The 127554-nt window shown below is 37.4% G+C and overlaps 3 protein-coding genes across 4 annotated transcripts in view; 1 reads left to right on the top strand and 2 right to left on the bottom strand.

The window, feature by feature from the left end:
- Positions 1-11273: 11273 nt before the first annotated feature.
- Vta1 (vesicle trafficking 1) lies at positions 11274-66068 on the bottom strand. Of its 2 annotated transcripts, XM_041680173.1 has the most exons (8): positions 65911-66068; positions 45786-45880; positions 42656-42783; positions 42343-42418; positions 31631-31739; positions 24621-24794; positions 18851-18928; positions 11276-12394 (listed from the first exon to the last, which is right to left on the bottom strand). In XM_041680173.1, exons 1-8 carry the CDS (start codon positions 66020-66022, stop codon positions 12249-12251), a joined length of 918 nt encoding a protein of 305 aa, XP_041536107.1. In that variant the 5' UTR covers positions 66023-66068; the 3' UTR covers positions 11276-12248. The 2 variants fall into 2 exon arrangements, with proteins under 2 accessions (XP_041536108.1, XP_041536107.1); XM_041680174.1 differs by lacking the exon at positions 45786-45880 and having other exon boundaries at positions 11274-12394.
- Positions 66069-73761: 7693 nt separating this feature from the next.
- Gje1 (gap junction protein epsilon 1) lies at positions 73762-75532 on the bottom strand. Its single transcript, XM_041679959.1, has 3 exons — positions 75494-75532; positions 74636-74818; positions 73762-74157 (listed from the first exon to the last, which is right to left on the bottom strand). Exons 1-3 carry the CDS (start codon positions 75530-75532, stop codon positions 73762-73764), a joined length of 618 nt encoding a protein of 205 aa, XP_041535893.1.
- Positions 75533-120274: 44742 nt separating this feature from the next.
- Positions 120275-127554, top strand: part of Nmbr (neuromedin B receptor) — a 9890-nt gene continuing 2610 nt past the window's right edge. Inside the window, exons 1-2 of the mRNA XM_041680353.1 lie at positions 120275-121259; positions 126138-126486. Of these exons, the coding sequence (XP_041536287.1) occupies positions 120802-121259; positions 126138-126486 (807 nt within the window). The 5' untranslated portion in view covers positions 120275-120801. The remainder of the gene's footprint in view (positions 121260-126137; positions 126487-127554) is intronic.

The raw sequence follows: 127554 nt of genomic DNA, 5'->3' as shown, positions 1-127554 counted from the left end.
ACAGGCCATCTTAATTGAGGGGTGATATCTGAAGCATGAGATTTCCACCCATAGGTATTGGCATAGGCAATGGCTTTGGCAAAACAGTATTTGAAAACTCTATGAAACACAACTTAATGTTTTGAAGATTTTCAAATTGAATAAAAACACCACTTTTCTCTTAAGAAAAACTTTCTGTGTGACATTCTGAAAGTATCTCATGTACAATTTAATAAAAATAAATATGACCATGTCCAAAGTAATGAGAAGTATTAGTTTTCAATGCCCGTTAAGACATTTCACTTCCTGCAGTATGGAAGGGAGACTTTTCTGCTTAATTGTTTTTTTTTTTTTTTTCTTGGTGGAAAGCTGGCAACATTCCTGTTGGGATTCTCTTTGGTGCAAGGGCCAGATATCACACTTTATCTTATGCTGCATATTCTTGACTTGGCTACAGACAACTGCACCATGTTTGCCTTCCCTTAGGATTCCTTGGAAAGAAAAACTATATTCCCTTATATGAGGTTTCAAAAGCAACTTGACCAATAGCCTTTGGATTTACAGTATTTGCCTTGCCAGTTTTAATTTTTGTTTTTTGATTTCTAATGAAATTTCTTTCTTTCTTTCTTTCTTTCTTTCTTTATCTTTTATTGTTTTAGCACTGGGAAGGGAACCCAGGGCTTTACACATTCCAAGCAAGCTCTCTATGACTGACTTATATTCTCATTTTTAAAATGGGTTATGTTTTGTTGTATTAGAAAGGCAAACATGTTTTATATATTCAAAACCCAAACTTCAACAGAAATAAAAAGGTTTAAAAATAAAACATAGCTTCATAATTATAAAACATAACAATAATAATTGTATTAAATTACCCAAATAATTCCTGGAAAATTTAAAGAACTCAAGGGTGGCTGCTAATTTTAATCAGCCAGATCCTTCAAAAGGTGCTATTTACACTTAACAGAAGTATAGAAATGTTTTTTTTTATTTTTTATTTTTAATTTATTTATTTATTAAAGATTTCTGTCTCTTCCCCGCCACTGCCTCCCATTTCCCTCCCCCTCCCCCAAACAAGTCCCCTTCCCTAGTCAGCCCAAAGAGCAATCAGGGTTCCCCGCCCTATGGGAAGTCCAAGGACCACCCACCTCCTTCCAGGTCTAGTAAGGTGAGCATCTAAACTGCCTAGGCTCCCACAAAGCCAGTACGTACAGTAGGATCAAAACCCAGTGCCATTGTTCTTGAGTTCTCAGCAGTCCTCATTGTCCGCTATGTTCAGCAAGTCCGGTTTTATCCCATGCTTTTTCAGACCCAGGCCAGCTGGCCTTGGTGAGTTCCCGATAGAACATCCCCATTGTCTTAGTGTGTGGGTGCTCCCCTCGCGGTCCTCCTTGCTCGTGCTCCCTCGCCTTCTGCTCCTGATTTGGACCTTGAGATTTCTGTCCGGTGCTCCAATGTGGGTCTCTGTCTCTGTCTCCTTTCACCGCCTGCTGAAGGTTAATATTCAGGAGGATGCCTATATGTTTTAAAAGTGACAGGAGCAGAACAGGATAAGGACGGCCCGAAGAATTCCATTCAAGAAATGTCCAGCAACCCTGTCACTACTGGAATATGTTGTCCCTTGACACACATCTTCTTCACTGGGTTTCCATCCTCCTACAGCAATTACCCAGGATAGTACTGTAAAAGCCGAGGGGCTCATTTGGAAGCTCATTAAGTGATAATGCCGACTAATAGGGTTACAATCATCCTTCCCTTGGCCCTCATTCCTGCATGAATGGATTACACATGTAAATGTAATCCAAATACAGACATGATGGAAGCCAAAAAAATGTGAATCATTGAGAAAGTAGAGTGGAAGGTCAGACTTAAAAGAAAATAATGCGATTTTACTACAGAAGCTTTATCCAAAACATTTGGATAATTGTGAATACATACACATACAGACACACAGTCACACAGACAGACAGACAGACAGACAGACACACGCTTTTACCTAGCACTGTATATTCCCTTATGTTAATATCAGACTAGTACAAATTTACTTTTAATTGTAGCTTCAGATACTCCCAGGCAATTTTTTTTTTTTTATAACAACACATGCTTGAACAACTTTGAAGTTCCTCAGAATATGATAAAACGAAAAGCGTACTAGTTTTCTGTTGCCTCTGTTAACAAGGTCCTGAAGATTTAGTGGATTAATCACACCAATTTATTACCTGACAGTTCTGGAGGCCAGAGTCTGCTAGAAATCTCAGGAGGCTAATATTAAAGTGCAACAAGGTTGGTTTTTTTTTTTTTTTTGGAAGATGTCTGATTGACGCTGTTTCCTTGTGGTTCCCAGCTTCCCGGGGCCACCCGTATTTCTTGGCTCTCTGCTTTCTTTTCCATCTTCAGAGTCTACAAAGGCAGATCAGTCCTCTTACATCGTCCACTTTGCTCAAGTCTGGGAAAAGTTCTCTGCTTTTTAGAATGCATATGTTTAGCCAACGAGGCTCACATCCCTGCACTTGGGAGTGGGAGGCAGGAGAATCAGACTGTAGGAGCAATTGCTACATTGACTACACGACAGCAATGTGATTATGACAGCCAGGGATGTGACTGATAACACTTGGATGGTTTTATTGAAGACTATAGGAAATGCTGCTTCTGGCAAAGATTTAAAACATTAACAGTTTCTGTTTTTCCTCATCTAAGACCTGAGACTTCCGTGTAGGGCTCTGCTCTGGAGCTCAAAGGCTGCATCAAGAGATGCCACAGCAATGTCCTCCTGACAGCGAGTGAGTGAATTTTCATTATCCCAGAAAAGTCCAATTACACCCAAGACCTGCTTTTTGCTACCATGAACATGTGTAAGGGACAACAGTGACTTCAAGCTTTGCTTTTTATTCTACTGTCTGGGAAGGAGAGATACCTGTTTATGTGAGTTCTTCCTTTCCTAATAAGGTCAGAAGATTTGAAAGCAAAAGTGATATTTGATATACCCTTTATATTTTCCATAGTTGAGGACACTTTAAGATAGTGAATATTCATGAAGTGATTAAAAAAATTAAGCAATTAAAGACCCTCACTGAGTTTATATACATATGTTGGCAACTACAGCAAATTTTAAGACTTACTTGACTGTCTATCATTTTTTTTTTAAAATAGTGCCTCATTTAGTCCAGGCTGGTCTCAGACTACATATTAATGATATGCTGGCCTTGAACTCCTAACCCTGTTGCCTCTATATCCTGATAGTGTCAGGATTACAGGGAAGTGCCACCATTCGAGGTGGTTCATGTGTCAGGGATATGACCTTATCCTCTCTCTCCCTCTCTCCCTCCCTCCTCAACAGCTCTGTGATATGCAGCAAATAACTGTATTAGTTCCATTCCTTATTAAACAAGTTTTGAATTAATTAATTTCTAAAGTCGCTTGATCCGGAAGCATTTGTGAATCGGCATCAACACCACTGTAACACTTCATTAAGGACTGAAGTAAAATTTCCCGGATTAAGGAACTACTCCAAGTAATTTAATAATGGAAGTGCTTAACCACCAGGAATTTTCTGAGTTCATTTGTGACTATATCAAACACACTGCTGTTAAGATTCATCCCCTTTGCTTGCATTTTGGTGGCACAGGCCTCTGGTTGCACACAGGAAGATTCTACAATCAAGACCAGCTTGGGATAAAGAACATGACTCTACCTCAAAAAAAAATAAACAAGCAACCAACCTGGCAGAAAAAGTAATAAAATATACATTTATTGTTGTCAAAAACCTTGTCTGGAATGATATGCTATTTCTACATTTAGTCCAATAATGTAAAAAGCTGGGTGATTTGGGAAAGTCCTGGGGATTTCTTTTTATGGCTGTCTACACATAAGATAAATACAAATAAAACCTCAATGTATGTATTGCTCTGCTTGCATGGCCTGGTTCCTGAGGCCAGAAGAGGGTGTCAGACCCCCCTGATCTACCATGTGGGTGCTGGGAAAGAAACCCAGGTCCACTGCTAGAGCAGCAAGTGCTCTTAACCACTGAGCCATCTCTCCGGCCCACGATTTTTAAAGAAAAGAACACCGTGAAGTTCTTACTATTGTCTTAAGAACTATTGCAGCATTTTAGGTCCCTAAACCCTTACTGAACAACACCCTCTCAGCAGGATTTCCTTTCTTGGAGATCATGGAGCCTGAACTGCAACTGCCTTTTGTCCTCTACAGTCCTGCCTGCCTAAGTCTTTCACCTTTCTCCCTGTCCCAAACTCTTCCGTCTGCTTCACAGGCTCTGCCTTCGGGGGAACCCTGTGCTCACTTTGACAGCTGAGATGACGGAGATGAGGGTGGAGGTCACAAGGAAGCCAGAGCATGCACGATAGTGGAATAAACAGCTCAGCTCCGGGAAGAATAAGAATAGAGCTGAATGTATATATTTTGTTATTTTATGTTGTTTTCTTTTGTCTTTCTTCTTATTATTATGAAATTGAAACCTTACAGACCAATCACAGTTCTCTCCCCTTCTCCCACCCCATCTACCTCCCCCCACTCCCCATCCACTCCTCAGAGAGGGTAAGGCTCCCTATAAGAACATTTTGCCGTTTACCTGTTTCTAAGCGCAATATTCATTTTTCTTGACGTAAGAGAAAATATAACTATGGAGACAGATACAGTATTACCTGATCTGATCCTCAAAGAATTCATATTTATGTAGACAAAGTGTGTTATAATCATGTTATGGTCTGAAACTTCATATTTCTCAAGGTTGTACATTAAATGGATCCCTAGGGCATAGGTACTGAGGCAGGGGCCTTCAGGATTCGGGCTTTTTCAAAGCAGACCCCATGAAGTTTGTTACTTCCTTTCCATGTGAAGATACAGCAAGAGAACGGGCCCTTACGAGACTCTGAATGTGCTGCTTGTTTGGTCTTAGACTTCCCCGTATCCAGAGCTATGGCTATTCCTATTGCATTTATTTAATCACTCTGATGTGGCAGCCTGGAGAGTCTACGCCAAGGCAGTAAGTGAACAGGAAAGCCATGTTGAATGTAAGGGGTTTTCCTTCAGAAAGTTATTCAATGATATATTGAACAGATCCATAAACTAACCAGGACACGGAGATTAGTTTGCCACCTGCCTCCCTGGGAACAATGTGACCCATTGTACCCTATTCTACTAGGAAGTTTGGCCTCAGGACTAAATGAACAGTTTACTGCAGTTACAAACTCACACAACTCAAATTCTCATAATTTCATTTTCCTCTTACATTCTTTTTCTTTTTTTCTTGTTTTGTTTTTTCAACACAACATTTCTCTGTAGCTTTGGAGCCTGTTGTGGAACTTGCTCATGTAGACCAGGCTGGCCTCACAGAGATCCGCCTGCCTCTGCCTCCCGAGTGCTGGGATTAAAAGCATGTGCCACCACTGCCCAACTTTTAACAGCCACCAAACTTCCCTTATTGGATTCCTGCTCATTTTATAGGATACACAGCATTAAAACATGCAGCTTAGATTCAGGAGGAATCAAAACACAGGAAGATTTAGATTTGCCCTTCTGACCTTCCTATGCTAGTTTTGCATTAGCTTTCCCGCATATAAAATGATTTTGCCAAGTTAAATGGATAGCACAGCTGGAAGATCTGAAATTCAAGCGCAAATACTTGGGCTTCAACGGACGTAACTCAGATGAGGCTGTGGCCCTTGAACCACTTCTCATTGTAACGTGAAACATAGCACGTTCTGAAAACCTAAATCCTGGCATCAGTTCTAGGGAGTAAGTAAAAAATCTTGAACATTGTAATGATAATATGCCAAGAAGTCAGTCAATAAATGCCCTTGAGGAAAATTGAAACCATAGTAATAACAGGCAGAAATTTGCTATATTTGTGTGGCAGGGAGGTTTCTCTGCCAGAGCCAAAACTGCTAGAAAGTAAGCCTGATGAAGATATTAGAGCAAACAAATAAATACCAGGGATAAAGAGTTGCTTCATTCATAATGATTGCATGGTTAATCTATCAAATTAACCAAAGGAACACAATCCCTTCATTCATTCCAAGAGTTTGAAAATATGGAATGCAAATACTATTCAGGTTGGACATCCCTGTTGCCAGGATACCTAAAGTCAAATGTTTAGGTAGGATTACCTATATAACCCTCAGTAAGTTTTATATTTTGGAGCATTTTAGGTTGAATTTTTCATGTTAGAAATGTTCACCCAGTGAAGTCGGTAGGTATACCAAATTCTGAAAGCCACATTTGGTCCCAAGTATCTCAGATAAGAAATGCTCAACCTCTGCTCAAAAGTTCAAGGAGAGGGAGATTTTTTTTCAAAATCATTTCAATAGATGCAGGACAATTAGAAAATATCTACCGTAATACTTAGGAAACAGAAAACCAACCATCGTTTTTGTTTGCAGTGGGCTTCTTCGCTTCTTTGATGTGACTTTGTGTCTGATGGTATGATGATGATTTTTTTCTCTCTTAGTTGTAGATTTTATTTTTACAGAAGCAAAGGTTGTAAATAGCCGTGGACTTGAAACATAATGTGTAAAGTTACTTACAAACACACACATATACTTGTGGAGCTTACTTTTCAGTTCTCAGCCCTCTCAAAAGAGGTCTTTAATTAACATCCTCTGATTTTAAGTATATCTGAAAAACTATCTAGCTGCTTTGAAAGAGAAATTTATTGCAAGTAACTATAACAAAAGTTTCAAGACTCTTCATTATGCTTTGATATAATTTTCTTCATTATTTTGATATCATTTATGAGAAAAAATCATAGTATTCTAAGTAGAAAATCAGAGTGCCCTGTTAATATGTTTGCATAAGTGTAATGTCACTATGTACGCCAGAAAATAAATACACAGATGAGAGTATAATGTGTTGAAAAACACTGTAATCTAATAGAAAAACAAGGAGTAATTTATTTGCTCTCCTACTTCCATCTGGTAAAATCAGAGATACATATGGTTTGTTCCCGTGTTCCTGTCATGCTGCCCAGAGAAGTGACTGACAAAAGTAAGGGCATTTCTGACGAATGATGTTTGAGCTGTCATGGCTATTTAGTCAACTTCAGATCACCAGGCTTTGGTTAAGAAGTTATAAAGTGCTAAGCATAAGACACAACATTCCAATTAGACGTTTCTGACCATTTAAAGACAGATATGCAAACAAAACCTAAATGATGGCCTAGTTTCTGATGTGGAATTTCCCTTTGTATGCTATGAATACCACGCGGCTGTGGCTTACTGGCTAAAGTTCTGGCGTCTGTCTCCTGCAGGGCTACATGGTTTCTCACCTCTTCCTCCCAGCATTCAGTTTAGTTTCCCCTGCCTAGCTCTGTTCTACCCTATCAGGTCAAGCCAGTTTATTAACTAATGGTATTCACAGCGTACAGAGAAGAATCCCACATTACCAGAGCTGGGGATTAGAGCCACACCCTTGTACATGCTAAGCAAGTACTTTGACATTGAACATATCCAGCCCAGGTATATTGTAAGATGCAATTATCACTATAATTTTACCTCATAATGTGATACTAAAGAGCATAGGTTTTAGAACATTCATTTTTATTTGGTGATTTCTGTATAATTCTTTCAGTCATTCATGCTTGAGACACGCACCAGTTTACAGGCGAGTTACTGATGATCACACATGTGTAAACAGCTTGGAAAAATTAAGAGGCTTGTCATGTGACAGAAGGATAAACAAAAATAATGTTCAGTTTCTGTGCAGCTAAGAAGTCATAATAACTTTTCCAAGTTACTGTTAAAGGATCCTTGCTGGTTGTAGAAAATAATATACACCCAGCATAAGAGAGAAAGTCAATGTCCTTTTCTTTCTCAAGGGATGGTGAACGTTCCTTATACCTATACAAATGGCAAGGTTGTGACCTGAATAAAATTCCTCTGTTTACTAATTAGGCAGGCGACTGCTGCAGCTAAGAGTAGCACTGTTTCCTCATACAGCTGCTCTGTCCTTGTGCAGAGTGGGCTCTGCTGTTCATTCCTCTCATGAGGACACCAACTCCACAGGATTAGGGTCTTACTAATTATTCTCCTAAGAGCCATATATGCAAATAATTATACTAGTAGTTAGGCTTTCCAATGATGAATTTTGAAGAGATGCAAATGCTATTCCTGCAACATTTCCGACTCCTGGCCTCTGCATAATACCACCAAATAATTAATTTCCCATTCTTCTTCTCTATTCACAGCCTTTCTCTTTGTCTATTCCTTGTTTCTCTGCAAGCTTCCAGGTCAATCCGTTATGTGAAATCTTTCCTGACTTCCTTAGGCAGAAATACGGTGCTGCACACATCACCTCCAATGCATTATTGTTCCCAGTACCCAACTTCAAATGCAGCATTACCAAGCCTCATACTCAACCCCAATGCAGCTTTACCATGTCCCATACTCAGCCCCCCAATGTAGCATTATCATGCCCCATAGCCAACCACAATGCAGCATTACCAAGTTGCATACCCAGTCCCCAATGCAACATTACCATGCCACATACCCAACCCCAATGCAGTCCATTCCCAATCTCTAGCACAACACTAACACATCTTGCACCTAATGTCCAATGTAGCATCTCTATGTCCTGTACCCGACATCCACAACAGTGTTACCATGGTAGACTTTGATGGCAGATCTCAAAGTACTTTAGTTTTCAACAAGTGACTTAAACATCTTATATACGTCTTATATCTTCTACCAATATCAATCAACTATGAACCCAGTTTTCTATATGACGATAGACATGGGATAGTACTATACATTCATTTTTTTCCCTTCCAAACTTTGGATCTGAACTGAGCCTTGGTCTATTGGATGGAAACTTAATAAAAAGGAATGGCTAGTAACAAGAATTGTTGTTCGCTTTATATTGAAGCCCACATCCCAGTCTGATCCAGTTGAAAGTAAAGAGGAGAAGCAGTGATAGTAATTAACATGAGATAAAACTGTCAAATTCCCTTGTGGGGTAGTGTGCCTTCAAGACAACACACTAACCTACTGAACCACTTATTTAAATCCCACTTCTATTTCCCTGGAGTCGTGGATTTCAGACCAGAAAAACATGAAGGTATAACAGGACTTTTAAGTTCATGTTTGATCTGTTTTCTTCACTTACCTAGTTCACCAGATGACATGGCTCATGACGGCAGAAAAACCTAGCTGCTGTTACTCCCTACCCCCAATAGAAACTGTCCATAGATTCCCATACTATGGAACACACTCATATTTCTGGTAGTTTGCCTACATGGATACTCTTTGTCTGAAATAGACAGTTTGGAAGTGACTTCAGTGTGTCACTTTGCAAGGAGATGATATAGGGCCCATCTCTCAGGACAGGTGGCAAGAGGAAGGAAATCACTCAGAATTGGTGTCTGGCATTTAGCCCATACTCACAACAATCTTCTCTATTAAAAACAAATCTTAGAATTCTGTGTCCTCCTTCAAAACACAAATTTTCTACAGACAAGGGATTGTTTAGGGCCCAAAACTAGAAGCTTTTGGCATGATTGCTTTGCTGCACAAAATGAGTTGCAAAAAAAAAAAAAAAAAAAAAAGATTAGGGGATGGGTGAAGAGGAAGCCATGCAGATAACTGGCACTCTCCAGTCCTCTTTTCTTTCAGAACTGAAGATCTTTTTCCTAATGAGGGCAGAGAAGCCTCACGTTTCCAGAAGTTCAAGTCATACACACAGTAGGTTAGCACTTCAAGACAAAACATTTCTAGAGGTGGAAGTGGGGGGATGTTTTCTTGGTGCAGTCTTGAGGTCAGAAAGCCTATTTTGGTCAGGCTGACCATGGGAACCATTCTTGGCTTTGGTTCAGCTGAGCAGGGGCTTGGTGAGATATTTGTGACAATCACTGTAGACAGAAATTTATCTTATTTTTTCATCCCTCTCTGTCACACTGGTAAACACTGTTATCAGTTTTATTTGGGACGGACACAAGAACTTACGAACACTGTGCTTTAACTAAAATAAATTCTACCATACTCCTAGCTGAGATTACATTTCAAGTTAGAGACTTGGGTCAATCATGACTTCCACCTTCTTCCTTGTGCCCAGTTTACGGATATCCCTTGGACCTACTTAATACAACTGGATCTTACATTCTCTATGGCTATGGTAGCTGAGGCCAACCTCTCATACTGTAATCAATGCAATACTCTTAACTGGCCTCTTAGCTCCCAATCCTTCTTTCCCTAGCCTCTCTTCATAGGCATTACGGTAATATAATACTTTTAAAGGATGCTAATATCATACTGGACCATTGTTTTGTTCAAAACCTACCTGCAGCTTTTCATTTTATTCTGAGCCAAATCTGTTATAGTAACCCTGTGTTCTCTAGGCCTCCATCCAGCTAGCCAGTCTTCTTTCCACATATACTCCATGACCAACCACACACCAATGTAGCTGTGTGATACCCCTTCTGCTCTATCCTGAGGCCCATCTGAATGACCAATTCAGGCACACACCGGCACACACCTAGTCTCCTAGTTTGTGCTTCAGTTTCTCCACAGATTTACTAACACAGAAATTCCCTCAATGTAGTTACTGAGCTTTCTCACTAGCGCCCAGATGTCACTGATGCCCTGTGGGGCCTGCACCTTTGTGAAGTACTGCTTTGGCGATCTCATCTTTGTCTCCATTCTTTTTGACTGGACAAGATTAACCCACTCAAACATTAGGGTCACTAAAGTATCTCTGGGAGGACAGAAAGCTGCGTCTCTCTGCTGGAGTTTCTAACTGATACAGACAAGGAAATACCTGAGAACTACATTTCTTACAAGCATCCTCGACAAAAACTAATTGAATATAACATCTGATAACTTTTATTAAAGATGACCAATTCCTCCCCATTAGAATATAAACTGAGGCCAACTTTATTTTCTGCCATTTGCTCTTGAAAGAACAACAGCAGGCACAAAGCAGCAGCAAGAAAACATTTCCTGATTATTTAGAAAATAAATTATCATTAGTATTTTGCATCATTTTAAAGCATCTAAATAAATAATCACCATGTACAGAATGCTGTGTGCTAAGCACCTTGACATGGTATATGGTGTCATTCAAATAAGACCCTATATGACAGGTGAAATCTATAGGCCTGCTGGCCTGTGTTAAATATATGCTACGGGCCATGGCTTGCTGTCTCCAATGTTAACAGAGTTTATGGGTCATGTCCTGGTGTCCCCTATGTTAACAGAGCCTACGGATCATTGCTTGCCATCCCCTATGATAGAGTCTATGTCCCCTACTCTAAGGAATTCTAACCCAAATGTCATAAGTAAAATGCATGAGACAAATTCAATTGGATTTATTAAATTCACCTTTTAGTTAAAAACATTTAATAAAAAAGATATTTCTATCATGTAAACCACAACATGGTTGGTTCTGAAGTGCATAGAAAAAAATAAAAGAATATTGGTATTAATGTACATAGAGCACACCTGCAGGTGGTGCATAACCCCTATAAAACTTATTAAATTCCCCAGAACTGAACATACTATGGCCTTCTTTATCCCCCTGCTACAATTCCACAAGGGCAGAAGGGCATCTTTAAAGCACCCATGTGCAACCATTTGCATTTCATCTTCTAATATATGAGTCAACTGCCGCTGAAGGATAGTGACCCCCTTTGCATGCCACTGGGTAGGATGGAGTCACTGGAAGCCAGTGTCATTTTCAGTAATAATTTTTCTACCTCTCCAAGACCTTGTACTTCCATGACCTTTTTTTTTTTAACCTAGTTTTATCTAAACATGAATATAAGCTACATTTAATTTGTTATCATTTACCATTTTTGGATGTTCACATTTGGCTTACAAATCCTAAGAGGGGGGAAAAAAAGCCAGGATCTCCAATCCAGAATATTCTGGCAATCTTTATTAAACGTTTAATTTAGGATATTATAGCAACATAATATGGTTTGTCCAAATATTACAGATTTTTCAAAAACTTCCTTTAGTGTATATAAATTAAGAAAGCTTATATCCAACATGATTTTCTACAGGGACATTTTCCTTTTTTGAAGCAGGGTTTGATGCTAAGATCAGCTCTCTATGCTCAGAGATAAGTGGATCCACTCACTGGACAATGAAAACTGGCTGAGGCAGCCGAAGAATGCTTCCCCAAGAATCTGAAGCACACAGGAGTCATTGTCGCACTCAGTAGAACTGTAGTCTTCTGTTCAACCATGCTCCCGACAGGCTGAGGAAAGTGTGATGGACATTAGTTCTGGAGGCTGCAAACACATGGCTTCTACGCCAGAGGCTTCACTCCCTGCCTGTTGTCAGCAGCCTGAGAGCCTTCTGTAGGTTCTGCACCGCGGTACCCACATCTTCATACTGCAGAGCACTGCCAGCGTATTTGCAGTACTTCTGAGCTCGGGCAAAGTCCTCTGGTGTCAGGCGGATATCCCCTAAAAGAAACACATTCAGACACATCACAGATGACATCACGCTGTGCTGTTCTCAGGTCCCTCTTTACACTCAAGATGAAACAATGTATTTATGTTTATGTAAAAAGAACAAGCTTCATTTTGCCACTAATATAAACCAGATACACACTAATAAAAATAACTCATATGTACACAATTTTCCATCAAGAAGTTCGCATTTTAGCAAATTAACTAAGGGCAAGAAATGACTGGTTGTATGAAACAAGAAAAGCAGCTTAGTGTTTATGTTAGACTGCCGAGGCTCTCTTCATGGAACACCACAAGCAGACTAAACCCTTTAGCCCTCCCTGAAGCTAGAGTATAAATATACCCTCCAATAAAAGGAGGGGGAGCACACTCCATGCAGAACAGTGTCACGGTTTAAGCACTAAGTATGCTACATTTCGCTTCATTCATGTAAAAATATACTTAAGGCCATCTCCAAATCTTAACATTAAAACGTGCAACTACACATGAAAACAGCAATTATAAAATAGCTCTTCAAAATTTATTTCTAGCAGTTTTCTTCTTACATATAAGTAATATGGAAGAATCCAACTAAATAATTTGGATAAAAATATGCTATTCACTTAATCTAAATTACTAATGTCTCTATATGTATTTCTATGATAAGATAAAAAGATACTGTGTTTTGTCTTTGGCAAAGAAACAAACAAATGGGCATTTATTTATTTATTTGTATATTCATTCATTCATTCATTCATTCATGACGTGGAAAATGTTGAGGACCGTAACCTGACTAGAAGGCAGAAACACAGGAAAATGAGGAGGCAGCATACTCTAATTATTGTTAAGGTTATACTGAGACACAGATTCTTTTTAAACAGTCTTTATTTTTTTTTAACTTTTGATGGAAATGGCAAAATTGGACATTACCTCCTAAAGATGCAGCAACTGTAGGTAGGTTGAGAGTAAATCCTAACAAATATTACCATCTTCCAAAGCAAGCACTGATACACTATGTATTTTTAGTGTTTATTCTGTACAAGGCACCTGGTGGTTCCCAGCTCAGTGATTCACTCAATAAATAGGAAAAGGCTGCCTGTATTCTCACTAATTCTCCACATTCTATATATAGTTCATAACAGATAAATACTAATTAAATTCAAGATTTTAAGATAATGTGTTTACAAATTTACATACAGCAAACATGCAGAGTGCTACATCAATTAAGCCTTCAAATAATCATTGTTAGTAAAAGATTAAAGTAATCAGACATTCTCATTTAACAGAAAATTTTTAACTTCCTTGAATTTCTCTCTTGCTTTAAAAGTAACACAAATGAACAAAGGAGTAAACTTACAATCGCACACTATCTATTCAGGCCTAGTTCACCACCGTTTGTTAGCAGCAGTGGAGCTGCTGTTGACCACATCAGTCAAACTTAAAAACACCAACCTTCATTTCTGTTTGGTCATGTGCACTTCAGTTTATGCTTTCCTTGAAAAATATCTACTAGATTATTTCACATTTTTTTTTTTCCAAAATAACTGAGGCTCTGGCTTCGCGGCTACTTGGATATACACATCCTCTTCGAGTAGAACGTTGTGTAGCTCGAGTACACCTTAACACTGCCCAGCTGCCTGACAGCCTCTGCTTCCATCTTAGTAAACTTTAATGCAAAGGCAAGGACCCAGTATTCACTACACATGTTGGGAAAGAAACTCTGATGCCCCGAACAACTTCATCTTTACAGCGTCAATGTTAGTTTTGTTTTGCTAACGCATCACTTGCTCATTAAAAAGTGAAAAGGTGCATAACAGCAAAGCTGATATTCCTTTTTTCATAAACTAAACTTACTCACAAACAATAAAACTATTTTAAAGCACAAACATTTTAGTTTTTATGAAATCATCTCAATATTAATAAAGTGTAAATGAAATATCACTACTGAAAAATGACACATAAAGCTTAATATCATTAATATCACATAAGACATTAATTTATATGTAATAGATAGTACCTAGATAATAAAAACTGAAATGTAGATTCACATTCAAAATGTAATTTCTACACATAGAGATGTTAGACTTATTTTCAACAATTTAAAGAACTTAACCAAGCCATACAAAATAATTACTTTTGTAACACACCAGGCTTTCCTTAAGAAATATAATTATGTCACCCATAATAAAAATATAGGAACTCAACTTATAATATTAATTAAAAATAAAATCTGTCACTTACTTACGGTTATTTACAATTATCACATAAAATTTCAACAGAGAAGGTAGAAGAAACAAGAAAGGATACAGTTTAATTTCAGTGTACCTCATCTTATATTTAGTATCATAAAGATAGTCTTACTGTACCAAGTAAAGGCTGTTTTCTCTAAGGGGAACAGGTGAGAAAGCTCCGCATGGTCCTAGGTAGTGATGTCTGACCAGGCATCTCTCCCAGCCCTTCAGAGCAGGCAGAGGACAGCTGCTCAACTGCCAGCCTCTGCTCCTGGGGTAAGGAGTGGGTCAAGTACTGCATCCAAGACATTTTCAGAGGGAAAATGACATCACTGAATACTTAATGACAAGAGCATCGTTTCTCAAGATTCATTTATCCAAAGTCCCTACACAGAGGACCGGATGAATAACTGGTAATATTTCCAGGATGGGTCTTTCCAATTTATGCAGATAGCTCTAGAAATTAGTATACCTAGGGCTTTGGCTAATATTAGAATATATTCCATTATTGACTTGAAAGGACACAGGCAGAGGAAACAGAAACAGAGTTCTAAATCTTTATAAAAAGTAATTGCCCAAAGATGCCAATAACAACAAAAGCAATACGAGATAGATCGTATCATTGTTTTAAGTAATGACAACATTCAATATTTTTCAGATATTATAACATAATTTTAAGATTAAAAAAAAGAGGTAAGTTTTTATTATATTCTAATAATATACAGGGTAAAAAAATATTAGACTTTGAAATGTTTTTCAATTTTTCTCTCAGGAGCAGTCACAAATACGCTACAACAATAACTAATATACATTAATATTTACACATCAATAATTACATTTACATAGTATATTTACATTAGCATAACAGGTATGCTTGTGAAACACATAGTAATTAAACACTACTAAGGGGTAACCAGGCAGGAAGCAGAGGTGGGGCAATGAGAACGAGAGAATTCTGGTAAGAGGGAGGAGTCAGTGCAGTCGTCATCCAGACACAGAGGAAGAAAGATGCGACTGCCTTGCCGAAAAATGTACCAAGCCACGTGGCTAACACTGATAATAATTATGGGCTAATATAAGTTATAAGAGTTAATAAGAAGCCTGAGCTAATAGGCCAATCAGTTTAAAATTAATGTAGGTCTTTGTGTATTTCTTTGGGACTGAACGACTGCAGGACCGGGTGGGAAGAAACCTCTGTCACCAATCAGGGAGAAGGTGCAATGGCGAACTCACCATGCAGGTAGTTCTAGTTTAAGCTATCTAAACCTTCCACTCTCTGTCTTCACTGAGACATGCCCCAGCTCCTGACAGTGTGGGCTCACATAAGTACAAGTGCAGAGTTTTTGGACTAGTAAAACAAGTGAGACATCAGACTGGATTTTCATTTAGTAACAGACACCTAAGTTTCCTTTCCTTTCCTTCATTTAAAAGATTGGACAGCTCATGTGCACTTAACACAGGATGATGTATCATATGTGTTTTCTACACTTTATCCCTTTGCCAACGATAGAGATCGTGTTGCTTCTCAGTTTTGGTAAAAAATGAATAAAGATAGTACCAACACTTGAATGTAGTGTTTTGTTGTGGACAGGTTCTCTACTTTGGATAAACATCAAAGGGTATAACTTCCTTTTTGCATTTAGGTATGTGGTCTGTTTTGAACAACTTTTTTAAGTTTTTATTTTCTGTTTCAATGACTTAATCCTTGTTTTATTCTTACTTGATTTAAACTTTGATTAACAGGTGCTAGTTCACATGCCATCACCTGCCACTTGAATGTTCAGCTTCTATGTACGAGATAACACAGTGCTTGTCTTTCCATAGTTCAACTGGTTCCATTCATTTGGCAGCAACTCACAGGATTTCACTCATCTTCATGGCTCAACAGCTTATATTTACATATTGTGCTGGCTAGTATTATGACATCTTGACACAACAGAGTCTTTATGGAAGAGGAAAGTTCAACTAAAAAATGCTCCAACCAGACTGGCCCATAAGCAAGCCTGTGGTATATTTTCTTGATAGATGTGGGAGGGCCAAGCTCACTGTGAGTAGTGCTATTCTGAGTTGCCAAGTGGTCCTGCTGCTATAAGAAAGCAAGCTGAGTAAGCCTTGAGGAGAAATGCAGTAAGCAGTAGCCCTCTATGGCTTTAGCTTCGGTTCCTGCCTCGAGGTCCCTTCCCCGACTTTCCTTAGTGATGGGCTATAAGTATAGTACGAAAAGAACCATTTCCTCCCCATTTGACTTGGTCCTGGTGTTTAACACAGCAAGAGAAACCTAACCAAGACACATATATCAGATTTTCTTTACTGGCTAATTTGCTGATAATCATCTAGGATGATTCTTCTTGGGAATAGCGGCATATGAATATAGATACACTACTTTTTTAGCTTATGGATTTATTTCCTTTGAATATAAATCTGGGAACCTGGAAGTGGGACAGCTGGATCACATGCTAGAAGATCTATTTCGGTGTCTGGACTATTATCCACAATGACTGTCTTAACTAATATACTATAATAGTGTATAAAAGTCCTTAATCTCCTTATCATTAGTATTTTTGTAGTTCTGATTTGTGTTTCACAGTCAGCTAAAGATATTAAACATTTCTATATATTTGTTGGTCATTTCAACTTCTTCCAAGTGTTTATGTAGATCACGTAGTAATTTTTTTTCCTTTTTTCCCCCCCTGAGACAGGGTTTCTTTGTGTAGCTTTGACTGTCTTGTACTCACTCTGTAGACCAGGCTGGCCTTGAGCTCAGAGATCCGCCTGCCTTTGCCTTCCAGGTGCTGGGATTAAAGGTGTGTGCCACCACTGCTCAACAACTGGCTAATTTTGAAATGGGTCTATTTTTGGTTACAGTTCTTAATTTACGTAAATATTCCACATATTAGTCTTTCATCAGTTGACTAGTTAGAAAATATGTCCCCCATTCTCTAGGCTGCCTCTTCACCGCTCAGCTTTTACTTTGGAGTTAATACCATTTGTCAACTTTTGCTTTCATTTTCTGTCCTTTAGAAGTCATCTACATATAAAATCACTGGCCCACCAATGTCTATTAGTTAAATTATCTGGTGCGAGAAGAAAGCACAAAACGTGGAACAAACCCGCTTAGGAGTTTATTAGAGGAGACACGCACAGGCCTGGTGAAGTGAGTGTGCAGAAAGAGAGGGCTGAAGATGGTGCTCTAGATTTTAAAGGCTGCCTAGCACATGCACACAGGGGGATGAGATGACGTAGCCATGTCATACGCAGGTCATGCAACCATGCTGCACGGGGGTCACACAGGGCCCTTTAAGGTCCCGGAGGTGGCTAGGTATTTTTGCCTGAAGGCTTGTCCGCACATGTGTGGCCCTGGAACCTGGAAGTACCAGGCATGCTAGTGGCTAAAATTATAACAATTAGTATTTCCTCTATATTTTCCTCCAGTAATTCCAAGTGTTAGGTCTTGTCTTTAAGCAATGTTAATTTGATTTCTATACAAGAGTTAGAAGGGGATAACATTAACCTTCTGCAGAGAGATACCCAGTTTTCTTATCACCATTTTCTACAGAGGCTGTCTTTGGCCCCTTTGTTGAGAACAGGTTAACTGGAGATGCAAAGATCTAAGTCCATTCACTGACATCCATTCTGTTACTCTGGTATAGGCGTTGGGTTTATGCTAGTACCATGCTTTGATTTTCCATGACCATAAGATCTAAACACTGAATGTGAAATAAATATTTGCCTCAAATCCAACTAGCGGCAAAAAAATAGAGAGAAGTGAGAAAAATGAAGATGACATCAACACAACATGAGCCATCAAATTACTGAACTGCAGACAGTGATGCCGATTTTCATCATTGTTAGCTTTTTCCTTTCTGGATAGTGTAATAATGTAGTGCAGATTAGGAAAATCACAATGACAACACATAGTGATTTTGAAATGAAGGAATGTAATTGACCATAAGCTTTCACAGTAGTTGTGGCTAGACATGTGTCATTATATCCATTACAGAACAAATGAAGAGAAAAAAATAGTAAAGAAAGAAAATGGAGTGAGTGTCTTTGGATGTGGGTTTCTCTGAGGGTCTTATAGAATCCTGGTTCCCTTGACAATGGAACAGAGATACTGAAAAAAAAAAAACTTGAGTATCCTTTATACTGAAACTTATATGGTAAAGTCAAGGAACAATTACAAGCATCACCCCAAATAAGGAGAAACACAATGCAGCCTACAGAAAGCTGGATGACTCACCTTGGGAAGCTGTATACAGGTCAGGATCGATGACCGGACCAGTCTGTGGACTAGGCTGCGCGGTATTACTCGTTACGCCTGTGAATGAAAACCAGAGATATGCAGAAAGTGCTTCATCTCCTAATAAAGTATTAGGAAAGCAATCAACAGTTGGCAATTATTTCACTATTTGAACATTTTCTTCATTCTGATGAATTAATTTGATTAATTGATTAATTAACTTATATTACAAACTGGAACAGAAAACGAGCAGGAAAATATGTGTTAACTTTCATGACAAGTGTTTCAATTCTTTTTAATTCTTTGAAATATATAAACACCATTTTCCCCTATCTTTTTCCTCTAGCCAACCACTTCTATGTATGCCCTTGCTCTCTCTCAATTCAATGCCTCTTTTCTTTAATTGCCGTTATATATTATCTATGTATACATTCATAAACAAGCAACAGTGACCTGCTCATCCTATATCATATTACTTATACGTATGTGGCTATGTGGTCACATTGTTGCCATGTATCTTTAAAGGAGGAGGCTCCCTTCCCACCATTTAATCTCTTAAGCTGCTAAGTATCCTTGAGGACAAAGTGAGACAAAATAATGATTTATTTTAAGTTGGCAGAAGAGTACAGTTTAAAACCATGTGAAATTGAATACTACAATTCTCCAGTTAATATTTGTAAGATGGTACTTCTTCCAGGTAAATGAGTGATTAGCTTGACTTCCTGTTAAGCCTTGTCAACACTGTCATACTGAATGAGTAACTAGCACTGTACTCCAGATATAGCATATTACTCATCTAAAAATTAGCAAAATGCACTGAAGTTTTATAACAGAAGACTACAATGATTAGATCAGCAGGGAAAGTAAACAAAGACAAGCTGATTAACTCCAGAAACCACATGATTTCTGAAAATTCAATTCTGTATGGCATATGTCTTGGAAATAGTAATTAGGTCTCCATAGTAAGTAGACTGCTCTGTGTGCTTTGGAGTTCATACGGCTTAGACACTGTAACGCCAGATTAATACATACAATTGTTGCTTCCCTTTTAATGGCCTTACAATGCTTCTTTTCAATGCATGGATCATGACTTACAAAACAACTCATTATTAAGAAATTCATGTTTTTACACCTTTTGCTACCACACACAGTACTACAGTGGACGTACCTTTCAAGGTAGGGCCAGGAGACACAGGAAATTTATGCTGAATAATTCAGTGACCTTTTGCTTAATTTTGATGAGTGCTAACAAAGTATATTTAGCTAGTAACATTTGACATATTTTTCCCATAAATACTTAAAAGCACACATAAAGTTAATAATAAAAAAAAGAATCTTAGAAAGCTGGGTATGGCAGTGCATGACTTTAATCCCACGATTTGGGAGGCAGAGTCAGGTGTGAGTTCCAGACCAGCCACGACTACACAGTGAGACTTTGCCTCAAACAACAATTAACAAAGACTGTTAGAAAGCTAGGAGGTCTGAGAGGCTGTTTGTCAAACCTAATTTAACAAAAAGGCAGACATATCTTAAGTAGAGATGGCCGTCCACATCCTCTGAGCAGGAAAAACCAACCCTTCCCAAGTGACTCATACTCTTCCATAGATTAAATCTTTCAACTGACTCCTTCACAGAAGGCCACACTTTCAGGCCAGCATCCTACGATAACTTTCAAATAATTATGTGTGATAAGCTGTATTAAGAACACAGTAAGATTCATAAACTGCCTAGTTATACAGGATTATTCCATGTAAAGAATATTTTAACACACAGTGTGCATCTTACTAAGTTTTCGGTCAGTCGTTCAGCTGTACATGCCTGAGGCAGGATAGTTTGAATGTGTCTCTTCCTGTCTGTCTTGAAGCAGAGGCAGGTCTGCCCTTTTGTGGAAACCAAATAATAGGTTGACGTAAGCTCAAAAATACCTGGTAGGTTGGTAATGTCTTTTAGGTTACTATTTAGTCACTGGATGCTCTCATCTGCTTTTTGTTTTAAGTCTGTTTGGATTTGGATAGGTCCCTCTGGGCAATCTGTGCAGTGGTCACAACTTAGACTGCAATGTGGTGGAGTGAGATAAGTCTCTTAAAATCCACTCCTGGAGGAAAGCAGTGTGCTTGAGCATTTATTTCTTCCTGTCACTCAAAAAAATGCAACTATTATGACAGAATGTAACTTCTGAGTTACGCTTAGCCAGCATATTAGAAGGCAGCCATATGTGTTCAAGAATAATGCAACATTTTCAGTTAACTAACTTGTTCTATAGAGTAAATGGTACAGAAACTCTTAGGAAGGGAGACGTGAGAGTTGGTTAGGAAGCTAAAAAAGATTAACTCCCAAATTTAAACAGAGCCTTGAAATGCAGTGGGGTGCAGAGGCCTAGCAAAGAGAAGGACCTATAAAGACTAAGAGAAGAAGAGGTAAGAACGTAGGAAACCAGATGTTACATCCTCCATGAGGGGAAATGGCACTGAGATAAAAACACAGGCCAGGATGTCAACAGGTAAATGACACCTCACAGAACACAAGAATATAACTTCTTCCTCCACAGCTCTTTACAGAACTCAGGTTTGCAGTGTGTTAGGTGAGAAATGAAAAGGCAAGCACTGGCTGAGTGGTGGAGAACACCTTTAATCCTTGTACTCCTGAGACAGAAGCAGGAGGATCTATGTGAGTTAGAGCCCAACTTATCTACATAGAGAGCTCCAGGCCAGTCAGGGGTACATAGTGAGACACTGTCTCAAAAAACAAAACAAAACAAAACAAAACACCCAAAAGTTAGCAGCAATAATATAATTCTATCATATTTATCTATTTTGATTTTCTGCTAAGGCCTTCTATAACATAGACTGCAAGAAGCACTCGTTTTGAGAGATAAAGTGAACATTATTAGTGTCCCATGTGGCTTAGGCACAGAGACAAACACTGCAAACAACCATTATTCCGGCCTGCTTGCACCCACTGCTTTTTCTGTGGAAGAACTAAAACTTGTAAATGAGTACATACTATTCTTCTCAGCTATCCGAAGGATTTCCCTTTGATAAAAGTGCATCCTGGACCTATTACATGGGAGAAGGTAAATCACTCTTCAAGAGGGCAAGAGGGGAAACATCTGTTATGTTTATAAACTAAAACTGTTATTGCTTTCTTTTATTTGACAGCAATGAACTGGATAAATGTAGTAGAAAAGAACCTGGAGTTAAGAGGAGATCCAGCATCTAAACTTAATAACTAAATAGAAGTATGTCATTGAGAAAGCAGCTTTGGATTTGAAAAGATTTTAGATCCTTATCTACCAAGGATGACAGACAAAGGACACAGAAAGGAGGTAGCAACTAGCTAACTAAATGAGGTCAGAATCTTGAATTCAAATTTCGTTCTTCACTGAATATGTTTCTTAGAAGTTTTACTTTTATTACTTTCTCTGATGAATGAAAGAGGAGGTAGAGAAGGAGTAATTAGGATACATAGAATGCTATATTTATACAACATTTATTCATGGGGAGACAGGGAAAGAGAACACACAGCCATCACATGCTTTTGTTAACCAGACTAAAATGTACTGTGCATACTAGTCATACTAGAATACTTCCTAGATTGCACCTCCTAATATTTATTGTCATGAATATTCCCAACAATAAATACTATTAGTGGGATCATACGAAGCTCTCAAGATTTGAAGTTTTCCACTGTACAAAAATAGCAATTTTATATAGGTCAATCAAATAGTCCTCCTACCAAAAGTATAGTTTGCTGTTTCTCACACAAAGTTAATCTGTATCGAACCCACGGTAATTTAACTACAGTGCTGCCCTCAACATGTGGGTATTTTCCTCTGGATGCTGTGATTACCATTAATAAGTAAAAAAACTGCTTTGGACTATAGCAGGGCAGAACTTAGCTAGGCAGGAAATACTAAACTGAATGCTGGGAGAAAGAAGTGTGGAGTAGAAACCATGTAGTCCTGTTAGAGCCAGAAGGAACTTCACCCAGTAAGCCAAAGTCACGTGGTGATACACAGATTAATAGAAATGGGTTAAATTAATATGTAAGAATCAGCCAATAAGAAGCTAGGGGTAATGGGCCAAGCAGTGAGTTAATTAATATGGTTTCTGTGTGATTATTTTGGTTCTGGGCAGCTGGGACAAACAAGCGGTCTCCCTCCTACACCCTCAGATCTGTTTCTACAGTAGTACCTTTCAGGTCATCTTTCTGTACATGCTACACTGACATATGATATTTGTCTTGATTCACAAAATGATTTTGAATGCTCATTGACTCTCCACGGAGAAGGAAAGAAGGCAAGAAAAGAATAAGGAAAAGAAGCTAATTTGTAGAGTGCTTACTATGCGTTATGGCTAAGTACTAGTCAGTTCTATGCTTACTATGCACTATAGCTAAGTACTAGTCAATTCTATGCTTCTGATTCTGTTGATAATTAAATAAATGTGAGGAGTAGGCATGATACTAATTTCATCTAACTAAGAAAAAACATAGGGTGAGAGAAGTAGATGTCAATTGAATTATTGCAAGTTTACAGTTTAGTGGGAAATAACAAACATTGTGATCTGCTTCCAAACGCATGGCACGCTTATTTTGTAAGAATGCCTGTGTTTACTCTTTCAGGTACATTTTGAGCTGTATTCACTTACGGCGGATACACTAGGGTAGCTAGTTTTGTTTAGGTACTCTAGATTAGAAATATTTCCAAAGACTATAAAACATTTAAAAATTGTTTCATGAACTGTATGTAAGAACAAAGTTACATTGGCTGCACTAGCTATGTCATGACACACACCATAAAGCCTTGGAATCCAGGTGAACTATGTATGCTATGTGATGACATAAGAGAGACAGTGAGACAACGGTCAATTTCATCAATAATAAAGGCAATGTATACAAACCCAAACCATACCAAAGCTTAAATCTTGGTTGTAAATGAGTCTCTATTTGGAAGGAAGGTAGATGTTTTGTCAGTGATACAAGGAAATGGAAGAGTGCCTGCTGTTACGTGTAAGTGTCGACACCTACCCCATCATCACTGTCAATGAGACCACGAAGAGGCAGAGGGAGCATCCTAACTATCACACCCAGTGAGAAAGAATCTAGTATTGCAGAACTAGTCCAAATCTATAGTGGAGAGGACAGATAGGGAAGAGGACAAAAAAGGGAAGAGCCATTTCTATAATGTAGAGAAAACATCATTAGCAAAATAAGAAGCAAACAGTAATCAATACATATAGGCATCTGTCATTGCTCAAAAATTTAGACTGTAATAAATACTAAAACAAAAGTGAAACAGAATGTTTCAAACTCTATTAACATCATTATGTGGACCAAATATAAGTGTTGCTCCTACTTCTAAAAACATTTTTTGTGTATATGCCTGAGTGTGGTATATGTGCATGTATGTGTGTGGTACATGTGTATTGTGTGTGGAGCATATGCATGTGTGAGTGTGTGGTATAAGTGCATGGTGCTTATATATGCCTGTGTGTGATGTAGTGTACATGGTATGTGAATGGGTAAGGTCTCTCAAAAACATCTGGAGCTAAGCTAGCAAGACCAGAAATCTCCTTGTCTTTACACTCTTTAACATTGGGGTTATATATGCGTATGTGGCCATGGTCAACCTTCTATGTGTGTGTTGGGATCTGAACTAAGGTCCTCATGTTTGTGCAGCTTGCTCTTACCCACTAAGCTAAGTGAGCTATTTCTAGCTTCAGAACTATGCAATTTTTATGAAAATGGGGACACAGTACTGAATTCATACCTGTGCTGTGTGGCACTTCTGCAGGTGTATTAGCTGGAGCATGTGCACCTGGTGGAATCTGTATCCCACTGTAGCTGCCTGGTGCCAAGTTGCTTGGGTCATATGTTGAAGATGATGGCTGAGGCGGCTGAGTGGGCAGAGAGGTGGCACCAACATCTTCACTTTCTTCAACATCTGTATATAATGAACGTACAAAGTTGAAGCAGGCATTTTGAAACACAATTGCTAAGTACTTTATTCTTCTATCACATGACAAACACAATTCCACATAATGCATCTGATAAGCATGCTATTTCCTGAAATAATTTTTTATTTTCTTAAAAAATTTCTGACTTACAATTGTCTTGATTTGCATTTCCCTGATCGCTAAGGAAGTTGAGCATGACCTTAAGTGTCTTTTGGCCATTTGAAGTTCTTCAGTTGAGAATTCTCTGTTCAGATCAGTGCCCCATTTTATAATTGGGTTGATTAGCCTTTTACGGTCTAGTTTCTTGAGTTCTTTATATATTTTGGAGATCAAACCTTTGTCAGTTGCAGGGTTGGTGAAGATCTTCTCCCAGTCAGTGGGTTGTCTTTTTGTCCTAGTGACAGTGCCTATTTACAGAGACTATACTCTTTCCACAGTGTGTCAATTTCTCTTAGTTTCTTGGGACTGGTGTATTCTACCCCATAGTTAACTTTATTGCTTTGTTAAAAGTTAGCCTTTCAGTCTCATGTTGTTCCTCAAGTTGTTATTCTTATTGTTCAAATTTCTATTTAATTTTATTTAAGCAATGAAGATGGATTAAGATCATAATACTAGGTGCATATATCTTCAATGTTCACCTCTTCTGCAATTCTCTACAGCTTATATTCTTTTTTCTTAGCCTAATATACAACTCTAATCATGTTAATTATATTGAAAAATCTTTTTCTGGCCCCCAATTTAGAAAAAATTTCTATTAGGAGAAATGAACTAATAAAATTAGAGGGGAGGTTAAAAAAAAATTTTTGACTTACAATGAATACCATTTCCTTAGGACAGTAAAAACCAGGTCTACACATTCTTTAAACATATTTATTTCTTTAAAACACACTTCAAGTGAAAAATAAGGACAATTTCTTTGGCAAAATAGGCCAATATAAATGTCCAAAATGGACTGTTTTTTAGATAGTTGTCTTTTATTCAATATTTACTATGTACAGGCTATTATTTATTACTGTTGTTCAAAGATTAATAAAAATTAAAAATGAAATTTTATGTTCAGATATTTAGAGTATATTATAATAGGTGTTTGGAGAAAAGTGGACTTTGGATTAGAAAAGCAGCTGAATGATTTAAGAGGGGCTACATGAGCCATACTTGTAAGGACAAGGAAGACAGTGGTGCTAAGGATGATTTGAACTGGGGGGGGGGGGGGACTACACAGTTTACTTTAGCTAAAAATTTGTGATATTTTAGCTAAAAATTTGGGTGTTTTGCCCTTGTCCAAAATGTCTGCCTGAGGCTAAATTGAAGAGTTTTTGATTAATGGCACTGGCAGAGGAAATGTTAAAACAGCCTAGTCCTGATTCTGTCATGTGATTATTAGTGTTCACGCTTATGAAGAACTACAATGAAAGGAGCAAGCTGAGCACGGAAAAATACAAAATGGACAGTTCAAGGAGAAAGGGGTAGTAGGAAGTGGGATAGAGTTAAATCCTGTGTTCAGGGAGATAAACAGGTTAAAGAAAAGCCTGATATTAGATGGAATACAGGGAGTTGAGAGTTCAGGGTAAGAGTCTAATCAGCTAAGTTTAATTCTATGAAACAGAATTAAAGAAAAGCTTAGGGCCAGGTGTAGTGGTGCACACCTTTAATCCCAGTACTCTGGAGGCAGAAACAGATAGATCTCTATGTTTGAGGCCAGCAAGGTCTACATTGTATGTTGAATCTAATTTGCTTTTCATTTTGATTTTACAGGTGGTTACAGTTAAGAGATTGTCTCGAGTCTCAGAAGAAACTGAACTTTTAAGCAGGGTTGCACTGTGACAGAGTATGGGGACTATCGAAGTTGTGCTGTGACAGAGTATGGGGACTACTGAAGTTGGACTAAATGTAGATTTGCATTATGATATGGCTACAAGCCTATGGGGGCCAGGGAGTGAAATGTGGTGGTTTCAAAGAAAATGGCCCCAACATGCCAATAGGGACTGGCATTTTTAAGAGGAATGACCTTGTTGAAATAGGTGTGGCTTTGCTGGAGGAGAATGTCACTAAGGGGTGGGCTTTGAAGTCTCAAATGCTCAACCCACATTTCAAGTTGCATTACAAAGCTATAGTAATAAAACAGCATGTTGGGGGTGGGGCAATGATCAATGGAATTAAACTGAATATTCAGATGTATGTCCAAATACCCAAAATACACACTGGAGAAAATACAGCTTCTCCTACAAATGATGCTGGTAAGCTGGATAGTTGCATGTAGAAGAATGAAGATAGATCTATATCTACATCCTGTATAAAATTTGACTGACTCCAAATGGATCTAGGACTTCAACATAAAACCAGATATCCTGAATATAATAGAAGAAAAAGTGAGGAACAGGAATTGGTACAGCCACTAGAGAAATTTGCATGGAGGTTCCTCAAAAGGCTGACCATTGCCAGGCGGTGGTGGCACACACCTTTAATCCCAGAATTTGGGAGTCAGAGGCAGGTGAGTTCGAGGCCAGCCTGGTCTACAGAGTTCCAGGACAGGCTCCAAAGCAACACAGAGAAACCTTGTCTTGAAAAACCAAAAGAAGAAAAAGAAATAAAAAAAAAAAACCCAAGAATCTTAAGCATATACCCAATGTACTCTACATCTTAGTACAGAGATACTTGCTCAGATTGTAGAATTCTGCTCTATTCATAATAATTAGAAATTAGAAACAGACTAGATGTCCATGAACTGATGAATGGGTAACAAAAATGCGGTACAGAAAAACAATGGAATATTGTTCAACTATTAGGAAAAATGAGATTATGATATTTGCAGGTAAATGGATGAAGCTAAAATAATCATCTTGAGAAAGGTAATCTATAGTCAGAAAAACAATCATTGCATTTTTCTCATATGTGGATGCTAGCTTTTAAATATTATGCTTCAATTAGATTAGCGAAAGAGATTAGGAAGGTAGCAATAGAAGAGGAAACTAGAATAGGTGGATTAAAAGGGGGAGGGTGATAGGAGGGCAGGGTAAAGGAGGGAATATGGGAAGAGACAAATAACACTAAAAGGTTTTTGAAAAGCCATACGAAAATACTACTGAGAAGCTTAAGTATATGTAGACATATGAAAATAATTTAATAGGAATTAACATACAATGGTGATAACAATGCCCTAACTATGCATGTTACACCACCAAGTAAAACCTTGGTTTTTTTCTTTAGCACAGGTAGGGCTATATCCTGTAGTCATTGGCCAACGGTGTTCCTATAGATCCTCTGTCCAAATAGTACAGGAATTTCCAATGCTAGTTCTATTGCTGAAGACATCACTCATGTTATCATTCATGGAGAAATTGAGCTGGAGCCCAACTAAAAGCTTCATCTATACTAATTAGCATACATGGTGTTGCAAAGTACTATACACGCCATCAGAAGAGAAAAGTAATCATCATTATCTTCAAGCTATGAACCCTGTGACTTACAATAGCAACCTGCCTGCAAAAAAGACACTGCTGCCAGTGGCACAATGTTACAAAAATAACTAACCAGGATTTCTTTTTTTAAAACCTAAGGTCTACTCCATGATATACAGACCCAATTCTTGACACTGCTAAGGTGGTCAAGAATCTGAGACTAGACTGCCCTAGAGGAAAATTTACTTCTAGTCTGCAAAGGGAACATGGCAGTAACATGACTCGTAATGACATACTGTTATACCCAGAGATAAGTATATCATTCATTATCAGAGAACCATGGTCTTGCAATAGATGGTAAGTAACAAAGAGGAAGAAGCTTGAGAGCACTCAGTCCTAACTGGGATGGCTTTATCATCTTTCCCCTCAAGGCTCAAGAATCCAGACAGAAGAGTAGGTGGAAAGACTCCAAAGAAATAACATTTTTCAGGAACAAGACTGATGACCATCTGAACTCAGAGAAACTGTGACAGCACACAAAACCTGTACACAAAACCCCAGGCCAGATAGAGAAGTGGGTACAAAGTTCCAGTCCTATCCAAGAAGTTATTTGCAATTGATCCCTGCTTGGAGAGAAAAATAATTTTCTTCAATGAGTGAACACAGGAATTGTTAGCTAATACAAAATATGTGTGTGTGTGTGTGTGTGTGTGCTGTTTCTGTATTTTTTTTTGTCCTTTTGGTGTTTTGTTTATTTCTTTTTTAAAGAGAGAGAAAGAATAAGAATTTGGATGGGTAGGGAGTGGTGAAAATCTGAGAGGATTCAGGCAAGAGAAAAAAATAAGATCAAAATATACATAAAAAAAGACAACTTAAAAGAAAATAGTGATGAAATGGAGGAAAAGGAAACTTTATTCATCGTTGGTTGGAGTACACATTGGTGAAGCCACCACAGAAATCAATGTAAAGGTTCTTCAAAAAGCTAAAAATAAGATTACTACATGAGCCAGTAACTCTAGTTCTGGGCATAGACCCAAAGGACTTTTACATTCTACTCCTGAGGTACTTGATCATCTATATTTACTGGCACTCTTTACAATAACTGGGAAACAGAATTAGCCTAGATGTCCATCGGTGGATAGATAGCTAGTGACAATGTGGTATATATGCACAATGAAATCTCATTTACCTGTAAAGAAAAGCATAATTCTTACCTTTATAGGCAAATGGATGAAACTGAAAAAGCTTACCCTGAGTCAGGTAACTCAGTCCCATAAAAACAAACATTGTGTTCTTTTCCTACGTAGGTCCTAGCTTCAAATCCTTAAGTTCGTGTGGTTATCTTATAGTACCTGCAAGTCAGGTAGTAGAACTAAGAACTAAGTAGAAGTAGAACTAAGCTGAATGTTTCCTTCCAACTGTATAATCTTTTTTTTTTTTTTTTGGTTTTTCGAGACAGGGTTTCTCTGTAGCTTTGGTGCCCGTCCTGGAACTAGCTCTTGTAGACCAGGCTGGCCTCAAACTCCCAGAGATTCGCCTGCCTCTGCCTCCCGAGTGCTGGGATTAAAGGCGTGCGCCACCACCGTCCGGCTAGTATAATCTTTATAGTACCTCTTAAAAGGTGAAAATCAGGTAGCTGGCATCAGTGGTCTTACTTGGCTGTAAGCCCTACAAACTACAATACCAACATACAGGCACAACAATGGCATGACTGTTAGGGGAGTAACCATCTTATCTCTGACTAGATATGAGGTCAGCTTCCCAGCAAAGAACCCAGGCCTGGTAATGGAAAACCAACCAAAAACCTGTGGCTCAGGCAATCTCAGGCCCTGGAAAGAACTTACTACTGTTGATTAACTTAACTGTCACAGTACTAAGCCTCCTTCTAAATATCTATATTTACATCTGTCTTAGTTAGTCTAGAGTCACAAGAAGAGAGTATCAATTGAAGGATTGGTTCAGATCAGACTGGTCTGAGAGCATGTCTAACAGGAATTGCCTGGATTATTATTTTATGTAGGCGAGTCCCACCCACTGTGGGCAGCAGTATTCCCTGACCAAGGCACCCTGGGCTAAATAAAAAAGCAAGCAAAGTATAAGTTTCCAAGCAACCCACAAAACACTGTTCTTCTATGGTTTCTGGTTTCAAGTCTGTTGAAGCTCCTACCCTGATTTTCCTAAATGATGGACTTTTGCGGAAATAATACTTTTCTAATAAAACTACCTCAAACTGTTTTTGGTCAAAGCAATAGAAATGAAACTAGAGACATTCAAACAAAAATAATTGCTCTCAGTCTGGCTCAAAGTCGGTTCACCTTGCAATGAATGGTGGTGAATGTAAGAGACTCAAGGTTATTGCTGAGTAGTAAGTTCCAAGTGGGACATTATATCACCCACTAGAAACTCAGGGAACATCATGAAAAGGAAGAGAAAAGACTGTAACATCAGGAAAATGACGGAGAAAGTCCAGAAAATGCTAAATTCTTAGAATGACATAGCTAATGTAATCATGGTCTCACTGCACCACAGCTACCAATAATGGGCTTGCATATGACTGGACCTATCAACAGTCAATCATATTATGAATTGCAATGTAAATATCTGTTTTCTGATAGTTCTTAGGCAACCCCTATGAAAAGGTCATTTGACCCAATAGGGACCATGACCCACAGATTGAGAACTCCTGATCTAGGGGAAATAACTAGATTGCTAGGTCTCATGCTAAGTATATAAGTAATTTAATATATTTGCTTTCCGTTTCCCATAAGCCACCTGTGAATTACAGCTGATCAGCATCATTGACAGCACTAACAGCCATTCATTAAATCATAACTCTAGCTTTTAGTAAGGACATGGCTATTTTTTATCTCACCAATTAATGATTACTGCATTCTTCCTAGGGCTTATGTGACATCCATCCATCCATCCATCCATCCATCCATCCATATTTGTATTTGCTTGGAAGTTTTAAAAAAAGTCTCTATTAAGAAAACAACACTAAAGTATTTACTATCTAAATTTTGGTAAGATCTAGGAAGATGAGTATATGGAATTAAAAATTCACTTCCCACTTTTGTATGATCTGTAATTTTTGGAGTCATGTAAAGTATAACCCTATCCCCTGCCAATACAGAACAATTAAAAAATACACAAAAATCACAACATTAATAATCACACTTCTAGGTCACCCTGTGAGTATTTTCCTATGTAACGATGAAGTCTAGGTAGATAGGGTGACAGTGGAGACATTTAGCTGACATGGACAGACAGCACATGTAAAGCAGTAATCTTAAATGTGTCCAAATTCCTGGTTTTATAATTACTGTAGATGAAAAATATTACTAGTACCTTCTGAAAACTTTGAAATCTTTTGAAAACTCAACATTCTACTGAAACATTTCTGCTTAGGACTAATAGATACATACCGTTATCTTCTTCTATTCCAACAGGGCCTGCTTGAGGAGTCTCCCCGTTCTTTAAGCAGTTATGGATATATGTTGCCTTCCACCTTGCATACTTTCTGTGTTTCACATTCTAAAAGGGAATATATTTGTAGCACCATCAGACCATGGTAACATAAAAATATGAATACTAACACGGGCTAAGTCACATTCTCTTTTTTTTTTTTTTTGAGACAGGGTTTCCCTGTAGTTTTGGAGCCTGTCCTGGAACTAGCTCTGTAGACCAGGCTGGTCTCGAACTCACAGAGATCCGCCTACCTCTGCCTCCCGAGTGCTGGGATTAAAGGCGTGTGCCACCATCGCCCGGCGCTAAGTCACATTCTTGAGATGAAGTCTCTATTTGAGTGGTATAGTTCTAAGAGTCTGACCATCCCTATATTCTACTGCTGATTCTCCCAGTGGTCAGGGCCTGGCAGAATCCAAGAGAAGGACTTCTCATTAGAACACTGCAGCACTACATCACAGACAAAGGCTGCAAGGCAAGTGTTTGCGTGTCATGCCAGCAAAATTCCTAACTCTTGGATTCCTAAAGAAAAAGGAAAAAGGTTAAATGGAATTTTAAGGTAAAATATAAATGACAGTAATAACAGACAACTCGTTTCTGTATATATATATATATATATATATATATATATATATATATCCACAAATCCATGAAATTACAATAAAGCTAAACTGACAAAAGTGATACATGGTTAATGTAACTTCTAAGTTGTCATATGCTAAGTGCTCCATCTGATAACCTCAGTTCTCAAGGGGACGGGGCAGGAATCATCCTGTTGTCTAAACGTGAGCTGAAAATACCAGCACTAAGGACCCTGGAACTCTCTCTTCTGTTTGAGTCCCAAGGCCTGGTTCCCATTTCCCGGTTTCAGCTTTGGCTGCACATTGTTCCATTTCTTTAACAAGTTTCCCAAGCAACCGTCCACACTTAAAAGTTTTCATGGTTTCACTGTTCAGCTCACTGGATGTGTGCTTGTTTCATTTCTTCTATGTTCACTCATGTCACACACTAAGTCAGACAATTTGAATGTACCCATCTCGTTAGTGGTATGGGTCTGTACCTCAGCGAAGAGGAGCTTCTCTCACTAACGTCACCAATAACCTACTTCTCTTGGGCAAGGCTAGTGGACATGTCTAGCCTTCCCTCGACAAACCTGACAGCAGTATATTAAGTCCTGGACCATTTCTGTTTGTGAAACTGTTAGTTCTGTTTTGTGACTGTTGTTCTCCTTCCTGTTTTTGTTACCTAGACCTCCATCCAGCCTCAGAATAGCCCGAAGGTTCCTATTCTAGCAGAGACTGCAAACTGGTGGAGTAGTCAGTGTGACTCAGAGGACTTGAAAACATCACTTCTGCTTCCCACAGTATCAGCAAACTTGTCTACAGTTGTAAACAACAGAGGCTCTGGAACCCTGGGGTTCCCTCTATCTGGCAGTGTCTGAGCTGGACTGCATTTCCTTCAGATGACATACTCTTGCAGATCCATTAATACATCTCTCCCAACTCTTCCACTGCCCTCTCCCTACATTCCCAGCTTTACACATCTTTAGCATTACTGTCAGGTACAGTAGTTAACTTGTAGCAGCCTGTCTTTCTCCCCTCTACAACTTAAGCAATATCTACAAGCATCAGGACAGAAGTCATTGAACTTGTCTGTCTATATACTGATTTATATGGCTTCTTCATTAATCTTAAATGTATGTAACTAGCCCAAATTTGCTTCTGATGAATATCCGATAATGTGGTTATTTCCACTATGAAGTCACATATACAACTAGCCTCTCCTCTACCCAATTAACGTCATTCACTTAAGACTGGTTGTCTGTGAGAGTCATTTTTAGTACCCCATCCTATCTCTGGCCATTTCTATCATATTCAACTGATTTTGCTTTTAGAAAATATCATGTTCTCTATCTCCACATTTCTAAGATTCCCCTAATCCCCTAACATGTCTCTATGTTTTTAATCACCTTCTTCTGTGTTTTCCTCATGCAGCGCTCAGATCAATCTTCTAAAACATAAACCCATTTATATCAATCTTTTCAGTGCCTTCCCCATGCACTTGGCTATAAAAGTCTTTCCTACTTAGTTCATAACTACCCAGGCTTCTTAGTCTTCCTGTCCACTTTACTCATTATATAGCTTTCTGCACAGTTTCTATCCCTAAACATATCCAGGCCCACATGTGCTGCTAGCTCTTGCTGTTTCTACTTTTTCTTTCATTTATTTACTTCTACTCATTCCTTATGGGGTACACCAAATATTAATTTCTCACAATGGTTTTCCTGACCTATCCATTCTAAAACTAAGTAATTTACTTAAAAATATTTTCTATAATTTATAGTTACATACTTATATTTATAAAACATTTTCTCACCTATAAACACGCTGACATCACCAAAGGCAGCCTACTATCTGCTCTCTGTACCATGTATCTGGTTTTGTTATAGTGCAATGTAGCAGCTTAAAAACATCTTCCATCTGATGAATGTGTGCTCACAGAAATTATCATGTTCTTCAATAGTGTAGTAAGTTGCTTGGCTATAAATGCATTATTCAGGTTAGGAAGTTTTGCATAGAACTGATTATACAGTTATAGAGAAAATTTGAAATTTCCAAAGTTTGACGATTGAACTTTTTGGGGGATAGGGGACTTTTGAAACAGGGCTAAGCTAGTTGGTCTAGACTAGTGAGTGCTGTGTAATCCAGGCTGGTCTTAAACTTGTGGTAACTCTCTTGCTTCAGCCTCCCAGGTACTGGAATTATAGCATGAGCCACCACACCAGACTAGCAGTTTCTGACCTCCAGAAATATCATTAGCATATGGATTACTGTTTTTCCCTCTCTTTCACTGTCTTTAATAAAAACAAAACAAAGCAAAAATGTCAAAGCACTAAGTTTCCATTAGAGTTATCTTTTCAAAATCCCATACGAACTGGGACTGATGGTAAACAAACACTAAATTATCTAATTTAAGAATCTCCAGGTTTACATGTCCACTTGAATCTCATTATCTACAAATGATATTATTTGGAAATGTTCAATATCCTACTCTCCAGCTATAAAATTAAAGTTATTACTTATTTTACATATAATTAGTTACCATGAATATTTTGTAGTTTAATAAACATTTGCTATTAAGACTTTAAATTAGCAATCAAAAAGATGTAAAGTAAGCTGTGCATTCCATCTTTCCCTTGGAGCTAATCATCAAGCTATGCATACAGGAAATATATTATATCAGCTCCAACAAGCAAAAAAAAAAAAATAAACCTGTCTCTTGTGCTAAGTATTTCAATACTCTTAGGGTTTTTATTGCTGTGAAGAGACAACATGACCACAACAACTCTTAGAAAGGAAAACATTTAAACTGGGGGCTGGCTTACAGTTTCATAGGTTCAGTCCATTATCATCATGATGGGGAGCATGGCAGCATGCAGACAGATGTGGTGCTGGAGCTGAGAGTGCTACATCTTGCAGGCAACAGGAAATTAACAGTCACACTGTGGGAAGCTTGAGCAAATGAGACCTAAAAGCCTCAGTGTCATACTTCCTTCAACAAGGTCCCACACCTACTTCAAAGAAATCACCTTCTAATAGTGCTACTTCCTTTGAGGACCATTTTTGTTCAAACCACCATAAATTCAGAAAGAAAAACAGGATGCTCAGAGATCCCTGGGAGTATAAATGGTATTTCAGTTTGCTCTTTGAAGACAAACATGATGTGAAAAAAAAGGAGAAAAGGGCAAGATCAGACAAGTAGAAAGAAAGATCTATGCAGTCAGACAGGCAGAAATAAATAAAAGTTAAGATAAATAGAAAATCAGTCTGTTCTGGGTAAGAAGAATATGGGTGAGTTGGATAAGAGAAATCCAAAGCAGAGTCTTAAGTTTTAGCTAACAACTTTTTATCACTCTCCAGGTTATAAAGCACTTTTCTACTCTTTCCTATTTGGTCCTCCATAACCACTTTGAAGTACACACAAGTCATATTTTACTTCTTCCAAGACTCAGAGACATTAAGGAACCAAGTGAACAAAAAAACCTTCCACATTTATGATTCTGCTTCAGTCTCTGCCATGCCATTTCCTGCATGCTATTTCCTCATGCTGTTTTCCTTTTTCTACCATGGTCATCTTGTGGTCAAATGTCTCCTCTTTTTCAAGGCTCAGCTCAAATATTTACCACCAAATAGCCCCCCTGGCTTGCAGGAAGTTAATAATTATTTGTCATTTCCTCAAGGCAGGCACTATGCTAACTGTGAGGGAGACAGAATGAAGAAGACAGCACAAACATTACATACAGTCCAAAATGAAGGCCAGCCAGTAACTGCCATCTCTATATGTGAGCCTTTCACCCAAAGTTTGGCTCTTATCTTCTGCTGGAGAAGAAACCACACACTTAAGCACCAAGAAATAAGAGTAAAAGGCCTGGGTCCCACAATATCCTTGGTGGGCATGTTTTCAATGGCCTGAAAGATTTCCACAGGGTCCAACCATTTCCATGTAATGTATCCAAGGAAATAAGCACCTGACACCTGGATATTTGTAGAGACCAGATTCAAACCACAGCAGTAAGATATTACTGCTTCATTCTTTTTCCTTAGGGTTGATTGACCTCATCATTACAGATACAGAGCTATCAATAGTTATGAGAGTTTAGTAGTAAAATCAGGCACACTACTTAGTAATGTTTTTGGTAAGGTACAATGATCATGACAAAACTTCTAATTCAGATGGAAATATACGAACCAAGGGGAAAAGACTTTAAAAAGTCAGTTACATAATGTGTATTTAGAATGTATCTAATAAAAAGAGGATACTTCTGCAAACAAATGAAGTGCATCTTTATATACGTTAATCTTGTCTGTTTTGCGGTAGAGTCGTATTATGACTGTATAAGATTCACTCCTAGTTTCAATTGTGAGATGTTTAAACCATCCTGGGCACCTTTCCTAAGTATGTAAAGTTTTAAGAAAATATTGGTTTAAGTGAAAAAGGGCTTATATTAGTAAACATGAAACAAACTTTCCCACAGCAAATAAAGAAAAATTTGTTTTAAGTCCCTATTTTCCACAACCTTGACATGAATAATATGTAGCAGAAATTTCTGACAGTTTTAACTTGAGTTAATGGACATTTGAATGCTGCTGTAAAAAGAAAGAATGTTTGATGATGCAAAGTATTTTAAGAGGAAAATTTCAAGATGTCAATATTTGTAAAATCCATTCACTCTTTTTGGCTGATTAAGACATCCTTTCTGGGAAACAGGAATTGTAAAAGGAGCTTTTACTTTTGTCCCTGGCCCCAAGTTCCTGTTTTCTAAGTGAACTGATGAAAATCACTGACAATGGCAAATTTGACCTGGTAGAGTCAGCAACGGACATGGAGATTTCCACTGAGTTCTCAGTTTGTCACCTACGCTAACCCTCATAATGACTGGACTGCCATGAAAACACATAGCTGGTTAGGTGTTCTCAACCTAAGTGCACATGATAATGAAGGGAGATTTGATGTGGGATTCCCCTCTGTATGCTGTGATTACCATTAAGGAATAAAGAAACTGCTTTGGACCTATAGCAGGGCAAAACTTAGCTAGGCAGGGAAAACAAAACTGAATGCTGGGAGAAAGAAGGGCAGAGCCAGAGAGAAGCCATGGAGACACCTCCAAAGACGGACATGCTAAAACCTTGCTGGAAGGCCACCAGCCTCGTGGTAAAATATGAAATAATGGAGATAGTTTAATTCTATATGTAAGAGCTAGCTAGCAATACACATAAGTGATTGATCAAGCAATGATTTAATTAATACAGTTTTTGTGTGATTATTTCGGGGGGCTGAGCAGCAGGGAACCAACAAGTGTCCTTACCACAACAAATTGGCACCCAACATGGGTAACTAAAAATCGACTTAAAACCTGAGAAAGTTTAACATGAAGGGCCAGGCCTGCTTGTTTGGGTTTCTGTCTTCCCACTAGGTCCCCACAACTGTTAAGCCCCAAACAAAAATCACACATAGATCTCTATAAATTATAAGGTGATTGGCCCATTAGCTCTAGCCTCTCACTGGCTAACTCTCACATCTTGATTAACTCATTTTTCTGATCTATGTTAGCTATGTGGCTCAGTACCTTTTTTAAGTGGGGTAGCTCACATCCTGCTGCTTTGGTGGTCTGGGCAGGAATGGGACGAATCAATTTCCTTCTTCCCAGAATTCTCCTGTTCTCATTACATCATTTCTATTTCCTGTCCGGTTTTCCTGCCTCTACTTCCTGCCCCTGGCAAATCAGCGTTTATTTGAACCATGATTGACAGAATGCAGACAATTCTCCCGTACCACTTCCCCCTCTTTTTTAAACCTAGTAAAAAGCATCAGATTGGAGGAAACTTTTTTATTACGGAATATTTTCATTTTAGAATAAGTTCCTTGTAGTCCTAAATTAATAAACTTATAATGATCTCATAGATCTCAGAGTTGTAGTTTAACTGACATTAAGCCACTACTATACACTAAATCTATTTCTTCTCATGTCAGTTCTGACGTGTCTTAATGGCAGTTCTCCCTTTTTTGTTATTTGCTATAGTTCTAAGGCACTAGTGAGGCTAGGCTTAAACTATGTTGGCCTGGAATTCATGATCCTCTGGCCTTTGCCTCCCAAGGGCTATGATTAAAGTATGCTACCACAAGTGGCTTGTAACACCATTCTTGACAGCTGCTCAAGACCAAGCTTCCAGGCATGCTCTTATCACCTACTTCTATCAGAAACACAGTCAGAATCCAACTACTTACCGTCATAACCACCACTGAAAATTCAGGTCTGAACAAGCGATAGCTCTCATATTGACTATGTAATGTCTACTTTCCCTATTCAATCCTTGTCTACCACCCTGAAAATAGTAACTTAAATAAAGACAATTCTTAACAATTATTCTGAATTCTCCCTCCTCAGTATCTTCTATTATTCTCACTGTTCTTAATTTCCATTCAGTCACAGAATTTCCCTTGCTACCTCCCAATCGTGGATGTGCAGTTAATATTAGCTCCAGAATCATTACAGAACTTGATAAAAATGATGAATTTCATCTAAAATTGTCTCTTTCTGGACTATCTATGTGATTTCCCCCCCTTATTGCCTTTAAGGATTTGTTGCCTGATTCTCAGTGAAGCCTTCCTCAAATCAACTTGCTTACTTATTTCTGCCTTCAATTTCTCAAGCACAATGATTAAAATGTAGCAGTAAACGCTTTTTGTTAAACCTGAATACACATTCTGACTTGGGGTTGAGGACAGTGTTGAAGATATATGTAAGATCCCCAAGTAATAAAAAGAAGTGGAAAAAGAAAAAAAAAACCTCCTGAGAGGGAATTTACAGCTTTCAAAACATTTTTAAAGCAGTGATAACAAAAGACTAATAATCTCTTAGTGCCTACAGTGCTCTGGTCCCTAAAATATGTATGATACCTATTGTTTGTATGATAAGCAACAGATGTCAATATAGTACCAGCAGCAATGAAATATAGTGAGAAATACTTGAGACACAAGCTATAAAAATTGTTTTAATAATGATTATATTGCGCAGTACTTCTAATTACTTTCACATATAATTCCTGAGAGGTTTAGACAAAAGTTTTATAGTTGCAGAATTTTCAAAGCAACCATAATCTCACAAAACAGATTTTAAAGAGAGCAGAATTTACTTAAAAATAATTAAATGATAAATAACCCACATAATTTATCCACTCTATTATCATAGCATTGTTATGTATGTTCGAATTAGCTAAGATTTCCAAATAACATATGGATGTTAACTATATAATAATATAGTTTCATTAAACTTATGGGAAAGTTTTAATAACAGTATATATTATATACAGGTAGAAGACACATTCTTTTTAGTCAAGATATTCCACATATCTTGCAATCATATTTCTCAGATGGAAGACAATCTCCTCCACCACAGACATCAAGATCAGGAGTATTTACACACAGTAGTACTATCTGCTCCACAGCATAACATTGTGTCAGCTGCACCGGTAATTCCTCTGCTGTTACTTCTCCCAAGGCAGAAGATCTAATCTAAGAAGCATGCATTATTTAGTCATATTTAGTAATCATGTCTATTTATTTTCAATCTGATAAAGACTTTTTCCTGACCCTGACATAAAAACTGCTAGCATAGTTATAAAATGTTTATTGATTAGATCTGTTGGATGTTTCTTCATGTTTGGTCCACATCATGTATTTTGAACAACACTGCTACAAACTATTTAATATTGAATAGGATAATGGTGATGTTGGCTTGCTCCAATACTAGTGATGCCAGGTTTCATAACCTGGTTAAAGAGGCCCATGTGTTTTCCTTATAATTTTACTCTTTCTCTCTTTGAAGCAATTAAGCAATCTGAAGGGAGATAATTAATAGTATTTAATGCTATAAAGAGTTTCTCTGTTCTTCCATTATTTACTCATTTTATTATATGGCCCCAATGATTTTAAAACATAGGTTATTGTCCACAGTTATCAGACTTGCACTGATGTCCACACTTTTCTTCTCCATTCTCCTTCTATTCCTTTATTTACTTATAAATATTCTAAATAGATAATTTATTTATTTAGAGATAGGGTCTAAACATAGCTTAGGTTGGTCTCCAACTTGACATCTTCCTTCCTCCATGTTCTACATTCAGAACCACAGGTGTGCACCACCATGTCCAGAGGAAGTTGTTCTCTATAAAGACAATGCGGCCCCTTTAAGGTGTGTCCTGTGTCTCTTGATTATGACCACACTATGCATTTTTTTTTTTTTTGCACAAGAAGGTCTAACCTAATGCAGTGCTTTCCTGACCTGAATTATGATTCAGTCATTTTTATAAGAGTACTGGTTCCTGTTATAAAAGACTGCTGTGAGAATCAAATCGGTTACTTAGGGTGTTCTATGCTACTGGCACTTCATTGTTTTAGATAGTCTTTGCATAGAGAAATAGGAAATAGGCAGTATATGCTTTTTACACATATTACATACACGTTGTCAATACATATTCACAAAAACATGCAAATTATGTACATAAAACAACATATACACATATGCATAAAGTGTATATATAAACCAATGTATTCAGAAGCATGAAGTAAGATCCTCTAATTTTGTAACACAATATACTCCTCTCTCTCCTCTTGCACTTAGTTTCTATCACAGTGAAAACCTGCTTCCTTCTGTCTTTACCCATTTGTTCAATCCCAGGGTAGAGCAAGCCACTTCATAACAGCCAACTTACCCCAGATAAGCCTATAAAAAGTTCAATACTGAAAATTTTGCAATAAAGCTGACATATAATTTGTAATGTATAAATGTTATGCATATTAATTATTATTTTGATAAACAGATGTTTGTCTAAATAATACTCCTCCCAAAATACATATTTCTAACTAATAATGTTCCTTTATAGCCCTTTCCAAATCCGTTTCCCTTGCCCTCCTAAAGAAGTCCTTAAAAGTACTTTTCTTCTCTTTCCTGTTTTTTTTTTTTATTAGATGAACTTTTCTATTAGCTACCTATTATACACAGGCAAACATGCAAAGCATACCATTTGACTCTTCTTTTGACCAGCATTTCTACAAAATGTATCCATATTCTAGGCTACATCACATGTCAATTCTGTATCACCCTGAATAACACAATTTTGCATATCAATTGCTGAGATGTAGACATCTCAGTTGTTTTCAGATTTTGCTATTATGAATAAATTTCCAATGAGTAAGCTCTTTTTCTAGACATAAGTTTTTATTTCTCTTGGGTAAGTACCAGAAAAGGAAGTGCTGGTAGAAAAGGTGGGAGTGTGTTTAATTTTATAAAATCTGCCAATTCTTTCCATAAGTAGTTACAACATCTAACATTTTCACCAAGCACAGTTTGAAAGATCTGGTTTTTCTTTGTTCTAAACATTTCAGGGGCCAGTATTTGTTTGGATGAGTTTAGTGATTGTTGAAGCTATTGGTTTTATTTTGTGTTGTGTTTTTTTTTTTAAATCAGTGACTGAGTAGGTTTTAAAAATCTCCAACTATAACTACAAATTTTTAAACATTTTGTACAAAGTATTTCATATAATTTGAAAATCTTGTTATGTAGTAAAATGTCCTGACTGCTAGGAAATGTCTCATGTAATAGACATGTAAAATAGACAGTAAAATGGAGAAGCTTACTTTGCTTAGCATTGCTGCTTGGCTTTTGGTGACTTAGTATATGACATGAATGTCCTTTTGTACACTTTTACTTTAGGAAGGGCAGTTGGTACTCCTAACTGCTGAGCTGTCTCTCCTGCCCCATCTTCATCTTTGTCAAGTGAATAATGGTATTAATAGGATTTTGACGAACAATTTTTTATTTCTGCTTTTCTTTTGTTCCATTCTTTTTCTTTAAGCATTTGTATTTACAATTACATTATCTTCTTGTTTCTTTTCCTTTTCTTTTTTAAGTGATAAATCAAGTATCTTTCAAAGCATTCCTACCCTATGTGTAAAGTGTTGTTTCATTTGACTTTCAAAATGTAGTTGGAAAAATGACCATTTTTGCTTCCATTCACACTTCTGACATACATGATGGTCTGGAGAAACAATAAGACATAAAACAATAGAAAGCAACACTGCTCCTCTTCAGTTGAGACAGGCACACACTCACCTCATCTGTCAGCTCGCCAAACACTGTTATGACATCGATTAAAAGGCTCGCAGTGTAGAAGGACTTGATCATGTTTCTGGAAGAGAACAGGAGCTCGAATTTAAATTAAACAAACACTGAAATGCAGTCCAGTGCCTATAAAATATGTTTAACAACACTGAAATCAGTGCTTGAAATAAAGTCTATATTACAGGTCCAAAATTTAGAAACCAATACTCAGGTCGACACAGTATTCAACTGGAAACTAGACAATTCTGGTCTGAAAGTAGCCAAACTTATAAAAAAAACAATTTTATATTCCTTCCTCACTTACTTGTGAAACCGTCCCGCTCGATCCTCATTGTCTGCATACAAGAACATTTTCAAAGCATAATTCTCCAAATGGGCACAACCAACTATTTCTTGAGTAACAGCTTCATTATCTCCCAGCTGTTTCTTAAGCTAAAAAAAAATCAGACACATAGCTCATGATTTTGGGTTCTGAGAAGGGTCTGTTTAAGAACAATTAACTCAAAAAAAGGAACAATTAATTCTAGTAATTACTTTAAATAAATTACTTCACTTTCATTTCAATAAAAACTAAAGGCAAATCTTATAAAATAGCTCTACTCCAGCCACCTGTACTCAAACAAAAGCCCAACTACCTCACAAGGATGAAAACGTGAAAGTACAATGGGGCTTTCAAGATGAAAACAACCAAAAATAAAAGACAACATTGCCAAGTACCCTGGTGAAGAATCAAACCCACCTAACTATTACCCAGCCACTAACAAGTAATCTAAGATGGAACTAGAGACTTCTTAAGCACATAATTTAAAATTTAACTTTGACCTATTTCAGTTTGTATCAAATATATAAAAATAAAATTATGAGTATCACAGTGTTTAAAATAGTGCCTCTAGAGCACAGTGCTTAAAGGAGAGCTCACAGCAAACTAGGAGAGAAATAAGGTGACAAATTCATTACCAGATTATTTTAACTTAGACACATATAATAGCCCAAGTCTATGTAGTTTACAATTACGCAGATTTTCAGTTTGCATATCCCTCTACTACACAAAAAGTAATTTGAAATAGTTTGAAACTCAAGTAGTTTCTTTTTCTTGTCTAGAACCATTAAACTGAAATAAAAATATTTTCAGGAACATCAGATTTAGGCAACCATATCACTAAAATTGCTTTTGTTAGAGGCTGGCTAGAAAAAGAGTTCAGGGTTAGGAGCACTTGTTGCTCTTGCACAAGACATGGGTTTAGTGCCCAGCACCCACACAGTGGTTTACAAAAATCTGTCACTTGAGTACCAGGGGTATCTGATGTCCTCTTTTTTTTTTTTTTTTTTGTTTTTTCGAGACAGGGTTTCTCTGTAGCTTTGGTGCCTGTCCCAGAACTAGCTCTTGTAGACCAGGCTGGCCTCGAACTCCCAGAGATCCCCTGCCTCTGCCTCCCGAGTGCTGGGATTAAAGGCGTGCGCCACCACCGCCCGGCTCTGATGTCCTCTTATGGATTCTGTAGACACTGCACACATGGGGAACACTCACACACGCAGACAATCTCTCTGTCTCTTCTGTCTCTCTCTCTCTCTCTCACACACACACACACACACACACACACACACACAAATGTGGATTGCCTAAAAGTCAGTCAAAGTAAAAACACTGACAATTAAAACAGAATAATTTAATATCCAGAAGAGATATATGTAATGTTGGAATTTAAGGTAATTTTGCCTAACCTTACTCTAAATAACAGCAAAAATCCAGCTAAATCCCCATATAACACAATTTATTGCGTTTAACCTGTAAACTGATTTGTAAAGCAGATTTAGTCCTAAAAATTAGTGAAAATAGGCCACTTCATCTTATGCTCAAACAAAAGTATCTCATAAAATCATGAGATATTTGAATGATTTAAAGTACAATGCAAACACTGTATCACAGAGATATGCATGCATAATTGTTGACTTTACCTCACTTGTGAGTGCATGCCTTGTGAAGAACTGAGTTCTGCTTAGTCTAAAGCTTTTATCTTAGCTGTTATTACTAGTACTGAAGAAACACAATCTGTGTGAATGTCTGTGACAGGTGGAACTTTACACATTCACCATGATGTATGAAAGTTACTGTCCATCTTCCACAGCAGCATCTCAAGCAACAGCACTGATTCACCTTATATCCATGCAAGCAGCACTAGAAACTAGACAGTGACAGTCCCAGAGGACACTTAATCTATGGCTTCCAATTACAACTAGGCTATAAGTTCTACGCTGTTGGAGGCTGTAAGTTCTATGTTGATCTAGCCCTTTGATCTGAATAGTAACTTTGGAATAATAAAGTAAAACAATGAAAACCTTAAAAGGTTCTGGGTTAACATAAATTTTAGTATGTATTACTTTTGTTTCTTTAAGCCAAATAATGCAAGTGATCCAATTAAAAAAAAAAAAACAGGAAGCAAGCACACAGCTATCAAACTACCAAAGGAACACTCAGAGCAGATGCTCGACTGTGTCACTGTCTGCCTGTGAGAGATAAACAAGGTGGTATGCTTTTCTGTTGCTGTGGCAAAAACTAAGGAAGGGAAAGGAAGGATTTATTTGGTTTATACTTCCAGGTCACAGTCCATCATTAAGGGAAGTCATGGCAGGAACTCAGGGCAGAAACTGTGAATGAATTCCTTATTGGCTTGCTCTCTGGCTTTTAGGTAGCTCTTTAGACAGTTCAAGCCAACCCGCCTTAGTATGACATCACCCACAGTGGGCTGAGACCTGTTGCACCAATTACCATGGACATGCCAACAGGCTAATCTGATCAAAGCAATTCTTCAACTGAATTTCCCTCTTCCTAGTGACTCAGATTGCACCAAGTGACAAGATAAACTAACCATGACACCAGGATAGCAGGGCACAGGATCACTGAGTGGACCTTGATTACTAATACAAGTAATGGTTCGCATTATATTCTTTATTCAGTGACACTCAATCCAAACAACTCAACCTTCTGTTAATCTACCCACACAATAACGTTCCTGCTCCCCACAGTGAAGAGGGAGACATTCTTATCCACCTCTGTCCAGCCAGGAGAGGAGAGTGTCCTGCCATGAAGAGGATAAGCAACTGGAACCACCTCCTTCATGATTCCTTCCATGAAATATCCCACTTTATTCCAGGAGGAGCCATTTAAGAATTCCTCGGTCAGTAAGCCAGATGACCATGTGAACGAAGTTAAGAAAGGATGAGCAGAAAGCTGTCAACAATAATGCATATGCAATGATAACTCAGCCTACTTTACACTTGGAGCTCCCCTGCATACAGTGTTAAGAGTTTTCTTCAGGTATATTGCTAAGTGTTGCCAGGGGAAGGGCTGAAATGACAGAAGACACATGCACAAAAACACAAAATAAAATGCCATCTAAAACAGGCAGATAGTAAGTTATTATTGTTTAACTTACAGCTTCTAACTGATCCATTAGCTTTGATAAAAATTTACGACACTCAGGAGTTTTACTATCAATCTTCATTCCAGTTTGCATAGCATATAAGCGACCTACACAAAAAAGAAAAATAAGTTGCTCTTAAATTTCTATACATTTTAAAAATATCCACCAGTTATTTAATTACATCCATGATTATAAACTTTATAGCATTCATTCATGAGGATAAATTCCATTTGTTAGGATAAAAGTGGATGGAGGAACAGTTTGAATCTTTGATAAAATGTCCACAACCATTTTCTGATCAACCTTAGCTGCTCTATAATCTGGTATTTCCCTTTTTCCATGACATGGATCTCATGGTCCTTGTGTCTGGGCTTCCATGATTGTTGCTCTTGAGGTAAGTAAGTACTGCTGACTGGACACCAAGAGTGTGTGATTATTGCAGGCTCCTCCCAACTCCCAGAGGCTCAAGAGCCTTTGCAACATATTTTGAGTAGTATACCTAGTCATTCTGCTAAGCATGCAAATTAAGGAAACACCATTCTTATTCCTCCCAAGTGGTTTGTGGACAGTCTTATTCTTCACAGTCTTGGACTTAACAGCTGAGCATGTCTTTTCCTACACGCCTTTTCAGAACATCCAGAAAGTTGAGGAGTATCTGTCAGTTCTCTAAACAAGACAAGGTTTCACATTCTTGAGAGTTGTCTCATGCTTCCCCTGTTGAAACCCGCAACAGCACTGCTTTTTTGACTCTAGGCTTCACCTTTGGTTTAGTTTCCTGGCTTTTTAAATGCTATCTTGTGAGATGGGAAGCAGCTGAATTTTTATACTTTAAAATTTTTAAGAGACTGAGTATTTAAAATATTTTTACCTAGTAAGAAATTCAGAACGTATATAAATTTAAAATAAAATTATATTTATTCTTGATTTTACCACAAAATTCTCACCTAAACAATGCAAGAGAACCACTATGCTAACACATTTTTCTAAGTAAGGCCTTCTTTGCTGTCAAAAGGATGTACAATTTAACTTGTGAGTCAAAGCATTAAAGTAAAAAAGACAAGACAAGACAAGACAAAATACAACCCATGTAAAGAATGCCCAACATGTGCCAGATTAGTGGTGCTGATAGTCAACTTGGGCAAGGATGCCAACAGAGGCTTGAGCTAAGATTTATAGGGAGAACTGTTCCAGTCATTTCAATGTATGCTTTCCTTTAAATAAATACACCTCTTTAAAGACTAATAAAAGCATTTGCAATAAGGCTAAATAAAGCAAAGACCTCCTTAACACAACAGTTTTTCTTTGCCGAGAACTAGAAATGTTTATGGTGGTGACTACGGGATGAACACACACACACACACACACACACACACACACACACACACACAACGCCCCCTTCTGCAAACTCAGCACATCCTGGAGACAGCAGCACTAGTGTTTTCACATGGGTTCTTCCAGCACATGCACACTGGGGCAATTCTCAACTGTTATAACTGGTCTTGTGTTATGGCACCTCCTAGTGGATGTATTCACAAGTTGGGTAAGAGGGAACCAAGAAGTAGCATTTCAAGTGCCATTTCTGAGAGCTACTTTAAGGTGTGCTTTAACACAAAGTACCACTATATAATTACATCTATAATTATAATCTATGCAAGAGCCTGTGTCTGTTAAACTCACAAAAGCTGATATTAAACAAAAACTTGTGTCAACCTGGGGATTGAAAGTAGCATCTCGCTGTATTTCCTAATGATATTACCTATTTCCTAGATATCTTGGTACTTTCTGAATTAGGATAGCTATCAAAATTAAAATATTCTACTACACTGATTTTCTTTGTAAAAAACTGGTTTGAAGAACTATTTTTTTTTTTTTGGTTTTCTTGAAGGTGGGGAAGAAGAGGTAGGGACTACAACAGGGGCTAATGCTAAATTAACACAATACTAATGAACTATAATCCCAGTCTTAGTTCTTTACTTGAGATCAGACAGAATTCTGTCTCATTCAAAGACCCTTCTAGCCCATACTGCTTCATAATCATCAACTACCAGTGTTCCCTTGGTTCCCCTGCTCTGTCCTAACCCAAACTTGTTATTACTTCAGGAGATCAGGATTGCAGTCCTCAGGATAATAATTATTTTTATTCCCTCACAGTCCACCTATCTTGAGACTTACAAGTAACCTTTAGGAGTTCTGCTGTTATCTAATTTGTAATGTTCCCCCAAATCTTCTCAACTCTCAGGCTGCTCGTGCCCTCTGACACCCAATGCTATCACACCTGCGATGGCCTGTGGATCTCAGGGTCTATTCTTGGCCGTCTCACACACTTCTGGAACTTTCTTGATTACATGCATATTACTGTAGCAGAGAATGCTAGGTGCTTTCCCATATGTCTGTTTTCCATCTTTTTGCTATGGAGACATGTGTACAGTCAAAGATTATATTTTGCAACATTCAAAACAAAAGTATGGCCTTGTACAATAACCGAGACTAACACCACAGAGCCAGAAACTGCTGGGAGAGATGTCAGCAAAGTCTCCTTACAGCCATAACGGCAGGGAAGGATCTCACCTTCTTCATTTTTTCCTTGCCATCTAGACTACTACTACTTGGTAACTCAACTCTAGTATTCACCTGGAGTATATGCAACTTTCACAATGCTAACTCTGAAACTCCTTGAGCTTGGGATCCTGTAATTCATAGAGATGTACACTGACAGGTATACTGTTAGCAAGCCTTTATTTTAATCAAGTGAGCAAATCCTCATTTTACTTGGCTCATTAGTTCGTTTTTTCTGCAATAAACAAGATAATCTAAATCTAATATAAATACAGAGACAAACTTACTGACCTCTAAAGCATTATGTGTTCTGTTCACTCTGCCGTTCCACAAATGAATTACCATCACAAGCTAATGTGCAGCTGAAGTTGTCTATCAAGCACAACTCGTGAATGCAATACTCTGTTCTTCTAATGTTTAACTATATGTACAACTCCAGGCTTCCAGTTCCTTAGCACCTTTTCAATTTAAATTATAATCTGTCTTCTTTCAGCTATCTCTGTAACCAGATTTAATTGTACAATGTATTTTTCTTTTGGCTTTTTGAGATAAGAGTATTGCTCTGACTCTCAGGCTGGCCTGGGACTCACTATATAGCCTAATGCTAGCTTTAGGCCTGCAGGCATTTGCTGTGCTTCAGCCTTCTAAGTGCTGGGGCTAGACAGCCATGCCACCATGCCTGTTGTGGTGGCTTGAATAAGAATCTTCTCATAGGTTTAAAGATTTTAAGATGTGTACCACAGTTGGTGGACTGTTTGGGAAGACTAAGAGGTGTAGCCTTGTTGGAGATGTCGTGGCCTTATTGGAGGAAGTATGTCACTGGGGGCAGGCTCTGAGGTTCCAAAAGCCAATAACATTCCCAACTTTTCTCTCTGCCTCTAACTTGCAGATAAGATGCAAGCTCTCAGATACTGTTTCATCACCATGCCTACCTATTTGCTGCTACCACCGCTGTCACCACCACCACCACGATAGTCACAGATTCTCCCTCTGAAAATGTTAAGTAAGCTCCTAATTAAATGCTTTTTTTTTTTATAAAAAAAATAAGTTATTTGGTCATGGTGTCTTTTCATAGAAATAGAACAGTAACCAGATATCAGTCTACAATATACTTTTCTATGTGAACATCCTATGTGACTATACTTCTACCTGTAAATCTTTTTATTATAGCCCCCTGGCAAAAACATACTCAAATATATATATATATATATACTACCCCTTTTCTCTATATTTGTATGAAAGCAGCACAGACTGCTGGCAACTGTCATGACTGTTAATCTCAAATAAACTTCAAATGTACTTTCCCCAAATGCCACGCTTTATTTTAAACACATTTTAATCTCTTTAAAACATGGACTTCTACAAATACACACAAAAATTAGCACACATTAATTAACTGATCACTATGGAGACACCGGTCAGTATAAGATGATAATGTGTGGGGGGCTGGAGAGATGGCTCAGGTTAAGAGCACTGGCTGCTCTTCCAGAGGTCCTGGGTTCAATTCCCAGCAACCACATGGTGACTCACAGCCATCTGTAATGAGATCTGGTGCCCTCTCTGGCCTTCAGGCATACATGCAGATAGAACACTGTGTACACAATAAATAAATAAATCTTTAAAAAAATTTATAAAAAAAAGATGATAATGTGTGGCAAGATTTTTCACTTCTGTGCGCCTTTTCTAATCTTCTCTCACAGTATGGACAGCGGACATTACCTTGGGTCACCATTCAAGGACAAGTTAGCGATTTAGACCAACTTGGAGAACAAGTGACTATCTGACACAGTTAAATCCCAGGTAGAGAAGGAGTGACGCTGATTCCTAGACTTACCTTGTCTTCTATAACAGCTCCAGGGAAAGGACTGGAAATTAAGTCAGCACTTTCTTGCTACCATACATGATTTATGTCATGTGAGAGATTTAAGGACCTTATTTAGCTTCTGTTATTTACAATATACAGAAAAATGTGTATCTATTTCCTCTGAAGGAAAAATAACATTGTTTATACTTCACTACTATCATCCAGATTCTTATTCTTTAGGAACACTAGAAACACAATGCAATAATATTTATGGACATGACCTAAACTGTGCCCCCTTCATTTGTGTGTGTGTATATCTATCTATATTACTCTGCATTGTAAAGACATTGTTATATAGTAAGATCCTTAACTTAACAATTAGATCCTCTCAAATTCTGAATTGGTGTCTCAGAGTCTCTTCCTCCTCTAAACCAAAAAGGACCACCACACTCAAAGTCGCTCCCTACTACTTTCTGCACATCTCTCTGTTTTCCAACCTCCTTCTGACTCTCTATGATTACTTTCTGTCAACTAGTTGCTGGTTCCACCTCCTGATCCAAGATTGATTGTTTAATTAATGCAAATGCACACTCAGTGTTCACAGTGTGATCATGTATCTCACAACACATAACTAGTACAAAGGTGTCAATTCTGAGCTAGCAGGTTTTCACCCCAGCCTCTGACTGTACTGGTGAATAGAGTGATAGAGATTTAGTTAAAAACTACATGAGGAGCAGAAGGAGGGAGAACATGAGCAAAGAAGTCGGGACCACGAGGGATGCACCCACCCACTGAGACAGTGGAGCTGATCTATTGAGAGCTCACCAAGACCAGCTGGACTGTGACTGAAAAAGCATGGGATAAAACTGGACTCTCTGAACATGGCGAACAATGAGGGCTGATGAGAACCCAAGAACAATGGCACGAGGGTTTGATCCTACATAATGTGATGGCTTTGTGGGAGCCTAGCCAGTTTGGATGTTCACCTTCCTAGATATGGACGGAGGTGGGAGGTCCTAGGTCTTACCACAGGGCAGAAAACCCTGACTGCTCTTTGGACTGGAGAGGGAGGGGGAGAAGAGTGGGGGGAGGGGGAGAAGGGTGGGAGGAGGGGGCATAGGGTGGGAGGAGGGGGAGGGAAATGGGAGGCTGGGAGGAGGTGGAAACTTGTTTTTTTTTTTTCTCCTTTTCTCAATAAAAAAAGAAAAAAAAACCAAAAAAAAAAACCTACATTTGGTGGTGGCAGCAGGAGGTAGGTCTAGAGGGATTTAGAAGTCCTGACCAGCTACTGCCTGAGAAGTTAGCCAATAACTGAGGAGCCACAGTTGATGGATGAAACAGCAGTAGATTCAGGTTCAGGCACAGCGGGTGATAAAATAACACTTATGTGGCTTACAATTTGAAGTTTGGAAAGTGTAATAGAAGATACATTCTTTAATACTAATAAAAATAAGACCCTTAAACTCTTTATGAAAATTAAAAAATATCTGCAGCCATGTGGAAGGGAAAAAAGGATCAGTTTCATGAAGAGCTATTTGACACAAGCAATTCATTGTAGAGACAGAAATATGAACATTAATATGTAACACAGGTAGAAGAAATGCATGTGTAGCTAAAGTTGCCAACAAGAAAATATTTCATATTGGAATTTCTTTTAGGAATGGGATGGATAGATTTTAGTTTCTTGAGATTATAATATAATTACACCATTTTCCCACTTCCATGTGCACCTCCATCCTAGCTCTTTTTCAAATTTATGGTCTCTTTTTGTTTGTTTTCATGAATAAATATTATTTGATGATGAGTAATGAGGTATGTTTGCAAAAGGATTAAGTACTTTCCAAACCAACTTTAATTTAATGTGAGGCATTCGGGAAACAAACATTCACTAATCATGAAGGTATGCATTATTCAAAGTTCCACAGACTCTGAAAATAAATGTTCTAACAGGTCTTGCTTATCCAAGAGAAGTGTAAAAAGGTTTAACATGTAAATACAAAATTTTACACACAGACACACACAGACACACACACACCAGAGAATAAGGTTTTATTACATCAAAAGAACATGACATTAAATACTATGATATACATTAATGTTTAAAAACAAAACTTATTTCAAAAGATAGAACTGAAAATACTACACTATATTAAGTTTGTTATAAATACCTGCTATATCATCAGTATTATCCTTTGTGAAGCAACTTCTGAGTCGAACATTGAATTACATTGCAGTTCTTACAGCAGGTATAATTGTACTACTTTCCAAAGTAAAACAACAGTAACAATCTCCTCCCCTGCCAATACACATACACTTTGACCACAAATCAAATCAAAACAAAACAAAGACAAGAAGACAGAATAAATGAATGTCTACTAAAGGGTATGCATTCTTCCTTCATCAGACAAGCATTTTGGAGCCCTTGTAAGCTACAACTACTTTTAAGAAAAAGTTACTCTTAACTCCTCCTAAAAGATTAAATGAAAATTGACCTATAAATTAATATATCTAGGATTTTAATATCTACAAATCAGCCAATATTCACACTTCCATGCTGGATACTAGCGTTGTGTTGACACACCGCAGGCACTACAGGACATTTGATTATTAACATGATGCCATAAGCTGGCCCAGCAGGAGCAGGACTGTACTCTATGATACTTATAAGGCTGAGGTAAAAGATTGTCAGGTCCAAGGCTGGCCTGTGAAACTGGGAGATGTCAAGGCTTACCTAAGCAGCCTAGAAAAAAAAGAACAAAAACCCTGAACAAAATACATGAAGCAAGTTTCCTGAATGTTATCTAGAGAAAAGCTACAAGCATGGAACAGTTAAACCAGACCAGCATTCTGCATGGAGACACACTCTCAACTTGGGAAAGACAACAGCTCCAAGCCAGGACAATATGTCCTCTGGTTGAATTGGGGAAATAAAAATTAAGTTTGTCTTTAATTCTTATTTATTTATTTATTTTTATTAGTTATCTAGCTTCAGAAAGAATGAGTTATAAGGTGAAGGCTATGGTACTGGCCAGGAGGAAGCTAAGAGAAAGTAGGCCATTGTTCTGCATGGCCAAACATAGCTAATGTCAGTCAAATACCAGTAAGGGTATGTGTGTGGGGAAACTTCACAAGGCCAAAGAATGCACACAGCCTATGTGTCTACCCCTTACCAAGCATACATACTGTGTTAGAATACATTTATGGCCAGGCGGTGGTGCAGTGGTGGTGCATGCCTTTAATCCCGGCATTCAGGAGGCAGAGACAGGTGGATCTCTGTGAGTTCAAGGCCAGCCTCCTCTACAAGAGCTAGTTCCAGACAGGCTCCAAAAGCTAGAGAAACCCTGTCTCAAAAACAAAAAAACAAAACAAAACAAACAAACAAAAAAACCAAAAAAAAAAAACCCAATTATGTTCCAACTAGAACATGGAGAGTCTTGGCTATTTACCCAGGATATTCACTAGACTCCAAAACCATACTTTAGCAGTTAGACCAACCTGTTCCTAAAGAAAGGCTCTTTTATGAATACTCTCCAAAGCCTATTTTATCCGTTCTTCCCAAAAGAAATATAAACAATAATGGCGACAAATAATGCCAGAAACAAGCAAAGGAACAAAGCACAAAGAGATCCACTGAACCACTAATACCTTGAATATTGGCCAGATAAAATTTTCCAAAGTGTTCTATTCCAAGCAAAAATTACTAACCATGTTGATGTAAAAATGTGATGCATAAAGCAATAAGCCAACAATTCAAGCAGAACAATCAATGATAAAATGATGTAAATATCAGATGAAAGCCAAATACTAGGAGAAAAATATGAAAGTATTTACATAAAAGTAAGTAAGGAGAAATGTACGCAAAGGGCCTCAAGTGTAATGTCTAGAAATAATTATTCAAAGTGAAAAATTCACTTGATATGATTAGTAATGGTACAGTATAAATATAAAAAGAAAAAAATGGTTAGTGAGCCTTAAAAATGGCAAGAGAAACCACCCAAAATAAAACTAGGAAAAACCAATCTTAAGAAAAGAAGAAAAACAAACAACTTAAAACCAGCCTCTGGGGGTCCAGGAAAATGTCAAGTGTTTAGCTTACTTGTGACTAGATTCCCAAATGAAAGGAGCCAGCCAGAAAGGTGTCAAAAACGGGGTGAAGAAAAAACAAACTGTCATATCCAATGTACAGCAGGCACAAATGCATCCTTCAAAAAGAAAGCCTGAGATGAAAGCGCGTGTCCTCACAGCAGAGGCTGAGACAATGTCAGCATCAAACTGAGTTAAGAAATGACATAATTCCGGGAGAGAAAAGACAACACCACCAGATTTAAAGCTGAGGCTACAAAGGAAGGAAAATGATGAAAATGATATTTATATAGTCAAATATATGAGAGATTAGTTTCTTACTTAATAAAATTAAAACAGAATGGTTAAAAAAGTAAAAATGTACTACAGAAAATATGAGATATGTATGAACACATACATGTCAACTATAGGCAAAAGACATGGAAAAACAATACATCCTTCATGGGTACAGTTTTATATCATATGACAGCAGATTCTGATGCCTTAATGCAAACTTTACAATAATCACTAATAAATAGAAATCTATTAATCTCACATTGGAAGAATGATAGAATCCTTAAACAAACAAACAAAAACAAATTCTAGCAGGCTCTAGTGAAATGGCTTAGTGGTTAAGAGCACTCCAGCTGTTGAGAGTATCTAGGTTCTAATCCCAGCACCTACATGGAAGATCAAAACTCTGTAATTTCCATTTCAAGTCATTCAATGCCCTCTTCTGCCCTTTGCAGGTAAAATCACTCAATGTCCCCCCCCCCCAAGAGTACCCTAATTATGTACCAAAGAGACAGAAAAGGAAACAAAAACCAGAAAAAGCAAATACAAAAATGATAGCAAGAATATCCAAGAGAAATGAAAGGATTTCCCTGGGAAGGGGAAATAGAAGAGATCCTGGGTAAACTGGGTGTGGGATGGTAGGGGTAGGGAGAATGAAGGCATCCAGTTGGGCAGGCTGGGGGTAGGACAGAGTGACAGAGTAATGAAAGAGGTGTCTTGATGGAGGGAGGAGACATTTCCAGGGTAAGGGAAAAACATGATGCCAGGAAAACTTCCAGGAATCCTGGAAGGATGACCCCAGCTAAGACTCCTAGCAATAATGCAGAGGGTGTCTGAACTAGCCTTCTCCTGCAATCAGATTGGTGACTACCCTAATTGTTATTAGAGAACCTCCATCCAGTAACTGGGAGAAGCAGATGCAGAGATCCACAGCCAAGCCCTGGGCCAAACTCTGGGAAATCCTGTTGAAGAGATGGAGGAAGAGGTAGGGTGTTCAAGGTCAACACAAGGGAACCCATAGAAACAATGAACCTGGGCTCACAGGCGCTCACAGACTCTGAACCAACAGCTATGATTCCTGGATAGGACCAACATAGACCCTTTACATATGAAGGAGAGTTGTACAGCTTGGTCTATCTGCAGGACTCCTAGCTGTGGGATCAGGGCTTGTCCCTAATGCTTGAGTTGGGTTTTGGGAACCTATTCCCCATACTAGGTTGCCTTACCCAGGCTGAATACAAAGGGAGGTGCTTAGTTTTGCCTCCACTTGACATGTCATGCTTTGTTGAGACCCATGGGAGGCTTGTCCCTTTTTGAAGGAGAGGTAGACAAGCAGAGGAGAGGTAGGCGGGCAGAGGAGAGTTAGGGGAGGGGGGCATGAAAAGGAGGAGACGAGGGTAGGGAAACTGATTCAGATGCAAAATAAATAAAAAATATAATAAAAAGTAGGCTCATATTCAAGCACATTAATAATTACATTAAACAAATAATTTACTCCAATTAAAAGGACAAAGCTGCCATCTGAGAAAAAAATATAAGACTTAAGAATATATTCTGTCTTCAAGACTCCAGTGAATTGGAGTAATAATTACTTAAAAATAACATAAAATTAAAATTTATCAAGAGTCACGAACCCTCATAATCATTTAAAAGTGGTCAAATCAAATTAATTTACCACAAAATATTGTGAAGCGGATGCTGCTTTTGTTTCAAGATTACTAATAAAGTGCATACTTCCTGCCATCTGATTCTCAAAGATGCTAAAACCATGTTAAAAAAAAGACAGACTCTTAGATAAATGATGCTGAGAGAACTGGATGGATGGTCAGGTGTACAAGTGTCAATCTTGATCTTATGTCCCTCAAAGATCAACTGAAAATGGATACAAGTGCTTGAATAAAGACTTGAAATCCCAGGAGAAACACTTCACATTAGAAGTAAGTATAGGCACAGACTTTGGAACAGGATCCAAAACAGCTTAGAGATAATATCAAGAATTGGCAAATGTAATTACATAAAATTACGAAGATTCTATACAGCAAAGCAAACAATTACCAAGAAAGAGACAATCTGAAGAGCATGAGAAAATCTTTGCCATTACATATCCAGGGAAGTAATATTCAGGATATACAGATAATTAAAATACAAAAGAGTAATCCAAGAAATAAATGAACAAATGTGCATTATTCAAAACAACCCAGAGCCAATGAATACAGAAAAAAAAAGCCAACATTTTTCGTCATTATGGAAATGTAAATCCAAACTACACTGAGATTTTTATCTTATATCAATCAGAATAGCTAAACCTAAAACCAACAAATGCTGGTATTTGTGAGTGGCATAGTCAAACATTGAGTGGGAATGTAAACTAGTATATCCACCATAAAAATCAGGACGGACCTTCCTCAGAAAACAGAATTACCATGTGATCTACCTACACCATTCTCAAGTATACTCTTAAAAAACAAGGGCAGCTTATTGTAGAGATACCTGTATATCCATGTGTACTGAGACACTACTCACTACAGGCAAGTTGTAAGACTAACAGGTATCATCAACAAGAAGATACAATGTTTGTCTGTCTGTCTGTCTGTCTGTCTGTCTGTGTGTCAGTCTCTCTCTCTCTCTCACACACACACACACACACACACACACACACACAATGGAATTTTATCCATACACAAAGAATGAAGTCATATTATTGGAAGAAAAATGTAGGAGGAGGGCCCCGGGGCCGCTTGTTTGCCCTCACTGCACAGAACCGAAATACACACAAAAACTATATTAATTAAAAGAATGCCTGGCTCATTAGCTCTAGTTTCTTATTCACTAACTCTCATATTAATTTAACTCGTTTCTATTAATTTGTATATTGCCATGTAGTAGTGATTTACCATCAAAGATTCTAACCCTGCATCTGTCTCAGGCGGAGGATCCATAGCGTCCCTCTCTGACTCCACCCTTCTTTCCCCCAGCATTCAGTTCCGTCTTGCCCACCTACTTAAGTTCTGTCCTATCAACAGGCCAAGACAGTTTATTTATTAACCAAAACAGAAGAACCTCCCATATTAGAAAAATGGACAGAATTGGCTATCATCATGCCAGTGAAGCAAGTCAACTGTGAAAGGCAAATACCGTATTTTCTCTCATCTGTTGAAGCAGGGGGAAATGAGAAAGATGACATTAAAGTAGAAAGGAGACTACTGTGAAAGAGAAAGGGGATGAGAAAGAAGGGGTAAAAAAGGTAATGGGGACATCAAGTACATTATATGTGCAAGTGTCACAACAAAGTCCACTATTTACATATCCTTAAAAATAAACTAAATTTTACAAAATGAAGCAAACAAGTCATGTAACCAAGTAACAGGTTAGGATATCACTTAGGCACAATCTGGCTCTAGTCACCTAACCTTCTATCACTCAAGGTCTCACAGCACGCACACACACACAGCATTTTATATGTGCTATGTATATGCAGCCACAAATTATATATACTAGAGTATATAATTCTTCATACTTCTTTTTTACAGGATGCTGTGGGTATTTTCTGTAATAAATGTAACTATCATTTCCACAGTAATATAAGATTCTATTATATAAGCCCAACATAAATGACTTGAACTTATCCATACTAGCTTTCAGCATATCATAAAAATAGCTTCATGTTGGACACTTTTATACTACCATTGTCTCCTTTATGCCCATTTTACTCAACTGAACTACCAAGGTAAAAATGTATTATATATTCTCTTCACATAGTGACTATTTGATTATAAAATAAGATCTTAATCTGGTAAGAATCCCTGATATAATCATGGATCATCATTATTATCATTCTTGGCATAGTCAGGCATTTTTCCCTCAAAGAACTGAAGGCTAAGAAAGTCAGGAGGCAAGTTACAGAAGACAGCAGGTGTGAATTTGCACATAACTTTACATTTTAGTCACTTCAGGCAAAAGTTACCTGTAATGAGTTTAAGTGGGAAGCCATGTGGTTATGTATTCCAAACTGTCTAAAATAAATGCACATTATTTTGACTAATGTTTCTCAAAGGTGACAAAACAATACTGTATGCTTCTAGAAGTAGGAAAAGTGTGTTTGGGGAATTTATGTGAGATTGTATGTGGTGGGGGTCTTCCCCACTGACCACCACATGTGTTTTAAAGCCAGGGTTTCTAACTGAACCTGGAACTTGCTGATTGGCTAGACCGGCTAGCCTACCAGCTCCAGAGATCCATCTGTGGCCGCATTCTGAGTGCTGGGATTACAGAGGAACACTGTCATGTCTGGCTTTTATGTATGTGTTGGGAATCAAAATTGGGTGGTCATGTCTGTATGGCAGAGCTTTATGACTGAGCCATCTTCCCAACACCAGTATTTACTCAAAGATTTTGTATTTGTTGATGCAGTGTCTGGGAGGAAGTGTTGCTATCACTTACAACAGTCCTGACAACAAAAATTGTCCTTCCATGATTTCCAGCATTGTTTCCAAATAGAATCAATAATAAACTGAGTCTTAATAAACAATAGCACCCACTCCTAAAAGAATAAAAGCAAAACAACAACAACAACAACAACAACAAAAAACTTGTTAAGGCCCAGGGTAGAAAAACAAAAGTAATCATGACAGCTAAATGAAGATTGTTAGTAGAGGCAGGAACTTAACAACACATCTGTGAAAACCTATTATATATAATCCTGTGCTATTAAAAGTGGATGTGTGCATTCACTTCGGAGCAGTCAAATGTAACTTTTATGAAAAGCAAACTTGATCAAAGAGGCTTAAATTACTTGGGATGACAAAAAAGGAAATGAAAGAAAGGTAAGGGGAGATATTTGGTTGCACAGGCTCCATTCAAGCTTCAGTTTTTTTTCCCCAGTGAAGAGTTTTATTTAAACAATGGAGTGCATTCAAGTGATTCACATGACCACATTTATAAAACAAAATATGGGTGTCCATACATGTGCACAAACAAAAGCAATGGGATTCTACAGCATACAGCAGGAACTGAGCATCCTGTGCATTACTGCTAACCTCTCGTGTCACAGTGTCCTAACAATAATAAAAGAATTCAGACAAAACTATGGTCCCAGTATATCATTTAATTTCTGAAACTACAAAATTAACAAAATTCTTCCCATTGGTTTAAGTTTATCTAACTTAAAAATCCATTTTTCTGTGAGATTAAGAATAAATTAATAATAGACAATCTTTAATGCTAATTTCCAGTACTTTATCATCATTAGCACAGAAAGCCAACATTTTTGGTATTTAATTATACATTTCTGCTTTCATGTGCTATTACATTATACATATCTTACTGAAACAGCTCAGTATATTCACAATTTCCTGAGGAACTATTTCATCTCTCCATGATCACATAAACAAAGTCTCAAGAATGTGTTTCCATGGTCACTAAAGTTCTATGGCTTTACAATGCCACCCCCTAGAGGAATCTTTAAAGTCAAATAGGAAAGTTTACCCTTTTAGTTACAGTGAACTTAAATAGAGATCTTTCTCAGTTCAGCCTATAGCACCAAATCTGGCAGTGTCAAAATTTTTTCATTAGTAGAGACTCAAATATTTTCTGGTTTTACTAAAGAAAAGGGGGAGTAATAATGGAGACTCATTATTAATTATAAAAGCTTGGACTTCAGCTTAGGCTTTTGCTCAACTAGCTCTTATAACTTAAATTAACCCATATTTTTAATCTATGTTCTGCTCGAAGGCCCGTTACCTTGTCTCCATATTGTATGTCCTGCTTGCTTCCCTATGTCTCACTAGCAAAACCACCTTTCTTCTTCTCACAGACCTCTCTGGCTGGAATTCCCACCTAATCTCTTCTGCCTAGCCATGGCCCATTCAGCTCTTTATTACACCAACCACAGCAATATATCTTCACATAGTGTACAAATATTCCACAACAGCAAAGACACCATTTTCATGGTATTTATTTGTTCATATGTGATACATTTATATGCATACACACAGTTTGTGCTTTAAATTTTTACACCTCTATTTATAGCAAAATGAGTAGCATCTGGGCCCCACACACGCGAGGCAAGTGCTCTACTATGAGGTATTTCCCTAACACTACTTCTTTTCAGAGACAAGTTCTCATGTAGCCCAGGTTGGTTTTGAACTCTTGATCCTATTGCTTCTGTCATCTGAGTATTAGGTTACAGATGTATGTCATGATGCTTAGCAAGCTTGAGAATAGAAAGATCTTCCTGCATTTAGCATTACCTACAGGACCAGATAGCAGTGTCCAAAATATTTCACATAGTGTCTGTTGTTTGTAGGACTAACACATTTTCTGGCTTTATTTAAGAAAAAAAGGAAAAGGATCTACATCATAATACTTCATGGAATTCTGATTAAAGCTGTTTCAGTATTTGTGAAAATTTACTAATCACAAGTTCCTCCAAACTGGAACCACTAAACTATATATACGTATGTATGCATATATATGTAGTATATTATATTTATTTCCATTTTCCCCAAAATGCCTTCTAAAACTTTGTACCAAACCTCTTAGCCATGTTGGTGATGATTTTAGTATACTTACCTACACTAAACTTAATCTTCACATTTTAAAAAAATGGTATTCATTTTAACTAACACTTATTACTGATTATCTTAGTCATCATCAAAAGCAGTTAGGACAGGAACTAAAATAGGGCAGGAACCTGGCAGCAGAGGTTGAAGCAGAGACCATGGAGGAGTGCTACTTACAGGCTTGCTCCTTAGGCTTATTCAGCCTGCCTTCTTATAGAACATAGGACCAGCAGCCCAGTGATGGCACCTCCCACAGCAATCACAGACTAGTGGCTGCTAGGAGACAGAGGTGAGGTGGTGTAGAAAGGAAGGTAGGTGCCGTAAAAGGCACCACGATGAATGTAATGTGCCTTTTTGTGTGCCGCAGAAACCATTTTATGTAATCTGAAATAATATGACGACTGCTTGCTATCGGGCAGCTCCGGTAAGAGTTAGGCCTCAAAAGCAAGCTCCTGGCAGGCTACTTCAGACTGGGTCCCAGCACAAGACAGGACCTGGCATGTTAATGTGCTGACCCCAAATTGGTGCTGGGGTGCTAGTGAATCAGTCTTGAGCTGTGAGCCCTGAGAACACAAAGCTACCAGCCAGCTAAATGATACAAAAATTGGAACTTTGGGAATGGACTCCAGGAGCACACTGCTCCTGAGACATGGCTTCTCTAGCTCTGTGTTGATGTCCATTGGCAAGAGGGCTTGGGTCTCATGTGTGGCCCTAGCCAAAGTGACCACTGAAATTCCAGCACTGTGGTTGTTGGGCCCATTTGCCAGTACTAGCAGTTGGTCTATGCTCTCCAGGACCTCCAGGACCTTCATCAGTGACATCCCCCCAGCCTGCCACACCTGAAGGATGTCTTGGTGGATGTGGGTGGAGCCTGCAAGCTTCTGAAGAGTTCTTGCAAGAGAGCATTCTCCATTGGAACCCTGCAGCAGCATATCTCCTAAAACAACTGTTCACCACTTGGGGAGATTTCTATTATCTTTTATATTAGCTTGACAATATAAAGAAAGTTTGAATAAAGCGAGCATATTGCCAAGACATGTCTTGTTTGGACATCCTATTGCCTTACAGTCCACGGGCCAACCATGCTCTCTGAAATGGATTCTTAGACTGCTGTGTCTTGACTGTCATGGTAAACATAGGAATCTACACTGACAAAACTGTTTAGAACTAAGTGTGTAAACACATGAATAAATGCACACAAGACTTGGAAATCTGAGAAAACACTGGTGGACTGTACAAATCTCAATATTCTGGCCATGACATCACATGGCATTTTGTGGAACAACAGGCTTTCTCTGTACTATTTTTTACACCTGCTCATGGATCAAGAGCAGTTTCAAAAGAACAAAAGCTTAATTCAAAAAATAAATGTTTTGATGCATGTGATCTCAGCATTCAGGAAGGAGAGAGGTAAGTGGATCTGAAAAAAAACCCAACACAAACAACAGAACAAGATGAACTTATGGGACTGGTTCTTGAAGGACAGATTTTCCACTGTGGAGAATTTACTGCTTTGCTGTGACTATGCTAAATATTTTAAGCACGGGACACTAAACATCTTCATACTGCCTAGGAGGGACAAAAGATAATCTAGACAGTGTTGCAGCGTTCACTTCTGATTTCGAAAGGAAACAAAAGAGCAACCATACTGGAAATGTAATAGAGCTAAGGGAGCTTGAAAATACAGGACTAGGAAAGTCCCTATTAGGTCCAGGATTAACTTATTTTGGGAAGTCACAGAACTACTCAGGAATAAATATAACACACATGATATAGTTTGGATTTCATAGTCTTCGAAACTCCTAACTACAATGGTATCTGTACCTTGGACTGGATCCAAGTAAAGACATAGAGTTTTGTTTAATAAATACTTTGTACACTGCAACAACAGCAGAGAATGTTCTGTGCCTCTATCTGCTTCCCTGTGCAGGCATGTATAGAGGCAGGGATCAAGGTTGGCTGTTTTCCTCTGTTGCTTTAGATCTCTCACTGAATGTGCAGTTCATCCCACTGGCCAGGCTGCCTGGCAGTAAGCTGCTGGCATCACCTGTCTCTTCTCCTCAGACTCACATTATCAGACCCTCTTATGCCCATGCTGGAGAGCGGAAGGAACTCAGCTCTCATGTGTGCTGAGCAAGCATCTCACCCACTGAGCCATCTCTCCAGCAGCCATCTCTCTAGCCTGGAAGATAAATTTATATGTTTCAATAGCTTGAAGCAAGAAAAAAATGTTGCTCAGTGTGAAATTTTCTACTTGTGCCATCATGTTGATATAAAAAGCTTTCGAAAAGTCAAAAAAAAAAAGCTTTTTGGATTTTAAAGCATACAGAGTATGTGTGTGTGTGTGTGGGGGGGGGGAGCAACAAATCTAATTTAAAAGGTCCAAAGATAAACTCAGTAATAAGAAACTACCAAAAATGGCAAGGCAGATTTGAAAACAAACAAAATCCTGACCTGAAATAAAAAAAATAAAAGTTGAACTTAACTCAATAGATGTGTTAAGCAACAGAATATGTGGAGGTTAAGACAGGTCTTAAGGAGTTACACAACATAACACAGATGATAAATGAAAGAAGAGAATTAAAAGGAAAAGGATAACATATATGTAATAAATACTTCACAATAGCTTAACAAAGAAGCATCAACAATGCAATTTTTTATAATTGATAAAAATCCATTTACAGTCTTAAGAAACCAAATCCCAAGTGAGCACACAGAAGAAATCAAGGCCTAGAAAACTAGAATGTACCCTAGAAACTAATAGACAATTTATATTAAGCATTTTGGAAAAAGAACTTCCCGAAGAAAAACCAGGCCATGCACTGGAGAATATACCTGCAACACATGCAACAAAGGATTAATATATATTATTAAGAAAAGACAGTTCAATTGAAGCATGGGCAAACAACAAAAAAGGCAGTTCAAAAGGAAACCACATGCGTAATTAGCATATGAATAGATGTTGACCCTCATTAAAACTCAGAGAATTGCAAATATCACTTCAAAGAGATGGCATCCACAGCCATGAAATTAGCAAAAAATGAAACGCTCTAATAACACCAAATGTGAGTACATTAGTATGTTTCTATTATTCCTTAAACGCTGTATGGCATCATGCATTGTCTTGTACGCGGGTCCTATAACAAAAATTGTACTACAGTCAAATGGACTTTGTCATAGAAATGCCCACTCAAGACTCTAGGGAGAGGGATTCCACTGAAACAGAAACAGTCATGAAAACCAGACAGCAGCAGGCTAAAAGGTCCCTACCAGGAAGGGGTGAGGACAAGAGTGGACTCTCACTTCAAGTTTACCTAAAAGGTGGTGTGATAAGGATCAATTTTAGGGGGCTATCATGGGGAACATCCTCTTAGGTCTTTTTTTTATATTTATTATTATTTTTTACTTTTTATGTTTAAACAAAGGATATCGGGAACACGCTTAGAACAAAGGGCAAGAATGAGCACAATGATACAGGAAGGAATCAATCCTAGGTAGTCACAGAGGTGCATAGTGATAGGTGCATGGACTGGCTTAGAGGGGAACAAAGGGCCCTGTTTCCCAGTTCAGAGACATTGCTTCTTTGTTCAGGAACTAGCCTCTCTCTGGCTCTAGCCCCTCTTTTAAACTTACCTCTGAGCCTTCAGACTTTTATTCTGTCTAGAGCTATATTCTTCCCCAAATGTCCATGAAGTACTGGCTTCAACTGTCAGCTCAGTGAAGGACCCTCTGAACAAAGAAAAACGAAATCCCCTCTCCACTAGTCTGGTACTTCTATTCCCGTTCCTGAGTACTCATTAAGCAACCTACTCTCATTAGTTCTACCTCTCATTAGTTCTATGAACTTTTTTTTTTTTTGCAGTACCTAGGAACACCTGGCACCAGGTAGAGACTCAATAATTACATGCTGCATGAATGATGATTAAGACTTGGTTGAGGAAGTTAAACGAGCAAGCATGGTGAAAATAATACTCCAGATGAAGTATGGTCATCTATGGCTTGCAGAAGAGATGACAATTCAGATCTCAAATCACGAGGAATTTGGTAACTATGGGGCTGGGGGGGGGGGTTAGGGGGGACGACACACAACACCCATGCACATTTGAGAAATGGGGTAAATGTAAAGATGGGAAGGGATGACTGGGTCCAGATTTCCTAACAATGTGCACAACAGAGGACACTGAAACTCATATTGAGTTTCTCTATTCTGAACGTTGTTTAGAGGCTCAGAGTAGTACAGTCATTTCTTGCAACAAAGATGTGAACCTAAGATTAAAAATATAGTGTACACGAAACTACTAGCACTACCTGCATCACCAACTCCAAAAGCCTGAACAAAGTTAGACCCGTTTTCCCTTCAGCGGTAGAGTATATACACCTCAAACTGGGAAACTGTTATTAAACTGCTCAGGTTTCAGGACCACAAAAGTCTTAATGGTGGGAAAGCAGCGTATGGAAAACAGACGTCAAGATCAGGTCAATTCAAGTTTCCAGTAGCAGACACACTCCGCTGGGCCGTTTGTAAACCCCAAAGCTGTCAGAATCAACCGGCACTTTTTGTTCTGTTTCCTATGAGTTTACCTTCCCGCCCATCTCTGGGACACCTGTCTGCGTCTCACCGCGTCTCAACGGCTCGGCTACCCTGGCAGCTTTCGTGAAGACACAGAAAGCGAGGAGAGTGTGCAGACTACTGAAGGGCTGGTGTAGGCACTCCCGAGGCACTCGGGCAGGAGAGCCCGGGGACGCTAAGGTGCGTGGGGCTTCCCGGGGCGGGCCAGAGGTCAGGCTCAGGTCTAAAGCAGGGTGCGGGGCGGGACGGGCGGGCCTCGAGAACGGAGCGCGGCGCCACGGAGGGACTCACAGTAGTAGGCCACCACGGGGTCCCGCTTGTCATGCTCCTGAGCCGTTCTCAAATGATGCTGTATGCTCTTAAACTGCGCGGGCAACGGCGGCAGCGGGGCCAGCGCGGCCATCTCCACTCCCGGAAGCGCCACTTCCTACTAGCCGGCCACAAACACTTCCGCTTCCGCCTCCGAGCGGAGCAAATCCCACCCACTCTTCGTTGCTCAGCGGCTTGTCGGCTGGACGGGACGGATGCTCGGAAGAGACAAACTTAGCTGCCGCGCTCAAGGCAGCTATAACGCGGGTCATGAGAGTCTTTGTTGTTACACACAGCAGCTGCGCTCTCTGCTGGTAAGAGAAAGAAGCGCTTTTTTAAAAATTTAACTTGGATTTTTTTTTTTTAATTTTTAATTTTTTTTGATGTGGAACAAAAGGAAGGAGATGAAAGGGTAAAATAAGAAAGTAAAGTTTATTGATTTGGAGAAAGGAAAATGCTTCCTATAACTTCCAATTCCCCAATCTTAATTTTGTATATATTAACCACCACATCCCTCCCTCCCTCCTTCTTTTTCTCTCTCTTCTTCCCTTCCTCTCTCCTGTGTCTTCAGCTTCCAATTCTTTCTCTACATCTTGTGTGTGTGTGTGTGTGTGTGTGTGTGTGTGTGTTGTCTCACTAAGTTGCCAAATCGGTCTTTGAACTTTATATCCAGAGATTCCCAGTTAGTAGCAATTACAGCCATATGCTAATTGATAGCTCACAGAGCTTTTGGGGTGGGTGGGTTTATTAATTTTAATATAACAAATGATCACAAAATAAAATTTTATAAACATTCACCAAAAAGTACACATTGCAGCCTTTCTAGAAACAGTAGAGATACTGCAAACATGTATGTCAAGGAAGGTGGAACTGGAAGTAGCCACTGCTCTTGGTTTAGAGGCTTTAAATTCTTGCCTGAGAAGTACTTGTTTAAATTAAAAATTTGCATGTTCACGTATTGGACTACATGGCCAACACTTTTCAAACTTGAAAACTAAATACATGGAAATTAATGGAAATTGAATACTTGCTCTGATCTGGGTAGTATATTTTCATGAAATAATACTATTTAAGTTTATTATTCCCAGAAGATGAGGAACATTTGGGAAGTATTATCCAATTTTAATTCTTGTAAAGATGGAGTCCTGGTGATTTATTCAACACTTCTGACTCAGGTCATATTAAATAATGCCTTACCTTTTCTTTCTACCAGCATTTTTTGGGGGGCCTCCTCTCCATCCCATAATAGCATCCATAGCATGCTTAAGGAATTGCATTTCATCTTTCGCCTTTAATAACCTCTTTTTTTTTAAAAAAAAAGCAATCTCCTTGATTTGTTTTTCTTGTGCAGGCAGTTATAGATTTACATTTCCCGCTAACAGCTGTCTTCTCTATATCCCAGAGTTCTGATAAGTTGTGCTGTCATTTTCATTGCGATCTAGTTGTTTTAAATTTTCTTCCTTGGTTTGTGTGATGATCTGCTGCTCCTTCTCAAGTGTACTGTTCAGTATTTAAACATGTGTGTTGTTTCTGTGTTTTCTCTTGCTGGGGTTTCTAGTTTGATTCCTTTATTGTCTCACAAGATACAATGAATTATTTTAGTTCTCTCTAGACTTGCTTCATGACCTATAATATATTCTATGATAGAAAAATTTCTATAGGATGAGTAGAAGAGTGTATATTTTGTATGTATTAGACAAAATTTTCTGTAGATAACTAATACATACAACTTGTCGGTGATGTAGTTTAAACTGTAAACTTACTTTGTTGATGTCTATTTTGAAAGGCTTTTTTGAGGATAAAAACGGGGTATTGATATCTGGGGTGCTGATTATCTCAACGTGTCTGACCTGTAATGCACGTGACTCTTTAATGAAACCAGGGACCCAAGTATCCATTGAAATGATACTTGCTATATTTACATTTGTTAGATGATATTGATTGTGTCACTTGTAAGGACACTTTGTAGTGGTCTTATTAATTTTGTTTTGAAGTCAATTAGATATCAGAATAGCTACACCAGCCTGGTTTGTTTCTATTTACTTAATAGTTATATTGTGGTTCTTTGATGCTCAGTCTCAGTTTCTAGGTGATATTATCAGGGATTCATTTCTTAGAACAAATAGCTGTTAGATTCTATTTTAAAGATTTAGAAAAATGTCTATGTATGTGTTTGTTTTGTGACTGTGTGTGTGTGTGTGTGTGTGTGCGCGCGCGTTTGACCACAGAGGTGAGAAAAGTGCTTTGGACCCCAGAATTAGAGTTTAGGTAGTTGTATACTGCCTGATACCTGTGCCTGGTGCTAAAGTCAAACTTTCTGGAAGAGCAGTACCTACTGAGTGATCTTTGCAAAGCTTAGATTTTATTTTTTTTTAATACAGGCAGCTAGTCTCATTTTTTAGATGAGTTGAGGTGATTTGTGTTTCAGATTGTTGTGGAGGATTTGCTAACTTACTTACATGTTAAGTTTTACTTTCTGTTTTTCTGGTTAGTTGGGTCCTTTTCTATTTTCTTCCTCCCCTATTACGAATAGGGCTTTATGCTTGCTTTTTTTTTTTTTTGGCTTTATTGTAGGAGACTGCTTGTTTGTTTTTGGCTGCTCAGCCCTGAAATAACTACACAGAAATTGTAGTAATTAACCCTTATTTTATAATTTCCACAAGGCTCATGGCCTACTGGCAAAGTTCATCTGTCTCTGGCAGTGGCTACATGGCATTTCTTTGACTCTGCGTTCTTTCTCCAAGAATTCAGTATAGTTTTTCTGGCCTAGTTCTAGTCTACCCTATCAACATGCCAAGGCAGTTTCTTTATTCACTAACGAATAAAAGCAACACATATACAGAAGGACTTCCCACATAATTTCCCCTTTTCTGTTTAAATGAAAAGGAAGGTTTTAACTTTAACACAGAACAATTACATAAAACAAAACAGGTATTAAGCAAGAATTACAGTTACAGCATTTATATCTACTTTTATCGTAAATGAAGAAAGCTATAAATTTATCTATTCTTCAACTCTATCAAAGACTCCAGAAGGATATAATATTGCCTAAGTTAACAGGAAGTGCCTTGTAAACAGCTTCCAAAACTCTAGAATTGCCAGAGGTATCTTGCTTCCTGGACAGTCACCCACAGTTCTTCTGTACCATGGGGCATCCGTCTTCATTCTACAGGCCCATAGTATCCAGCAGACTTTCCCACAAAGCAGGAAATTTCAAAGAGAGTTCTGCCTATATTGGAAGTTCGCCAGTCACATTTTTCTGTGTCCTGCAGAATGTCTAGCAAAGTCTTTCATGAAGCAGGAACCCCAAAGAATCATCTCACCTTAGGCAACTTCAGCAGTCATTTCTCTGCGGGTCCTGCATGTCCAGTTCATATGGTATAGCATCAAGGAGTTCAGGAAAGAGCAGTTTCTTGCCCAAACAGCTAAGAAACTCCATAAGGAGCCTCTTCGATGCCCATCTTCCTCTTGAAGTAACTGGTGCTGCCAGGAGCAGATGTGTCTAATTGCCATGAAATGTCCTAAGTTCTAAAAGACAATATCAAATGCCATATTCTGTAGTCTTTGACAGATCTGAAGAATATCTATTCATCTGAAATACATCTCTGTACATCTAGAAAACCTAACTAACATGACTACAAGCTTGACTATTATGTATGATTATCTATTAACCTATATTTCTTAATTATGCATTACATTTTAAAATGAGCTGTACAAACACAATACCTTAATCAAGAGCAGAAATATACATACAACCAGATTGATCTTAAATCTGTTAACAATAAACTGAGATCCATACCAATGCAAATTTTTCATATCTATAACATATATATTTATATTTAACTGTATATATGTAAACAAACATATATAAGCAGTATTTGGGATGTAGTTTTCTCCAGTCTGCTTCCTGTTTTTTGTTGGGTGAATAATTTGGGGGGTTCATGGTGACCTTTTGGGGTTCTTGGTGCATCAAACCACATTAGTCTGGAACGGACCCATATGTTCTCATCTTCTGTGGAAACAAAAGCAGAACCTCTTTTCCAAAGCAACATATCCTTAGACCCAAATTCTGAATTCAAGATACCTTTATGTTGGACTTAGGAGTTCATACAATGAAATGTCTCTCATAATGTAGCTCTTTACCAGTCAAAAAATTCAAAGAAAACACAATAATATACATAGTCCTTATTCTCTGTGTATATTCCATCTTTACATGGCTTATTTTTCTTACTCTATTACTTTTTCTACAAGTTTAATATTTATTTTATTATCTTTCCTCCTTCAATTTATGACTGTCTGTACTCTTTTTATTGCATTTACTCTCTCTTTACTCTTTTTCTTCTCTCTCCCAAGCCTACATACATTTTATAAACACAGTGTGTCTCATTTAGATGTCTTTTATGTCTGAATCTGTCCTTATTAAGTATCTTTAATCCTTTTCTGACCAGAACAGCTTCTTAAAATGCTAGGCACTTCTTAAAATCCTAAGTGACAGTGTTACTAGGGCAAATATGGCCCTGCCTGCTTTCTCCACCCAGTCCAACATGGTGGAAGTCTGTTCACTACCACTGAGACTGCCAGATGTGAGCCATCCTTACCACCTCAACTCTGATAACTAGTGTGCCCATGCTGCCACCAAGTAACTTGCAGCACACTACCCACAAAATCCATTTAAATGCTTGGTCTCCTGAAAGACTCAGAGCCATTCTTGCTGGTGAACTAGGAAGCCCCTGTTTTGAAACCGTGTGGTTTTTGCTGCTATGGCTGAAATCTTCTCTTAAAAGAATTGTGCCTCTGTTTGCTAGAAGCAAACAGAGCCCACCTGAGAAAAGTGCTTAACTTTGTTCTTTTGTGTGCGTCTAGAATTCCTTTTATAGCTTTCTCAGGTTTTACGTGGATTTAGTCGACCACATTGGTACACCAATTTGTTGTTAGAGAGCCACTTGTTTGTTCCTGGCTGCTCAGACCCGAAATAACCACACAGAAACTATATTATTTTCAGTACTGTTTAGTCAATAGCTTAAGCTTATTTATGGCTAACTCCTATATCTTAAATTAACCCATCTCCATTAATCTGTGTATCGCCACGTAGCTGTGGCTTACTGGCAAAGTTTTGGCATGTTTGTCTCTGGCTGCAGCACCATGGCTTCTCCTTGGCAAAGAAGGCGCCAGCATTCAGTTATCTTTCTCACCTACCTATATTCTGCTCTGCACAGGCCTAAGACAGTGTCTTTACTAACCAGTGGTATTCACAGCATACAGAGGGGAATCCCACATCATGGCTTATTGTACTTAAATAAAGGACTTTTTCCTTTTACGAAATTTATTCTATCATGTGTTTTTGTTTGTATTTTCAATAAAATTTAGATTCTACTTGAAGGTATTCACAAAAATATTGAATTTATAGTTCTATGTGAATCACCAAAAGTTCTAAGTGATTAAGGCTATCAACACAGTTATGTTTTATTTATCTAATTTAATTTCTTTCAGGATTATTGCATTATTTTTATTGTACCTATCTAGCAAATACTGTGTGAATTTTTCCAATGTGTTTCCTGATATTTTCAGTATATTATAAATGGAAATACTTTTGCAAATTTAGATATTTTACTGTTTTAAAGCATGGGGTTTTTGCATTTTATTATTATTTTAGGGTTTTTATGTTTTAGAATTTGCTGTGTACTGTTTATATAGCTGATATTTGTTCTTTTCCAATCCTTGTATCTTTTATTTGGTTTTATTGAATTTACTCATGAGATTATCAAGAATACATCTATATTTATATCTATCTATCTATCTATCTATCTATCTGTTTTTCTCTTAGTGAACTACAATTCAAATTTAGCCCAAAACAGGAAAAGTGGAAATGCTTCTCTTTGTCCAAATCATGGGGGGAATTGTTCATTCTTTTCAATATTATGGGGTATTTCCTAATACTACTTTATATTTTTTTAAAATTAAATTCAGATAATGTTCTTATTAAGTAAAATGTTTGGGTTTTTTATTTCATTAGAAATGACTGTTAAATTTAATCAAATGCTTTTATTAAGATGACTATGTGATTTCTTCTTTTAATACAGTTCAACTACATTAATTGTCTTTTAAGTGTTTGAATGATCTGTCACTCCCAGGATAAACTCAACCTGCACATATTCTATCTATACATACATAGTTGGAATATGTGTGCTAATATATTTTTTCTAGGAAATTTCAATAACAAAATTATGGTATGCTACTCTCTTTATACAAAATGGGAATATTTTCTACTTGTTCTGACACAATATTGCCCAGGAAGCTGGGAGGTTCTTTTGTCTTTCTTCCTAAAGAAATTTTGTAATTGTATCTCTTTCTTAAACATTTGGTGAATTTGACCAGAGAGGCCAGCTGGGTCTGGAGTTTTCTTCAAGAAAAGGGCTTACATCTTAATTTATGTAATAAATTTAAGAATATTTATGGTTTGTGTATTTTATCAGTTTCTCTTGTCTTTAATTCTTGTAACAAATTTCAATAAACTGTTTTCATTATTATTTGGTTTATACTACCTTTTAGCTTCTGATGCCAGTTCTTTCTTAGTCCATGGATTAATGTAAATTTGTCAGTGATTTCTCAAATACGTAGACATTTTTCTCATCATCTTATTCTTTATTTTATTTACAATTTACTTGCATTATTTCAGGTCACCACTCTCTTGACTTATCGCTGCAGCACCCAACAACTTTGGGTACCAAGTTGTTTTGTTTTTAAATTTGACCTAGCAATGTAGTACATATGAAATAATGGGTCCTCAGAAGCTATTTGCTGAGTGGAACTAAGTTGGATTTTCTTCTATGCTTTTATGTGGCACAAGATTTAAATTCCTAAAATGGAATTTGTAACATCAAACAGGCTAAATGGTGCTTAATAAAATCCACAATTTCAATATTTGATAGACTATGTATGGTTCCTTACTAAAATACCAGCATAAAACAATAGGACATAAATATTTTTAAATGACATTAATGAGGACAGTTGTTGGAAATAAAGACAAATAGAATGCACTGATTTTCTGTAAAATTACCTATGGGATAATTTCAAAATCATTGAGGAATTATAATTTAATGTAAACACTTTAAATATGGAAGTTATACAAAATCAGGGTTTGTATAGGCACAACAGAAAACAAGGAAGCCATGCACAGTGTTATTTACAGCAGCTCTAATTTATTATTTAACTATCTCCATGATCATTTAATATTAAAATTTTTGGAAAACAATATATTGGGAAAACAAATAAGTTCACTATTAAAGATTCAGTTGTTCATTACCTCAGAGTTAGTGATAAAGCTATATAGTGACTTTTAATTAATTATATTTTTAAATGTTTTTAAAATTATATTTTCCACAAATGCAAAGATAATTATGTCCTTAAAGTTTAAACTCTATAGTTTAATGGATAGAGAAGACCCAGATTCTAGTTTGGTTGAGTGACCTTCTGAACATAACATAACAACTCTGAACATCAATTTCCAGTCTCTAGCAGAGGTAAGAAGTTTCTTTCGTCACAAAATAATGCATTCACCTAAAATGTTGTTTATGAGAGAAGCTTTCAAAATCACTATTTTAAAAATGAATTATCATTAGTCTTATGTGTACATTGTCATAGAATAAGTGATAAAATAAAAACGGGAAATATTTGCTCAAAAACACCTAGTTTAGAACTTGTTATCTATTTATATTATACATAAACTACAGATACATCAAAATTTATAGAACATATGGAATTCAGATACTTGATGAGAAGACTAAACATAAAAATTGATAGGAATTATTGCATGACTTTAGGCAATCAACCATGTCATTGTTTAAATAGGAAGCATGATCTTCTGAATATGATCTCAAAAATCTCAGCAACACACAATACCATGGTGATTACAGTAAAGGTGTACATTGCAATGAGAAAAATAGTCTTTTCAAAGTGTTCTGGAACCATGCATTTTACAACATTTATTTTTTTACCAAGAGATTCAGCATCACACAAGTATAGAGGCTTCACCTGGAAGCCAAAGAGGTGAATCTGAAGCCAAAATGCCCCCACCTCCAGGCTGATCCTTAACAAGACCGAGAGGATGTAATTCACAGTGTACGCGGGCTTTTGAAGAATGCATTCTTGATTGATGCTTTTACATGCAGCATAAAGGTGGAAAATAGCTCCAGGAAGCAGGACAACCACTAGTTGTAATGCCCAGAACACCTAAAGTATATCAGAACTATTTTAGTCAACTTAAATAAACATGTCACCAAAACACATGGAAAATTCACAGATTCAGAAAGGGCTAACCTAAAAATTCTAAGTTTCATAAATGCTTTATAAAAATGAAAATAAACAAATGAAAATAAACAAATGCAGTAGTGTTTACATACATCAATTATTTTCTAAGATTTTAGAACTCTAAACATATGGCAATTGGAAAACATGATCATATTTTACTATCACTGCCTACTCACTAATGATAATGATGAATTATCTGATTGTAATAGCTGCTTAATGTCTTTATGCTCAATATACCGATAAATAACAGATTACTGAATTTGAATGTACTTTTTACGGACCTCAAGTTACATTTTCTCAAAGATTCAGCCAATGAAAGAGTAATTCTCAAAACTATAGGAGAAAAAAAAATCTATATGTGCTGGGGAGTCAATGTTTGCATCCACACTGGAACACTTACCTGGGGAGTTATTGGCCTGAACTGATTGTAACAGAACAGATTTATCTCTCTTTTGTCTGGCTCACAGCTGAAATGCAAAGCCTCGTTCCCGTAAACTGCAAAGCCCAGCACTCCAAGGAAGAACATCCTCACAGAGCCGAAGAAGAGGGTGTGGAACTGGCCGACCACAGTTGGAGGTTTAACCTGTTGGTTTTGGAAGGGACAAACTGGATTGGAAAAGGGACATTTGGAAAGGATATTTTGAAGGATATTTTTATGATCACATCAAAAAGTACTTTAAAATATTAAGGTCTGAGAAGCTTTGAAGTAAAACAGATGCTTTAGATTGTCAAATTGACTGTAGACCCTGCAAGAGTTCTGTGCTGCTTTACTCTTCAATTATAGAATGCAGTAGTCAAACCAGGCTCTATTGGCAATCAAACAGGGAAGTTTTGAAACATTTTAAATAGCTTTCAATTCAATGAATATTTCTTCCTCATGTAATCTCTTTGAAATAAAACCAGAAATCTTACAATGTCTGATTGCCCCTATTGGAAGATTAGATTATAATACAATATTACTCTTAGGATAAACACTATCAAAATGACAGAACAGTATTTACTTAGGTTTTTTTTTTGCTTTCCATACTTAATATTGAATTAAGAGTGTGAGCTACTTTAAAGCATCAATGGATAAAAGCATCTCCAGGATTAATCTATCTATAATTTTAAATTCAGACTATTTTACAGCACATGGTTGTTATGTAAGTTATTTTTCTTTGTAAATGTACAGTTAATTTGCCCATCAACACATATGCCAATGAGGTTAAAAATACACAGACAAAAATTTGTACAATTGAATTTCTTGTTTGTTACTTACACACCCTTCGTAGAAGTTCTTGATGTAGTTTAGAGACATTTTCCAGAAGATGTTATCTTGGCATCCCTGTGGGCTATTGTTAAACTATGTTGTTAGTTTGCTTTACATTCTCTCTTGACTTGTATAACAGAAACCACCTATCTCTGCAAATTTCTCTTCCCTCCTCCTGTTTCTTTCGTTTTTCCTCAGATCTCTGGAGCCCTAGTCAACTTTCCTGTCTCCATCTCCAAATAAAACAAAAAACAAAGAAACAAAAGCAGAGGGCATGTGGTCAATCTAATAATCCCTTGGCTTGCAAGATCAGCAAAGCCAGCCAGTCAGTCAGCAAAGCAGGCTAGCAGACAGATGCCCTGAGCACTCAGGGGCCCTGCAATCTCTTGAGAGTTGCTTAGACGTAAATCGGCACACTGTGTACTTCGGATTGCTGTTTGGTATGTCATAAAGCACATGGAAACACTACTGATATTTTCTAATTCACTTCTACAACATATTATTGCTAATTTCTAAGAGGTCTAAGAAGTTGCAAACACGGATGTATGGTGATTATTCCAAACCTGAGTATTATTAGTGTGTTGTGATATGTATCTCTTTGCTGAATACTTGCAACAGACATAAAAAGAGGCAATTAGGTTTCCTAAGGATTCATATGTGGGACAATAATCAAGATAAGACTAGGGTTTAGCATGAATCATAGCTATCTTTTCCTTTTGTCTTTTAGTAGAGACATTATCCAATAGATATTGTTATAGATACTGAGGTCCAGCATGGACCTAGAAAGAGAAATAACTACTCCTACCTAAACCAATTGGTATTGGTCTATTCTCTGTAGATCAATAATAGCACACAGCCAATAATGGATCATATCTATTTCCTTTACTCACCTTTCTTTCTCTTGTGATATCCTGAAGACTTAACGTCAAACTGTTTATTTTATCCAACAGTGGAGAAGCGATAATGTTATATATAGTTGTAACCAATGGGCAAAGGCAGTGACATTCTTGAATAAGAGTGCTGTGTTAATAGGAACAACCAAAATGAGCAACTTAATGATTCCTCAAATAAAAAAACTCTCATATTCTTATCTCTTCAGAATCAGAGTATAGGTATACTTAAATTCCTTCCTAGAAAGAGAAGTGTAAAAGCTCTTACAATTATTTCTGTGAAAGGAATCTTGTTTTTTATTCTATCTTTGTGCAATAATAAATAATGTTAGTTAAATACATATAATGTCATACATTTTTGAATTATAGCATCCTGTAAGCAAGCTGTGGGTACTTGCTTACAAGGGGAAAGTCCTGGTCAATAAATGTTATATATTCACTCTTAGCTTCCAAAGGGATGGTGAACCCAACAGGTAAGAGCACTTCTTAGGAGAGCGGTCTCACACATATGACAGTTGCTAGGGTTGTTTATTGAGGGAACATCTGGGTTCCTTTGCATGCGGGTTCCTAGAAATACAGGTCAGGCAGTGCTTAGGCATCTACAGGGTGCATGTTTGTTAATGTTATATTATGTAACACAAGACATGATAGCCCGGATGAGCGAATAGCTTCTCCTTTTCATCTGAAGTTGTGTGACAGAGGTATGGGTACAAAAAGAAGGAAAAATTATATTCAACTTTGTATTCTTTTTTGAATATTCTATCATAAATATTAATTTCTCTCACTGTTTTCACTGTTATTCTAGGATGCTAAGCCTCCTGTCTAATAGCAGACGTAAGCTGGATATGGCTTAGCTATGACTCCTCTTGTTCTGGAGTCTGAGATACGAAGGTAAATGTCTTCTTTTATTCAATAGCTACATAAAACAATGAAATGGACCCAAGGGCCATCAACACTTCTCCTCCAAGCATGGAAGAGCAAGAGAATATAGCCATCACTGCTGCACAAAGATTTTGAAATTTCACATGGGAAAATATTGCCAGTTGGTGACTTTATTGCTTAACTGAAATGGTTCCCAGATCCACAGCTAACTATAGTTTGTAGCTCTTCAATGGCCTATAACTCTACACTCTGCTCTTGGCTAAAAGTGTCTTCCCCTTTCAATTGGGAAAACAGTAGTTGTGTTAAAAGTCAAATGGTTTCCTTCACTATTGTCTTCCAGAAGAAAACCAGGGAACCAGAAGTCATACAATCTGATCAAGATCTAGTTCTTTAAAGCAATACTAGCAATTCTTTAGCTATTACATTGTTTAAACATGATTTATTTTTTATGTTTATGAATGTTCTGCTTGCATATATGTATGTGCATCACAAACCACATTTAAATGTTTGTTCTCCTGAAAGAGTCAGAGTTTGTGCTGGAAATATGGACCAGGAAAATGCTATTTAGAAACCATGCAGTTTTTTTTTTCTTCTTGCTACTGTTGAATCAGGAAGACCTCTCTTAAAGGAGCTGCAGCATGCCACCAGGAAGCAGAGCCCATCTGAAAAAATCTGCAGCTAAACTTTGTTTTTTAGTGTCTAGTATTCCTTTCCAAGCCCTCTCAGGTTTTATGTGGATTTAATTAGTCTAAGTTGGAGTGCCAGTTTGTTGTAGAGCTACTTGTTTGTTTCCTGGCTGTACAGACTCCCGAAAATAATCATACAGAAACTATATTATTTAAATCACTTTTGGCCAATCACTTAAGTGTATTGCTAGCTAGTTCTTATATCTTTGGTTAATCCATTCCTATTATTTTATATTTTACCATGAGGCCTGTGGCCTACCTGCAAGGTTCCAGAAGGCAGATCACATCTTTTCCCTCTGGCGTCTCCATGACCTCTCTCTCTCTCTCTCTCTCTCTCTCTCTATATATATATATATATATATATATATATATATATATATATATGTGTGTGTGTGTGTGTGTGTGTGTGTGTGTGTGTGTGTGTGTATCTTCCAGCCTGGCTATATTCTGTAAGCCATTGTCTGAAAGCAGCTTCTTTATTCATTACCCAATAAAAGCAAAGCATACACAGAAGGACTTCCCACACCACCAGACAACTGTTGTTTTTCAACATCATGTGAGTGTTCCTCTTTATGCAGTGTGTGGTAAGTGAACAAATTAAAGATCCCCTTATGTCATGAAATGTCTGTGTGATTCTGAAACATTTAACCCTTTCTGCTCTAGCCTAGAAAAGACAAAGCCTCTAATTTTGTGTAGAGCCTAAGAAAGGATTGAAAGAAATAACAACAGGTAAGATGTATTATATATTAGCATCTGGAAGTAAGTTTGTAAATATCATGTAACTATTGTCGTTTATCACATACTCTAGTATTTTTAATGGAGGTTACCACACCTTTGAAGGGCAAGTAGCAATTGAATTTAAGCTCTTGTAAAAAGGAAAAAAGTGTCTCCAAACATGCTGTGTATAATATTATCATGTTGATACCTTAATTAGCATAGACATCACACCTTCCTATGATATGCTAGCATTAGGGGAGGAGCTTTACAAAATTAAGAACTGCTAGGGAAGAGGGATCATCTTCCTTCAGGAGCATCCACAGGTGAGTTGTCTTTGATCCACTCAACAGCCGCACATCCATGCATGTGAAACAAACCTAATTAACTCAGGGGATGTATATGCACAGGAAAGATCAATGGAAAAGTGTTTGAAAGAAATTTCTAGAGGGAATGGGAGGGGATTCAGAGAAAGAGAAGAATAGGTGTATGAACATCATGAATATGCATTAGAGGTATTTTAGAGATTGTCAAAGAATAAATGAAATGTTAGAAATAAATAAAATTAAGAAAAATAATTTATTAGCAGATTGGAGTCATAAATATATTACAAGGATTACATATAATGACACAGATTTCTTCTTCTATATTTTGATATTATAATTATATAATTTCCCCTTCATTTGCCTTCCTCCAAACTCTGCCATGTCTTCCCCCTCTTGCTATTTTTCAAATTCATGGCCTCTTTTTTATTTAATTGCTGTTACATGCATACACATGCATACATACACACATATTCCTGAATAAATAAATATAACCTGCTTAGTCTGTACAATGTAGTAATGACAAAATAAGATATGTAGGAATGGGAATATAATTCCCATCAAATTCCAACACAAGTCTTCACAAATATTGAAAGGATAATTTTCAGCTTCATATGGAAAGAAAAATCTCAGGGTAGCTAAAACATTACTGAATAATAAAAGAACTACTGGAGGTCTCACCACCTCCACTTTCAAGTTCTATCACCAAACTATAGTAATAAAAACAGCATAGTATTGGCACAGAAACAGACACATTGATTAATGGAATCAAATTGAAAACTCAGATATGAATCCACACAGCAATGAACACCTGATTTTTTTAATAAAGAAATCAGAAATACACAAAAAGAGTGTCCTCAACAAATGATGCTGATGAAACTGGATGAGTGCATGATTTATCCTTACCACTCTGCACAAAACTCAACTCCAAGTGGGTCAAAGAACTCAACATAAAACCAGATAAATTGAAGCTGATTGAAGAGAAATTGGGGAAGAGCCTTGAATTCATCATCTAGACTTTACGAACAGAACAGTGCTAGTACAGACACTAGATCAACCATTAATAAAAAAACAAATGGGGCCTCATGACACCACAAAGCTTCTGCAATACAAAGCACACCTTTATTTTTACAAAGAAATAGCCTACAGAAGGGAAAAAATTTTGTCAACTACATATCCAATGACAGGCAAATATTCAAACAGAGCCCATCTGAAAAAAAAATGTGGCTACCAAGAAGCTGTGCTAAACTCTGTTCTTTTGTGTCCAGAATTCCTTATTAAGCTCTCTCAGGTTTTATGTGGATGTAGTAAGCTCACACTGGTCCACCAATTTATAGGCGGAGGCTGCTCCTTCGTTCCTGGCTTCCCAGAACTGAAATAATCACACTACCCAAATTGGTGTGCAGATTTTGTGTAATCTCAGTCAGATTAAAAAGAAAAACACCCAATTATGTAACTGTTTGACCAAACCCACTAAATGCCAAAGTAGTCTGTAGCAAGAGAAACACAGCTATAAGCATACTTCCTGATTTCAAAATGTATTCAAAACATTAATAATCAAAACAGTGACATGAATTGGCATTAAAAAAAAGACATAGAAAGTAATGGAATAGAATGGAGAACATGGAGGTGGGTTTACACATGCCAATCTTTCAGATGGACACCAAGCAAATTAAATGTAGTAACAGTAGCCTCTGCTGTGAGTGAGAAACTTGGGTACCTATGCATGGCAGGAAAGAGACTGGGCCCTTATCTTAGACATATGAAAACAAACATACATGGGCTTAAAGACTAAGTCTTTATATGAAACTGTAAAATTGCCAGAAGGTAGCTGAAGAAAACTTCTTTGGTAGGAATTTTAGATGTAACTCTAAAGACTGGCAATAGAAGCAAAACCAGAAAGTGGTAGCATATCAGAGTGCAACTCTTTCTACTGCAAAAGAGTCAATTAGCCAAACTAGAGCATAAGCTGCAGTGTGAAAAGTGCACTCAGATTGCGTATCTGTTAATGGAATAACACCTGAAGTATAGAAAGAGCATGCAAAACTCAAGGTTGCATAACCAAATAACCAAAATACTTGAATGAAAGAAAGAACAAAGGAACTATTTAGACCATGCCTTAAATGGTTAAAGACAAGTGAAAAGGTGCCCAGCACTTTTCATGATCAAGGAACTGCCAGCCAAAACCAAGGTAAAATATTACCTCATACGTTTCAGAATGGTGATGATGTCAGCAAATGTATGGATATAAGGGAGCCCCTATTCGCTGTCGATGGGTATGCAAATTGGCACAGCCATTATGGAAAACAGTATGAATGTCCTTTAAAAACAGAACTGCTGTAACACACATCCTAACAAGTGAAGTTAATTTCTCCCAAGGTTCTCTGCGTGCCCATGCTCACTGTGGCATTATCCACAATAAAATGATATGTATCAATCTAAGGCCCACCACCACCACTACCACTACACACACACACACACACACACACACACACACACACCACACACACACACACACACAGAAACACACACACACATACATACACACACACACAAACACACGTGTAAAACGTTCAGATTTTAAAAGAATGAAAGACCCTTTCACTTGCTACCATCTGGATAATAATGGAGGATCCATATGACGTAAATCAAGCTTTCAACTGGGCACAGGATGATAAACACTCTTGTATATGAAATCTGATGTGATCAAATATAGAAACAGACAGTGGTATGGTGGCTGCCAGTGGGGGTATGTGAAAGGGAAGGTATAGTGACAGGCCACAGTGTCCACTCTGCCAAGTGATCTACTAGCAATGCAGCTACAGACAACAATGTTGAAATTAAACATTTCCAACAGGATAAATTGTTAATACACACCAGTGATATAGGCAGGGATAGATACAATAGTAAGTTTCACCATAATTAATAAAATATGCACACATGAGAACACTATGTTTCATGTCCACCTTAAATAAATACAATTATTTCTCAAACCGTTCAAAATCCCTGAAAATAAAAAAGTACTTTGCTATGTGTTTTGCTTTCCACACAGTGTTCTGTGTTCTTGTGCTTGTTTAGCACTTTTTATTTTTTATTTTATTTATCCTCTCAATAGACATTGAACATTTATAGTTTCAGCTGATATGTCTATAAGGTGTTTGGGATGTATGGAAATATGGCCGTCCTTGAATTCAAAGGCTTAGAAGGATAAAAGAATGAGTGCAAGGTGTTTGGAGTGTATGGGAACATGGTAACCCTTGAATTCAAAGAACTTATAAGGATAGAAGACTGTGTGGGTCAGGCATGGAGAGATGGCTAGGTGAACAACTTGCTGCTCTTTCAAAGGACTGTAGTTCAGTTCCTAGAACTCCAACTCAAGCTCTATGGGATCTGATGCACTCTTACAACCACCATGAGTATTGCTTGCATGTGGTGCACATATACACTTACAGGCAAAACACTCAAATACAGAAAAAATAAATCTTAAATAAAGAATGTATGGCTATGTGTAGACAGCTGTGTGTGTGTGTCCATGCGTGTGTGTGTGTGTGTGTGTGTGTGTGTGTAAAATTGCAGTGCTTAGGGTTTGCTTAAAATGGGGCATGATTTGTATTTAATCCTTCAGAGTATGGTTATGAACTATCTTGTATAATTCTGTTTCTAGCAAACAAGGGGAGATGATCTCAATATAAATTCCCTCTAACATTTTTTGACTTTCAGTATTTGCATTGTGTCTCTGTAATTTACCCTTTTTTTGCACATGATAGCCAATGACCATTGAATGGGGTAGAATAGAGATCAATTTAGGAAGTCACAATAGTGTGCTTCCCAGAAGGACAGCTGAGATAAGGCAATCTGGATGGCTGCCTAGATTCATAAATCACAGTCCTTAACCAATTCATATCTCTCTGAAATCTCTGATCTGCCACAATTGGGTTTGTCTTCCTACATGAATAATTTATATTTTCTAGAATGGTATTTGGTATGTTATTGAAAGGTCAATAACAGCAATGTTATTTTGGGTAAATGATTTAACCTTCGGAGGTACACATCCATTTCTCCAAAAAGGCAGGACTGGATACTACAATCTGTAAGTAATTTCACATTTCTGTGGTTTTATGAGTCTACGTATTTATTACCATAGTTGCAATGATTGCTCTACTTTTGAGATTTATTGGCAGTTATTCATTTGGTACCAGCAGTTTTTTGTTCTAAGAGTAGAATAGAAGGCTCTGCTTTCTGTCATTTCAGGGTATTTGTATTTTGAATATTCCTACACTGCCTGATTTCTAGCTTCATAACACATGTGACTCTTCCTTTTTGGATATCTCATTAGTAGGATTGAACTCCAAGGAGAACATGGCATATAAATCCAGAAGACCCGAGACCATATCTCTTTCCTGCTGTTGCTGTTATTTAAGTTTCTATGTTCAGTCTTTAGTTTCAGTTTCTCCATCTTTAAAATGGGTAGACAACTCTTAATGGAGATGCGATGATTGAAGGAGCAAATGATTTACTGCCTTGAGCAGTGTCTGGTATGTGCTTGGTTTCTCAATTAACATTTTAACTCCTGTTTTGGAGATGGATTCCTCATTCTATCAGTTTATCAGAAATTATGCCAAGTAGACAAAACTGTGGATTATTTGTGGAGGCCCACAGAACCCCCATGAGTATTGTATCAATAAACATGATATTGAATCATTGCTTGCACTGAAAAACCCTAAAATTGCCAAGCCTGGATTTCCTCATCTGTGTGGAGCTTATTGAACAGCATCAATTTGTGAATTTGTTTTTCAGTGAGTACCAATAAAACATGAACTATTACTTCCTTAAATGTGTTGTTTGTTCTCTTCATCACCCCCCCCCCCATTGGGGACTGCAGTTACATTCACAAGAAACTGTTTGATTTGGTCCCAGTGATAAGTTCTACAAGTTTAGTATACCCTCCAAAGCTCACAATGAAATTTTATTACTAGTGACAGTGTTAAGGGGCAGTACTTTAAATTACTTTAAGTAGATAATTTAGTTATGGAGACTTCTGTCCTTGAAAATGGATGGATGCCTGTTGTGTGAGTGGGAGCGGGTTAGGTCTTTTGAGGGTGGGATTGGATAATAAGGACAAATCTCTGTCCAGTTTCCTCTTTCTGTGTCAGGCATACTTGCTTGGTTTTCCACCATGTTTTGGAATAGGATGAAGTACCGTGTCTGATGCCAGATGCATTCTTTTAGACTACCAAGCATGTAGCTGTGTGAGCCAAGTGCATTGTAATTTATGCAGTTTGTGGTCCATCAGTCAACCTTATCTACTACAGAACTCTGAAACCACAGATAGTACCTGAACCTAATTCCTCATATGTTTATCGTTCTAGAGAAAGTGGGACCTGGGGGAATGGAGCTGATAAAATGAGGCAGACTAAAGTCTCTTCTAATAGTAGTAAACTTTATTCAGAGCATAGACAATTTTACACTCTGAAGGTTAATGAAACATGATTAGTAAAACCTCAGAGACAGAATTTGGGGTTCAACTTGAAGGTCAGAAAAACAAAACAGCCAGCCACTGGTTCTTACCACCACCTTGGCACAAAATGGCAAACCTGCCTCTAGGAATCTCAGAATGAGACTGTGACTGAGAGCTGTCTCCTCCTATTTTATAATCCTCTCTAGTTCTGGGATTAAGAGTGTGCACCGCTACCGTCTGGTTTCTATGGCAATCTAGTGTGGCTACTAGGATTAAAGGCGTCTGTCACCACTGTCTGGTCTGTAAGACTGGCCAGTGTGGCTACTTCACTTTTCTGATTCTCAGGCAGGCTTTATTTATTAAAAACACTAATGAAATGCCACTACAGGTTAAGAAGAGTCAGATGGGTAAAACATAGAATCACAATGGCAAGCCGTATGCAGCAGGCAAGACTCACACAGCAAAAATGTGTTTTCCATGGAGACACATAAACAAATAACAATATCCAGGCCTAATGAATAACCTGATGTAAAACCACTCCCATCTTCTACACCTGGGAGGAACACGGAAGTATATTTCAAGAACAATTACTTCTTTTGAAGAAACTGAGGTCATAAGACTCTTTTTTTTTTGTTTCCCTAGAGCTTTCTCAAAAGCACTCAGAATTCTCACCAACTCCGTTCTTGGACAATGTTCCAACACTTGCATACTGTGTATTTCTTAGATATAGTATTTAAACACAGTGTCTATGAAGAAATTTATAATGTAGGGAAAGTAAGACTTTCATAATAATTTCTAACCAAATAGAAAATTCAACAATACCTTCAGATAAAGGTTCTATGAATATATAGCTTAGATATATTCATATCTATCATATATTGTATATATATATATACTATTTAGATACTATATCTTCTGATACAATTCTATGAATGAAGCTGGGCAGTGATGGCACAAGCCTTTAATCTCAGAACTCAGGAGTCAGAGCCAGGTGGATTTCTGTGAGTTTGAGACCAGCCTGGTCTAGAAGAGCTAGTTCCAGGACAGGCTCCAAAACTACAGAGAAACTCTGTCTTGAAAAACAAACAAACAGAAAAAAATATGAATTTGTAGTCATTCTTCCTGTCAAAATATTGTAGAGTACTCACTCCTCTTTACATGGGATAGTTCATCATCTAGATGACAGGATGAGCTGAGGGAAATGATGAAGGCATGTGACTTAGTGTTAGGTGCCCATGGCGACATTATTCTGAGCATAAGTGCTGGGATATTGACACAATAACCAATCTGGTTGCATAGACAGCCACTAAATGACTAAAATAATGATAGCATATGCAGATAAGGTACACCAACAGAGGGATGATGAATGTACAGAACAGGAAGAACCGGGGCAAGAAAGATAGCATTATGTGATTCTGTTTCTCAGTTTTAAACTTACAAAATGTTTCCCCTTGAAGTTTTCCATGAAACAGCTTTGGATAGTGTTTAACCAGAAGTAACAGAAATTGTGAGAAATAAAGCCCCCTAAGGGGAAGTATTGCACTCTGTCATAGCAACAGAAAACAAGGACCTTAGCTGATCTTTATTTTTTTTCTTAGTATGTGTTATCTTAAATAGTTAACATATAGACTCAGGGGTTGGAATTTTTCATTTCAGACATATTTTATCTCTAGGAAGAGGTCACCAGTATAGTTGATATATTCTTTGTGAAAGGGGCTTTATTATAGCATTGTTATAGCCACACATTTATATATTGTTTTTGATGCTCTTTGGTATAAAATAAGAGCTGAATTGCTCCAACAGCAATTATGTGGTCCATGAAGTTAAAATAATTACCATGTGGCTCATGAAGCAAAAGCTTACCAGCACTCCTGTGTCAGTTCTGCTTAAAAGTTGAATTTAGGACTTTTAAAAGAATTCTCTTTCTTTTCTAGTATTTGTCTTTTCACTTAAACAAACAATATATTTTAGTAGCTGTTTAATATATTTTCTTGTTTCATGTTTTTTCTTTATAGGTCTGTTTCTGGTGACTGATTTTCTCAATATTAATTATGTGTTCTAGCTTTTAATAAACCTGGTAACTTTTAACTGATTGCCTGGCATTATAAATTTTATTTTGTTGGCTGTTGAACTTTATAGTCTTCTTTTAAATGTGGTAGTAAATTGTTCCGGCATGCTACTATCTTATTAGATTCTGATGAATACTTTGAAGGATTAAACACTGCAAAGGTAGATTTATATTTTCTTTTGGCGTAGAAAAATTTAGAATCATAACTAAAGTAAAATTCTCCCAAGTAAAAGTCACACATGACTCAAGATGCATTCTGATCCATACACAGTCAGTGCAATTTAGTCATTGTTCAAACAGTGTAGTGTGTATTTACTGTGTACTAGTTAACATGACTATATCATAGGATGATCTCATCTTATGGGGGCACTGTGATATGAATGGCTCTTGATTGACCCAAATGTAGTTTTCAGTGCATGGCTATATTTACAGAGTGTATTCTGTATTCTGAGAACACAAACTGTCTCAGGATATAAACCACTTTTAGTTCTTTGTGTTTCAAATGTTTTTCTTTGGTTTTGGTAAAGGCCATTGCTATTCAGTAGCCTGGGCTTCCTTGAGTTTGTGATCTTCCTGAGGCTATCCTGAGTGGAGGAAAGTAAGCATGTGCTATTGTATCTGTGCCTGGGTGTGGGAGTAGAAGCTACGGTGGTTCTTTCTCAGTCTCTGTCTAGTTTATCGTCTATGGTATCAGTCCTCAGTAGAAGCTTCCAGCAGACATCTCTGCATGTTTCTAGAGTGCTTTCTTTTAGTCTCCACCTCTATTGTACTCATTTTGGCAAACCGAGCACCTTTTCATCTGCCTAAACAGACTTCTGCGTTCTCAGTTCATGGAGATACCTAGACTGTGTTAGGGTTTCTTGTAGTGAAAGGCGAGGCAGGCTGCGGCCCGGCTCCCGGCTTGCTTTACCTGAAATAATTACATGGAAACTGTATTCATTTAAACACTTCTTGGCCCATTAGCTCTAGCCTCTTACTGGCTAACTCTCACATCTTGATTAACCCATCTCTATTAATGTGTATCGCCACTTGACTGTGGCTTACAGGCATGAGTCTAACCAGCATTCATCCTGGGTAGGAGGAGCATGGTGTCTGCCTGATTGTGCTTTCTTCCTCCCAGAATTCTGTTCTGTCTACTCCACCCACCTAAGGGCTGGCCTATCAAAAGGCCAAGACAGTTTCTTTATTAACCGATGAAAGTAGCACATAGACAGATGACCCTCCTACACCATTTCCCCTTTTTCTGTTTAAACAAAACAGAAAGGCTTTAAGTTTAACATAGTAAAATTACGTATAACAAAACAGTTATCAAGCAAGAATTACAATTATAATATTTAGATCTATTTTATCTTTTACCATAACAAAGGAAAACTGTAACTATAACTAACCATTCTTCAACTCCATCAAAGACTCTAGAAGGATATAATATTACCTAAGTAAACAAGAAGTAAGCGACTTCCAAACCTCTAGAAATGACAGAGACATCTCGCTGCCTGGACAGTCACCCAAAGTTCCTCTGTACCATTGGGGCATTTATCTTCGGCCTACAGGCCCATAGTATCCAGAAGACATTTCTAGGAAGCAGGAAATTCCAAAGTCAGTTGAGTCTTTTGCGTCCTGCAGAATGTCTCGCAGACTCTTTCATGAGCAGCAACCCTGAAAGACCATCTCACTTTTAGGCAAGTTCAGCAATGCTCTCTCTGCGGGTTCTTTTTTTTTTTTTTTTTTTTGAGAAAAGGAGAAAAAAAAAAACAAGTTTCCACCTCCTCCCAGCCTCCCATTTCCCTCCCCCTCCTCCCACCCTATGCCCCCTCCTCCCACCCTTCTCCCCCTCCCCCCCATTCCTTTCCCCCTCCCTCTCCAGTCCAAAGAGCAGTCAGGGTTTTCTGCCCTGTGGTAAGACCTAGGACCTCCCACCTCCGTCCATATCTAGGAAGGTGAACATCCAAACTGGCTAGGCTCTCACAAAGCCATCACATTACGTAGGATCAAACCCCTGTGCCATTGTCCTTTGCGTCTCATCAGCCCTCATTGTTCGCCATGTTCAGAGAGTCCAGTTTTATCCCATGCTTTTTCAGTCACAGTCCAGCTGGTCTTGGTGAGCTCCCAATAGATCAGCTCCACTGTCTCAGTGGGTGGGTGCACCCCTCGTGGTCCCGACTTCTTTGCTCATGTTCTCCCTCCTTCTGCTCCTCATTGGGACCTTGGGAGCTCAGTCCAGTGCTCCAGTGTGGGTCTCTGTCTCTATCTCCATCCATCACCAGATGAAGGTTCTATGATGATATGCAAGATATTCGTCAGTATTGCTCTAGGATAAGGTCATTTCAGGTTCCCTATCCTCAACTGCCCAAGGAACTAACTGGGGACCTCGGCTTGGGCACCTGGGAGCCCCTCTAGGGTCAGGTCTCTTGCTCACCCTAAAGTGCTCCCTTAACTAAGAATTGTGGTTCCGTGCTCCCCTGTCCAACCTTCCTTTATCCCAATCCTCCTGTTTTCCCAAGGCCCGACCTCCTAACCTTCTAACTTTTCTCTCCCCATCTCCCCTTACCCCCATCCCACCCCACCCCCAAGATCCCAATTTGAAGCTTTTGCAGTAATGATAGTGGAGGGTTGCTGTTATTGGTGTGATTTTCTAGTTTTGAAAGCAAAACATCTAGTCCTTAGCTCCATAGTTCTCCTTAAACAGAAACCCTTTCAGATTCATTTTGTGGTTCTCAGTAGTATGCCAAAGAATTAAGATTGCTGGACTTGTGACCACTGGACAAATATAATGTAACTTAAAAATATTTATAATAGAGAAGATTTGTCTTAGAAGTAAAATGAGGAATTCAACAGAGCTCCCTGGAATTGTTAAGAGCTATATGGTCAGTATTATGACAGGGTGCAGAGGTATTTTTCAAATTCTACTTATTTGTTTACTTGTATATTTATTTGTTTATTTTAAATGACCAAATTGTTTCTAGTTCTGAGTGTTTGATCGTCTGTTCTTGGATGTACTATTTTTTTTTCAAATGGAGAATTTTATTGGAGGACCATACATAGGAACTTCAGTTAATTCAAAATTAAAATTTTAATATATTTATTTCAGTATACTTGCTGTTTTTACAGAGGTGGGGCATGAATTGCCATAGCATATGTATGGTGGTCAGAGGACAGTTTTCAGAAGATGATTCTCTTTTTCCACCATGTGGGTCCTGGAGATCGAGCACAGGTTAGTGTTTCGTATGTTTTCCATTGTATTACATAAAACTAACCCCCCGCTAAGGGAATGTTAAACTGACATCCGTGACAGTCAAAGTCTTCTATATTTAAATATATCACTATTTCCTGGTTATACCAAAATCTACATATTGTGCTTATTCCTGGTTTTGAATATGCCATCGGTGGCAATAGGAAAACTTGTATGATGTACCTTCTAGCACTTCTATTATTATTAAATGAGATAGTCTGTAGAAAGTGTTTGGTATCATATGTGAACATAAGTACCAGATGAACAAATATTATTGTTGGTTTCTTGGGATCACCACTTAAAAGTTGGTCCTTTGCTAATGTGACACTGAACTGAAAGATTTTATGTCCTTATTCTAGAATCCTATTCTAGACTCTTTAGCTTTATGTTGGGCAAAACCAGAAATATTTATATGGCCAACACCATCTGTATCATCTCTCAAGCAGCAGGCAACAGGAATTAAAAACCCAAGCCTAATACAATACTCCTGTGTGATGAGGGTAATTTGGTCCAAGTGTGGTGAATGCTAAAGATTCTCCACCTCCACTCCATTTCACTACTGCTGGGAATTCCTTGTTGCTGACACAGACAGCTACATCCTTTGCTGAGTATAGCCCTACCTTTCAAGAAATTGTTATGCTAGTTTAGCTCTTTCCCCAGTGGGGACTTGTTCCAGTAATAGGCTAATACAGTCCCATTCCAATCCTAGTTCAGAGCAATACTTAAGGACTATCCCAACTCTAGAGCTCCCCCTGGTATTGACCAGGACCCCAGTGACAACCATATCAGAGGTGTTTTCTTCCTTTGGCCAGTCTTTCCCATTTGCTTCTGCAGTCAATTCTTGAGAGTATTCTTCAAAAAATATCCTGCACACATATCCTCATGTCAGATTACTCAGCTTTCCTTTCTGTTATAAATATCTGTGAAAATAAGTTTTTAATATTTATTGTGAAACACAGTTCATAAATTTCAGCCTATGACCAGCCTCTGCATGACTGGTGATGCAGCACATTTTGGAGGAATTCTGTAGCAAAACAAAACACTGTGGGTGAAGTTGAGAGGGAGGTGGGAGGAGTCTCACAATCTCCTTCAAGGACATGCTGCTTTGATGACCTGCCAGTAGGTCCCAATTATTAAAAGTTTTACCACTTCCTTCCAGTGCCACACAGGGTATCCAACCTTTGGGAGACACTCGGGATCCAAATATTACCTGAGAAGCGTGTGTACATGTCCAAATGAGAGGAGATGCTCCATTCGGAATGCACCCATCGTCTGTTTAGCTTTCTGTGAGACTTGACAGTCTTTCCCTTCGAAACATCAGTTGTTAAACAATTGTTAAGATGCCTTATTGTCATCATGTTCCTGTGCCTTGACTACAAACTCTGCCACCATAATGAGTCTGGGAATGTTTCGTACTTTTACTTCAAAAGATATCTACATTACAGATGTTCCTGAATACAATTGTGTCTGCTGAGTCAGAGCTATTAAATGAAGAAGGGCCCTGAAGGTAGTGTAGAGAGGAAGGGATGTGTGAAGACATTATGTTTCGAAATCATAAGCCAACATCTAGGCTACTGAGGTGTTCAGCAATTAGGTTGACTAGAAGAGGTACTGTTTCTAGTCTCTCAGATCCACATCACCTTCTAGGACTCTGATCACCGAGAATAGTTCCAGTAATTCAAAAGTGGACTCTTAGTCCATTTTTACCTAGGACTTCTTAAGCCTGAAGGGACATAAGATGAAAATTTTCCATTTTGGCTTTTCATTCTGAGACAATCTGTCATGTAAATAAACATGGCTTTGGAGGGCTTTCATCTTAAGCAATCCCAAGTTACCACTGTCAAATGAAGAATTTTGATCCCAAGGTAGGTTGAGGTATATGAATTTCTTAGAAATCTAAAGTTAGCAGTGGTTGCAGGTTAGTGACATCTCAATTGTATTTTAATAAATAAAGACTGCCTGAAGATCTGAAGAGAGTAAAACAACAGTACCACTGGTCAACTTTATAGACCAGGTTATGGAAACACACACCTTTAATCCCAGTAACCACAATGACACACACCTTTAATCCCAGTAGTCACATTAGTGGCCATAGAAATAGTGTGGTGCACACCTTTAATCCCAGCCCTAGAGAAGAATTATAAAACAGGGTGAGACAACTCTCAAAGACAGTCTCATTCTGTGATTCCTGGAGGCAGGATCACCATTTCAGACTGAGGTCAAGTTTTGTTTTTTGGATCTTTGGGTTGAACCCCAATCTCTGACCCTGAGTTTTTATTAATCGTGCTTCATTTAATCATGCTTCAGGTGTCGTAACTGAACTATTTAGATTTATTGATAAGAAAATCATATTTCTCCTTGTGATAAATAATACAAATTTAAATATGTGAAAGTTCAATGATTTTCTCCTTTGTTTGGCAAATCAAATATCTGTAGAGCGTATATATGGCCAATGTTGTAAAATTATTTACTGCAGGTCAAACTGAAATGTCTGTACATAATGCATCTCTTTTGTTGGTGCTTGTATTTGACTTAATTGCAATTTTCATCATTATAAATCTTGCCTACCATCAATTGTTGTCATTATGCCATCGATTTGGTGTCATTTTAAAATGTTGCACATAATTAGAGATTGTAAATGCTTAGTGTGGGGAAACTTGAAAATTGCTTCTAGTTTAACTAAACACCCTGTAACGGCTTAATATTTGGAAATATGGAATCATATTTTGAATTGCTTTTGTACAATGCATGCCTTTAATTGATATTTATGAAATGTTTCTAAAATTGAACTTTGGTTTACGTAAGCAGTCTTATGTGCATAAAGTTCAGATTCTAGAATTAAAAATCTCATACTAAATTGTTGAGCTATGATTAGAGCTGCTCCCTGTTCCTTTGTGACATGTTTCCAGGGGAAATTCACTCCTTTGAATAATAATGAACCTGAGGCACATTTAGCCTTTGAAGGCTGATTCACGCCTTTCCCTGTTATGGACACCCAATTTATAAAATATTTTGTCCCCTTTTGTAAGGAAAGTTTAGCATGAAATTTTCTACTCATTTCTACACATTATGCACTGGGATGTTCTCATTTTTTTTCATAATATTAATAGAAATCTTCTGATGTAGATGTACAGGAGCTGATAGGATATGAAGCCATATGTGAGATGATTATATTAATATCCTACTTACTATAATTATTTGAGATTTCTGAGTCATATAAACTAAAAATTTAAAAGCATCCCATATTCGCTCACAGTTTTAGAGTGAACAGTCTTCCCAGATTTATAAGCCATTGATACTTTTCAAGGTGCAAAGAAAGGTTCTGTAAGTATCCTATACGGATTTATTAATAATAGCAAATGTTGTGGTACATAAAACGAGTAGAAGCCAATCCTAGTATCTGTGCCTGTGTCTGGGATCTGAACAATTTAGTGTATGAATTTATGTGCAGCAAGTTTCTAATTGCAATGCTGCAATATAAAATGTTCGTATGCATATGTGATTTATTTATTTATGAGAAGGCAGGTTGCTAAGGATGTTAATCATAATGATGCTAGTAGAAGTTAATAACTAATTAAGCGCCATTATTTGAAAGACAATAATAACCAACAGAGCCCATTTAGATAAAATTTATGATACTAGTAAGCTGAAAGATTATGTATTGCCATTGAATTCGTTGGAGTAAAACGTAAAACTCTAAACTAAATGGAAATGTGAAGGGCAAGAAACAAAAACAAGATTTGTTCTAATGTTGTTTCTCTAAAAATTTCTCATAGTTCTCAAATAATGTAGAGAGACCTTGAGAAAAAGTAAGATCCTAATAGAATGAACTACTTTGAATTGGTACATGGTACAATTTGGAATCAAATGCCATTTCAGGCATAGCATGGAGGATTTCTGTAGAGCAGTACCATTTCAGGAACTCAGGTGCATGATCAAACTTGTAAGTTACGAAGCCTGTTTCGCAGTAGATGAATGATCCTATTGATTCCTAGAGTCCTAGAGTCAGAATATGAGACTACTTTCAGTCCCTTGCCTGTGTGCAAACAAGACTTTAATAACTACATACGCCTTTAGAGTCAAATGTTCTAAAACCTGCTGCTTGTGACTAAATTTAATAAGTACTTCTGTATAGATGAGTGTTTGAATGGGAGGTATATTTTTGTAAGACTAAGGGTGTGGAGAGAATTATCAAAGTTATTTCCTGACCAGCAAAGTGCCATAGCAGGTAAAGATGTCAAGCTTGACGGGCTGAGCTAGGTCCCAATAACCCACACAGAAGGTCGATGAGCTTCTTTTCATGTGACTATCCACATATATACAGATCCAAGCACGCAATGCACAGGTGTGCATGCACATACACGCAGTAAAACAATCAATCACTAAATGTAGATTGCTATTTCCTTGACCACCTTGACTATTGACCACTTGATAATTTGAGCTAAAAGCAAATATTTCTTTCTGAGTGTTTGGAACATACGGCAATACCCAGTGTAAAACAGGGGCACGAGACACTGTTGAATAAACTGGGAAGACAAAACCCAGAACATTTCAAATTGCAGAAAAATTCAACGATACGGTAGTGAGCAAACAACTATGAATGGATCATAAAAAATGTATCTTTAAAAAAATTTTTCTCTCTTTTTTGTTATTACTTAAAAAATACCAATCCAAATTCCCACTCCCTCCCCTCCTTCCAGTTCCCTCCCTCTCCCTCCACAGACCCTCCCCCTCCCCCTTCAACCCTAAGGGGGTGCCATGCACCCTGCCCTGTGGAAAGTCCAAGGCCCTCCCTACTACATCTAGGTTGAGCAAGGTTTACATACAAGGAGAATAGGATTCCATGAAGCTGGTATATGCAGTAGAGACACATCCTAGTATCACTATCAGTGGCCTCTCAGTCTGCCCCAGCTGTCAACCCCCTTCAGAGGGGCTTGGTTGTTTCCATGCGCATTCACCCCCAGTCCAGTTGGAGTTGGTGAGCTCCCATTCATTAGCTCAAGCAAACTGTCTCAGTGGATGACCCCCTCATGGTCTTGAATTCCTTGCTCATACTCTCAGTTCTTCTACTCTTCAACTGGATCTTGGGAGCTCAGTCCAGTGCTCCGATGTGGTCATTGCCTCTGTTTCCATCTGTTATTGGACAAAGGTTCTATGGTGATATTTAAGATAATCATCAGTCTGACTGCAGGGTAAGGATTACTTCAGACACCCTCTCCTCTGTTGCTTAGGGTCTCAGCTGGGTTCACCCCAGTGGGTTCTTGGGCATTTTTCTAGAGCTAGGTTTCTTGCTAACTCCATAATGGCTCCTTCAATCAAGATATCTCTTTCCTTGCTCTCATATCTATCCTACCATCCCATTCTCTCATGTTCTCAAACCCTTCTCCCGTCCTCTATCCCCACTACCCTGCTCCCAAATTTCTGTCTGATTCCAATTTCCAGGTGTGTCTATATATTTTTCATTGGGTTCACCTTATTACTTAGTTTTTCTAAAATCCTGAAGTATAGGCTTGTTGCCCTTTGTTTATGACTAGTATCCACTTATGAGTGAGTACCTATCATATTTGTATTTTGGGTCACTCAGGATAATGTTTTCTAATTTCATCCATTTGCTTGCAACATTCAAGATGTCATTAGTTTTTACTGCTGAGTAGTACTCAATTGTGTAGATGTGCCACACTTTCTTTATCCATTCTTTAGTTGAGGGGCATCTAGGTTGTTTCCAGCTATTATAAATAATGCTGCTATGAATATAGTTGAACAAATGCTTTTGTAGGATGATTGAGCATCTTTTGGGTATATGCCCAAGAGTGGTATTGCTGGATCCTGACGTAGATTGACTCCCAATTTCCTGAGAAACCGCCACACTGATTCCAAAGTGGTTGGAATCAAGTTTTCATTCCCACCAGTAATGGATGGGTGTTGTACTTGTTTACAACCTCTCCAGCATAAGCTATCATTAGTGTTTTTTATCTTAGCCATTCCACCTGTGTAAGATGGTATTTCAAAGTTGTTTTGATTTGCATTTCCCTGATAGCTAAAGAAGAAGAACATGTCCTTAAGTATCTTTTGGCTATTTGAAATTCTGTTGAAAATTCTCTGTTTAGTTCAGTATAGCACTTTTTAATTGGGTTATTTAGATTTTTAATGTCTAATTTCTTGAGTTCTTTATATATTTTGGAGATCAGTCCTTTGTCTGATGTGGTACTCAACTTCATATGGAAAAACAAGAAACCCAGGATAACCAAAACAATCTTGTACAACAAAGGAACTGCCGGAGGCATTACCATCCCTGACATCAGGCTCTATTACAGAGCTACAGTAATGAAAACAACTTGGTATTGGCATAAAAACAGAGACATTGACCAATGGAATCAAATTGAAGACCCGGAAATTAATTAACACACCTATGAACACAAGATTTTTAACAAAGAAGCAAAAAAGATACATTGGAAAAAAGAAAGCATCTTCAACAAATTTTGCTGGCATAACTGAATGTCAACCTGTAGAATAAAATGGATCCATATCTGTTGCCATGCATAAAACTGAAGTCCAAATGGATTAAAAACCTCAATATAAATCCGACCACACTGAACCTGATAGAGGAAAAAGTGAGAAATAACCTTTAATGCATGGGCACAGGAGAACACTTCCTAAATATAACCCCAGTAGCACACACAATAAGAACATCAATAAATAAATGGGACCTCCTGAAACTGAGAAGCTTCGGTAAAGCAAAGGAAACAGTCAATAAGAGAAAAAGGCAGCCTACTGTATGGGAAAAAAATCTTCACCAACCCCACAACAGACAAAAAAATGTATCTTTTAAAATATGAAAAATTTAAAAATAGATGTATGTAATTTTTTAGATGACAGTAGGACTCTAGCAGTGTGATACTGCAGTACTTGTATACAAGTGTAATGATCACATTGTGTTCACTTTCTGCCACGAAAACAAAATCCCTTCAGATAAGCAACTTAAAAGAAAAATGCTTATTTAGGTTCCCAGCTCTGGGGATTACATTCTGTGAGCCATTTAATTGTATGTACTCTTACCATTTCCTTTATTTAGCTTCTTATTCTCAAGAAGAGTCTGTTTCTAGTCTCTGAAATCCTTGGCATATAATTCAATACACTTATAGACTCAGATATGCTTTTGCACTTAATGGGTTCTGATACTAGCACTTTTACCACTCAGACTCTAATTTCTCAACTATTGTGTCATTTTCTTTCGTTGCCAACATCAACAGGACATATGTCTGATCATTACACTTTTCTGTATAGTTATTGAAATATTAGGAAATCCAAATATCACTCAATGAACCTGGAGGGTAGAAGTAAACATGATGGATGGAGGCAGCATTCTCATTAATAACCTTAGTTTGTTAGTTGTGATGGATTTTAAGAAAGACAACCGTATGATTTGTCATTCTATTGAGAAAAATTTCTATTGTTTGAGAGACAATTTTTGATAAAATATCAGAGTACTAAGTAAAATGTCCAAACCGTGTAGTAATCAGTGAAGAGAGAAAAGGTGTTGAGAGAGAAGATTACAGTTCTAAAGGGAAAGGTCTTGGCCTTAACCAGCGGAGACTGTCTTCAAGGAACAAGGCAATTTATTTTCCCACTGGGGTTCATTCAAATTCTTGTCTTTTCTGGCAATACCATGCAGGTTATATTCAGTGGACTAAACTCATATCAGTCTTTTAACCTCTGCAGAATTCTTTGTGACTGCGCATATTGGCTTTGAGGAGAACTTTTTGTATTTCATAATTGAGATTTCCATGCTAAGTAACCTCTGGAGAATTAGCGGGGATGGCATGGGCGAGAGAATGGAGCAGGATTGTATCACAGGATTGTATCATGATCTCTGCTGAACAAGAGCATACAGGCCGCGGAGACAGGTTTTGATAACACTTATTTGGCTATGTTTATATTTGCAAGTATCAAAGCCTCTGCGTGAAATAGTAACATTGTAGACACTTATCCTTTATGTTTATGGCAATCCGTTCAGTGTTTACATATGTTTTTATGCTTTCAAATTGGCAAGGTTGATTGTTATACTTGTTTATCATAGGTAAGAAAAATTAAAATGTGGCTTTTGTTTGACTCTCAAACTGATGTTCTGCTTGTACTATAAGAGTATGGATAATAAGACACTTGGAGATATTTCATTACAATTTTTATACTGTTTTGCAATAATTAAACAAGGTTTAGAGAAGGATGGTAAACAGATGTATATATATGAAATTTCAGACAAACTCCTTTTGTGATGTGACATCCCCTGTTCTGATTGCTACACTTGTACTTGGAAACAGTGGATGAAATGATGTACTGGCCACAGAACCATCCACTGTCATTCTTTTGTTCCTTTGATTTGGTTGTTTTGCTTTTACAGCTATCTTCTGAGAGTTAGGAAATGAAACCAGCCCTCACTAGGTGGCGCTAACGAGACACATACTATTGAACTGTCAACGGCTGCTGCCAGCAATCTGTTTGCCAGCTAAATTATGAAGTTCAGTAATAAGGATGCCGAGGGAGAAGACAGATTGGTCGCATTGTCTCACGTTTGGGGAATGCTTATGAGATACCAAGGGATTTTAGTGATTTGTCCAATTCCTGATATATATGAAATTTGAAGATGATGCTTTTTCTTTTTGCCCATTTCATATTTATAGAAAACAAAAGAGCAATCATTTTATTTTGCTGAAAATAAGGGCTAGTTTTTTTAACCTATGAGGTGAACTTGGTAATCATGCACTGCAAGAGGGGAAAACTGGACTATATTGATGATTCCACTAAATATTTGCGTAGGATTCAAATGAGAGCTGTGGCAGTTATAATAAGGAAATTATGATCTTGCTCATCTTTGAGGCATATCTAGAAGGTTTTCTATTTAGGCTACATGCTTCAAGTTGGAAAATGACTCTCCCTCAACACTAGTGTACTTTCACAACAAAAATTGGATGCAGAGTGACAAGTATACTTATCAAAGAAAGTAAACACAAGTTAATGTTAATGGACTAAGGTCATTTGCTTATACTGTCTATTTGAGAATTAAACTTCAAAACAGCATTGGCTTTGTGCTGAAAGGTACTGCAATATTCTGAAGAGAGGAGATCCATTGCAACAGAAAGACGTCTTTTTTAAAATGGAGAGAGTCATTTATTGAGTACTCATTAGTTCGTGTTATCTGAAGTTACAATTCCACATGGATTCCAACAACACTGATATTTTTCTTATACTAAGATTTTTCAATTTTCAGTATTCTTTGGACAGAAATAAGTCTCATCCAGTTCTATCCTCTGATTTGAATAAATTTTCCCATTTCACATTTTGGGGGTAACTATTTGAAACAGGTGATTGAATAAAACTATTTAAATGGGTTCCCTACTATTACCCATTCTTAAATAACAAATTGATTAAGTTTCACAAGCAATGTTTATAGTTAAAAACACATAGAAATCTCATTATATAACCAAAGTAACTTTTCTCATTAAAAAACATTCAATTTGATTTTTTAGCTCTATGGTATGGGGTGTTCTTCTGTATATGTGTTGCTTTTATTGGTTGATGAATAAAGCTGTTTGGGCCAATGGTTTACTAGAGTAAAGGCAGGCAGGAAATCTGGAGAGAGAGAGAGAGAGAAAGAGAGAGAGAGAGAGAGAGAGAGAGGAGAGAAGGTGGAGTTAAAGAGATGCCATGTAGCTGCTGAAGGAGGAGTAGTACCAGGAACATTTCCGGTAAGCCACAGCCTCATGGTAATACACAGATGAATAGAAATAGGTTAATTTAAGATATAAGAGCTAGCTAGAAATATGCCCAAGTCATTGGCTAAACAGTGTTGTAAGTAATATAGTTTCTGTGTGATTATTTGGGTCTGGGTGGCCAGGAAACATATGAGTAGTCTCCATCAACAGTCCTAAATAAAAAATTGACTGCTGAATTTCTTGCCTCTTTCTAACAGAAATGATCTCTTCTCAAAAATGTGGTTTAATTGTACGTATCAGCACACATCCAAGGTCATGTCCCAGTGAGTTCAAGACACCAGTATTTTATAAGCATTGGTACAGACATGTCTTTAATTGTTTTATGGGAGTAAATTGAAATATTTTCCCAAAGAGAAAGATCTCCAATGTAACTCATCAGCTTCTTATGGGGGTTAACTGGGAAACAATTTGTGTGTTTCCTATTTCTGTAAGTTTCATAGTTAGTCATGCATTATTCTGAACTTATGGGTCAGAGTTTCAAGGAGATTAATATAAAATCAATTCCCCACTAGAAACTTCCATAATTTAAAGGGTCCAATAGATTTTCTATAAATGGTTTTGCAGGTAAACACGATGAGCTAAAGGGTCTGGGAGATTGTCTCCCTCCTCCACTTCCTTCTGGTTTGTGTCTTAGAAACCTTAGAGGTACACGGTTCATATATTATGTCATTCAGTCACTTAAAGAGTGCAATTTAATAGTCTTTACTACGGTCACAGGATATCACAATCACCACTACAATCAGTTTAGAAACATTTTTGTCTTGCCCCAAAGAAACCTTACACCATTATCCCTGCTTCCATTTTTTCTTACCTTCTCAGGTCCCAAGAGACTAATCTATTATATGTTTTAAGATTTCAATTTAATTTTTGTTTTATGTTCTTACTGTTTACTTTATGTATTATCATATGCATTTGATCAGAACTACTTTGATTCATATGGAGAGTTTTGTCAAGTTACAGATTATTATTTAATTTAAATTTACATTGTGTGTATAATTATATAATAAAAATAAAAACTTCCTACAATGACAATCAAATTATCTATTAAGATTAAGGAGGGTAGTTGTGGTGGTGCATACCAGTAGAATTTCTGAAGAAGGCAGAGGTAGGAGAATCATGAGTTTGAGGTTAGCCTGGTCTACATATTAAAAAAATGACTCAGTATAAATATAATTAAAATGTATTGTTTAAGAGATGTATTTCCTCTTTTACATTTCATTTTGCTTTGAGGATTTCATGAATGAGTACTGTATTTACATTCTTTCCACTCCACTGTCCCCCCTCCAGCTCATCCTTTATCCTTGGAATTCCCTCTCAAGTTTATGATCTCTCCTTTATTATTATTGCTGCACCTCTCCCCACACACCTCCAACCCCACCCACACAAGCATATGCTTAAATACAACCTGCTGAGTCCATTAAGGGTTGCTCATAGCCATATTTGTTTAAGGACTACTGCTTGACACTGGATAACTTACCAATGGATACATCTCTGGAGAATACTGCTTCTTCCACTCTCTCTCAGCAGACAATTAACTCTGTATTTCTCTTTATTTTGTGGCTGGGGCTTTGTAAGACACCCACTTCAATGAAGGGATGACAACTGGTGGTGCCATTGTGCAGGTCTTTTTTAGGTGGCAATATTGTTAACATTTCATGGGTGTGGCTTCCCTAATATGTTGTAGCAAGTATCCTAATCTTCTATCTCTTACTATCTCTCTGTTCCCTCTTCTCCAATATTCATTGAGACCTTAGGTGAATAAAGGGCTTGTGCTGTATATGTACCACTTGGGATGGTAGGTGGCACCTATATGTGAAGGCATACAGCAGCCATCTAATTAGACTTAAGACCCACTCAGTAAGAAGGGATTCATGCCTGGTACTGTAAAGCAACGCTGCTACCTGTGAATGGTGAGGTTATGTACTCTAGAGAGAACCAACTCTTGCCACTTCCTTAAACCCTTATAATTCTTACATATGATTCTCAAAACCTAGTGTTACACATATAGTTAAGTGTAGCTTGAACCCCTTATTGAATAAGCTTTTTTTTGATAGCAGAAACCATCAAAGAAATGTCCTTAGTGTTTCTCTTCAAGTGATACTGCTACCATACACTGCTGGTTTTGTCTTTGAATGTATTTGCCTTCATTTTAAAAGGATGCCTTGACTGATTATGAGATTGTTGTCTGTTAGGTTTCCATTTATTATTGTGGATATAACATCCCATTGGAACAGAGACTTCCATCTTTTTAGGAGAAAAGAAATGAACTGTTACCCTACAGTTCTTCCTTTGTATTTCACAAATCATTTTTCTTTCGATGCTTTCAGTATTTTATCTTTAAATATTTTTATATCCTTGAAATGCCTTGGAATACTATCTTTGTGCTGTCCAGTTGGGGGGCTATGGGTTTTTTTTTTTGCTGTGTTTTAAATATGTTTCGCCAAACCTATCCACTATATCTTCGAATATTTTATATTTTTTTAATCTGTCTGCTATTGTGATATTGTGTGTATGACAGGATACTTAATGATATACCAAAAGTTCTCCAAGTCCGTTCACTTTTATTTTGCCTTCTCTTGTCTCCAGATTATACACTCACTACAGTCTATCTTCAGTTTTACTGACCTTGCCAGTTCAAACCCAGTGCTGAGGACAGCAATAAATGTGATATGTTAATTGTTTCACTTTCAACTCCAGAATTCACATGGGGTTCTCTTTTAGAAAGAATTACCTCCTTTTCAACAACCTATGTTGGATGAGACATCCCAAACCTTCTTTCTCTTTTTAAACCATGACTTGTTTAGTTATTTAAATATATTGAGCATTATATTCAACTAGTATAGACAAAATCATTATGAAATAATTAACTTGAATGTTTCATGGGTTACACTTGATGTTTCACTCCTCTCCTGTCTGCTCTTTCCTATATTTATGTCTTGTTTCAGGTATAAGAATTCTCACTGAAAACTATATGGTTTAGATGATACATTATATCCATTCTGTAGGCTGACTACCTTCAAACCTATTTGCTTGTCTGTATTTGTTAAGTAGGTTTTACTGTTTGAATGATGTCTCTATTCTCCACAGCATGCAATCTCTGACATCACTCCTCAGAAAAGGAAGCTCTGTTTCTGGATAGTCAAGCTAGTATGAACTGGTTTGAACAGTATCTTTGATATTCTTTATCTCTGGACTCTTCAAAATCTATATTTTATTCTTAAAATTATATGTATGTTTATGAATATATTCATGTGAGTTCATGTGTTTATGGAGACTAAAGGCATTAGACCCACTTGTCATGAGCTAACAGGTGGTTTTGAGTTCTGGAAACCAAACTCTAGTCCTCATAGGAGGAATACATACTCTGGGGCACTGAGCCATCTCTCCAGCCCCTCTGTGAACTCTTTATTAATCTTTCTGCTTCAGTAAACGTCATATTCAGCTGTTAGTTTCAACTAATTGCTGGCTGATGCTTTATTGTTCTTAAGAGTACCTTTGGGGCATTAAGTGCTTCACAGTCTGATTCAATTTAAGTCAGAACTCTTTGCAAAAGATGGACTTTGAGGTCAGTATTTTAGCTTTGTTCTGTCTTGTTTCTTTGATTTTATCTCATGAAGTGAATAGGTGGTTTATGATTTAGCTTATTGTTCTTGAAGCTATGGGGCAACATAGTATTCACTGATTTGAATAGTGTCTTTATCTTAAAATTCCCAAAGTTTTTTTTTTCTTCCAATGTTAGTTTCTTTGGGTAGGGCTATTGGTTTTTTGTTTGTTTGTTTTGTTTTTTTGTTTGTTTGTTTTGGGTTTTTTGTTTCTTTCTTTGTTTTTGTTTTTCCTCAACACTCAAGGGAAACCACTCTGAAAGCAGGGGATATGGCTTGTTTTATTTGAGTAACACCACTGTTTCACAGGCAGAGCAATGGGCAAAGGTGGTAGTCCAATTTTCTTCACCTTGCCTCTCTCTCTTCAAGTGAATCAGAGTGAAGATGAATATGATAGGACCCAAATATTTACAGATTGATACACCTGGGGCATAACTTCTAATGTGTTAGTAGTAGATGGGGGTTAAGATTGCTCTGGGCTGCTCAGCTACTCTTGCCTAGACCAGAGCTCAGGTAGGTGGGAATTGAAAACCAATGCCACTCTGATCCTCCCAGAAAGAAACTGCATGGAGTCTTGTGTTTCTCAGTCACTTAAAGAAGCTACCACATTAGCTGGGGGGCATGAGGGCTAGAGGAGGTGAGTTGAGACTCAAATGTCACAGGCTTTTTCTGATATTACTTAGATATTTCAGGTAGTTTGGGCAGTCTCCTCTTCTTCCTCCTCTTCCTTTTTTTTGCACTATGGACATTATCAAAAGTTATTAAAGTTCATGTGTATTAATGGTGCTAACCAGTTCTGTTTTCCCCTGGGGATAGTAGGTCTATGAAGCTGTTGGGAGTATTAATCTAACTGTGCTATCATAGAAGACTGCTTCTATGTCTACTCTAACCATTTGTCTGAAGGATTTCCTTCCTCCAGTTCTTGTGATAATGAACATAGCATTAACATGTCTGAGGTGCTGAGGGTTGAACTTAAGGCACCATGCATACTATTTGTGAGTGGTGTACTGATGAACTGCATCTTCACCTGAGCATTACCATTCAGAGAAAAAAAGCATTCATCAGAACCAGGAGCTTGCTATCACTTCCCTTCTTTTTAAAACAGTGTAATGATGGGGTATCTTGTTCTCACAAAAGCTGTTCTTTCCCTGAATGTATCTCTTCACCGAGGCAAATTCTATTAGCCATATTGTTTTTACACCCGATACTGTTTACATTAAGATTGTCTTCAACCTAGGAGTAGAATTTTTTTATTTGATCCAATATATATGTTGTATCCATTGGGTGATAACTTCTTGAAATTCAGAAGCAGTTACACAAGAAATGGTTCTCAAGACACAATCATTAGACGCTCGCTGACCTTGACTGCACTGTTATCTATGTGTAGTGAGGGCTTCCCACAGCTACCTAAACTACAAATACCATCTCCAGCACTTGAGTTTGTATGTGATCCCCATGAATCCTCTGGCTTCAGTTACCTACACATCCTTTTTTAAAAAGAAAAAAGTATTTTGTATTGTCTGAATGTCTGTATGACTCCAAAATTCATTTGTGGAAACCTAATTTACAGGTAGTATAGATAGGGGCTTGAGATGGTGATTAGGTCACTAGAGAATGAATAGTGCCAGTATTAGAGAGGCCCAAACAATCCTGTCAGTCTCTAACACCTTGTGAAAATACAGAGATATAATCCAGTGTATGGTTTTTGTTATCATAGCCCAAACTGACTAAGAAATTCAGAGATTGTTGACAAGGCACAACTAAAAAGATGTACTGGTTCCACACATATACTGCCCCTTGATACATTAATACTCTACACTTTATCAGTATCCTCTACCAGTGTGATATATTTGTTACAATTAATGAACTTACATTGAAATGTTATAAATCACCCAAAGACCACACTTTACACTAGGATACACCTTTAGTGGTATGTGTTATATGCATTGAACACATTTATCATCATGGTATCATACACAGTACTTTTACTAACGCAAACATTCCTTGTACTTTGCATATTCAGATTTCCTTTCACCTAACAATTTGTCATCACCAGTTTCCTCTGTTGTCTGTAGCTTTGCCCTTTGAAGAATGTCCTATACTTGGAATAATATGGTGTGTATCCTTTTCAGATCGCCTTAGTTTGCTTAGTTATACATACCCATTTTCTCTGAATTCTTTTTTTTTTTACAGTTTTGGACTTATTCTCAGCATTGAATAAAATTTATTGTTTGATCTATCATTGTTTGCTTTTGTTCCACTGACTTACAGAAAGACATCGTAATTATTTTCAATATTTTACAATAATAAGCCTGATGTAGGTTCTTCTGTGTGGATATATGTTCTGGATATGCGCATTCTAGTTTATAAGAACTATAGACATAAAAGTACTATAAGTGGGAATAAAGAGAGCCAGATTGATCTTGGATTGCATAGAATATAATTTATTGGGAGAACTACTGGTGGAAGAATGGTCCTAGATACAAGTAAAACCAGTTTAGTTCTCACATTTTGGGTAAGAAAGAGGCATATGTATTTGGGTTAGAACCAAACTGATGTTACCTTAGCTTGAGTGTAGGTACATGGTGTGTTGTAAACTAATATAAAGGAATGAGGCGCCCTTTTGTATCAGTAGTTGGGTTGTTATGCTCAAAATCCAGCTCTAACAATTTGTTAGTGTGGCTTGTTGAAAACTATGTAGGGTTATTCTGGGGCAATCATGGCAGTTACAAATCATGAAGACAGCAGTCAGGTCAAACAGAAACTCTATGTTTCCAACTCCTTTGGATAAGTACCAAAGACAAGACTTGGACCATATGCTAAGAATATGTTCAGTTTTGCAAGTAACTGCCAAACTGTGTTCTATATTTTTGCATTCCACTATCCTTGAATGAGGCCTCATGTTGTTCCAAATTCTCATTAGTGTTTAGTGCTACCAGTCTTTTGGATTATAGCCATTCTAATATATGTGTAGAGTAAATCATTATTATTTTGATTTGCTATAACTTAAAATATTATGTTATAAAATAATTTGGTAAAAGGGTCAAGACCATAATGGGGTTATCCACTGAAACTGCTTACCTGAGCTAATGGGAGCTCACTGATTTCAGCTTGACAATGGAGGAAGCAGCATAGGACCTAACTAGGCCCTCTGAATGTGGGAGGGATACCTTGTTCAGCTTAAATATAGTGGGGGAGGCCTTGTTCCTGCCTCAAACCAATGTGATAGACTTTGTTGACTTCCCATGGGAAGCCTTACCCTCTCTGAGGAGTTAATGTGGGGTTAGGAAGAGGTAGAGGGAGTGGGAAGAGGGGAGGGAGTATGAGCAGGAATTGGTATGTAAATGTGAAAAGATGAGTTTATCCTAAATAAATAAATTAATTAATTTAAACCATTTTCTATACCTTAAAATATTATGATGTTGTATATCTTTATATGTAGCATTTTATCTGTTTATCTCCTTTTAATTTTTGTAAGTAATGTTTTAATTTACCATGTGAAAATGTCCTACATGTATGTAAGGTATTTTATTCTGATTTACTCCTCTCTATCACCTGCCACCTGCTTCCAGGACTCAACAATTCATCTTACACTCAACCTATGTTCTTTTATAAACATTATCATCGTTATTAATAGCCTTCTGTCTTAACATTGTTCTATTGCTGTGAAGAGACACCATGGTCACAGCAGCTCATACGAAGGAAAGCACTTAATTGGAGTTTGTTTACAATTTCAGAGGTTTATTCTGTTATTATCATGATGGGAAGCATGGTGGCACACAGGCAGACATGGCGCTGGAGAGAAACTAAGAGTTCTACATCTGGATCTGCAGGTAGCGGAAAAAAAGAGAGCCACTGGGGGCTGGAGAGATGGCTCAGTAGTTAAGAGCATTGCCTGCTCTTCCAAAGGTCCTGAGTTCAATTCCCAGCAACCACATGGTGGCTCACAACCATCTGTAAAGAGGTCTGGCGCCCTCTTCTGGCCTTCAGGCATACAGACAGAATATTGTATACATAATAAATAAATAAATAAATAAATTATACATAATAAATAAATATTAAAAAAAAGAGAGCCACTGCCCAGTGACATACTTCTTTCCATAAGGCCATACCTACTACGACAATGTCACACCTTCTATTAGTGTCACTTTCTGGTGATCAAGCACTCAAATCTATGAACCCATAGGGACAAATCTTATTCAAATCACTATACTTTTGCCTGAATGACATCAGTACAATGTGCAAATGGCCGTGGTGACATCCACTGGAGCATGAAGAACCTACCAGAGGACACATTGCTGAAGTAACTTTTCTTCCCTCAACAGCCATCATCTGAAAATAGATCTTTAGCCAGGAGTAGGACCATGAGAGCCATTCTCCATTGCTGTAACTTTTACCAGCTTGATCTTGTGAAGGTCTAGGGCAGGTTACCATAATTGCTGTAAGGTAATGCATGTATCAGCCATGACATTTTGCATAGCCATTTTATTTGAATTGAAATAGTCTCTCCATAAAGGAGGAAAAGACTCAGGAGACTTGGAAGTCTCACATCTGGGACAATTGAAAACTGATCATAGGCACCTCCCTCCTCAGAGTTACATAGATGGGATCAAATCAGGTTGTATCTGGAGGAGACTGAACAGTCAACCAGCTGAAATAAGGTCTTTTGAACCTGTAGAAACCCCTTTAAATTGTGAAGCAGGAATGCAACTTTTATCAGTCATCACCAATGTTGGAGAGTAATCCCAGCTTCTGAAAGTCACCCTTCAACCAAACTCCTGTTGTTCACAACCTCAAACAAACGTCGTGCTTCACCCACTTGAATTTTGGAGTAAAGCATTAATTTTGTTTGTCATGAATTCTTTTATGCATGTATAGACATGTGTTATTTCTTTTGAGGAAAAGTCTGTTACCCAATAGTCATGTCAAGAAGACATCATTGGACAGCTCTTCTCCTCATCCTCCAGCTCTTAAAAACTTTAAATATCCTCTTCTGTGGTATTCACTTCACCTTGGATGTGGGGGAGGTTGATATAGATAATCCATTTATGAATGAGCAATTAGTCACTTATTTTATTACTTTGATTAGTTATAGGTCTGCATTAATCATTACTCACAGCAAAAATAAGCTTCCTTGACCAAATCTGAGAGCAGCACAACTTTGAGGGGTATAAACAAATTTATTAAGTACTTAGTGCTTTGGACAATAGGACCAGTTAGTGACACTCCAGTAGATTTGCCACTGGGGCTTATGATATCCCCAGTCACAAGCTTTTGATCAGGTTTGCAATACTGGAAATTAGATATTTTTTTGTGGATTGGAGACCTCATGTCCAATCAAAAAGTGGCCGGTTACATCCACAACCATCTTGCCATTATTGTTAGAATGGGCACAACTTGCCTCTCAGGTTGGTATTGTAGCATTTATGGTCCAGTCCTGTCTGAAACTAACTTTTCTCCCCAGGATCTTGCAGAGTACCTTCCAAAACCGTAAAAGCCAGTAAAAATTATTTCCCCAAAGTCAAACATTCATAACAATTGCCAGAATAAGAAATATAAAGATTTTTTAAAATATTTTTGGCTGTGAACAAAATGTCTATGTCTAAGTCCTGATGTCTCCCCAAGTTACCAGCCTATTCTCCCTCTTGGAGCACCTCTTTTTGATGGATTTGTTGTCTTGGAAGTTTTATCTGTCTGGTAGTCTCTGGTTGTCCTTGATGGATGTGTCAGATCAGGAATCATCTGGGACTTGGTTCTTTTTTTGAAAAGATACAAACATAATCTCTCCTTGATGTTAGAACATCAGACTTTTGATTTTAATTTAGCACTTATTTTAGGTTGTGTCTCCTACAGGGCAAATACTTTTGGGTAGCAGAAAAATTATTATTTTTTTAAATGGAAAAAAAATTAAAATTTAAAGTTAGCATAGCTAAATAGTATGTGAGGATGTAGGTGGGTGTAGCCTCATACACACCTTTTTTAAAGTTTTTTTTTTAACTTCTCTATTAAGTATTTGCTGGTGTCAATTCACAATAGCTTGACCCTGTGGACAGTAAGGGGTTTCAGTTACATGATTAATATTAAGATTTTAAAAGCATTTGTTAGCATAAGCAGGACCATTATAATTTTTTAGTTGTAAGAGTCCTGTCCTAGAAACGAAATGTATAAAGAACTATTTGACAAAGTTATGTTTCAGACAGGATACAATCGTATTTTGCTAGAGATTCCAGTGTCATGTGTCATGCCTGGGGCTGTATTCCTAGCTGACTACTTAGGGAGAGGCATTACATATACCTGAGCTGCAGTTGAGTTAGATACCCAACTGCAGAGACTGTCCAAAGCACAGAGAGTAGTATTTTCAGATATTAAGCTGAATTTATTACTACTAATTATGTATAGAACTTGGAATATTGTAAAAAAATTTGTCTTTATGCTGTACAAAACAATGCCTTTTATAAAGGACATGTTCTCCTGATCTTTTTTCTTTTAAAACTATTTCCTCGCCAGAGTCTGAACTTTTTTTTATCAGACTAAGAGCAAGCATAAAAGAAAAAACAAAACAAAACCAAAAATAAAACCAACCAAACAAAATCGATTTAACTAAGTTTATTGTCTTATATGTCTTAATTATCTTTTAACAGTTTATGACAAGTTAGTAACTTTGATAAGATTAAAGTTAATCTTAGACATACATCTCTAAGTCAATTTCTGTCAACCCAAGTAAACCTTAATAAACTTAGGAATTTTTATCATACAAAAATCCATTCTAATCCAAAATAATAATAATAAGAGGGTTAATTAGGACTAACAATTTTTTTAGGTGTTGCCTTTTATCAACAGCAGCCACAGCAGTTCTTGGCTCTTCCTCCTAGACAGGTCTTTTCTCCGCTAGTATTTAGGCAAGGAAATGAGGCTGGAGGAGTAAGTCTTTTTTTTTTTTTTCATTTCTATCTCTTTTTTTTTTTGCATTTTTATTTCCAAACTACTCATGTCCCACCCATGTTAACATTTTGCTTACTAGACTTCTGCCCAATTCCAATGTTTCCTTCCATGGTATCCTTTCTACATTCACAGAATTTCTGCAATATTTGGTATTTCTTAAGTTAGACTGCTTTCATTTCTCAGTTCATCTCTGTCCATCATGTGTTAATTTATAATGAGGGAAGTTAATGCTGAGCTCCAGTATCCCTGAAGGACATATATTTTGGGTGAGGATGTGAAAACTGGGGTTCGAGAGTTATCTATTATGACCATAAGACCCTGATTCTTCTTGGTCCATCCAAATAAGCTATTATCAAATTTTAAATAAACGGAAGAGTCAGTTAAAATACTTAATGTCTGGGAAAATCTGATAAAAGTGATTGATTACAGCAAGATTGGACTTTTGAGCTGTTTAACCCAGAGTGAGTACAATCTTTTGGTGGAGCATGCTGAATTTGTTTGTAAGCATGCTCTTTGTACTTTTTAAGAGCCATCTATAAAAGCATTAGAAACAGTCTCTATAGAATTTGAAGAAGTAACTTTAGGAAATTTTCATGGAATATTTTTATAAAATCTTATAAAGAGGATCCGTTTTTATTCTTATAGATCCCACACAGCATGCTACTGTGACTTTTTAACCATTTTTAACAGAATGAAACAAACAATTTTACTGCACTTTATTTAGAGGAAAATAATTTTTGTAGGCTCTTTATCAGTAAGAAGTTATTTCTATGAGCCTTAGCAGCCTCATTATTTAATAAGCTCTGTGTCAAGCTTTACATATTTATAGAATTTAACCTAGAGTTTTCAGAAAGCCAAATTGTCAGTAATGATAAACAGAAAATAGTATACGCAATGACATAGATCAAAATTATAAATTTTGCTCCTTTTGTTTATTTACCATGAAAATTAACCATCTGTTTAAGCTTAATTAGATGATAAAGAAAAGAGAGCATCCTCCTTGTAATGAATGGCTAATAAATACCTCTGGAAATTTAAACAGCATTGACTTGGTACTTTATACCTTGGTTGTGATAGTTTCTGGACCAGAAGTCAGACTTGTTTTAATTTTTTTTCTCCCATGAAGGGACCATTGATATTAAGTTCTTTCCAATATTAGAGAAAAACAAAGTACATTTTCCACAAAGGAACCTTTAATATTGAGTTCTTCACACTATGAGGGAAAAACATAACAAAACCAAAAAAAAAAACATTTAATTATAAACCAAACAAGCAAACAAACAAAGTAAGTTCTGGGACAGCCTAACCCTAATTCATGTTGTGCAGAAGATCTCCACCATGCCATTTAATCCTTGGAGCTCAGGTGTTACTGCTTTCTGCTGAAGGACCTACAGGCATCTTGCAGCCAGAAAACTCTGAATTACAGCTGTCATTAGTTTTTTCAATCTTTTGTAATAATTCTATTCTGAGTATCCCAGTAATTTAAAATCTGCTCTACATACGGTGAATGAATCTCATATACCACTACTGCTTCTTTAAGTTGCTTCAGATCTGTCATTTCTGTAGGTTTCCAACTAATCTGAACATAAACATTTCCCACTTTTCTACAGGGGAGATGCCCTTTCCTTTTTCTTTCTTTATACTTGTCTCTAGAGCTTTGGTATTTAGTAACTGAACATATTGTTGCTCCCGAGATAGGGTATTTCAATTACCCATGTACCTTCCAAATCCTAGAGTCTCACTGACCATGAATGAAAAATACCTCCACTCCTGGAGTGCCCAAATCCTCTTTTCTTCGACCCCCACGTGGGGTGCCAAATGTCAGGTGTCCTGTGTTGTTCAAGATGATCAAAGAAAGAAGGTAACTCCCGATTGCAATTTAGGCTCTCCGGCAGCAGGGAGGAACAGTTTTGAAGAAATGAACCCCAAAGAGCTGTGCAATTGTGTGATTGTGACAAAAACATTGTTTTATTGGTAAAACAAATTTCTCAAGCCAAAACCACTGATATAATCTGCACGTTTTCTGAAGGACACCATCACACCCCTGCAACTTTAGTCCTTATTGGGTATTATTACAGTACCCAGTACCCAATAAGGCAAGATGCTCCAGTGTGCCAGGACTGTCTTGTGACCAAAGTCATACAAAGGCTGTAAACTTCAGAAAAACAAATCTATAAATAACAGAAAACAATCACTATTTTCCATAATGATTTCTTCAAGAAAACAACTACTCATTCTGATGCTTGTCCTGGATATAGTGAAAACAGTTATTTCATTCTGTTAACCCTAGAAACAATGATTCTACTAATGTTTTATCTACAGTTCCCATCAGTTCTTTGCCAAAGAACAGCCCTTTTATTTCTGGGGAATACTTTTGGGACCTCTCTGTTATTCCACTGACTGACTTGTCATTCTGTCACCATCATCACACTATTTTAACTACTATAGATTTGTAGTTTGTCTTCAGGTAGCATCATTCTCTGATTTTATTCTTTTCCTCCAATATTGCTTTTACTATGATTAGTCTCCAGGAAATCCATGGACACCTTATTGTCATTTTGTTGATGCCCACACACTACCTTACTGTGCTATTAATTGGATTGTTTTGAACCTATAGAACAAGGTGCAATAATAGATGTACCATGTCATTCTTCCCATCTATGAATATAAACAGTTGTTTCTATTTATTTAAAGTTCTGATTTTATTTGCTGTATTCTTGCAGTTTTCCTCAAGCATATATTATATATATTTTCTTATATTTGCATCTATGTATTTAATTTTGGAGACTCAATACAAAAGCTTTAGTGTTTTGAATTTAAAACCCACATAATAAGAATGGTACATAAGAAAAGAATTGACATCTGTAAATTAATTTTAAGTCTTGAAATCCTGTCATAATTCTTTTACTATTTGCTAGAAGCATTTCTTCTTCTTCTCAGTTTTCATTATCCTATATTTTCTACATTAAATTCTAAATCATCCATGAACAGAAATGGTTTATTTCTTCCCTTCCGGTTTACTTATTTTTTTTCTTGGCTTATTGCATTATTGAGGACATCTAATATAATGCTAAAATGGTGAAAGGTGGGACATCTCTCTTTTATTATTGATCTTAGTGGAAAAACTACAGAGTTCATGCAGTAATAACTATGTTTTTGTTTGTTCTATCAGTGGTTTATTGAGTTTCCCATATTATTAGGGATTTTAGCTTTTAATAAATACACAAAACTGGGGGCAATATTTTTTCAGTAATATTTTTTTCTGTATATTCTTCATCCACTTTCTGACATGCCATTTAAGTGATATTTGTCTAACTAAATATCCTGTGGTACATTAACACTTGATTAAATTTTTTGTATGCATTTCATTTTAAGTATCATATATTACCAATATTACCATATTAGAATTCGAATTCATTATGAGTTTTCCCTTGCAATGTTTTTCTGCTGTTAATTATATATAATTTATTTTTCATAATAGACTGTTTTCCTAAAATCAATATATATATATATATATATATATATATATTCTTTCCTTAGAATGCATTTTCCTTTTCTGACCAAATGGAGTACAATTAATTTTCCTTATTATTCATCTAATATTATATCACCTGTATAATTATTGGTTTAATTTCAGTGAGTTGGGTTTCAATCCTTATTAACCATTTTCTGATCAGAAGGATAGATAAAAAAATCCTACAGTGTATTGTCTTAGGATTTCTATTGCTGTAAAGAGATACCATGAACATAGCAACTCTTATAAAGGAAAATTTCACTGAGGTAGAAGCTTGCAGTTTCAGAGGTTTAGATTCTTATCACCATGGCGGGACATGGCAGAATTCAGGCAGACATGATGCTGGCTACATCTTGATCAGAAGGCAACAGGGAATGTGTGGTGACACTGCGAGTAGCTTGAGCAAAGGAGACTTCAAAGCCCACCCCAACAGTGACACACTTCCTCCAATAAGGCCACACCCACTCCAGCAGGTGCACACCTCCTAATAGAGCCACTGCCTTTGGGGTCATTTTTTAAAACTACCAAATGTATCATTATTTTTTTCTAACTTTGGATACAATACTTTGCAGAGTAATGTGCCAGATGCTTTGAGTACTCAAAGGCTTTTTATACTCTTACTGCTAAGAATGAAACTTACTTACAGTACTTATTGTTCCATGAGTTGTTGACTGATTATTTTTGGATAGTTACTTCATAAATTTGATTAAGTTTAAAGAACTCTCTCCTCAATGTAAATAAACATACTTTAAAGCTATTTTTTGTCTTTCTCAGACCATATTGATTTTAATTCACTGGAATTCTAACATATTTCGTATTATGTAGAGACTCATTATTGTAATGTGAACTGGTTTTCCAAGTATGGCTTGCTAGTAATCTATACTTCTCTGTGTTCATTTATTACCACATACCTTTAAACACATGTTTTCTTATAGACAAAACTGTCCCTGAACTTCCTATTGTCTTTCTTTGATTTTAATTCTTATCTACCACTTTCACTGCTCTTTCAGGATTTTTCAGCAATTTTCAGCATTGCTCTCTAGTTTCTCAAACATTATACATTTGCTTTCCCTGTTATCTTAACATTGATTGCAATGGGCTCTAATCTCTGAATACAATGAAAATTATAGATACATTTGTGTTTTCAATGTTCTTAAATGTGAATCTGTAAAATATTGTAATATATATAACATTTGACTTCTTCATAATACTTTGAAAGGAAATACATTGGTAGATATAAAGAGTATCAGAGTGATATAAATTTCAAATTGTGCCAATTCACTTACAGAATAATTATATTAACAAATGTGAAACAAGGGCATGGTTCTTTATTTTTTTATATTAGAGACATAAAATCTATAATGTATATTTTATGAGCATTCAATATCTCACAATTAAAAACCCATCTTTTTAGGAGGTTCCATTTATTAATTGTTTCTCCCTGTTTCTGTACTTCTGGGGTTATATTTAGGAAGTGGTTCCCTGTGCCAATGTGTTCAAGTGTACTTCCCACTTTGTTTTCTATAAGGTTCAGTGTAGCTGGCTTTATGTTGAGGTCTTTGATCCATTTGGACTTGAGTTTGTACATGGTGATAGATATGGGTCTATTTTCATTCTTCTACATGTTGATATCCAGTTATGCCAGCACCACTTGTTAAATATGCTTTCTTTTTTCCATTTGATATTTTTTGCTTTTTTATCAAAGATCAAGTGTTTGAAGATGTGTGGATTGATATCTGGGTTTTCTATTTGGTTCCATTGGTCCTCCTGTCTGTTCTTATGCCAATACCAGGCTGTTTGCAGTACTGTAGTTCTGTAGTACAGTTTGAAGTCAGGGATTGTGATGCCTGACATTCTTTTATTGTACAGGATTGTTTGGGCTATCCTGGTTTTTTTGCTTTTCCATATGAAGTTGAATACCAATATTTCAAGGTCTTTGGAGAATTTTGCTGGGATTTTGATAGGCATTGCATGTACTCACTCATAGGTGATTTTTAAACATAAAGCAAAGAAAGTCAGCCTATAAACAACAATCCCAGAGAACTTAGACAACAATGTGGGCACTATGAGAGACTTACATAGATCTAATCTACATGGGAAGTAGAAAAAGACAAGATCTCCTAAGTAAATTGGGAGCATGGGGACCTTGGGGGAGGTTTGGAGCAGGGAGGGGAGAGGCAAGGAGGGGAACAGAGAAAAATGAAAAAGAAAAAAAAACATCTTTTACTTACATGGGAATTGCATTTATTCATGCATTTTAGTTTTTAATCCTCTTTAATTTTATTCATCATCTCTTTGTTATATGTATACGTTGTGTGTGTGTCTATACTCTTGTGTGTAAATATGTGGAGGCTTACAATAATTTCAGTTTCTAAGTTTATCACTCTCCATCAATTTTTGAGACAGAGTCTCTCATTGAAGCTAGAGTATTTCATTTTTCACTAAACTATTCCTTCAGAAAGTTCCCAGTACCTGCCTGTCCCTGTCATTCCACTGCTGGTATTAAAGATGTGTGTTTATGCCCAGGTTTTACCCACTTGCATGTGTTCTGAATCCACACGGGCACCAGATGAAGATGGACACTAAAAAGACATTCCACACTAGCTCAGAATTGAGTATAATAAAGGGTTATTTATTTAGGGATAGACTCACACAGATCATGTGTCTCTGCTCGAATTGGGAACAACAACCTAGTCCTGCAGTCTGATGTTCGCTTTACATTGCCATTTATAGTATAAGAGGTCATGCCCAAGTGGGCAGGTAACTTAAAAGCTACTGGCAGTAGGAATTCCTACAACAGGTCCCCAATCTTACACAGCAAATAGTTTACCCATGGAATCATCTCTAATGGTCTTATTCATGTATTTGTTTTTTTTTTAGGAACAAAGAGATCTAACAGGCAGTGAAATCATAAATAAGCTTCAGAATGCAGTTTTATTGAGTTGTTTGTAGAATTAAGGAAGCCATCTTACCTCAATTGCTTAATTATCTTATGTAAAATATAAGTACTCACATCAAAGAATATAGCTATTAGTGAGATATGATTCTCAGAAGACGATGTTACATTAAATAAAATAAACATTTTGTTTCTTCGGGACATGCCTGCTTTTGTTTCGTGAAAATAAAATAATATTTATATTCTATTTAGAATTCTGTTTTAATAGTTGTTACATAGTTATAATCATTTAGTGAAATCTCATAGTAGTCATTATTGACATATAGTCTACAATAACCTTTACCTTGAATTTTAACCTGTAAGTGAATATATAGAGAGATTTATTCAAAAATGAAAAATACATCTAAATACAAATGTCTTCTTTTTATGAGTCCCATGACTTGGATATTTGCTAACACATCTTTTGGACTATGTAGTTTTCTTATCTGAATGGTTATGAGTATAGACATAACAGAAAAATATAGACAATCAGAAGAAGGTCATACAATACTCTAGCTTTCTAAATGCACTCATATACATACATTATAATATAATAATTATAGAAGAATATAGTATCAGGCACAAAGAAACCTTCTTTTGATGGGTTGGTCAGAGTAGTCCATATGATTTCCAAAACAATATATTATCAATGAAGCCCTAGGTTTCTCTGCAGAGTTGAGAGTTGAGGGTGGGTCCTTATTGCTGAAGATACCATACATTTAGGATACACAATGCAGGGAATCCAAGCTGGATTCAGCCTTACAACCTCTTTCTTGTGGTATAGCTTACTTGGTTCCAGAAAATGCTGTGTAAGCTGAGAAGAGTAGAAAACAGTTAAATAGTCCACCTAGCTTCAATACACTAACCATGACAATCACCAGCATGTTAAGATATTAATAGGTGTAAGAAGTAGCTCTCACATGTCTTGACAATCTACAGTTGTCTCATTGAATTTAAGGCCCACTCAATAGGAGAGAAATTATACTGAACACTAACTTAGCCAGCTTCTCAGGAGTAGTAAGGTCATGAACTTAGGAAAGAATTTACTACCATCATTTTGATAGATCAATGCTAATTCCCTATTGTATTATAAATCTTATCATTATACTCACAGATAAGCATATCTACAAGCCCTCATCAAAGAATCTTCTCATAGCAAATGGAAGCCATCTTAGAAAACCACAACTGTACACAATGCAGAGATCATGGGGAGCACAGTCCCAAGGGATACACCAACATCACAGCTTCTGCATCTGTGGCATATTGAACATCTAGGAAGAAGGGCCACAGAGATTGTAAAGCCAGACTATCAGAGACGCTTCTGTGAATCACTCTTTTCTGAAAATTCTGTGTAAACAGTACTAGAAATATGGCAGTATCAGTAGACATTCTGACATTAGTGGAAGGGGGAAATATCTCATGGGGTCTTACCCCTAGATGTAGAACTGTGGGCAACAAATTAGTCTCTTTCAGGGTTGAGCCCCTTCATTGGTTTTCCTATACAGAGTGGTCAGTCTTGAAACCATGTACACACAAACAAGAAAAAGAGATTCAGCAAGTGAGATATATTTACACATGCACAGACACATATGTAAAAAAACATAGTAAAATAAAAATACTATCAGTCTGAGAGGGACATGGGAGCAACTAGAGGAAAGAAGCGAAACAATTTTATTGCAAGGGAAAACACTAAACATAAAAATCAATAAAATAAGATATTTTGAGCCTGAAAGTTTGAGACTTCCAAGGGTATAGATTTCTTTAAAAATTTACCTTGCATAATGAGATTGAATGCTATAAGAGAAACTTAACCTTGAAGATAAAACTTTTAGAGTACTCCAATTTATAAGTTATGATAGTTATGTTGCAAAAGTAAAATGGACAAACATAAAAGCAACATTCACTTATTCAAGGAAATGTACATGAAAATTCCACTTAGCCAATCTAAACTTGGCAATGGACTAAGCAGTGAAATTCAAGAGTACAACACAGACTCAAATTTTAGTTAGAGAAAATTGATTCAATTCCAATATCCACCTTGCGGTGTGAGGTTTTCTGTGGGAGGTGATGTCTGAAAAGCTGCTTAATTGACAAGTGGCTTTGGTCTTGTGCACATGTTTATCAGCTCATGACTCAATCTTTAAAGATGCTCCTTGACAGACTCATAACTGTTAAATTTTATCTTCTTGCACTCAAACCCAGGCATACATTTCCCAATGACAAGAGTGTTATTTGTCTAATTTTGGAGCCATTTATATCCGGACAGCTTTTTAAAATTTAATTTATACTCATTATTATGTGTTTCTGAATGTACAGTTGGGTTGCTGTTGCATGCATGAGGTAGTTAGAGACTGCACATTCCAGTTGCTTCTCTCCTTCCGCATCATATGTGGCCTCCAGGGATGAACTCAGGCTGCCTGTCTCGCAGTACAGCTGTTTTATGCATTGAACCAACTGACTGGCCCTGAGCAGTCTTTTCTTTGTAAAATTCCAGTGGTGGCATTGATTCTAGAAACTATTGTATTTCTATTTACAGATTGTGAACCTGTCAATGTGGATGCAGAGTTAGGTCCTAGAGTTCCATATTCTTGAGAAACTGAAGCAAGAGAGTCACTTGAAACCAAGAACTCAAGACCACTCTGAGTGACATAGAACATCATGTTTCAGAAAATGAATATATCGGATTTTAATTGTCTACATTTATGAGTGAATATATATATATATATATATATATATCCAGAGATACATATAGTTTGAATATCATACTAATATAAGAAGGAACAACAAATTGGTAATCCACCTCAAAAAACTCTAAATTTCACCACATGTTAACATAAGCTCTGAGACCAGAAAATTCAAGCCTGGAATTTATGCATGTGTGTGCACCAGAACATGAGGTATGAGAGACTGCACATTCCAGCTGCTTCTCTCCTTCCACACCACATGTGGCCTCCGAGGATGAATTCAGGCTACTTGTCTTGCACTACATGTGCAAAATATTTATAGAAAAGGTATTTAAATCAGTTAAAGTGAGCCAGGCAGTGGTGGCACACGTCTTCAATCCCAGCACTCATGAGGCAGAGGCAGGCAGATCTCTGTGAGTGTGAGGACAGCCTGGTCTAAAAAAGTGAATTCCAGGACAGCCAAGACTGGTTCACAGAGAAAACCTGCCTCAAAAAGCCAAACCAAGCAAGCAAGCAAGCAAGCGAGCAAACAAACAAACAAACAAATACCTGGCTATAGTTGTGAAACTTCCAAATATTAGTGAACATGAGAATGGATAGGTAACAGTTGTTTATTTATGTTGTATGTTTATAAAAGGCAACCACAACACACGTGCTCCTCACAAAGCTTGTATAGCTCCCCCAGATGTAACGAGGGAAGAAGGTAAATGATTGTAATCTGAAAAGTTCTATTACTGTGGTCCTCGAGAGAGAACCGACTAAGTTGAAGGCAGGCATAGTGGTGCTTTATACCAGATTGTTTGTTCTGATAGTAAAGCATACATCTGATTGATGTGCATTTTATGCACGCCATATCCCAGTAAAATATAAGTTAAAAATACGTCAACTGTGGGAAAGAGTTTCCTGATTTGGGGTGAGGGGTGGTCAGAGGATAATAGAACAGAACAGAGAGCAGTTCTCTCGTTGACTTAATTCTTTGTCCCTGGCTGGCTTGATAAATTCAGTATTTCAGCACTGGGGACTTGCCAGCTCAGATTTTGGATCCTCAGACGCTCACAAACTTCCTGCGTGGGCTCCTCCTGCTAGGCGTTTGTTGAGGATGGATGCATATGGGGACGCAGAATGAAAACAAAAATACAAAAAACCCCAAAAAACCCAACTCCTCTTCAGTTCCACACAGCAGTACAACAGGAATGGCAGAGAGAAGAGCAAAGCTGTGGGGTGAGCACAAAAGGCCCGCGCTAGTGCCAGCGTTTCAGTTGCTGCCGGCTGGACAGCTCCTGGATGACTTCCGGTCCTGGGGTGGACCAGTGGGGCAGGTAGGGTTCTTGGTCCCACTGGGACTGACCTCTGTTCTCCTGCTTGTTAATAGTAACGGGAACTAAGACTTAAAGACGAGGAATAAAACCTCAACCGCCTTGCTTTTTGTTTGAGTTTACATCGCAAACCTGCAGTAGTGAAGGGAACCTCTCCTAGGGAGAAGCTCCGGAGCGCAGCGCGCAGACTTCTCTGAGGGCCAGCGCGGTGGCTCAGTCCCAGGAGTCACAAACTTGCCAGGATTAGAAGCAAATCAGTTAAACCCACCTCGTGCTCATTGCACTTTTCGAGACATTCGAGTGCATGAAAACTCCTGCGGGTTCCTTGGAAAAAGAGAATATGCCCCCCAGGTCTCTTTCCAACCTCTCCTTGCCCGCGGAGGCGAATGAGAGCGAGCTTGTTCCCGAGGTGTGGGAAAAAGATTTCCTGCCGGGCTCAGACGGGACCACCGCGGAGTTGGTGATCCGCTGTGTGATCCCGTCCCTCTACCTAATCATCATTACGGTGGGCTTGCTTGGCAACATCATGCTGGTGAAGATATTCCTCACCAACAGCGCCATGAGGAGCGTCCCCAACATCTTCATCTCTAACCTGGCGGCTGGGGACCTGCTGCTGCTGCTGACCTGCGTTCCAGTGGATGCCTCCCGCTACTTTTTTGATGAGTGGGTATTCGGCAAGCTGGGCTGCAAACTCATCCCCGCCATCCAACTCACCTCGGTGGGGGTTTCTGTGTTCACGCTCACCGCCCTCAGCGCTGACAGGTAAGAATATATAGTTAGCAAGGGGATAAACTGGAAAAGTGATGGGCAGGGACAGGGTCCCAGCATGGTTGGGAACTGGGATGTTCCATCCAGGGAATAAATGTTAAGATAGTTTGGGGTTGGAGATGGGGAAAAGAAAGCGTATGTATGTAATGGGAGCTTAGTATCTCGAGTTAAAAACGCAATGAGAAGCGAAGTTTAAAAACATATACAAACCATTTAAATACTTTAAACTCGCACACGCTAGTAAGATTCTCCCACAACTTTTGAAACCTTACTATGAACTTCATAGAAGATCTACAGCATAAACGAGTTAAAGTTCAGTTGCCTTCTGGATTTCTTTTAAAAATATTTTTCTGTGTGTAAACTTGAGCAAGCTCTTTCCTGATTCAGTAGGGTGATATTCTCACATGTTAGAACACTAAATTCAACTGTGGAAACGGCTTTGCTTAGTCTGTGCACCATTTACAATGTGAAGTAAATATTATTTGTCTAAGTGAAAACAATTAGAATTATTAGTGTTCTTTAAAAATAGGCTGTCATATCTTCCTGTTGGAAAACCTTAAGTTCTTCTAGTTCTTGGTGAAATCAAGTGATCTCCTTCCCCCATAATGCTAAATTTTATTGTCTTAAAACAATGCTATGGGAACAGCCTTAATTATCAAGTCTGCTTTCATATACTCTAGCAGTGCAAGCATTCATTGTTCTACTTGGCAGACCAGTTGGTCAACTTTGTCATTTTCCATGTGTGGAACCCGAAGCTCAGAGAACGGAAGTCCTCCTGTGATTTCTGGGAGAAAAATCCAGGCTTACTGAATGGAGGCTAGGAATATTATCCTGGGCTGTCTGCATCAGACTTTCAGGTCTTTTATGTAGGCGGGAATGTCTAGATCGTTGTCTGGGGGCAATGTTTGTAATTAGGAGCTGTGGTCTCTTTCTCTTGGGAATGAAGGACAGACTGAAGTTATTTAGCTAAACAATTTAACTTGGCTATAAGAATGGTATTTGTTATCCTTATTAATTTGCATATTGAATTATTAATGATTCAGGATCTGAGATTCTGGGGCTTGGATATACTTTATACTAATTTGGAATAAGAGAATTAATATATATTGGAAATATGACAATATTCAGTGGAAAGTCTTTTTGATGCTGTTGTCAAGTAGATACTCAGTTTATATTGCATACTCTTTCAAATTACTACTGGAAAAGTGATTAAAATTTTAAATAATTTAAAAATTTTTTAAAATAATTTATGAACCTTATTTTGTCTTTTTGGCATCAGTTTTATTATCTTTTCAAAAGTTTTATTTGAACTTTAAGGCTAAAATTGACATTTATGCTTGGCTGCTCTTCTTTGGGTGACCTATTTTAATCAGACTCTAAAGGAGCAAATTTAGTTAGAACAAAACACAATGATTAGCCATCACGATAGGTGAACCTGACACAAAGCATTCATTTTAAAACTATGGCATTAATAGCAATACTCAGGGATTGAGTTTATTTCACATACAAGTTTTCCAATCTATTGTCTGGAAACAAGTAGATTTTCCCTGATCAAAGGCAGAAGACTGAAGACTCTCCTGCATTTAGGACATGCTGGGAGCATCATATACACACCACAGCAATTATGTAGACAAAAAGATGCTCACATTATAAAGCAAAGACTGGCACATTGCCTCTTTTGGACCATTGAGTACCCTGGCTGTTTTCAATTTGGAAAAATCAACAAAGCTTAGATAAAAATGTCAATAACATGACAAGCATAAAAAGGGAGGAAAAACAAGTGTCAGGAAATGAAAGAAAAAATATAGGATGACCCACACTTTCACAAAAGATAATTAATTTTTTGAGAACTTTCTAGTTGTCATCCAAATAAAAAGTTGCCTTTTATAGTAAGAACCCAGCTGTGATGTTTTTTTTACAGAGCCATAGTTACAGTATGATCTCTGCGCCTAATTTGTTACATTTATATTAAATAAAGCGTGCGATACCATATGTGACTGAAGTAAATTATGTCTTTTGCTCAATTGATTTCAATCACTGCTAGATTACTTCCATTTTCCTTCTCATTAGAAGTAGCATCATTGACTTAAAATGCACTGTGTTATTCTTGAATATCAATACTATTTTCACAATTCAGTTATGGCTGTGTGACTTTGTTTACTTGTGACACACATGATAAGGAAGAGCGAATGTGCCAGCCTGGATTTTATGGCATCTGGGTCCTCATTGCAGCCATTTTATACACAGATTTTACCTGGAGAAGGATGACAAAATACCACAAAACTTATACTCCTAAGGTTGTGTTTCCTAATATGAAATCAAGACTATTACCTTCAGAGAAGGCATCTGACTCTTTAAACACTGGATTTCTGTTCTTCCCAGAAATCCACTGTGCATGTGAACCCACTGCGCTGGAAATCCTGCAGGAAGCCAGAGCAATGATTCCCAGTGCTCATTGTTTGTAAGCATAATCTATATGCAGACTTGAAAAATATTAGTAAAGTAAAGGCAAAATCTCTCAACATGCATCCTAGGGACTCTGTCACTCAATCTTTGTACAAACTTAATTTATCCTTCTTGTCCTACCCCACTTCTCTAGGTGATTCTGAAGTTTGACGCACACTGAACATTACTAGAGAGTCTCTACTGTACACATCCTGTCCTAACCTTCTATTTAACAGTTCTACTTACCACGATTGATTTTCATTAATGATGTCCTTAATACTCAGACAAATAGCCATTTACTGAGCACACACTGTGTGCTCTGGACATTTTACCGTGTACTAGTGACGCATCAATGAGCAATAGCCTTTCTTCTGTTAATCTATAGCATTCTTCCTGCACAATAATGTTCAATAACATAAAAGACAGTAGCTTAACTAGACATGCTCAAAGAAACAAAGATTTTTGAGATGTTCTGATTACTTTTGCAAGAAGAAAAAGAGATCTATTTTATTTTATATTGTGATTAAACTCAATTTTATAATTACATTAAATTTATACTACCTACAGATATCATAAATGAGATTCAAATTGATGAAGAAATCATCCACTAAAGTTTAATATATGGATGATGATTATACTTCTCTATGGCTGTCTATTGATTGGTTATTCTTTAATTCAGTTTTCAATTAGGAATATCTCTCTGAGACTATTTGTAAGGGAAAATGTAACATTTTACACATATCTGCCATGCTGCTGAGTTTAATTAAATAGGTTTTATGCTGAGGGATATCTTTCTCATGTTTAATGTAAATATTTGAAGAAAGCATGAAAAAACATGCCCACTTTAATATTCATTAGAGGACTTTATTTATCACTTTATGTTTTTCCAAAGATATACTTGCAGCATTAATATTTTTCAGATTTGTATCTATAGCTCAGTGGTATAATGCTTGCTTTACATGCATGATGTGTTGGATTCATTCCCTAATACTCCCTCCTCCCCCACAAAACAAACAAACAAAAACAAACAAAGAAACAAACACTCACAGTTGTAAGATATGTTACAGTTCTGACAGCTTTTGTCATCTGTTGTTTTTTCTAGTGTATTTCTTTGTTTATAGAATTTATAATATTGTCTTTTCATTCAGTTGTGTATTATCTAAAGATTTCCTGAGATATATTTCTTGCGGAATGTGACAAGAATTATCCCTGCTGAAAAGGTCATCCTCATCTTTACCCTACTCTCCAGCTAGGTTTATTTTCTTAAATGAATTTTGGCCTATTGCTAGGAATCTTACCACAATGAACAGTTTATATATATTAATACCATTTAAGTTTCTAGATCTGAAGTGCATATTATAATATGAAGGTAAGTTTTGTGTCATCCTAAAATTTATAAGCTGAAATCTTCCTCCACAAAACAATGGTAGCAGGTACTAGAAACTTTAGGAGGTGATTAGGTCTTTAGAGAAGGGTCATTGTAAAAACAACTCCAGAAGGACCCAGTAGAAGACACTGTTTATGTTCAGTAAGTGAAGGCACAGTGAAACCACTAACTACAGGAAGAAAGAGAAGCATTGATGGGAGCAACCTGCCAGGTTGCCTCAGAGAATAGATGTTAGCAGCTAGCCAGGAAAGCAGGTCGGGTCTGTATGATAGTCATCAGGGTGGGGTGCTTGGCTGAGCAGGCTGTCTCCAAATATGAGTCCTTTCCCACCTGTCATGACTACACATTGCCACTAAGATACAAAAGGTGAGAGGATAGACTTCTATACGGTCTAACAAAATAAAATAGGCCTATAAAAACAGAATACTCTTCAATGTTCAGTTCTTTCAATTGTACTGTGGAGAAAAATCCCACTCTGGACTCATATCTGAGATTTATTGATTAGGAAAACGTTAAGGAAAAATGTGGAGAGTCTCAGAGTCTGAAGTTATGAGACAAGAATCAAGGTAGAATTTAACTGCATTCCTTTGTAACTCAGTTATTTCCCTTAGCTAGCAATTATAATGATAGATTGGAAATGAACACATTTATGTAAAAATAGAATAGCTTATCAAATTCATTGAAAAATGATACATGTACTGTGCATTGATTGAAGATAAAATCATTGTGAAAGAGGCAATCATCACTGCTTAGGAGATTCTACTTTAAAATATTCTCTCTGCTTGAGCTCTGTGCCAAGAAGGCCTGGAATGAATTGGAGACACTGAGATGCCAGGGAGTTTGTATCTTCCATACATTAGAAAGCAGCTAGGATAAAACAAAGTATTGGTACTTATACTTCCAGAGAAATTTATTCCCCTCTCCCCTCCTTCTCTTTCTCCTTCCCTTCTTTCTCTTTTTTTCTTTTATCCTCCATTTTCTTCTTCTTTCCCTCCCTCCCTCCTTTCTTCCTAGAGAGTAACTTGAGTCTCTTGTTCTAGGTACAGAGCTATCGTGAACCCCATGGACATGCAGACTTCTGGCGTGGTGCTGTGGACCAGTGTGAAGGCTGTGGGCATCTGGGTGGTCTCTGTGTTGTTGGCTGTCCCAGAAGCTGTGTTTTCGGAAGTAGCACGAATTGGTAGCTTGGATAACAGCAGTTTCACGGCATGCATACCTTACCCGCAAACAGATGAGCTGCATCCAAAGATTCACTCAGTGCTCATTTTTCTTGTTTATTTCCTCATACCACTTGTTATTATAAGTATTTATTATTATCATATTGCAAAGACTTTAATTAAAAGTGCACACAATCTTCCAGGAGAATACAATGAACATACCAAAAAGCAGGTAAGTTGGGTCAGGATCTGTGTGTGTGTGTGTGTGTGTGTGTGTGTGTGTGTATTATTTTATGGGTTGTTAATCTTATGAAATATAAAGACAGCCTATGGGCTTTCACTTGCTTTACCAGAGGGATTCTTGGAGAATTTCTTGTATGTGTTTGTGTCACATATAAATGGAATCTACCCGGATCCCATTTATCAGATATTTGAGCCTCTGACAAGAGTTGGAATGTTATCAGTAGAAACTAATGTCCCTGTTCTTGGTGACAGTTATGTTGGTAAAGAACCCGCTTAGTAGTGTGAGGACTGAGTTTGGGTCCCCTGAAGCCACGTAAAAATGTCAGGCATGGGCCATAACTAACAACAAGAGGAGGAAATGTGAAGACAGGAAATTCCCTGGAGCTTGCTGGCCAGTTAGTCTACTATCTGTACAAAGGGTTCAGTGAGAGAACCACCCCTCCCAAACAAAGTAGAGAGTGATAGTGGAATACACGGTCAGCTTCTGGCTTCTACACACAAGTACATATGCACATATGTATTCACATGCACATCTAATGGGCCAGAACATGTTTCAGAGAGGCAATGGCTGCTTGTTGCCGATTTGAAAACAAACTTAATCTCAGATAACTGACGTTGGTGGTAGATGTTGAGGATGGAGAGAATGCAGCCTTGAGTCACCAATCGGCAGCAAGAGCTGGCAGAGGTTTTCATGGGGCAAAGCAGCCTTCGTTAATTAGCAATGTGAAGAGTCGACACTCATTTTAGAGATTCAGATATTGAACCAATGTTTCAAACAAACAAATCATTCATTATTTAAATATCTGGAACCATGGAGGCAAAAAATCTATGCAACAGGTTCATTGTGTCCTTTACTTTATATAACTAGACACACATACACACACACAATCTAACTAGTTCTGTAATCTAAGTTGTATCACAATTGGATGTTTGAGTTTTGATTTTTGATTTCCTTTAAGTTGAATTCTTCGAATACCCACAGTTTTTTTTTTAAATGCTACTAGTTCTGCCTTATTTTTGTAAATTTCCTCTTGGAGATTTATAAACCATGATTGGG

Source organism: Microtus oregoni, unplaced genomic scaffold (genome assembly GCF_018167655.1).
Source record: "Microtus oregoni isolate MIOR12 unplaced genomic scaffold, Mior012 000033F_ref0000390, whole genome shotgun sequence".
In the NCBI taxonomy this organism is placed as follows: Eukaryota; Metazoa; Chordata; class Mammalia; order Rodentia; family Cricetidae; genus Microtus; species Microtus oregoni.
Note: the sequence above shows the minus strand (reverse complement) of the source record. Positions and strands in the feature narration are given on the sequence as shown.

Excerpts from the sequence above, each read along its gene's own strand:
- Vta1 (XM_041680173.1), bottom strand. The coding sequence starts at position 66,022 with ATGGCCGCGCTGGCCCCGCTGCCGCCGTTGCCCGCGCAGTTTAAGAGC. Across the intron at positions 45,881-65,910 it reads CCCCGTGGTGGCCTACTACT|GTCGCTTATATGCTATGCAA; the intron begins GTGAGTCCCTCC and ends TTTTTTGTGTAG. Across the intron at positions 42,784-45,785 it reads TAATGGATCAGTTAGAAGCT|CTTAAGAAACAGCTGGGAGA; the intron begins GTAAGTTAAACA and ends ATTTTTTTTTAG.
- Gje1 (XM_041679959.1), bottom strand. The coding sequence starts at position 75,532 with ATGTCTCTAAACTACATCAAGAACTTCTACGAAGGGTGT. Across the intron at positions 74,819-75,493 it reads AGAACTTCTACGAAGGGTGT|GTTAAACCTCCAACTGTGGT; the intron begins GTAAGTAACAAA and ends CAAAACCAACAG. Across the intron at positions 74,158-74,635 it reads TCAGGCCAATAACTCCCCAG|GTGTTCTGGGCATTACAACT; the intron begins GTAAGTGTTCCA and ends GATATACTTTAG.